This window comes from Sorex araneus, chromosome 2 (assembly GCF_027595985.1).
Source record: "Sorex araneus isolate mSorAra2 chromosome 2, mSorAra2.pri, whole genome shotgun sequence".
In the NCBI taxonomy this organism is placed as follows: domain Eukaryota; kingdom Metazoa; phylum Chordata; class Mammalia; order Eulipotyphla; family Soricidae; genus Sorex; species Sorex araneus.
In genome coordinates, this window is record NC_073303.1 from 184,281,122 (window position 1) to 184,425,300 (window position 144,179).

Sequence of the window (144,179 nt, forward strand, 5' to 3'; positions counted from 1 at the left end):
CTAAAAATTAAACAGATTTTTTTAATGTAAAACAGAAGTTTGGGATTTTTTTAAAAAGTAGTAGAAGTAAGCAAAATACAAGGTAAGCAAAAGTAAGCAAAAGTAGTAGAATTAAGCAAAATACAAGGTAACAGCTAAATGTGTTACCAGAAAGAAACCAGAAAGTTTTTCCTTCTTTTCGCAAGCACATAATATCACTTTCTGATCCAAGAGTAGCTTTTCCATAAGGGGTTTTAAAGCCAAAGCCAAATAATTTCAATTTGGCAGTCAACTATCTTCAATGTGGGCTTGAAAAAGCCCACCTATTTTTTAAAAAAAGGGGGAAAATAAAAAAAGTACAGATTTTGTTTTTTTCCTTGAGTAGGTGGGGTGTAGAAATAGTATTCATAAACTAGATCTAGGTTCATTTTCCATTGGCCAGAATTAATCCACGTGATCAATCCACTTGTTTAAGGAGTTATGGCATAAGGATATATAAGATAGAAAAGGAAAATAGTTTATAAAGCTATTATAAACTGGATGAATTGGTAACAATGGGGGTAATGATTGGATTCCAATATTGGATAGAGAATTCCCCATGACACCCTCTCTCCTCCCAAAAGAGCTTTCCTGAACCAATGAAAATTCTGTTCTCAAGTAAGTGATCATTTATTCCAACTCATATTGCTTATCAATAGTAAATGCTATGTCCTAGGATTTCATGTTCTCTCAAATCAAGGCAACTCCAAAAGGGCTGCTTCCGATCACTGTATCATAACTTCCTGTGCAATTGCCACACATTTATCAAAATTTGTCTCTGCTCACCTTTATTTCTTTTACCTTCCACATCAACACTTGAGTAAATGCATAGATTAAGTTATTTACAAATAGTTTTCATCTTAGAACATCCATTCATTTAATGAGATCCAAATGGCAAGCACCAACTTCCAATGCAATTTTGTGCTTACCATTTTATTAGATATACCCTGGGTATATCAAATGGTTTCTCTGAATTTGAGTTTTGTTACTAATAAAAATTAATGAAGATTTTATGACAGGATTATAAAATAAGATATACTGTTTTATAAATGTGAGTTAATACATCATTGTTCTTTATCCTATAAGCAAATTCTAGAGAAAAAAATGAAAATCAACTTTTGTTTTGCTTTTTTCCTTATTTTATTTAGGGGTCACATCTGGCAGTGCTCAGGCCTTATCCCTGACGCTATGCTCAGAGATCACTCCTTGGGGGTATTCAGTTACTTTATCACATGCTAGGACCAAACCCAGGACAGTCAAAAGCACCTTATCTGCTGTACTATATCTCCATCCTCGAAAACAACTTTTTGTATAAAAGTCATAAAGCTTTCTCTTTAACAAATGGTGCTGGCACAACTGGACAACCACATGCAAAAAAATGGGTTTAGACCTTGACCTGACACCATGCACAAAAGTCAGATCAAAATGGATTAAAGACCTCAACATTAGACCACAAACCATAAGGTACATTGAAGACAAGGTCGGCGAAACCCTCCACGATATTGAAGATAAAGGTATCTTCAAACGTGACACGGAACTAAGCAATCTAGTAAAAACAGAGATCAACAAATGGGACTACATTAAACTAAAAAGCTTCTGCACCGCAAGAGATACAGTGACCAGAATCCAAAGACTATCCACAGAATGGGAAAGGATATTTACACAATACCCATCAGATAAGGGGTTGATATCAATGGTATATAAAGCACTGGTTGAACTCTACAACAAGAAAACATCCAACCCCATCAAAAAATGGGGCGAAGAAATGAACCGAAACTTTACCAAGGAAGAAATACGAATGGCCAAAAGGCACATGAAAAAGTGCTCTGCATCACTAATCATCAGAGAGATGCAGATCAAAACAACTTTGAGATACCACCTCACACCACAGAGACTAGCACACATCCAAAAGAACAAAAGCAACCGCTGTTGGAGAGGATGTGGGGAGAAAGGGACCCTTCTTCACTGCTGGTGGGAATGCCTACTGGTTCAGCCCTTCTGGAAAACAATATGGACGACTCTCAAAAAATTAGATATTGAATTCCCATTTGACCCAGCAATACCACTGCTGGGAATATATCCCAGAGAGGCAAAAAAGTACAATCAAAACAACATCTGCACATGTATGTTCATCGCAGCACTGTTTACAATAGCCAGAATCTGGAAAAAACCCGAATGCCCCAGAACGGATGACTGGTTGATGAAACTTTGGTACATCTATACAATGGAATACTATGCAGCTGTTAGAAAAAAGGAGGTCAAGAATTTTGTAGTCAAGTGGATGGGCATGAAAAGTTTCATGCTGAGTGAAATGAGTCAGAAAGAGAGAGACAGACATAGAAAGATTGCACTCATCTATGGTATATAGAATAACAGAGTGGGAGACTAACACCCAAGAACTGTAGAAATAAGTACCAGGAGGTTGACTCCATGGCTTCGAGGCTGGCCTCACGTTCCGGGGAAAGGTCAACTCAGAGAAGCGATCACCAACTACATTGTAGTCGAAGGCCATGTGGGGGAAGGGAGTTGCGGGCTGAATGAGGGCTAGAGACTGAGCACAGCGGCCACTCAACACCTTTATTGCAAACCACAACAGCTAATTAGAGAGAGAAAACAGAAGGGAATGCCCTGCCACAGTGGCAGGGTGGGGTGGGGGGGAGATGGGATTGGGGAGGGTGGGAGGGACACTGGGTTTACGGCTGGTGGAGAATGGGCACTGGTGAAGGGATGGGTTCCAAACTTTGTATGAGGGAAGTATAAGCACAAAAGTGTATAAATCTGTAACTGTACCCTCACGGTGATTCTCTAATTAAAAATAAATAAATTTTAAAAAAAAATGCACCAGAAAAAAAAAAAGTCATAAAGCTTTGGTAGGTTTACAGTAATGACATGGGCTGGAGTGATAGCACAGTGGATAGGGCATTTGCCTTTTACGTAGCCAACCTGGGTTCAATTCCCCCGCCCCTCTTGGAGAGTCCTGCAAGCTACTGAGAGTATCTCGCCCACACAGCAGAGCCTGGCAAGCTACCTAGGGCGTATTTGATATGCCAAAAACAGTAACAAGCCTCACAATGGAGACGTTACTGGTGCCCACTCCAGCAAATCAATGAGCAATGGAATGACAGTGACAGTGATAACAGTAATGGCATACATGGTACATTTCCAAAGACACTCACAATTTTGTTGTTTCTTTTAAATGTGTAAGTCAATAAAACTTATTGTAAAGCACTTTAGATTTATTTAGCAATTATGTGTTTTATTTTTTAAAACTTTCTGTTTCTACAGTGACAAGTACTAATTTAGTTACATCAATCAGAGAACAATGCTATATTGTATGTATTGGCCAGAAAAATCAGTCCTTTAGAAAATAGCTATTTAAAAGCTGTAATTCAAGTAATAAACTTAAAACTGTAATATGTCAACCCTTGAACTTACTAGACAATTCTAAATGCTTGAAAAGATACTAAAAAACATAAAATTATATTGATTTCAAAGCCTGTCTGAAAAATTACATACTTATAAAATTATATTTTTCCTGCTTATTTTAATTATTTAAGATAGACAAGCTTAATGTAATAGAGAGAGAAATAGAACCAGAAGTAAGTTAGTTTCAGTAAGGCTGTTGGTAAAGCAAAATAAACATTTTAAATAATGTATATAAATATCAGGATAGCTTTCCTTTGTTGTTTGTTTGTTTTGATGACAAACTCAGCAGTGCCCAAGACTTGGCTCTGTGCTCAGTAACCAATCTTGACAGGTCTCAGGAAACAATAGAGGGCACAAGGGATTGAACCAGGGTCGGGCTCATTCCAGGCGACACACTGCTGACTGTACACTCTCTCCACTGTAAGATTCAGTTTTGCCGTGATATGCAATGAACATACCAATGATTATTTTTCAAAAATACAAGTACTTAATGACCATACGATGAGATATAACAATTTTCACATTTTTCTTGTACTACAGTATTTTTTTTGATAACTCCATTATCAATTGAGTTGGAACAAGCACTGTCACTGTCACTGTTACCCCGTTGATCATCGATTTGCTCGAGTGGGCACCAGTAATGTCTCCATTATGAGACTTTACCTCTATATGTTTTGGCACCACGGGTAGCTTCCCAGGCTCTGCTGTGTGAGCGGGATACTCTGGATAGCTTGCCGGGCTTTCTGAAATGGATAGAGGGATTGAACCCAGGATGCAAGGCAAACACCCTACCCGCTGTGCTATCACTTCAGTCCTACAAGCAATCTAAAATAAATTATTTTGTTCCTGTTTCTGCTAAGGGGACATATAGAGGTAGGAAAATGGGGACACGGTTAAGGGAAGGTCATTCTGGTTGTGGGTTTTGTGTTGGAGCATTGAATGCCACATAAACTGTATTACAAGTAACTTTGTTAACAGCAAGGTTTAAATAAAGACTCAATAAAAATCCTTTTAAGAAGACTGTCACGTTCATTATTATATGGTGATTTCTTGGAGTAGTATAATTGTTTTTAATGAATAAACTCTTCTACTTGACTAGTGGTTTTCAAAAAAATAATCTATTCAAAAGAAATTAATTTGATGTATAATTGAAGATGTTATAAAGGTGTATGCTGCTAAAAATTAGTAAAATACCTAAGAGGAGCATAAATAAATTCAAAGTAGTGAGAGAACAACTAAATCATAATGTCAAACAATATAAAAATTGTTACAGAGAGATCATAGTACTTGCTTTGCATGGAACCATCCCATGTTTGAGCTCCAGCATCTCATATGGTCCCTTACATCTATCCAGAATCATTCCTCAGCACAGAGCCAGTGGTACGTTCTGGTTTTTATTTTGATTTTGGGCCAAACCTGGTTTCACTCAGGGCGTATTCCTGGCTGTGTGCTCAAGAATCAAAGCAGGAATAAGATCTGAGCACATCCTAGAATGGTCTAAACAAAAAAAATAAATAAATGAATATAGTTTTGATTTACAACAATTCAAGAGTTTCTTAAATGTGTCACATTATATAAAAATGTCTAAGTATATGTATATATATATATATGTTTATACATATACATATATATGCACACAAAGTTTTATATTTGGAAAAGTAATTTTAAAAAAGATTAAAAAATACAAAATAAAAGTGATGTGCAATTTTTCACTTTATAGTGCATGGCCTCTTTTTACATGTACAGTATTGTTTGCCAGCTGTGATAAATATATCACATACATAGAGGAAGAATGTTAGAGATAACTTTGAATCAAAACAAATAAATAACAAAAATTCCTTGGGTGGAGAAAAGGTAAAAATACAAATCTCAGTAATGCTGAAGCATGAAGGAAAGGAACTGCCTTATGCTAATATTGTGTACGATCATATTGTTTTTGTAGAGTATAATAATCTAATCGAAAGTTGAATAATAATCCTTGCTAGATACTCAAACAATTATGGAAAGTATGAGCTAAACACTCATTCAAAGAGCAAATACCAAATACTAGAAGTTTAATTTCTTTATCATTATTTATTTAAATTACTTTTTTTTCTGGTGAGAACAAACCTGATAATGCAAGTACTTACAAGTACTGACTAGTTCGAAGATCAAGCCCTTCCCTCTTTTGTGCAAAGTACTTGTTACAGTTCTCAGCCCTCTCTTATCATTTAAAAATAATAGCTGCTTGTAATATTCATAATGGTATTACATACATTTTAAACATATAATTGAGACTGATTGAGCTAAATCATTGTTAAGTGGCATTTTTAGAGTTCGTATTTAACAGGATGATTCATTCATTAATTCATCACTTCATTATGCGAGAGGGTTTTTTTTCTGTTTTACTTTTTTTTTTTTTGATTTTTGGATCACACCAGGGACACACAGGGGTTACTCCTGGCTTTTCACTCAGGAATTATCCCTGGTGGTGCTCAGGGGACCATATGGGATGCTGGGAATCAAACCCCTGTCGGCCGCATGCAAGGCAAACACCCTACCCACTGTGCTATTGCTCCAGCCCCTGTTTTACTTCTTTAATTTCCTTACAATAAACAACTTCTGAACATATGGCTGAGAATATTGACAATTAGGAGAGAAAGGAGAAATATTACAAATTTTTATCATTTGTCCAATGTGTTGGGTAAAAGAGAATGTACAGCTGTATTAATATCATTTTCTCCTGGGTTTCAGCATTATATGAGGTTTGAAACTAAAACAACTTCCATGAGAAGAGGGTTAGGGACATTGTTTTTCAGTCAGAGGTAGTTAAATGTCACTGAGCATATTTGATAAGAGGCAAGAACTTCCCTACGACCTATCTTCAATGAGACAAGTTTGCATTGCAATCAGCAATTCTCCATTTTCTAAGTACTCTTGACACTGATTTTATGCTTCTCTATCTTGTCTTCTCTTCACATTGCCTATGTATAGAAAAATCCTTCATACTGAAGTTAAAACTCTTCAAAGATAAGTAAGGACTGAACTACAACCCTTTTTATCACTCACAAAATCTAGCACGGAATTGAATAAAATAGAGATATGCTATAATTTGCTAAATTATTTGAAAAAATATCTTCTGCCCACTTTTAATCACTAGCCCTCACCACAATAAAGAACATCATTTATAGGGAACGGAGCAATAGCACAGCGGGTAGGGCATTTTGCCTTGCACGCGGACAACCAGGGTTCAATCCCTGGCATCCCATATGGTCCCCCAAGCACTGCCAGGAGCAATTCCTGAGTGCAAAGCCAGGAGTAACCCCTGAGCATCGCTGGGTGTGACCCAAAAAGCAAAAAAAAAAAGAATATCATTTATATTGTGGAGATGAAATATAATGAATAAGAATTCATAATAATGCTAGCTTATATGAGGCTTTATTCATATGATCCTCATCGTGACAATATAATGTTGTTATAAAGACATATTCTCAGTTTAGAAAAATAATCTTGTGTGATTTAGAATTCTTAAATGTAATTTTATTTATTTTCCATATGTTGTCATAAACAGTATCAGTATTTTAGCTATCATTAGTAAAAATAAATTAAAAGTATAATTCAGAGCATCTTAATCAAATTATGACTTAATATTTGATTTACATAAATTATTCTCATAACATTATTTTTTTCATATTATTTAAATTAAATGACAGAATACTAGAAAAATAGATTGAATTAAATTCTGGCTTTTACAATAAACTTATTTAGGTCCTTGCACTCCTAAGTTTATTCTTGATAAAATATTGTGTTTTCTTATCTAACTTGCTTCATTTTTATTGTTAATTTTTCCTTCATCTATCTAACTTGTTTTATGTCAGAGTTAAAAGTGATTTGCATGCTTTCAAACATTTTGTTGTATAGATATCAGGTATTTTGCCTATCAACATGAAATAGAATTTCAGTCAGGTGATATAAAATTGAATATTATTTTTTCTTGCTTTTGTGTGGCCCATGACCTCTAAAATCTGTTGTGAGGGAGTCAAGTGGTTTCTGGGACTGAACTCAGGGTCTTGCGTATTTAGAGTGTCATCGACTATTTAACATGCATTCATGCACCATATATGTATCATTTAACATGTAAAAAAGGTACAATACTAATTGTGTGTCTCTTTAGGGGTGATTAGAAAGATTAAAGTTTTGATCTTTGACGAAATAAAAAAAACAGTATTTAAGTTTAGTTTAAGGCCATCCTTTGCTCATTTGTTTATTCTTAGTTTTTTTGCAAACAATAAATTCTACTTCTTTCTTCTCTTTGTAGCAATATCTCTTTACTATAATAATCAGACAACTGGAAACAACTTGTAGCTTTTGATATGTTGTTGCTTTATCATCGAGTTTGTACCTAATGAACACATTTTATTCCAGATTCCCCTTCATTGGAAATGCAACCCCTTGGTAAATTGCCTAGAAGTGTTGGAATCTAGCTCTAAATTTGTTAGGCCTGACTTTGGTTTGTCCTTTCTCCCCTTGCCACTAGGAGCTTGGGTATATCGATCACGCCCATCAAAGTTATGTTCATACAGTCAAAAGAGTAGAAATAAGCCTGGTATGGCAATGTAAAGATAATCAGTGTATGGATGCAATAGATTTTTTTTCTTACTGCATCACTTTAATTTGGATTTTTAACCTGATGCATTTTAACAGAAATTTAACTCTTTCTGTTTTAGCTTGTGTGCCCTTTTGATTTCCTGTAGATTAGAATTATGCTTTATTTTGTATAACACTCATGTTGTAAAATTTGACTGAATTTTTATGGGATAATGTTAAGAATCATTTGTTAGCGTATAATATATATATGAGCAGTTAGAATAATGGATTTGTAAATTCATAGTACCTGTAATAACTATCCTTCTGGTATTGGGTTTTCAGTTATATGGCAAAGTATTTTTGATGAGTTAAATCTATGATTTTATATGTATGAGTGAGATATTGTCTTTCTCCTCTCTTCCTGTCTTTTGAATAGTTTAGTTTATAGCCATTTCTTTTTGTATGGACAGAGGAAGACATTTAATATTATGCCTTTGCAATTGGGATTTAATTGGCTTTGAATATTATTAATTCCCGGGCATCTGCTTTCTTGATTGTAGCCTTGGTTGCCCTCAGTTCCTAGCCCTCTAAAAGGCAGGGTCCCAACGTGGGACGAAGAAGGACCCAGGGCAAGCGGTAAGTTGTGTGCTACCCTGGCATCGAGATGGGCCTGGCCAAGGTGCCTAATGCTTAACTATATGTTAAGAGCTTGGTCATGGGGTGTCATGTCATGATCTAAAAGCAATGACGAGACAGGGCCCTGCTAGAGCTAGGAAAGACTAATCTGGCCTGAGCGCTGTAGTCTGAGATCGAGGTGACCCCCGGAGAGCAATTCTAAAAGTTTAATGCATCTCTTGCTATGCCCATACAAAATGATTAATATTATGAATGCTTATATGTTTGTTGGACGGAGAGGAGAAACACAACCTTGGGATTTCATCCTTGGATGGGTCCTGCTGAAAGCGTATCTGTCCTGGAGAATAGGTGTTCTGCTAGTGTTATTGAACTATCTGTGCCTAGCATTTTATTTTATGGTTAAAATCTGTTCTAAACAAAAAGGGGGGAGATGTTGGAATATTTCCCCAACATCTGCGGGGGTCAAAGATCAGCTAGGTTTCTGTGACAAAAGGTTTCTGTGACAAAACTCCAGAAGGCAGCTGGAAAAGGGGAAATATTCCAACAAGAAGGAAAGAATCATTATTTACTTGAATAAATTAACTCAGATGAATATGTGTACTACAGCATTATATTTTATCTATAAGTTTGAAAGAGATCACCAATGCAAAATAGCATCTAGTGCTTCCATGGGAACAAAGACTACTCTCTTTCTAAACAGCAAATACATTAAATAATGAATACTTTTTTTAAAAAAATTATTAGAGAATCACCATGAGGTACAGTTGCAAACTTATGAACTTCAGTACTTGCATTTCAGTCATACAGTCATCCTTTAACCATCCCTCCACCAGTGCCCATTCTCCTCCAAAAAGGATCCCAGTATCCCTCTCACCAACCCCACCCCATCCCCCATCATCCCACCCTGTCTCTGTGGCAGGGAATTCCCTTTTATTTTCTCTCCTTTTGGGTGTTGTAGTTTGCAATAAAGGTATTGAGTGGCCATTGTGTTCAGTCTATAGTCTACTTTTGGCATGCATCTTTCAACCTGAATGGGTCCTCCCAACATCCTCTACTTGGTGTTCCCTTCTCTATATCATCTGTCTTTTCCCCCAGCATGTGAGGCTAGTTTCCAAGATGTAACTTATCATAAACAGAGTTCTTCAGAATGCTGATCCTATAGAAACCAGTTAAGAAGAAATCATCTAGAAAAAAAAGTATTCTCGAAATTTGTTTAAATTTTGATTACCAAGTTCTCTAAACTCAAAAGCATAGTTTTCAGTTCACAATTATTTGATTCTTCCAAATTTTCTGTATTTGCAACACTGCTAATCACTTCTATCACTTGTATCACCTGTCATCCCATTGATCTTCGATTTGCTTGAGTGGGCGCCAGTAAAAAAGATTTGTCCCTATCGAGAGCTAGTGTAGCCCAATGATATCTGCTCACTCCAGAAACAGAAAGAGCCTCAAACCATTCATTCAGGGTTTTGACAAAGAAGTCTGACCATCTTGTTGGTGGGCAGCCAATTGGTCTATTGATATCCCGTGGGATCCTGTCGGTAACAGCTCTAATTCAGTGGTTGTCTCTGATTCACATTATATTATATGTCCGGCCCATCTGATTTTTGATGTCTTGGCAAACGAGACAGCATCCCTGATTCTTGACCTTCAAAGGAGGTCGGAACTCCGGATTCCTTCTCTTACTTGAGTGAGCTGTGATACTCCTAGCTTAGCTCTTTCGATTCCTCTTTGTGATACCCAAATAACGTTCTCATCCTGTTTTCGTAGGGCCCAGGTCTCTGAGGCATACGTTAATGCAGGAAGAACAGTGGAATCGAAAAGATATGCCCATAGTCAGAGGTCCTTCGTCCTCTTAACCACTTCTTCAACGCTCTTGAAGGCGTTCCATGCTGCTCTCTTCCTCCTGAGCAGTTCTGGTGCCAAGTCATTCCTCATGTTGAGTTCTCGACCCAGGTACACATAGCTGCTGCAATCGGAGATGTTCGTTCCATTGAGAGAAAATGAAATGGAGCATCAGGGACTAGTTCATTTTTCATGAGCATCATCTTGTTGAGGTTCAGCTGCAGTCTGACCTTTCCACACTTGCGGTCAAGTGTGGAATTTTTATTTTAATATTAATTTAATATTAATTAGTTTAATTAGTTTAATTTTAATATTAAATGTAATTTTATGCATCAGAGAGATAGTATTGAGGGTAAGACACATGCATTGCATGTGGTCCACCTGCATTCAAGCCTGGTACCACATATGGTCCCCTGAGCATCTGCGACAGGTGAACCCTGATTTTCTAGCCCACACCCACCTCTAAGTAATTTTAAAGTGTTGGTGCATGCATAAAAATTCATTTTAGTGGCCATAACATCTAATGTCACGACGAGAATATTGTAGAATACATAAGTCAGCAACTACTAAAGTGGAAATTGTATGAGCATGAATTTGTACAGAAATTTTCCTGATAATTAGTCCTTTTTCCTGAGATTTTGCTCCCCCCAAATCTTTTTTTCAAGGCATTATCCTTGTATTGTCTAACTTCTGGCTTATTTGGGGAAAACAAGCTTTTCCTTGAGACACTTGTCAAAAGAAAAATTATAAAGAAAATCTATGTTTAAAATCATACTTGCCTGAGGCAAAAATACCATTGTGGCTATCAATAATGTGTATAAGAAATTAGAGGAGTAGCATGACAATGAGACAACTTTAAATAAATATTACTTCCTATTAATATTGAGAGACATGCATGGACATATTTTTGTGGCTCAGAAAAGTGTTAGTAAGTTTCGAATTTCTCATTTCTGTAAGGACGAAGTTGAATCCAAACTGAAGAAGTAAACAGACAAAGGTTTAAAACCTGCCCCACCAGAGTTCTGCAGATAAAACTGTGGGAGACATTGATTCCAAGCATGTTAGGAAGTCTCTAGCCCAGCTATGCAAGTAGAAACCTCAGCAGCTGGACCAGAGAAAATACTGATACTGTAGCATTTTTTTCAGGAATGTTGCTAAATAAAAAGCAGCAGTGATGAGAATAACACATCATAGAAACAACACTGGTTTGGATAATGAGAAGGGATCATTTTGAGGAATAGATGCAAAACTAGCTTATTTTAAAATTCTCAATTTCCAACAAAACTCTGCCAGCATAACCTTGCCACAAAAAAATAGGCAAGTGAGACTCAATAACAGGAAAACAAAATAGCGGTCAAAGAAAAGTGTCCCTGTGGAAGGTCATAATTTACCTTATTATAAAATGGTGTCGGTGGTAGATGTGAAGAGCAAAGAAGGTAGTAGACCATAGGGAATGTGCCACGCCTTTCAGTTAGACGCTCTCACTGTCCCTGAAAGTCCTGAGTGAGGAGGGTTAGACCCGGTGAGGTCTGCCACAAAGTACTACAAAGCATGAATGCTACCACCACAGGGTTGCCCTCAGGTTGCACCTTAGATCCACTTGATCTACAAAACAAAGAAGCGAGTTTGCACACTAAGGAAGCCTGGAGTGCATATTGTTTTTATTTTCTTTTTTTCTGCCAAGTGTGTCAGGAAGTTTAGCTGGTCCTGGATTGGGGGAAATGCCTCTATCTTTCTTTCTTTTATTGTTTTTTTTTTTTTTTTTTTGCTTTTTGAGTCACACCCGGTGATGCACAGGGGTTACTCCTGGATCTTCACTCAGGGGACCATATGGGATGCTGGGATTCGAGCCCTGGTCGGCCACGAGCAAGGCAAACGCCCTACCCACTGTGCTATCGCTCCAGCCCCGAAACACCTCTTTCTAAGGCACAGTGAGTCTAGTATTTTTCCTAGAAGGATGGCCTCTGTTTTGAAGAAAAAATTGTATTTCAGAACAGTTCTCTTTTTTTTCATTCAATTGAAGACCCATTAGGATATTTCTTTCAGATCTTCAATGTCAATATCCAGAGGAAAAAGACCCATAAATAACCTCCAATCTGCAACCTCTTTCAGCAGGAGAGATGATGGAAGGTGGTAAAGCACTTACCTTATACATGTTCTATTCATGTTTGATGCCTTGGACCACATATGTTGCCCCAAACACTGCCAGGAATACTCCCCCAACACTTAAAGAATGTAACCTCAAAACACCAGCAACAATATTTCAGCCTTCTATAGGTATAATCCTCCAATTATTTTCTCTGCTCCTCTAAGAACCGTTGACATTTAAGTGTTCTTATCATTTGTGATTCCAATACATTCTTCCGCTTAAGCAGAACCCATCTCAAATTCTCTGTGCATGTTTATATCTCTGGACTCTGATACAGCATTTTCTTTCTAGCATCAGTCTTCGACAGGTTTGAGAACATCATTGATTTTTAGTTTATTTCACGTGTGATTCCAGTAATCAGAGAACTGACCAACCTCTTCAGATATTGGAGCTGAAATTAAATGCCTATTAACAGACAATGCCAAAGTAATATCCTTATTTTCATTTGTGTTTTTTCTTTGTTACCATCATGTGATTTTTTTCTCTTTGTGTTATAAACTTTCTCGTAATTGTAAAGAAGGTATTGCAATTTAATTCCTATCTACATCTGTATGTGAGCAGATGTACATATCCTTCTCTAAATGTTCACACTGCTTCTCTCTTTATCAAGTCTGAGCTACTGAGTTCCATTTGTCACATTTCCACTCAGTCATCTTACACCACCTATATTCTCTCCCAACCCTGTCAATTGCATAGCCACTCTTCCTCTATTTCCTTTACTCTACATTTGCCGATCCCATTAGTGCGTTTTAACTGAATTTCAGCTCAGGATGTGGTGCCTAGCACACAGTAACATAGGCAATGCTCAATTGTAACACAACACTTTTGTTGTTATTTGTGTTTGTTTGGGGTAGCATATCTGGCAGTGACCAGGTCTTTCTCACGACTCTGCACTCAGGCATCACTCAGGGATACTTCAAGGACCGTTTAGGGTGCCAGGAATCATACCTGAGTTGACTACAGGTAAAAAAATCCCTAACCCGCTATACTATCGCTCCAGTCCCAATAGTAACCAATTTTAAAAAGATCCAATGGGCCAGTCATCAACGTTAGCAAAACTAAGATGACTTTTCATGAAATAGTATTTTTCAAAAATACATTGAAAAATCTATCTCATGGGAAAGAGCATATCTTTACTTAAAACACACCACTAAAAGTTTATTATCTTTCTGATGCCAAAATGTTGTGCTCTGAAAAATGCTGTACTACCTTTGAACTATAAAGCTGAATAAAGTGCCTAAAACATCTGACTCAATTCTCTCAATTTTGTATTCACTCACTTTAGAGGTAGGAAAGCAAGCCCCAAATAAGTAGAGAGTAGTGCTGATTGCACAATCTACCATCATTCAGATCCGTGCTCTTTCATTATATCACCCTGTCTTCTGACACCTCTGAATAATTTGCTAGTTGTAGACAGACAAATGGAGGCTGTGGATTACTACAATTTTCAGTCAAGGCAGAGTCGACCAAAAATGTTAACAACACTATCCCCCACAGACATATTTATTACAAGCATTCCCTGTTTTGTTCTGCATCGGCAGGTCCATCTGGCTGTAAAGGACTGCCCAGGTGTTCTGGAGAGAAGTTGGCACAAAAATATCTTGAATATGTGATACTAGCAGGCGGGAGTAATTCAGAAAATGAAAGAAAATTAAATTATTCTTGGTATATATGAGGTTACAAGACATGCTTAGGTGGTAACAATTAGGAAACATCTTTGGGCATTATTTGTAAATGTTTTGAAGCTTGATTTAAAAATCAAAATGAAGTATAAATATTCAAGAGAAATACAGGCTCATAACCATTAGTGTATTCAATAAACAAAAGTTCCACTAAGTCTACTTGAATGTTAGTAGCAGAAAGAAAAATCTGAAAATAACGTGTGGCAGATTTCATCAAAATTATTTATTATTCAAAGTAAAAAAAAAATCCCACCTCACTTGATTAATCTTGATTAGACTGAGATTTTCAACCAAATGGTCAGAGGATGGCTTACAAATGACCTTTGCTTTACCAAATTGAATTTTGTGGCTTGAATTAGTTCATCTATTTAACCTAAAGTAAACAATTTATTTTTTAACTTGGCAAAGACAATGGAGGCATTAAGAGAACAGTTCTCCCTTTTATGGTGTCCAACTCTGATTGAATAACAGATGCACTGCGTGTCTCTGGAGACTTCAAAGAGCCCCTAGAAGCTTCCTCCTCACAGGAACATTGTTTGTGGGTGAATTGTTACACAGCCCTGAAAAAATTCCAGCACAGCACTAGGCAATGCTGCTGACATTATTATGTAAGTGCTATTTGCAAACACGGAAAAAGCTCTTTCTTTGTTTTGCCTTTTTTTCTCTTTTAATCATGTCTGTGAAAGATCTAGAGTTACTTCCTGCTTTGACATGGAAGGTCACTGGAAGAGGTCCTCAGGGAAACATCTGGTACATTTGCTCAAACTCTGTGATCCATCTTCCTTGGCCCCCTGAAGTGTTCTTTTGTTCTTTTTCTTTATTGGTTTTTTGTTTGGGGACAACCAGAGGTGCTCAGACATCAAAGTGGTTTTTTAATTTTTTTTCATTTTTAAAATTTTATTAAAGAACTGTTATTTGCAAAATAAAAAATAGTTGAATTTTACACCAATCCCACCATCTGTATCAATTTTTCGCTACCAGAGTTCTCAGTATTCCTCCAGCCTCGACCTCCCCAGCCTGCTCTCTTGACAGGCACATTTAAAAGTTCGCTTGTGAAGATTGTTGTATCTATCCCTGGAGCCATTAAGCCCTTGTAGAAGAGATTACTGACATGTTGTTACATGTTGAGTCTTGTGTTCTAATATTTATTTATTAATGTTTGAATCCAGACTGACTGCGTTCTACTTTAACCCCACTAAATGTGGTCTGCTACTCTTGGAACATCAGTGGAGTAGAATGTGAAATCTCCTGCAGCCATGAATGTGCACACTCCTGGGATTCTAAAATTTCAAGTAGCTTGATGCAACTGGAGGTGCGTTTGGAGTGGGACAGCATCTCTACAGCTTGTTCCTCTTTTTCCAAGATTGATTTGTGAATCTTTGGATCAGGGCCTTTAATGAGCTTTTATGGCACCAGAGGCAGTTAGTGGGGAAGGCAGCCAGGACCTCTGGAGACAGGGAAATGGAAACTTTTTTTTGGATCATTTAAAATTCATTATTCATAACAAGCAAGGGAAAAATGAATTATTTAGGATCTGCTTTGGAAGCAGGCTTGGATGGTCATGGGAAAATTCAAAATAACAGTGGTGATATTGGTGATGGAATGTTGAATTGAATACATTATTGTGACCAATTTTATAAAAATAAAATTAAATTGGGGAAAATAAAATAAAATAAAAGTTTGTTTGTTGTAGTTTGGATCTCATGTTTTTAGTGTCACTGACTCTGTGGTTTGGTTACAGGGCTCTACTGCTCCCCACACTTTCGGTCTACCCAAGACCCTTGACCCCCATTTCCTTGTTACTTCCTTCCCTACTTATTTTATTTCCTTCCTAGATTTGTTTCCTTCTTTGTCCTTTTCCTCTCTGTATTTTGGGGTCATGGATAATCTGAGCATTCCACCTTTTATATATTGCATGTCTTTATCTGTTCTATGTTATTCTATGCACTACAGATAAGTGAGATCATCTTGTGTTTGTTTTTATTCTGTCTTATTTAACATGATATCTTCCAGTTCAACGAAGGATGCAGAAAATTGCATGATTTTATCATTTCTTGCACCTCCAGAGTATTCAATTATGTATATATGCGACAACTTCATAATCCATACACATGATGTTGGATATGTGGATAGGTACATATCTTAGCTTTTGAACTAAGGGCTACAATAAAAAATTATGTGTGTACTTCCTTTACTTTCCTCATCATCATCCCATTGATCATTGAATTTCTCGAGCAGTCTCAGTAACATCTCCATCCATCCTAGCCCTGAGATTTCAGAAGCCTCTCTCTACTCTTCCTTCCCAACAATGCTGCATTGGAGACTCTTTCAGGGTCAGAGGAATGAGGCCCAGCTTGTTACTGTTTTTGGCATATGAATACACCATGGGGACCTTTCCAGGCTCTCCCATGTGGGCAGGAAACTCTCAGTAGTTTGCCAGGTTCTCCCAGAGGGAGAAGTAGGCTAAAAGATACCCTTATAAACTGGGACTAAGGGTGATCTCAGCATTTAAAGCAATGCACTCCCTTTAAAGTTTTGTGTTCCCTCATCTAGTTATTCTAAATACCACATATAAATGAAATCATCCTGTGTTTCTTCTGTTTTTCTTCTGCCTTATTTCATTTAACATGATATTCTCTAGTGACACTCATGTTGCTGCAGAGTGTGTGATTTCACCATTCATTACAATTGTGTAGCATTTTATTATATCACAGTTTCTTTATCCAGTCATTTGTTCCTGGGTACTAGAGTTGTTTCCAGATTTGGGGCTATTGTGCTACAATGTATATGGAAATGAAAATGCCTTTTTTGTGAGTAGAGTTTTGGGGAACTTACATAGTCTCTGAAAAGTGGACTTTTGCAGGGTCATTTAAAATCTCATTTCTTTTACCTTTTTTTTTTTTTTTAAGAATCATCTATATTGCTCTTCAAAATACACTGAATAGAATCACTATCACTTTTGTCACCACATCCATGGCAAAACACTGGTTATTTTTGTTCTTAGTGATGTGTGCTCAGTCTCATCACGAGACAATATTTTATTGTTTTGATTTGCATTTCCCTCATGACACATGATATGGAGAATTTTTTTATATACTTCTGATGATCTGAATGTCTTTGATGAGAGTAATAAATATTTTTATATAGAAATAAATATTCTGATTATATCTTCCCTTTTTTCAATAGAGTTGGTTGATTTTTCTGTGGAATTTTGTTCTGGGTCCTTTCTAATTTACTTTTATGATCGATCAAAATACTTAAAACAAATACTAACGGACTTGAAGGAAGATATTGACAGCATACAATAGTAGTTGAAGATTTCAGTTTCACTTTATCACCTTTGGATAGGCTGACAATACTAAAATTTAGCAAAGAAACACCAGTTTTAAAAGAAGAAATGAGAAGAGTGGCGTGATAGCACAGCAGGTAGGGCATTTGCCTTGCACGCAACTGACACGGGTTTGAAGTCCTGTATCCCATATAGTCCCCTGAGCACCACCAGGAGAAATTTCTGAGTGCATGAGCCAGGAATAACCCCTGTGCAGTGCTGGGTGTGACCCAAAACCCCCAAAAATAAATAATTAATTAATTAATTTAAAAAATAAAAGAAGAAATCGAAGATAAAGGTTTAGTAGACATATATAAATATCTCCCCAAAAGCTGAGCATGAAATATTATCCAGCAACATTAATCTCCATACTGGGTGACAAAACATATCTACATATAATCAAAGATATAGAAATTGAGTTAACTAACCTATCAGACCATGATGCATTGAAAATTGGACATTTGACAAACAGAAACAAGGAAAAGATTTCAACATTTGGAAAAATTTAAAAATATTACTACTAAACAACCCGTCAGCCAAAGAGGAAATTCAACGATTTCTGGAAAAAAGAGAATGAAGATATAACTATCAGAAAATATGGGACACAGCTAAAAGGGCATTAAGATAAAAGTTTGAAACAATGAAACTATCAGGTGGGAAGCAGGAAAAGGCCCATATAAGAAACCTAACCCCACAGCTTAAGTAGCTAGGAAAAGAGTAACAAAAGAAATCAAATAGAAACAGAGGAAAGAAAATAATAAATCAAATAGTAGAAATTAATAAAATGAAAACTAGAAAACAATAATTCAAAGGGTCAATAAAACTAAGAGCTTATTCTTTGGGAAAATGAAGAGGATTAATAAACCATTAATGAGACTCACAAAGAAAGAAAAGAGAAAAAAATTGTAAACCAGATCTTTGAATATATATTTTTTTTACATCAGGAAAATAATTTTTATTTGGGTACTATTCGATATGCCAAAAACAGTAACAAGTCTCACATTGGAGACGTTACTGGTGCCTGCTTAAGCAAATTGATGAACAACTGGATGACAGTGATACAATGATACAGTGATGTTTGGCACAGTCCTTTAAAATTTTTACTTTGTACATTTCATCTTTAAAAATAATTTAGTGATTTTAGAAATACACAAAAGGAAAATGGGTTTCCATTGCTTAGAAATAAAATGTAATTGTTAAAAACTATTTTATATGAGAATACTTGATACGTTTTTCAACTTTTATACATTAAAAATATTTTCTGCTTTTCTCAACAAATTACTTGTCATGTTTTCTTACTTCATAGTTTGTATAAAATAATTATAATTATTGTTCAAATGTACACAATAAACACAAGTTGAATTAATGTCATCAAAGCTCCATACATGTATTCAGATATCAAAGAATTTAAAGACACTCTTGGGAATAAGCTTGCCATTAATTAACAATCCTGTATTTCTTTAATGTCTTCTCTACTAATGTGCTAACATTGTTGCCTATTATGCCTTTATTTTGCCAGTAATCATAAGATATATTACGTTGTAACTATCTCTCTAGGGTTTATTCTTGGTCTATAGTTAAAAAGATTTTTTTTTTTGGCTTTTTGGGTCACACCTGGCAATACACAGGAGTTACTCCTGGTTCTGCACTCAGGAATCACTCCTGGCAGTGCTCAGGGAACCATATGGGATGCTGGGAATCAAACCCAGGTCGACCTCGTGCAAGGCAAACGCCCTACCCGCTGTGCTATCGCTCCAGCCCCCTATAGTTAAAAAGATTTAATAGTTATTACACACATAAATTGGTAGCCTGGTAAGCTACTGAGAGTATCCCACCCGCACTGCAAAGTCTGGCAAACTATACCCATGGCATATTCGATATGCCACAAACAGCAACAACAAGTCTCACAATGGAGATACTACTGGTGCCCGCTCAAGCAAATCAATGAAAAATGAGATGACAGTGCTACAGTGCAGTGCTACCCATAAATCACTCATATCCTTGACATCACACATTATCCTTTTTATTAGTAAGTTTAATGGCCAAATATAGTTCAACAAGCATACGGATTTTATTATTTCTGAGTTATTTATATCATGAATGTTACCCAGTTGCTCTGTTTTACAATTACTGGGATAAGTTTTAAGTTTTGTATCTAACTTTGTAGCAAACTTAATTTCAGTCTAGATTTGGAGACCAGTGCCTTACTTACATCTGTGTATATCATTTGCATTGCTAAAATTTTTAACACGCAAATTATCTCATATGGCATCAGTTTATCTTATATATAAACAAATATTTTCACATTCATTTAATATTCTTGACTTTCCTTCTATCTTCACTACGAAATTGTAAGACTTTAAACCATAGCGATTAATTTTTAATTATATTCATTATTTTTTCTTTTTTGGGGGGAGGCTTTTTGTGTCACCCCAAGCAATGCTCAGGGTTACTCCTGGCTCTGCACTCAGGAATTGCTCCTAGTGGTGCTCAGGGCACCATATAGGATTCTGAGTATAGAACCTGGGTCACCTGCATGCAGGGCAAAAGCCCTATCCAGTATACTTTCACTCTGACCTTTATTTTCTCAATTTCTAATTTATTAAATTGATTTTTTGGTTGTTAAGAGTTCAGAGTTACAGTTTATCTACTTATTCTTAGTACCTATTTCAATATAATGTTCTATCTTTGAGGTATCTGGTGTTTTTGTCTTTCATTATTTATTTCATAATTGTAAAGTTTGTGTGTTTCATAATGGTTTATTATATAATTATTGCTAACATGTACAGGTTTCTATAAATCATATATGTATATATATTTTAGGGTAATGAATATCAGTTGTTATATATAAATATATAATCCTAGAGCAACTATATTTTTACATATTTCTTTAGTTAATTTATATTTCCAATAACTTAAAGATCTGTGATTCTTGAAGGATTAAGAAAGGGCAGCTGTAGATTCTGTTCTATACTTAGATTCATTGAGGTTCCATGAGTTAAGGCCCCTCTGCTCTACACATTGTCTGTCTTTGATGCTAAAGATTTGGTTCATCCCCTATCCTCAGCTCTATGACAAATGAGATATTTAAATGGCTAAAGTATAAATTCAGAATACTGAAAAACTGGATTCTTAAAAATTTCAAGTTAAAATGCAATCTGTAATAACTACAAATAAAGAAATTAATAAGTCCATGCATATTAAAATGAATACCATCTGCTTTTCAAGAGACTTTAATGAAAGAAAAAGCTGGAAGAAGTTATTTATATCGCATGTAACTGAGATAGATATTATTAATTTTTTTAAAGACAGAATTCACTAAGAACAAAATTAATAATATTAATAGAATATTGGTCCAAAAACATGAGCAGTAAATATGCATAAGTAATATGAAGAGAGAATATAAATCATTGACACTGAAAGAACTGGAAATCAAGACTCTAATAAGATATTTTTATTTCTATTCGCTTGTAAATATATTTGAAAATGGCAAATGTTGTTTCTGACAAAGATCACAGGGTCACTAATGCACTTAGTGAAATAGACAGTAAGACATTTGTTTGGGGTAATAAAAAGGATATTATCTTGTAGGGATGGCTATTCATAGATTCATATACTGCAATGTCCATATTTTGACAATTACAGAGACTCAAACAGGGCGTGTTTAAACTAGTTATTGTATTAGGCTCAGCAATGTGACTTGTTCACAGCAGTTGAGTGAGACTAAGAAAGTAGAAGCTCACTGGGGAGGAATCTCTAACACTTGGCAGGTCCCTTCTCAGGCACATTATGGCTGTTCACAGCTACTAAGTGTATTGGTGGTAGCCCCTAAGCATCATCAGGGTGGTCTCCGGAACCAAAGAACCATGCAGCACTGCATTACTGTCATAAGTACCCGATCATCAGGCTCTGCAACAGCTGCCGGGAGTGGCCTCAGGGCTGTTGAGCGATGCTGCAGTGACCCCATTCAAACAAGCAGGAGTAGATACATGAAATGAGCGATCCATTTGTAAGCGAACTACACCTCCGAAGGGTGGAAGGTGAAGATCAGTGTTTAATTAGTCGTGGGTTCTCATGAGGACTCTTGACTGCTTTCTCACTGCGACCTTGCGGGACATTCAGTCTCTGTATTTGCATTTCTGGTATGTCTCTTTCTTCATATAAGGACATCAATCATGGTAAGCTCAGATTATTGAGTTTACCACAATGAATGCACTTAAAAACCATTACCTGTTCAAAGACATATTCCCAGTGCCCAAAGGGATAGTAAAGAGAGCCTTTTCTTCGCGTGCAGCCAACCTGGGTTTGATTCCTGGTATCACATATGATAACAAGAGCACTACCAGGGATGATTCCTGAGCATTGATCCAGAAATTAGCCCTGGACACAGTTTGATGTGGTCCCAAAATGAAAAAACAAAACAAAAAACTAAAAAATCAATCACCAACTATCAGCATTCTTAGTTATATGCTTCATTTATTTCTTTCATTTGACTATTAGAAAAAAATGATTTTATAGGTATGCTAAATATTGGTTATCAGAAATATTTTGCAGATTGAATCAGCTTCAAAGCCTATTATCTACTCATATTAAATAAAAGAAAAAGAGACAATAGTTCTGACTTAAATAACACAAAATCTGGGCCAGAAGATATCACAGAGGACAGGGGTTCACTCGATCAGGGCGATGGCTCCTGAGAACTGCTGAAAGTGTCTTCTAAGCACTGCCAGGCATGGTCCCCAAGACAAAAATATACATACATGAATAACAAGAAATGATAAATGGCTCATTTTTCAATAAGCATAATCTTTAAAAAAATTGCTAAACTTCCATATCTAATGCTGGCAATCTAACTGGATGTTGTATTAGTTTACATTGTCCAAAATATGTGCATAGAAATTTCAATATTATCCCAAGAAAAAACAAGTAGTTTTAATGTTGTTTTTTTTGGGAGGGGTCATACCTAGGTGGTTAGATTGCCACATCACATTTCTATTCCAAAAATCCCCCTATAATATCTAGTTCTCCTGAACATAGCTTCCAATAGCCTAACCTACCAGAGAAAGAGGTGATTAATGTACATTGTTTGCACATATGTGCATATTAGTGTATAAATTTTGGATGCTATATGTAGCACTCATTTTGAAATAGTAAAGAAACATATTTTAAAATGTCATAAGTAATAAAATTAAATTTAAAATATTATGCTGCTTTTATAACTACTATATGTTTGTATCTCTGACTTGCCAGAAAAAAACATATAAAGTGATTCATTCAGTTCAAGCCTGTTAGGTCACCTTCACTGCCAGTTCACAATATTTTAAGCACATCAGTTGCAAAACTCTTCTCGTGTTCAGAGAATAGAAAAAAGCAAATTATTTCCAAAAATCATTAAAAAATAAACCTCAATTATAGAAATTTTGAGGATGCAAATTCTGTGAGCATTTTTATAGTGTTAGATAGGCATCAAATACGTAGCACTGTAGCATTGTAGCTCTGTCATCCCTTTGTTCATCAATTTGCTCAACCAGACACCAGTAACATTTCCATTGTGAGCCTTGTTGTTACTGTTTTTGGTATATCAAATACACCATGGTAGCTTTCCAGGCTCTGCTGTGCGGGCAAGATACGCTGGGTGGCTTTCCAGGCTCTCTGAGAGGGGCAGAGGAATTGAACCTGGGTTGGCCTCATGCAAGGCAAACACCCAATCCGTTGTGCTATCTTTCAAGTCCATCAAATATGTATTTATCAGTATATTTAATTTATAAAACGTGAAACAGACATAGCCTGTAAATATAAAAACACTACTGGAAATAATGCACACAATAAATGCATGTCTAAAAAATTCAATAACTTAGAAAACAGAATGCCAACAAGTGGTTCTACAGAGATAGTACAGCAGACAGGGTGTTTACCTTGCTGGTGGTTGACACAGGTTTGATCTCTGGCTCCCGCCTATGGTTCACTGAGCACCGCCATTGTGATTCCCTAGTGCAGAACCAGGAATAAGCCCTGAGCATCCCGGGGTGCGCCCTTCCCACCGCCACTTTCCCAAAGGAAAACAAGGCAAACAACTTACTGTTTTAAGAGTTGCTTTTCTAATTACAAAGTATAGTTGGGGCACAGAAATACAAAAGAGAAATAGCAGAATCATACATTAAACTTATACAAAGCCCCTGACAGAAAATGTAAAAATTAGTTGTCTGCTTTTATTAGTAGTTTCATTTCTGGCTCAACTTAATTTTAAAATATTTTAGTTATCTAATTTCAAGAGAAGTTTTACTATACCTTTGACCCATGTGAAGTTGATGGAATGAACCATTGCACAAATAAATTCATTTCCTATTTTGCTCAATAAAATCACTTGTTCTTTCCTGCGTAGAATAAAAAATAATTTAGTATCTTTTGTTTCTACATATATTTTTTGTACTTTTACTAGATAACAATATGTGGTTAGTCTGTAAGTCTTCCTCAAAATCATGGTTTGTTTTGCTTAAACCTTAAATTAAAATGGTATTATTAGTTAATACTTGCCATTTTAGGTCATTTTTATTTACTTCTTTAGTACATTCTAATACTGAATATGCTACCATTTTTCTCTTGATAATCTTAATCCTTTATAATTCAAATGTTCAAGATTATATTAGAGTTGATATTACGGTCCTATATTTTAATAGTTAACACTTATTATGTCACATTATGCATAATATTTTCCCAATTCTTGGTTGTTTGTGGTATGAGGCTTTATCCAGTTCTTTTCAGAATCTTGAACATTGTCTAGTATGTAATAGGAGCTTGTTAAGAAAAAAATAGAATGATTGACTAATTATTTTTAATTCAAATGCAATTATAGATGATTTTATCTGCCAATATTTTATGCTTTATATCAATATGACTTTGCTTGGACCAATCAATATTCATTCTAACCTTCTCCAATTTTATTTCTTACAAGTTATAGATGTCTGGATATTGCAGTTATCTAGACAAGATATTAAAACACTAGCAAATATCACTCTTGCTATTGTCAGTGTTCATTGTATCACTATCACTTTCACTCCTGGATATTGCATCTTATCTAAAGCTAGTATGATCTCATTGAATTTATTTTTTGAAAAATGTATTAAAAACCAATTGAACATCTGCTGAATTTGGTCATCATAATTTTATCTTTGACCAAAATGTCATAATGATAACAAGGCAGTAATCATCTCTACTTGAATGTACATTGCTTCTAGTCTATAAGGTGTTGTAGAGTAGAAGACACTTCATAGGTAAAGCTAATGTTTGTAATAAATTATTTCTTAATTAGTAATGGTTTACCTTTGTCTATGTGTCCCTTTCTCCTCTTTTTGTCTCTCCCTTTGTGAAAAAGTGAATTTTCATTCAGGTGGTTATAAAATGCTTGACGATGGCATCATGGCCATAATCTTTGGTGGCCTCTACTCTACAAGAAAATAGTAAGAACATAAGTGCCAACTACAGAGATGAGTTTTGTCAGTGATACAAAGACTCATACAAATGATTCAGCTCTAATTGAATGACTATTACATGCCTAGCTAATACAGGGATGTCAGTGTTTAAATTCATTAGATCCTGGAGCAGAGAGCAAAGAACCAAGAGACCGTGTCTTAATTTCTCTCTCACAAAAAATATAACAACAAAAAATATGCTATTTGTGGCTACAAAAGTTACTGCAATTTGCTATGCAATATGAAAAAACTGTAGCACTGTCGCCCCATTGTTCGTGGATTTGCTTGAGCGGGCACCAGTAAAATATCCATTGTGAGACTTGTTATTACTGTTTTTGGCATATCGAGTACACACCACGGGGAGCTTGCCAGGCACTGCTATGTGGGCGGGTTACTCTGAGTAGCTTGCCGGACTCTCCAAGAGGGATGGAGGATTTGAACCAGGGTCAGCCATGTGCAAGGCAAATGCCCTACCCACTGTGCTAACTAAGCAAATATATGAAAAACGAACATACTATGATTCTCCTTTCTGCAACTTTTGTCTCCTTTAGCCAAATATAAATTTTGAATCAACATGCATGTCATGAGTTCTTATTTTCTATAGTTTGTATTTTGAGAATAAATCTCTTACTCACAAGTTATTAAATTATAAAGTGCAGAAAATAGTACATATTTTATATTTATTACTCAGTAATTAATCTTCTACCTTAATAAATTATGAGTATGTTATATAAAAATACATTGCTTACATATTTAAATACAGTACCATGAGGTTATTAACTCATTACATGTGCCCACATATATGCCAATATTTAAGCTATGACAAATTTCTGAGATGCTAAACTTGGCAAACAATCTTTTATAAAGGTCCTAAATATCTATGAATAAACACGTAAATAGGCTGGAGCCATAGCACAGTGGGTAGGGCATTTGCTTTGCAGGAGGCCAACCCAAGTTTGATTTCTCCACCCCTTTTGGAGAGCCTGGCAAGCTATCAATAGTATCCCACCGGCCCAGCAGAGCCTGGCAAGCTACCCGTGACATATTCGATATGCCCAAAACAGTAACAAGTCTCACAGTGGAGACATTACTGGTACCCTCTAGAGCAAATCTATAAGCAACGGGATGACAGTGATGATAGTGACAGTGAAACATGTAAAATTTGTGCTTTCTTTGAAACTGAAAAGAAATTTGAAAGTCATGGTAAATATTCCTTAAGTAAAAAAAAGATTTGCATGTAGAAATATATTAGCATGTGAGTTTTGACTTAGAATATTTCTGAAAACCACCACTAAAACATCCCTATAAGTTTATAGTCATCCTTGTGAGCTTTACCCTAAAATTTAGTTGTGTGATTTATTAATGGAAATTTTAGATAAGTTGATTCTTTCATCCAAATTACTGAATTATTTGTGTTTGATAAATAATTTGAAATTTGTTAATGGATTTTCAATAAAATTAATTGAAAAGTTTATGGGAAATAGAGGCATATGTGAAAAGTCAAAAACTGTATTTTGCTGCAATGTTGTAGTTCTCTATAAATTTATAATGTATAAAATTGGGGTTGGAGCAATAGCAGAACGGGTAGGGCATTTGCCCTGCACGTGGCCGACCCGGGTTCAATTCCCAGTATCCCATATATATGGTCCCCTGAGCACTGACAGGGTTAATTCCTGAGTACATAACCCCTGTGCATCACCGGGTGTGACCCAAAAAGCAATATATATATATACATATATATATATATTACATGATTTCTATCCAGTTTCCTATTTTATAAGATTTAATGATGTTAATTGAATAAAAATATATTGTAGGTTTATTTTACTTTTAATTTTAGTGAGAATTGCATTTTACTTTGCAATAGAGCAAAGGCCAATTTTGCAGAATAATTACATTTTACTAGTGTTGGCAGCAAAAATCATAACCAGAAGTTACTGCAGTATAAAAGATTTTATTGATATTAATTATAGCTTTGGAGAAACAACGATGGCACTTAAATTTTGTGTTTTAGCAATATATGATATTGTAAAATAAATTATACAGTTCAAGGTGTGTATGCATATGTACTCTTGACAAAAATAGCAGATTTCTTTTAATAGATAGATGCATACCTTTTTTTATTAACGATATTGCTACTGGAATGCTTTAATAACAAAGACATAACCTATAATGGCTAATTTCTTCAGAGAAAGAAAAAGGAAGACATCTTATGTTCCATTTTCACCAACTTGAAGATTGCATTCTAGTTTAATACAAGCATTCCTACTTATTCAATCATTCAGTCTCTCGTAATCCTAGAGATTCAATTGGGAAAATAACAGTATTCTGACTAGGACATTGAGGCTGTCCTAACAGAGTGAGGGCAAGTAAAAGTTGAGTCAAGCTGTCAATCACTACACTTCTTTTCAAATCACTCGTTGCTCTATCAACTTTTAAAATAGAGTGAACTTGGTTGAAACAACTCTTGTTCCTCTGACAGCATATAATTTTTGATCATTACATTTTCTAACTGATGTTTCAGGATAAAAAGCCCATTCACTCTTTGAATAAAATATCATTAATTTTAAATCTTGAAAACTTTTGTGAAATGCTACCAATAATAAAAGGAGGATCTGGGCAGGGGGGGTGAGCAATGCAATTAGACTAGAAAGATAATTCGCCCATTCAATCAATATTTTTCACATTTTTATCATATTCTTCCTGAGTGCTTTACACTAGGAAGTTTTGGGTTTTGTCTCCTAATTCTTAGAAGTTTTTTGATCAGTTATAGGCAACAATGTTGTCAAATGAACAGTCACCTCCGTAATGGAACTAGCTTGTTTGCTTCTTCGTTGTTTACTTAAACTCTGTTGAATCCTTGATCCTTCTTTCCCCACTAGAAGAATTGTCCATTGTATGTCTCAATACTCATCTAACCTCTGCTCTCTTCTGGGGATGAAAGAGCAGAAAAATCACACAGCTATATGGATGCCTAGTTGTGGTTGACATTGAATTAAAAATAAGCTGTATTTGATAGCTTCAATCTCTGTCTTTCTCCCTGAAGGACCTATGCCTCTTTCTTTACAGCGTGTTTAGTTAGCTTTGCTATCTTCTAAGAGCAAGGTTTTTTTTTTTTTTTAGATAATTCTTTTCTTTTTAAAAATTTCACTACTTAGGTAACAGGAAATTTCAAAAGTAGATTTAATTATTTGTTCAATATTTATTACAACTTCACCTGAAAGAGAATTGTGAATTTTCTCTGAATGATAATGCACACTGATAATGAACTGAAAAATAAAAAACTCAAGTTTTAATGTTTATTTTAAAAATTGTTTTAATTTTTAAATTTTCCCCAACTCCCATCCCTTCACCAGTGTGAATTTCCCACAAATAGTGTCCCCAGTTTCCCTCCTGACCTCACTGCCCACCTATCTCTGTAGCAGGAAACTTTCTCCTCCTCCTGCCCATCTTTCTCTCTCTCTCTCTCTCTCTCTCTCTCTCTCTCTCTCTCTCTCTCTCTCCCTCTTTCTCTCTCCTCTCTCTCTCTCCTATTCATAACTTGGTTCAGTCTGGGAGGTATAGGAATATAGAAATTTATCCATTTCTTCCTAGATAATTCCTGAGGGAAAAAAAAGTCTAACATAAAAATGATTACCAAAACAACGCTGATTTATAAAAATATAAGTTTCAGGTTGACCTTATTATACACAAAAATCTATAAAAAAAACTTTATAATGCTTAAAACTAAACATCTAATTCCATATTACAAGTGAAAACTGATTTGATTTACTCTTAATTTATGTTTCTATTCAAATTTAGTTTTGTAAAATTTATTTTTAGGGCCAGAGAGAAAAAAAGAGGCGGTAAGGTGTTTATTTTGTGCCTAGCTGACCTAGATTAGATCCCTGGCACCAATATATGATCTCCTGACTTTAAAAGGATTGATCGCTGAGCTCAGATCTAGGAATAAAGTCTGAGCACAGCTGGGTAGGGCCCAAAAATCTTTTTAGTTTTATAGAAATGATTGGCTTCTATGTGTGAAAAGGTAGCACACATGCCTGATTAGCTTTGGTTTAACTGCTCAGCTTAGTATTGTTAATCAGAGACACTACCATTCCCTTGAAATAAAAGGAAAAGGATATAAGGAATCTTAAATTGAATGTGAAGATCTGCATTTTAGTTCTTTGAATCTGTAACACTCTACAATTCAAATTTTAATATGTTTAGTTTCATCCAGAGGTTGCTTAAAATTTTCATAAAAGACATATTTTAATGAGTAACTACTAGGTGCCAGGGGCTACATTATATGCTTTGCTCATTTACTCCACTCACTTATTAGAGTGAGAAGAGTTTTGGCATCATTTAAAATTTTCATAATCTCAAACATGATCGGAGGTGTATATTTGGTAATGATATAACTATCTACAATAATTAATTTTTAAAGCTATATCAATTAATAATTTCTATTACTCTTTTTATTGGAACTTTTTCATTGCACACACTAGAATAAGTGCCTGATTTTGTTCAAATGAACAGATTATTATCACAAGATTTTTCATTTCAATCAAAGACATGGGTGAGGAAGTTCAGGCTACTGTGGTTATGGGGGACATCCACATATTTGGAGTTTTAATTTATTACGTTATATTGTGTACCTGTAGAATATATTCCTGTTGATTTCACTTCCTTTACCTCCTGTTGTTTTCATTACACTTTTACAATGCAGATGTTTTCACTATATTTTTACCACACTATAATTTATAGCAATGCCATTTTTACTTTTAATGCCACTTCTATGATGTTGCTGTTTATGTTTTTTCATTTCCCTAACACCTCTGAAGATGTGTTAGGGAAAATAGTGGTTTCATTACTGTGATACTGTTCTGCACGACTCTCTTGTATTTCTTAATGAGTTGTAAGAATGCAGCTGCTTTGGTTCTGATATTGTTTCACAGATGTCCATTATGAGAAGCTGACTTTGGATGGTAGAGATCATGCAATTCCTCATCACTAAGTAAGGAAGGATTTGTCTAGACAGCTTTTGGAAATTTGGAAAACAAAACACCTCTCTCTAGTGGGCAAACCTATTGCTCAGGACCTTTAGCGTAGTTTTTATAACCTTATTGTTCACCTTCCTACATGGCCAGAGCTGAAAGCTACCCGTGGTGTATTTGATATGCCAAAACCAGTAACTATAGGTCTTATTCCCCTTACCCTGAAAAAGCCTCCAATCGGTGGGAAACACGAGTAAGGAGAGGCTGCTAAAATCTTAGGGCTGGGAGGAATAGAGACATTACTGGTGCCTGCTTGAGTAAATCGACAAACAATGGGATGACAGTGATACAGTGATTGTTTATCTTCAGTAATACAATGCAGTAACTGAATTTGTGTGACTGGGTTTCATCTTATTGGCCCATTGAAGCTGGGGATTGAGAAACCAAATAAAATATTAAAATTATAGCATTTGAGTATCAACATTCTCTTTTTAGTAACCCTAGTATTTTATTTATTTTTACCCCAAATTGTATTGAGGCATGTAGTTTACAACAATGTTGATGACAGTTTTATACATGCAATATTCAAATCATTTAACAGTGTAGTATGCTGCCTATTGCAATTTACGTAATGGTTTATGATTAAGATATGTTGTTTTCAACTATAATACATTGTTTTCAACTAAGATCTAAGATCTACACAACACAAATATATACTGTTTCAAATTTTATTTTGTACTTGGAAATTATCATATTTCCTTGTCAAAGAAAACATTTAAAAATATTCCATGCTAATGTATTTTAGAGTTTCCATGAAATAGGCAGACCTACAAATGTAAAATTCATTACAATAAAGAGAGTAGAAAGTGTAAATGGAAAATATGAATAAATCTATAAAAGTAAAAATTTGTCCGAAGAAAGGGAATATTGGTTTTATAACAGAAAACATCATATTATAGATACTGCTTTACATGTATACATTAATAAGTAAAAGACTGAAATTAAAATTAAAATACATGGATATAAAAATAAGTTGATGAGACATAGATTAACCAATATAAATGAGTGTCAATTCATTGTTGAATGTGCATATCAGATTGGATGGGATGTAAAGTAGATGTCAATCCACTTGATTAACAAGATATAAGCACACAAGGCTTAACCTGTACAACATGTTAGTAATCTCTTATCCACGGGTTTAGGGGCTCCATAATGAGGTACAAAAATCTTCACATACGTTCCTCTAAGAAAACATTTCTGATTATTTTTTGTGAGTTACTTATAACACTTGTCACTTGTCATTCCATTGATCTTCGATTTGCTCCAGTGGGAGCTAGGAACATATCCATTCGTCCCTGTCGCATGCTAGTGTAGCCCAATGGCATCTGCTAGCTCCAGGAACACGAAGAGCCTCAAACCATACATTCAGGGTTTTGACGAAGAAGTCTGACCATATCATAGGGGGGTGACCATATGGTCTTTTAACGTGGAATCCATTCTGTAATAGCTCTAGTCCAGCGGTCATCTCTGAATCTCATTACGTATCCAGCATATCTGATTTTCAATGCCTTGGAAAACGAGAAAGCGTCCCTGATTCCTGATCACCGATGGAGGTGGGAACTCCAGATTCCTTCTCTCACTTGAAGAAAATGTGATATTCCAAGTACAGCTCTTTCGATTCCTCTTTGGGATACCCGAATAGTGTTCTCGTCCTGTTTTCATAGGGCCCAGGTCTCTGAGGCATATGTTAGTGCAGGAAGAATGGTGAAGTTGAAAAGATGTGCCCAGAGCCGGAGGTGTTTTGTCCTCTTAACCACTTTTACAATGCTCTTGAAGGTATTCCAAGCTGCTCTCTTCCTCCTGTGCAGTTCTGGTGCCAAGTCGTACCTCATGTTGAGTTCTTGACCCAGGTACACATAGCTGCTGCATTCAGAGATGTTCGTTCCTTTGAGAACAGATGGAATGTCAGGCACTAGTTCATTTTTCATGAGCATGTCTTGATGAGATTCAGCTGCAGTATGACCTTTCCACACACGCGCTTGAAGTCGCGCAGCATTTGTGCCGCTTGGCTAATGTTTGATGTTATTAGAACGATGTCATCAGCAAAACGGAGAGAGTATGGTTGTCAATCGTCTATCTTCACTCTCATTCCTTCCCATTCTTGTCATTGCATGACATTCTCGAGGATGGCACTGAAGAGTTTCAGTGAAAAGGAACTACTCTCTGGAACTACCCTCCTTGAAGAATTGTGAGATTCTGGTGGTGAATCCATAATATAGCTCATGGAGGTTCCTGATGCATTGAGTTTGAATGCCCAGTTTGGCTATGGCTTATATGACTGCTTCAGGCTCAAAAGAATGAAAAGCCTTTAAATCAATGAATTTTAGACAAAGTGGCACCTTGAACTCTTGAGAAACTTCAATGAGCTTGGTCACTGTGTGGATATGGTCGATTGTGAATATGAATCCTTTTCGGAACCTGGCTTGTTCGTATGGTTGTCCTTCATGTAGTGTTCTGCCTAGTCTATTCAGGATGACTCGAGTAAACAACTTGTAGATGACAGAGAACAGGCAGATTGGGTGATAGTTGTTGATGTTGTGGATGTCTCCCTTCTTGTACAACAGAACCCTCCTACTGGTTTTCCATTGGGATGAAACCTTGTATTCGGATAGGTAGCATATGAAGAGTCAAGCCAGTGTATTGACGAGTACTGGCGGCAAATTCTTTAGGTTTTTGGGTCTGATCTTGTCTGAACCAGGTGCTGTACTCATCTTTACCAATGAAATGGCGTGTCAGATTTCGGAAGGAAGAACACTGGGAATGACATATCCATCCTGTGGAATATGATATGTGGGCAGGTAGACGTGGCTATCAAAGAGATCCGAGTAGATGTCGTGGATAATCCTCTCCATTGCTCTTCTGGAAGATGTGATAGATCCATCAGGATGTCAGAGGGCAGTCATCTTGGCCTTATAGTTGGTGAATGATAGGCGAGTGTTTTGAATACTTTACCCAGCTTCTGCCACATCCGCCAACACTTTTGCTTTTCTCTTTATGAGGTCTTCCTTTATAGATTTTCTGCACTGCTTTTCGAGCTTGGAGATTAGCTTTTGATTAGTTGAGGCTTGTGCCAAAACATTTTGGCGAATGAGACAGGCTTTTGTTTGTGACTTTTCCACTCTCAACGTTTCTCTTGCAGTCATGGAGATGCTGAACCAGTCAATCATATTCCTTGTCCATGTTGTCAATGATGGCACTATTTCATCAACATGGGAATCCCATGTTGACGGAATAGTGCCAAAGAGCTCCAGTTTGTGGTCATTCTGGGAATTATCTTCTTAAACTTAAACTTTGCAATCCTTTTTCCTTGCTCTGTGAAGTAGAATTTTGCATGAAGGAGATGGTGATCCGATCCCTTTTGGAATTTTGGGACAACAGCGACATCAGTTAGGTAAAACCATCAATTGAATATGATGTGGTCAATTTCGTTGTGTAACTGTCCACCAGAAGACTCCCATGTCCAATGTTTAGATTTGGCCTTCTGGAACTGTGAGTTACCATGGATGGTCTTGGTCGACATAATGAATTCAGTTTCTCACCCTTTTTGTTCCATTCTAGGCCATGGGTCCCAATGTGGAGTTCTTCAGACGACCTTCTCGAATTTATCTTGGCATTAAAGTCACCAAAAATGATCTTGTAGAATGTGCAGTCTACTTTATAAAACTTCTCCAGCTCCATGCAGAACTTGTCAATTTCTTTTTCATCGTAGTTGGATGTCAGTGCTTAGATGATGAAGATAGAAGCTGCCTGCAGTGAGCCACACCTTATCAAGTGTAATTTGGTTTGTTAGGCATTCAAATGAATCAAAGCTCATGTCCAAGTTCATGTTGATAAGGACACCAACACCACCAACACCTTTATCGTTGCATGTTCTGAGGAATAGTTCTTCTCCAGTGTCGAAAATGGCATGATGTGATCGATGCCTTCTCGTTTCGGTTAGACCAATGATGTCGTACTTGATCTTCTGCACCATCAGGTCCTCGATGGATGCTTCCTCCACTACCCAGCTACCGCCACATTCCAGGCTGCTTTCCAGACCACGTGGCCACTTTGAGGCTGCAGAACACATCATAAGACACTTAATACCCATTTCCCATAATTACTGCACCTTATTTGATGGGCTTCAAATATGGTGTGAACCATGGGAGCACCTGTAAGGGTGATTAGAGGCCACCCTAAAAGACTCCGTCACTCTTGGAGAGCCCAGCAAGCTACCGAGAGTAGCCTGTCTGCACAGCAGAGCCTGGCAAAGTACCCATGGAATATTCAATATGCCAAAAACAGTAACAACAATGACCCTCATTCGTATGACACCAAAAGAGCCCACAATACAGCAGCATTAAGAAGGATGAGCAAAGAAATGCTGATAAAATCTCAGGGACGAAACTAGACTGCCAAAACAAAGAAGGACTAAAATGATAGTACTTTCAATGAATGTATTTATAACAAGCAATATAAAATAAACTACTCAGGGCCTACTATAGGGGTGGGCTTGAAAGGTGGTTGGGAAAATTGAAAAGAAATAGGTGGTAGGGAGATCCAATGGTGGTGAGATTGTTATTGCAATATTTAATGTAACAAATCATCATAAATAACCTTATCAAAAATCACTGTCACTGTATCACTGTCATCCCATTGTTTATTGATTTGCTCGAGCGGGCACCAGTAATTTATGTCTGACAGCGCTGCAACTCAGCCTGGCTGGGGCAGGCAGCAATGCTGCGGCCACTGCCATGGTTTCTCTTTGCCCCATCCACACTATTCTGTCTGAATCTTGTAAAACAGCGGGCGATGTCCATCAGGAATCATGCATAAAGTTCCAGCAGGGATCATGCTTAGAGTTCCATGCCTGGCGTGCTGAGCCGCACGTTGGCTGAAGTGAGGTGGTGAGCTGGGTTCAGCAGAGGGCGAGGGGTTCTCGTGGTGTCAGCGCCATCCGCCTCCAATTAAATGTGGTGTGGTAATTATGAAAAGTTAGTAGGGAGTGTCTTATGATGTGTCAAGCAGCTGTGAAAGTGGCCATGCGGTTTAGGGATATGTTCACTCATGTGTGAGTTTCGGCCCAAGTGTGTGGAAAGTGGCCTGGAGCATGGTGGCAATTGGGTTGTGGAGGTCAGCTGCCAGGGATGAGTCCCTTGGAGCATGGAGGGCTCTCACCCGCCCTGCTTTGGTGCACCTTGAGTGAAAACAGCCTGGCCTGGAGTCTGGTGGCATAATTACGGAGGCCTCATTTTATGCTCCCTTCCGGAAGAAGCAGTTGTGAGTTCTGGACGTTGGCCAAGGAGGAGATTATCTGGTGCTGGCAGGAGGTGTCTTATGGGTGTGACCCCCAGGTCACTGGAGACTGGTGGAAGCAGGTAGAGATTCTCTGCTCCCAAGTCCCATTGAGCTCAGAGTCCAAGGTCATAAAGTTTCACATTACCTGGTTCCGTGGGACTTCACTCATGCATGAACCTTGACCCGAGTGTGTGGAAAGCGGCCAGAGCATGTTGGCAGTTTGTGGAGGACAGCTAATGGGGCTGGGTCCTTTGGGACGGGGAGATCTCACCCACCCCTCATGCGGTGCCCCGAGTGAAAATATTATCAAAAATAATATTAAATGTTAAAAGAAAGGGGCTGGAGCGATAGCATAGCGGTTGTGCATCCACCTTTCATGCGGCTGACCCAAGTTCGATTCCTCCGCCCCTCTCGGAGAGCCTGGCAAGCTACCAAGAATATCGAGCCCACGCGGCAGAGCCTGGCAAGCTAACCGTGCATATTGGATATGCTAAAAATAGTAACAATAAGTCTCTCAATGAGAGACATTACTGGTGCCCGCTTGAACAAATCGATGAGCAACAGTATGACGGTGACAGTGACATTGATTAAAAGAAAGAAAATGTATATCGGGGCCACTGTAATACTAAAGCAGGTAAGGTGCTTACTTTGGATCCTGCTGGATTCAATATCTAGTATCCCATATGGTCCTCTGAACACCACGGGGAATGATTTCTGTGTGCAGAACCAGGAGCAACCTATGAGAATTTTAGGGTGTGCACTCCCCCACCACCAAAAAAAAAAATAAAGAAAGAAAGAAAATCTATAAAATTCCTTAAAAAGCTAGGAGTAGGGGCTGGAGTCATAGTAGAGCAGGTAGGATATTGCCTTGCATGCAGTTAATTTGGGTTTAATTCCCAGCATCTCATATTGTCCCCTGAGCACCACCAGGAGTAATTGATGAGTACAGAGCCAAGAGTAACCCAAGTGCATTGTTGGGTGTGACCAAAAAATCAAAAAAAAAAAAAACTCTAGGAGTAAGCATACTTTTCTAATAACCTAGTAGGCAACCATATACACCATTAGTGAGTGCCATGCTCAGTACCACATATTGGGAAGTTTGTCCTAATATTTTAAAGAAGCTCTTTGCTTCTTGCAAAACAGGTTTCAGGGCTATGAATTACCTTAGCTGTTGCTTGTCTATGAAGTTGTGTATTGTACTTCAAGTCTGAATAGTAATCTAGCAGGATAGAGTAATTTTGGTGAGATGGTTTTGTATTTGGGTTCTTGTATTTTGTCCGTCCATATTCTAGCTCATTCTGTCTCACTTGATAGAGCTTTTTTTTTAACTCTTATTGTCCCAATTTTGGCATCCAAGATCCCCATTTTCTTTTGGCATCTAAGCTTCTTTTCATTAATTGCTGCTTTCAGTATTTTGTCTCTCTTTCTGGCTTTTGTCATTTTGAGAATAACGGCTTTTGTCATTTTGAGAATAAGGAGCATGGTAGGTAATATTAAAGCAAATAAACAAACAAAAAGAACCTCCCTCAAAGCTCTGAACAACAGATAAAGAGCAGCTGAGCAAAAAAATCTCTAGGAGCTCCAAGATAAGGAGGAAATTGCTAGAAAACAATAGAAGATGGGAGACAGAGCAATAGCAAATTGGGTAGGTGGCCTTGTAAGAGGCCAGCCCCAGTTCAATCCCTGACATCCCCTATGGTCCCCCAAGCACCGCCAGGAGTAATTCCTGAGTGGAGAGTCAGGAGTAAACCCTGAACATTTCTGGTTGTGATCCAAAAAGCAAAAAAAAAGGGGAAAAAAACCAATAGAAGATGGAAAATGGTCTGAAAAAAAGTGAATGGCATAACTAAGAACTATGGGATGAGTTCAAGAGGAACAACATGAATCATGAGAGCTCCTGAAAATAGGAAGACAAATATGATGAAGAAATTATAGTTGAAGTCATCAATAAGAAGTTCCTCAGTTCTTCAGAATTGAGTAAGAAAGATTCAAGAGGCAAAATGGTTCCTAGCAAAAGAATGACTCAACTAGGAAAAATTTAAGATGCAATACAATAAAACTATATTTACAGTGTGGATTTTATAATTTACCTCAAAAATTCTTACAAAGCAGAGGTCAGGACTGTTTCTCTTTAGAACTGTAGGCCTAAATTGCAGCAGTCTCTTTAGAGGCATATAAATGTTGGAAGAAAAATATAATACATGTCTATGCTAATTCTACATCTGTAAATATTAGTAATCTAGATTTAACAGCAAAATTCCATTGAGCAAAGAATCTTTTGGCTGAGAATCAATACTATAAGACTATCAATTCCATTGAGATTAATCTATGAACAGAGGACAAATTAAATGCATGATTGTCTTCCCCATACTGATAAGGCAAGTCTGCTTTTAAGAGCTTATCAGTATTTACTTAGGCTTGTCAAAGCTGTCATAATTAAAATCCAATAATGCATGATTTATAATGTGCACAGCAGTTTCTTTTCACTCTCTCAGAGTCATCTTTATTCCTGCTTCGTTATGAATACATACTTTGTAATTTGTTTAGTGGTTTTCCCAAGATTATAAAATCCCACACTGATACTAACTTCTAATATTTGATATTTTATTAGGACTGTAATATTCACTGTGGAATGTATAGCAGCTGTTTCTTTTGCCATCATAATTATTCAACTCTAGTTTTTACCTGAATGCCAAAAGTGAGGACTACTATGAGATTTTAATCAACCATTATTGAAAGTGGTTCGTTTTTCATTTCACTGCGTTGTTTACTATATATTAATTATTTTTGATCAGCATTCCTTTTGAGTTTGGTTGATTAAAAAATACTAAAAATTTCTCTAAAGCATGACATTTATCAGTACCTATCAGAATTCTATTCACAGTATTACTATATCAGTCATCCCGTTGTTCAGTGATTTGCTCAAGCAGGTGCCAGTAATGTCTCCATTCATCCCTGTCATAAGCCAATGGCTTATTTAAGAATATGTATTTAAGAGTTCTCTTAACTTTGAGAATTATAAACATTAATATTAAATGTAGATAAAACAAAAGTACATTTAAATAATTTATTGGCCAAAAGTTCAACAAACTTTTTTTTTTCAAATAAATCACCATGAAATACAGTTACAGACTTACAAACTTTTGTGATTACGTTTCAGGCATACAATTATGGAGAACCCATCCCTCTACCAGTGCCCATTCTCCACCACCAATGTTCCCAGTATCCCTCTTGCTTCCCCCACCCCATCTCCCTGCCTCTGTGGCAAGCACATTCCTTCTTACTCTCTCTCTCTCCTTTGGGTGTTATGATTTACAATAAAAGTACTAAGTGGCCATCATTATGTTTGATCCATAGTCTACTATCAGCACACATCTCCAATCCCGCATAATCCCTTCAACCATCATTTACTTCATGGTCCCTTCTTTGTCCCAGCTGCCTTTTCCTCCAGCTTGTAAGGCTGGCTTTCAAGTTGTGGAGTGGTCCTTCAGGCCCTTATCTCTACTACCCTTGGGTGTTAGTCTCCCATTATGTTTCTTTATACTACACAAATGAGTGCAGTCATTCTATGTCTGTCCCTCTCTCTCTGACTCATTTCACTTAGCATAATACTCTCCGTGTTGATCAATTTATATGCAAATTTCATAATTCCATCTATTCTAATAGCCGCATAGTATTCCATTGTGTAGATGTATCAGAATTTCTTTAACCAATCATCTGCTCTCGGGCATTCGGGTTTTTTTTTTTTTTTCAGATTCTGGCTATTGTAAATAGTTCTGCAATAAACGTACAAGTGCAGATGTCATTTCTACTGTTTTTTTTTTCATCTCCAGGATATAGTCCCCAAAGTGGCATTTCTGGGTCAAATGGAAACTCAATTTCTAATTTTTCGAAAAACGACCATATTGTTTTCCAAATATCTGGACCAATCAGCATCCCAACCAGATCCCACATCCACACCAACACTGGTTTCTTTTATTCTTTTGGATGTGTGCCAGTCTCTGTTTTGAGATATTTCTTTATTGCTTTGATCCCTGATGATTAGTGATGGAGCATTTTTTCATTAAATAAAATTAAAGAGAATTTTATTTAAACAACTCATTTATATAAATGTATAATATACAAATATAAATGTATATAATATACAGATATAGGCAATCTTTAACCTCTGGATCTTCTTGGCTCACCTTTGGCACTTCTTGTATTCTTCAAAACAAATTTACAAACCTCTTTAAAAAATCTGAAAATGTAAAAGTTATGCTTTGTTTTATGCAGCTATCAGAGTATAATCAAGAGTACAGTCTAAAACTTTCAAAGATGCATTCTAATATTTTAAGTTTATTTTCCAACTAATTAATAGCCATTGAACATAGAAAATAATTTGGCAAGATTGTATTGGAGGCTTAAGTAGTCCTTGGCAATTTTATCAGTCCATTAACGGGGGAGGAGCCCATGCTGATATCAATGATTTTTATTATAATAGTACTGCTTTCTTTTTTACTCGGGTATAAAGTGACCCCGTTTTTTAGGAGTTGTCTTTCATCAACATAAGGATGCTGATATAATATTCAGCAGTACTGGAAGGTGATAAAGAAAGAATTTGAGACAGACAAAATTCTCTATAGGCTGAGTTGTCAGTTTAACAATAAATTATAATTTTGATGCTTTATTTTGATTGGAAGAACACAACACAGTTTAATGGCTATCAGGTATCAGGACGACCCTCTTGGAAAATAATAGCAAGTCAGTCACTTGGCACTATTTCATCTGAAGATTCATCATGCAGCTAAATATATCCTACATAAAGAAATTATTCATTTTTATTTTAAACAACCTCTCACTTTTACTGAATTTTCATGAATATATCCGCCACCATTTGGTATTGGTATATATACCTCACAAACACTATGAAGGATAGTTGCTATGTCTTGATACCAGGCTCAATTTCTATGATAGTATTAATATAGTGATATAATACATAGTGCATGGATGAGATGATACATCTTCATAGGGATGGTGAAAAAATTATAATTCCTGTATACTGCATTATGACAGAGTTCATATACATGAGCAGTAACTATGGATATGATGTGTTGTTCTTTAGCCTCCATGAAAAAAAAAATCTATGGTAATGTTTTCTATGGGAACGTATACTAGAATTTTGTATACTGATATCTTTATACTAGTAACTTCCATGTTATTTCTTTTACAATATTGATTTTACCTGAAGTAACCTCTATAAGTGGAGCTAAATTCTAATTAAGTTTACAATAATTCTTTTTAATTCCCTAGCTTGATATTTCTGGAGATTCAATGAGACATGTTAAATGAGGTCGCAGTTTAACTTACTATTCTTATATTTTTCAAGACTTTTTATGGAAGTTTTGGGAGAATTGCATCCGACACTTCTCCCCCATTTTTGTGTATATAATGGAGCCCAAATCTTCGTTTCTTCACTGTACCATGGTCTGGCAACACATTATGGGAATTCTGCCAACTTGGGGTATAAATATTTCAACTGTACTCTTGGAATTTGGAGAGGCAAATTTTTCAGATTTACAAAACCCACTAAGAGATGAATTTAGGCCAACATTTTATTTCTCAACTGATAGCCATAAACACCCGCTCTAAGTAGAGTAGTACAGTGACCTTTCAGATGATCAAATATTCATGTCAATTCAGAACTGTGCATTGAGTAATAATTTTTAATGCCTACATATCTCTCTTTGCCCAAAGCAAATTACCTTGATTAAGCTTACAGAACTTTTGGGAAAAGCGGGAAGATTTACCTTCCAAGTAACCCAGTTTCAAGTTTATTACAGGAGTTCTCCAATCTACATATTGGTTCAAATTAGAATTTCCTTTTTCTTCCAACTAAATGCCTCACCTCAGGTGATTTTTACCCCACTTAGATCCACTTTTTATGTTATACATTAAAAATTTGCCTTTTTTTTTCTCCAGTAAGAATTGAGTCAGAAGAGCAGAACTAGTAGGAAATTTATTTTAAGGAATTACCTCCAAAATTATGGTGTTTTACTAAGCATAACTCTTTGAGGCAATTTCTGCTTCTAATGCTGAAGGTTTTTGTCCACAAGCAGGAAGCTTAAAAAAAACAGGAAATTAAGAAAACATGAAAGTCATAGGAAGTCAACTGAAAATTATGTTTTATTTTCTTGTGGTTGCCTCTGACATAGATGAATGAGTGCATCCTACAGAACTCAGAGCCCTTGTTTTGAGGTTGAGCACATAAACACCACATGTGGCCCAGAAGTCAGAGATATGAAGGAACATCTATATAGAAGGGAAAGCCATGAAAAGACCCCTTTCAGGAACTTCATAAGAAAGAGGGAATAAACAGTGATGCATCTTCTGCAAACAATTTTTCTCCTTAGCACATGTTCCCCCACCATTAAATGTAAATATCAATTCTATTTGTGTAAAGTCAAGCCACAATTTACTTTAATGATTTAACCCCACCTAATCGTATGATGTATCCTCCCTAAAATAAATACATTGTGATTTTCCCCTTCCATTTCTTGGTTTAGGTATTTGTAAACTTGATAAAAATCTGGCAAAGCTTTTGGCTTTTGCCCTGTGATTTTTTAGGAAAAAATTCATCTTCAGAGGAAATATTTGCCATTAATTTCTGGGTCAGAAAGACTTGAGAGATAGAACTTGTTGATCTTAGAAATAATTATCATCTCATTGAAAAGCAGCTTCCTCAAGTAAAGTTACAAAACATCTTAGTGAATGGAATTCCAGACATGTCAGTAAAAGGAAATTATTTTTTTTCACACAAATAAAAGCTGAAGAATATTGGAAATGGTGGTGTAAGTAATCAAATGTCAAATGTATTAGAATCCATAGAAATTCTCTGGTTCCAATTTAGGGGCATATTTTTACTTGTGCTTAAGAGCCCTCAAGAGACTTGAAATTTTATTTATATTATAAATCTTTTACTTAAAAATATCTGCTTCTTCTTTATAGCAACACTAAGTCTACAGGAGAAAAAAATCTTTGTCAAGTTATAGGAATTATGAAAATCAGATACTTTATCTATGGAAAAATCTGTTGTGCTACATGCACATGCTTTTATTCTTTTTTGTTCTTTTTCCCATATAATTATCAAAATACTTTTTTGAATCAATTTTCTTTTTCAATTTTATTAGTTTTGGGAAGAAAAAAATTGGAAAATTCGTTACAAGCTAGAGAGAAAGCACATTTGTTAAGGTGCTTGCCTTGCATGCAGTCAGCCTGGGTCTGATCTTTGGTATGGTATTTGTCTCCCAAAGTACAAAACCAGGTATGATCCCAAAGCAAAAGTAAGTTTTAGCACAGCAAGAATGACACAACCCTTGCTATCCAAATACTATGAGTTAATGTTGGGAATACTCTATCCTAATATTTATTTTTTTTTTCTTTTTGGGTCACACCCAGCGATGCACAAGGGTTACTTCTGGCTCATGCAGTCAGGAATTATCCTTGGTGGTGCTCAGGGGACCATATGGGATGCTGGGATTCGAACCCGGGTTGGCAGCATGCAAGGCAAATGCCCTACCTGCTCTGCTATTGCTCCAGCCCCCTCTATCCTAATATTTTTCATCAGAGTTCAAAATTCAAAATAAATGTTACATTTTAGTGCATTGCCACTGAGTGTGGTTTGCAGTTGTATAGATTTCAAAGGGTCCCAATATCTCTACTCTTTGCTGTTCATTTTCATGTTGAACTCCTTCACCTTGAAATTACTGTCACTGTGATTTTGATGGAATATGACTTTCATGCTTATGTTAGATGACAAAGGAGTTTAGCAGGTATAAGTGCGCTGGGCTTTACTGATTAGTTGACTTAGAGTAAGTAGGAAAAGGAGGCTACATGGGAGGGCCTGACCTATAAGAGCCCTTTTGTTCTGTGTCTAAAAGTGATAGAGAGATAAAATGCCTTCGGAGTCTTAAAGAAGCAAGTGATAGATTGTGACTTGTGACGAGAGCTGGGGAAGTAGGAAAGCTGTCTACTTTGAGAAATATCACTGACCTATATTCAGCAACAGATTTAGAACCCAGTTCTCTAGTGCAAAGGGACTGGGTTCTTAGGACAGTTGGAATAAGTTCAGAAGAAGATATTCAACTATATATGAAGTAATAATCTCAGTCTACACCATCATTAGGCCAAAGAAAGCACTTCACCACATTGTGTCAGGACCATGGTTGATAGAAACTGGTATGTTTTTTAAGTCATTTTGTGTTAACTAAAACTAATATGTTAGTAAAGATATAAAGTATACTCCTAGGTAAGAAAAAATACTCTAAAATATTTCTTATGAATATCTCTACTTCATTTAGATCTTTCAATGATTTAATAAAATGCTAGAAAATATTTTAGAAGATGTGTATTCTAAACACAATTTAAGCAGTGTTTAAAATAACAGAACCACTGTTTAAATATAACAGAACCACTCACAGAAGGGTAGATATTACTTGGAATACTTACCAGTTTATTATTGGAAAGTACTTTAGACAAAGAGAAAATATATGACAATTCATACTGTTTTATCATTCACTGTCACTGTATCACTCTCATCCTGTTGCTCATCGATTTGCTCAAGTGGGCACCAGTAATGTCTCCGTTGTGAGACTTATTGTTACTGTTTTTTGGCATATGGAATACACCACGGGTAGTTTGCCAGGCTCTGCCGTGTGGGCGAGATACTCTGGCAGTTTGCCGGGCTCTTCAAGAGGGGCAGAGGAATAGAACCTGGGTTGGCCACGTTCAAGGCAAATTCCCTGCTGCTGTGTTATCACTCCAACTAATATTTTATCATTAATACATACTAATCATTAATTCACAAATTAAATCATTTCTTTATTTCCACAACTAAAAGGTTTAAACCTGTGTATTATATGAGCCCTTTCAATCTATCTTTTTTTACTTGATTATGAAATTTGCAGTGATTTATGAGGAAATAATTGTATTGCTAACAAAACCCACAGTATCTCAAACAGAGAGACAATATTCATTGTTATGTTAATTTGCCTTAACTGAGTCTTGATCATTTTCAGTATCTTATTATCTCCTATTTTTTTAATATTATATACATAGTAATGTTCCCCAAGGTTTAACACCTCCCCTTTTTCATTGATTAAGATTCTGTGATTCTCAATTCTGTCAGTGCTGGTCCTCATGCCCATAGTTCTAATGCCACACCCATTACCAGTATACTCACCTGTGGGAAATTGTCCCCATAAAAACAGCAACTCAAAAAATCAAGATTAAGATATTCCCTTAAAAGTAAAGCAGTTTAGATTATAGAATATAATTTTTTTGCAAACATTTACCTTGGAACAAAAGGAATAGGTAAAAGGGCAAGCAAAAAAAAGAATAATAGAAACAGTTTAGGGTCTTTATTTTATTTATTTATTTATTTGGCTTTTTTTTGGTCACACCCAGAGGTGCTCAGGGATTACTCCTGGCTCTGCACTCAGGAATTACTCCTGGCAGTTATCAGGAACCATAAGGGATGTTGAGGATCGAAGCCAGGTGAGCCTCTTGCAAGGCAAACACTCTAACCACTGTTCTGTAGCTTCAGCCCGTTTAGGGTCTTTTAGATGCCTTGCTGATCGGCCTTGCAAAGTACCCCAGCCTCTGTTCTTCACGTGCCCATTGAATACTGATATACTTTACTAAGTGTCTTTAATGTCTTTGTCAATTAAACTGATGACTTGCAAGTTGGGATTTCAGGTCAGGGAGCAGTATAATGTTGAACAAATCATTTGCCTGTGATTCCACTGATGATTTCCCATAAAGCTTGAACATTCTGTGTTTTCTCTTTCTCCTTAAGTGACTGTCTTTGTGTTCAATCCCAACTGGACAGAGGTCAGTGGCTCCAATATGATCGGCATTAGACACCCACTTCCCAAATATTCTCATGCTAACCCCATTGAAAAGTTCACAATAGAGAACTGCTCTATTGTGTGGAGCAGTTCTCCAGTTAGGTTTCATTGGTCCTTTGTTGCTGTCTTGCTCTGTATCTGCAAGTCCCACCTATGAGAGATTGTTCCCAATCAATCCCTCTCTTCTGAACTTCACTCAGCACATAGTCCAGTTCCATACATATGCTGTAATTGCATGCCTTCGCTCTTTCTTAGAACTACTTCTTTAGTATTCCACCGCGTATGCATACTGAATCCTCTTGACTAATTCATCTTGGTTGAGCATTTGAGTTTTTTGAAAGCCTTCATTTTGTATATCTTTTTGCCCATTCTGAAACTTTTGTCTTTAGCCCTAGCTCTTCTGAAGTTTGAACAAAGTATCAAAAGGTACATGTTAATGTCAAACATATTAAACTCCTAGATACACAAAAGTTTTGACTTATTTCACCAGTTGTAACTGTCGAATAATAATCACCATGAACTTCCTTATGAAGGAAAAACATTCTTCTCAAGGTCTAAAATTTGCTGGTGTTAAATTTTTCAACAAAAAACTAGTACTTTAGCTCTAAAAGCTGAAAGTCTTGTTGATAGTTCATCTTAATAAATACTTCTGTGATTATCAAGTTAAAGGAGGTGGACGTTGCAGTCCTTGAAATAGTGTAAAGAAAATTATTATTACTGAATGATTCAAATTAAAAAAATAATATTAGTTAAAATGTATGAAAATCAGGGGTGCCAATACATTTTATGTTCCAGATTTTAACAAAACACTTTATTAAAATTTTAACATAGTTTCACAGTGGGTAGGACATTTGCCTTGCACGTGGCCAACCTGGGTTCGATTCCTCCACTCCTCTCGGAAAGCCCAGCAAGCTATGGAGAATATCCCACCCACACAGCAGAGCCTGGCAAGCTACCCGTGGAGTATTCGATATGCCAAAATAATAACAACAAGTCTTACAATGGAGACATTACTGGTGCCCACTCAAGCAAATCGATGAACAACGGGATGAAGTGACAGTGACAGTGATCAATGAATATATGTATACCCCAATTTGTAAGGCAAGTATGCAATCCAGGCAATATGTTTTAGTGGCTATTTTATTTTTATGTATTTTTATTTATCTATTTTTGGTTTGGGGGCCATGCTCAGGGTATATTCCTGGCTCTGAGCTTAGGGATCACTCCTGGGAGGGCCTGGAGGATAAAATGATATGCTAACATTGATCCCAGTATGGCCTGTGCTAGTCAAGCACCATACATGCTTTTCTGTAACTGTATTAAAAACTCATAATTTCACAAAAAATTATATTTTTGTCTTTACATTAAAAACACCAAATATACATTTGTGAAAGTGGAATTTTGAACAATAAATTAATTTAATCTCACTTATTTAATTTTCCTATTCAACTAATGAGGACCATCACTTTTGTTATAACTTATAAGATATTAAGAATCATTTTTATCTTATTTATCAATATTTTCATTTTTATACATTATCCATACTGCTATATATAACCTATATTTGTTTAGTATCCATCAAAATATCATTTTTATGTGTTTCCAAGTGTGCACACTCAAATTCACTGTCCATAGTTTTCCCTCTTAGCTCTTCAAATGAAAATCATATGCTGCATGACCTTTCAATGCACTTGGTATACAGAGTTCTATACAAGGTGAAACCACAAAAGCGAAGTAAAGTAAAGGTTGTCTTTTCCCTAAAGGTGTGGGGAAATATATATTCCTAGCCTCACTAAGCCCAGATTGGAAAGAACAGCTGATTCTTCATTACAAGAAAGTAAGAAGTAAACAAGTAGCAGAAGAAAACAAGTAACAGATAAGGAAGCATCTCTTTCATTGATTTCAGCAGGGCGATGGTAGTCTGCCCTTTATCTGCAATTCTGCAAAGAAATACCATTTACATGACACCTTGTGGATTCCTGTTATGAAATATATTAACATTAAATTATAATCTCAATTCATTGGCAATGTAAAATTGCAACTTATCTGATCAGCCCCAGGAGGTAGAGTGCTAATGATAAAATGGAAAATTTGAAGCACTTAGAGAGAGGAGAAATACTGTTGGAAGAGACAGATGGACACCTGATTTGTTTTCACATTTAGGATGATGCGTTCAGAAATTGGATTAACTGAGAAGAAATCGAGGCTGAAATTAGTGAGTTAACAGGTTCAGGAAAATTAACAGGAAAAAAAAGAATAGGACTTGTGGTAGATGTGGGGAGGGGCAGTATGGAGGGACAGATGGAGGACCAGGAAAAACAAAACCATTGATTGAAGAAAATTTAAATGAGCTGAATGAAGAGCCATGCATTCATCTTCAGGGTGCTCACTGCGTTCCAGGCTTCACTGATAAGAATGAACACCTGTCATGACAAAATGTGGATCTCCGGTGATGAAGAAAAATAAACGCAAAGTTCTCCACATGTAAGAATAAGTTGCAGGAGGAAAAAAATAAATTGGACTAGCATCATTGAATTAGCAGCAGTTAAACATGAATTCAGAAGGGAAACAATTCCCTTACAGGATTCCAGATTTACCCAAAATAAGAGTTGCATTTCAAATGTAGAAATATATTTGACTTAGGTATCAAAAGTGCATTTAACAAGGATCATATCTAACAAGGTGTTGGAAAATAAAAGTGCTAAATTAAAAACAGCTAGCAAACAGAAGATGAAGTGAACAGAACACATTTTGAGAGCTCGAAATTTGCCCCCAAAAAATGAAATCATAAAATAATTAATAAAATTTGTAAAATTTGATATGAATTTAGAAATATAGGAATATATATCACATTTATATATGTGTAAGAAATATTTACACAAATTAATACTCTTTATATATAAATATATGCATATGTATATATGTATATATATATCACTGTCACTGTGACTATTATCTCATTACTCATCGATTTGCTCGAGCAGGCACCAGTAATGTCTCCATTGTGGGACTGTTACTGTTTTTGGTATATCAGATACACCATGGAAAGCTTGCCAGTCTCTTCCATGCAGGCAGGATACTCTCAGTAGCTTGATGGGCTCTCCCACAAGACAGAAAAGTCAAACCTGGGTTGGTTGCATTCAAAGCTAATGCTCTACCCTCTGTGCTATCTCTCCAGTCCATATATATATATATATATATATATATATATATATATACACACACACACACATATATATATGCATATATATAAAAACATATATATGTACTATATATGTATCTAACCAAAAGATTCATTTTTCTTTTCTTCATGTTGCTTGCACAAATATATATATATATTTATGATATTATATATAAGCATGGACTGAGTATGTGAATGTCCAGAGGTTTTGGCATCATAAATGTCGCAAAATAAAACACTTTCTTCTTGTGCTGTTGAAGTGCTGAAGAAACAGACCTTGTACATTCTAATCCACTGCTGTGTCACTGTGAAAAGATCCAGCCCCAGGTCCACTGCAGTAGCTTATAAATGAAGACTACATATGCCCCTGAACAGAAATCTTGAGATAAAAATGATTGAAACAGGGTTTTGTCCTTAATCTGCATTTCCTCCTCCTCCCACCTAGAAAGGTTTCTGCCTAAGCGATAATAATCTGAAGTTCAAAATATGCAAATTCTTCTTCAGCTCAGATATTAAGAATTGCCACTTGCCTGTCAAAGACAAATGCTTTATTACTTTAAGTATTATTTCAATGTAAATTTTCCTCTACAAAGAACAGCCCACGTTTTCCCTCTATGTATCTGCATACTATCTGGGTAGTGGGTGAAGGGTTGAGCTAAAGTTGCAGTGGTAAACTGCTAATCTGTTCTTTTCCTTTTCTTTATTTTTTGTCCTTCTGAAGTGCCAAGAATCTAACCTAGGTCTCATACATGCAAAGTATGTCCTGTTCTTTACCACTGAGCCATATTCCCGGCTCTGGCATTGTTTATCTGAACATTCTCTGTGTCAGCTTCTTTTCTAGTGTAATCCTCAACTTAAACTTGGGAAAACTTAAGGTTGTTTCCTCTTTGAAGGTGGTCAGTGGCTATTCCTAAACCTGTGCTCAGAGATTTATTCCTGGTAGTGCTCAAGGGACTATGTGTAAGCACATTTAAGGCAGGTCAAACACCACCTCTCTATTCTACCAAAAGATTTGTTTCTTTCTTTTTTTGTCTAGTGCATTTATAATTTATTTCAGTTAACATTTAAAAGAAAAACTATTACTTTCTGTAGTTACGGCTGAGACAGAGATTAAACTTTATAGTGTACAGTTTCTGGTATTGTTTGCATTAGGTGGTTCAGGGCATCTTGGATAAGCATGTCAATCAGTTTCAAATTAACTCCAATTGGAAAGCTTACCAATAGATAAAAATTGATCATGTCAGCACAAAGAGATAAAAGAACTTGTCAGTCTAAAATTACTGATAATATAGGGCCAGAGAGGATAGTACGGGGGTAAGCCATTTCCTTGCATAGTGCAGACACCGGTTCTTCACCCTGGCACCATAGTTTGTCCCCTGAGCACCATGAGGAGACAGTCCTCTTTGAGCATAGTGGCTGGAGAAAGCCCTGAGCACTGCCGGGTGTGATTCCTCAATGCCAACCACCAAAATAAAATTAATAATAATGACTCCATGCCAGGCTGATTTTACTCGGGGTGCCCCAGAGGGGATAAGGGGAGAACCCTGCCCGCCCCAAGGGACCCAGGCATGACAGCTGACCTCCACTACCAAACAGCCACCATGCTCCAGGCCGCTTTCCGGACTGCGTGGCCACTTCAACACATTATAAAGACACTTCTTATCCATTTTCTATAATTACTACACCATATTTGATGGAGTTCAGACAGTAGGCAACAAATTATTGAGAGCACTACACATGTACATATATATACATACCTCTCTGAGAGCCTGGCAAGCTACTGAGAGTATCCTGCCCACACAGGCAGAGCCTGGCAACCTTCGCGTGGTGTATTTGATATGCCAAAAACAGTAATGGTAGGTTTCATTCCCCTGACCCTGAAAGAGCCTCTAGTCATTGGGAGAGACGAGTAAAGAGAGGCTGCTAAAATCTCAGGGCTGGGAGGAATAGAGATGTTACTAGTGCCCGCTTGAGTAAACCAATGAACAATGAGATGACAGTGATACAGTGAATAATAACAACTGAAGAAACTCAAGTACATTGATAACTAATTTGAAAATGAATCAACTGTAGATATGACTCAGCAGTAAAGCACTTGTTTTGCATGCCTGAGACCTTGGGTTCAAACCCCAACAAGATAAAAAATTATATATATATATATATACATATATATAATTTATGTCTATATATATGTCTATATACATGTATATCTATCATCATCACATCATCCCTAAGATTTTAAAAACCTTTCTACTCGTTCTTCCCAATGGTGCCGCATTGAAGGCTCTTCCGGGGTCAGGGGAATGAGACTCATCATTGTTACTGGTTTTGGGATATGAATACACCACTGTAAACTTGCCAGGCTCTCCCATGCGGGCAGTAAACTCTTGGTAGCTTGACAGGTTCTCCAAGATATATGCTAAAATGTATCAAAATTTTCTTCTATAAATCTTAGATTGTGTGTTTTACTAAAAAAGTCTGAAACTGTATTTAAAAATAGTCTAAATCTATATTCAAAATTCTAATTTTTATTTGAATTTAATATTTGAGTTTAATATTTGATGCTGAAGTCTTTAACTTGTCTGAAATTCACTTCAAAAATATATGTATATAGCTTAAGAAATTTAGATATATATGTATAAAGCTTTTATGTGTGTGCATGTATGTGTGTATGCACATGTACATGTATATGTGTATATGTGCATACATAGGTGTGTACATATATGTAGTATATATACATGTATATGCACACACAAAATTATAGAAATAAAAAAAATCTCTGCTGAATCTAAAAAATTGTGTCAACTAAATCCTAAATTTCTTAAGCTTTATAATTTCAACAACTTTTTCAGTGAGTGCATTTTCAGTTAAAAAATAGTTATTCTGTATTAAATCATATACAAATACAGATTAAAGTGAGGTATTTAGACGAGTGTTAAAAATATTTAAATGTTAAGCAATATTTAAATCTAGAGGAAGCATATGAGCAAACAAATGAAAGTTATATGTCTACAACAGCTTATTTGAATCAATTACACCACACTGACAAGTTTTTCTAACTTTAGGATTATTAATTCAGGACATGTGCATCTATCTGGTAATAGAATATGGACAAGTCCATCTTAATAGTTGGCTGGTAAAGAAAATAACTATATATATAAATATATTATGTCTTAGAGATCTCAAGAATACAAGTTATTGTTACAATATGTTGGAACAATTCAAAATATCTATCAACATGACAGCATTTTTTCATAATAATAACAATAATCTATATCATTGTTCATATGTGACTTGAAAACTTTTACTTTCTGTAATTTATTGAATGCTAAAGCTAATTGATTTGGAGGTTGCTAAGCATATGTAACCAACAACATTGAATTTCCTTTTTTTTTTTAATGATTTGAAAGGTGACTCAGTTAATTAAAGAAAATATATCTTCCTGTAAAAACGTATATTCCCCCATCTCCCTGTGCTTCCAGTAGACTGGCAGTCACACCCAGAACTGCATCTGACATGCTCTAAACTCATTAATGGTCATGAGCCAGAGATGCACAAATGAAACTCTCAGAAGAGAGCAACACAGAGTAGTACGCCAGAGAGATGCCTCTAGACCCCACGCCAGGCTGTCTCATCATCTGAGGCAACCTGCAGGGGTCCGGTCAGTTCACTTACCTATCCTAACTGAAAACCTCCAGAACTCAAGTGTCACCATGCTCAAGTCCGCTCTCCACAGGCTCAGATGAGCTTCACCCAAGAGTTAAATTGCTGAAAATCCCAAAGTCACCATCCAGTTAAAAAAAAAAAAATTAAATTAACCTCAGCTGTAAACTGTATTTAAAATTTTAGAATTCCCGGAGTGCGCAACTGTGCAACATTTTATATGTTGGTAATCTCGTATATAAGGGTTCCAGGGTGAGACAAAACAATCTTTATACACTTTCCTCTAAGGAAACTATTTTGGATCAATTTTAGTCGATTATTCATAATAATCAATGCAAAACTAGTTTTGTAGGTCCTGCTTTGGAGGCAGGAGTCAAGGCAGAAAGTTTCAAAATATGGTGGCAGGTAGGTGTAATGATGGTGGGATCGGTGTTGGAATATTAAATGTAACAAATTATTGTGAACAAATTTATAAATTTTTTTAAAAGTATATAAAAATCAAAACAAAGCTTGATGATTATCTCAGAATAGAAGATTTGTCTTGGATTTTTGAGGACCTGGGTTGAATCTCCAGTATCACAGAAATAAAATTAAAAGAACAAAAATGAACAACATACAACCTTAATCTCCAATGCAATGCTAGATCTTTTAGTGGCACTGGAAAATGACATTTCAGTGGGGAATTTCAGACATAGGATACAATTTATCTTAATTTACCTACTCATAAAATTGTATTTCCAAATAACTTGCATTTTTAAGCTGTATATAAAAATGATTTAATAAGATACTCTAAACTGATTATATATACTTCTGTATATATACATGTAAAGTGCCTGTTTAAATTCAAATTTATACAATAAGATTTATAAGAAAGACAAAAACAAGTAAACTATATACAGGAGCAACATATTAATTAGAATCTATTAAACACCATTTTGAATGTTTTTAGAAGTTTTCTTTAGTTGCATAGTAATAACAGTCACAATGTTGCAACATTGTCCAAATTTATTTAGAAAAGCAATGTGTAGAAATAGTTTTCAGTTACTTAGAGACTATAGAAATATAGCTCTAGAAATACTAGACTATTACGTTCTCGATATTTTGGAAGTTCACTATTAAAAACTGTCTTAATACATTACATTCCAATTGGCATTCATCTGCCCAAAACATAAATAAAGAAATGGTCAGAATTGTTTTTTAACCTTAATATGGATCTAATGTATTTGATGTGATTTCACATTGGAATCATTTTGGAGAATTGGAAGATTTAAAATGGTTATATAAATAAATAATTGTAGCACATAATAAAGCACATTAAAAAGATAAAGAACTGATAAAAAGAAATAAAGAAGAGAAGGAATGTAATACATCAAAATACAATAATTCTAATATTGATTTAAAACCATATTCCAAGAAATGCTATATTCAGGAAAAAGTGAGCAATGCAACAATAAATACATTCAAAACAAAGGAACATTGAATGGAAATATTAAGATAAAGTGACTCATTAAATTATATTACAATAAACAGAAAGAATGTATCAGGCATTTTGAAATTTAATAGACAAATTTTTCAGACATAAATATATTTCCTTGAAAGACAATTAATTAAGTGCATTGGAAACAACAAGAAGAATTTCTTATGCAGGTTAAAATAGATTCATACAACTTTAATCTTTAAATCAGATACATAATAGACTTGAAGCCATTTGTACAAAAATATATAATTCCAAACAATAGATGCATTCAACATAATATTTGGCATTCTCTATTTTCAAAAGCAGTATTGAATGTTCAGAATTTTCAATGATATAAAATCACTCACAACATCATTTTTATTTTATTAAAGAAGGTCGTGATTCTCTGATAGGCGTATACTTAAAAGTCTTTTTTGTTTGCTTGTTTTTTTGCTTACTAAAATAACTAAAAGCTAATACAGTAAAAAATGAAGAGAAACTATGCCCAAGAAGAATAAAAATTAAGGACTAAAAATAAAAACTTTAAAACCAAAGTTAGCCTACTATTTTCTATAATAAAATAATATATTTTTATATATATGCATAGTTTTTGCTCCCATACAAAGGAGCATAAGTGCACCCATAACTACCTATTATTTTATTTGAGCTTCCCAATATATTTCAAGATAGTTCCTAACCCTGATTTTACTCTCTTAAACTATGTTGTTACCTCTACTTGAAATTCCAAGAATGAAGCACTTGAAGATATTTTTCTAAAATTTCAATCCCAGAAATAACACTGCTTGCTGCTCTTCAGCTGCTAATTTGCTTTTAATGTGGACATGATGAACCTCATAATTCAGGGTATTTTTCTGTTTATGTCAGAGATAATGTAGTGATAGGTAATTCAAAATCTTATCTTATTATTTCTTTCCTTATTGTAATATTTTTCTGAAGTTCCACTTCCTACTTTAAAAGTCTCCACATATTTGACATTTTTCCTTTTTTCTGGAATTAGTAAGTATACCAATAAAAGCATTACACAGAAAAGAACAGCTGTATTATAGGATTCCCCTCACTAATCATCACTGGTGACTTCAATCATATCTTCTCTGGGCAACAATATCATTTTTATAAAACTGACTCTAAGAAAACAATTGATGGTAATTTATTTTATTTAATCTGTTTCTTTGTAATTGTCTTTATCGCAATGAATGCTGGAATTCTCTCTCTCTCATAGATACTCCATTGCTTGGTAATTGAAAAAAAATTATTCAAGTCATTTATCAGGCTCAGTGAAATGATTGTGAAAAAATAGAAGTTATTGTCCTTATGTTGGAGATAGCATTTTATTTTTATGATCACATGATTAATGTTTATTTTTACAGTTTTACATTTAAAGGATTTGGTGAGCATCATAACCTTTTTTTTTTTTGGAAATCTGGTCAACAAACTAAATGTTCACCTTACCAAAGGTATAAAGACTTTCAATTTCTAGTATGAATCTAATCACATTTTGAACACTGTTATCTAATCCAGAGAATTACGAAAGTAAAATAAGAAATCATTAGAGCTTTAACTTGCAAAAGAGAAAATTCATGTTTATTTTTTCCGTTGCTTCTATCAAAGGATTAAAATATCAAAATTTGTAGAGAAGCAACCAAAATGTCAACTTCGAAATATGCTCATATTTTTTTTAAAATCAGTACACACCTCGATATTTTCATCCCTTACTGAAACTCTACAAAAATTTGTTAACATGGCATTTGACACAAGGCTACATATTTTTATTCAATAAGAAAGTAATTATTAAATTGCACCAATAAAGTTCAATATCTCTATAATTACTATATGTTAACAATGTTGAAGTGATATTTAATTTTATCAAATACACTAAAATTTATTTAACCTCTTGATGCAGTTTCTGAAGTGTTCAAATATAAGATTCCATTTTTCTAAGTGCTTTATATAATAGCTATTTCTGCCAACAAGTTCTTTTAAAATTACATTTCTTCACTTGCTCTTATAGCATTAATTATATTTATAGGTGAATTATCACCATTTGATGTACCTTACTGAGACTTTGCAAAGGTTTCTTTCTTAAACGTGAGACAATTGCTATACAATTGACTTTCCTTTAATACTCTTTTTCATCCTCAATAGAGAAAACAATAAATGGTTCAATAAGCCCCAATTCATTTATTTTTGAGCTAAATGCTTCCTGATGTCTACTAAATGCTTTGTAAAACTAATTAACATGTGCACAAATGAATGAATGAATGAATGAATCAATAAATAATAAAACGTGGAAATTTTTCCTTGAATATGTAAACAAATAAGTTTAGGACTAGTCGCCTTAGTTCTTGCAGGATGCTAAAATTGCATATCATAGACAGGGTTAGGGATATAGGGATTATAAATAGTAGAGCCAAAAAGCCCATATCAAAACTACAGTATATTTGGTCTGTGACAAGGCACCTGTAGATTCAGGCAATAGTTTACCCTGTTCTTCCTTATATAAGGAAAAAAATAAGAAGAAAGAATATTGAGATAGATTTTTAAAAGGGGACTTAAAAATCCCCTTATCAATTCATCCAAACCCACCCTTAAGATTGAATCCATTTCTGGGGCTGGATCAATAGTACAGGTGGTAGAGCATTTGCCTTGCACACAGCCTACCGGGGTTTGATTCCCAGCATCCCATATGGTCCCCTGAGCACTGCCAGGGGTAATTCCTGAGTGCAGAGGCAAGAGTAACCCTTGTGCAACGCTGGGTATGACCCAAAAAGCAAAACAAACAAACAAAAAGATACAATCCATTTCTGAAGGTCCCACTCCAAATAAAACTAAGGTTTCAACAGGCAGATTTGAGGAGACACTTTCAGTATAGAGTAATAGTACACTTTTTGGTCCCAACTATTGGGAACATTTTTCTATATAGCATCTCATCTTAGCAATTCTCAAATTATTTTATATAGGAAAAGCCTGGCAAGCTACCGAGAGTATCCCGCCCACATGGGCAGATCCTGGCAAGCTACTGTGGCATATTCAATATGCCAAAAACAGCAATTTCCCTGACCCTGAAAGAGCCTCCAGTTGTTGGGAAAGACGAGTAAGGAGAGGCTGCTAAAATCTCAGGTCTGGGAGAAATAGAGACGTTACTGGTGCTCACTCCAGCAAATCCACTAACAACGGGATAACAGTGACAGTGACAGTGAATAGAACATTTGCATCAGATAACATATCCTCAAGGTTTTTCTTTGTCCAAGGGGACATTGTCCTTAGCAGCATTTGGTTAATATTCTTTCAACACTGTAAGAATAGGAAACTTGCTTAGTAGAAATTAAAGGCCTTTTTTTAAATTTGGGATCATGGAATGTATATGAGCATTCATAAAATCTGGATATGATTCATGAAGTGATATATCAAAGATATATATGTACGTGTTCATTTCCTTGGCGAGAGAGTTTCATTTTAATTAGATTTCTTCTGTTGCTTTTTAGGTTGGCATTATCACACTATTAGTTTTTAAAACTCCTGTCATTTTCAAAAGGATCCTGAGTTAAAAGATAAATTATAGTTTTTTCTACAAAGAAGTAACAAAATAAAGAAAAAGACTATTTATAAAGTGATCAAGACAGAATTTCCAATAAACTCAGCGGCTCAATTTTTATAATTTGGAGATAAGTTTTCAGTTGCAGTATCGTTTTATTATACACCACTAAGAATGACAAAGCGCTGTCAACTAAGTCTGATACCTCATCAGTTTTAATATGAAAAAAAATTTAGAGAAATTCAATAGGGAAAAAACATGGCCTCTTAGAATCAATCATGTGTCGTAGTTTAGAATAGATATACATTTAAATTGCTTGAGAATATATATACTTCAGAAAGATATCGATCAGCTCTTCTGTTCAACAAATATTTGTGGTCTCTGAGAGAATATCAATATGATATTAGATTTTCAAAAATATCCGCAAATGTAGCATTTACAAATAGACCTTATTCATTATTTTAAATTCAAAGTTAATACATGCAATCAATTTGCCTATTTTGTTTCATTACTTAAATCATCCTCTTATTTCTATATAACAAAGCAGGTAGGGTGTTTGCCTTGCATGTGGTTAATCCGGGCTTTATTCCTCCTCTCTCTCGGAGAGCACAGAAAGCTACCGAGAGTATCCCACCCGCAGAGCAGAGCCTGGCAAGCGACCCGTGGTGTATTCAATATGCCAAAAACAGGAACAAGTCTCACAATGGAGATGTTACTGGTGCCCACTCGAGCAAATCGATGAACAATAGGACAATAGCATTACAGTGCTATATCCAATAACTACAAAGACTTAAGTTAGTGAAAAGTCTTTGAATGATTCAATAAGAGGAACTGTCAGACAACAAAACTACTCACTGAGTAACTGGGTCCTCAGCACACGCGGCAGCATTTCATTCTGTCCCTTCATTGCTTGTCATGAGGTCAAAGGATTTCTCTGCAGTACACTAAGTGCGGTCAAATGGCCTTACAAGGAAACATCCTTTACAAGTGGAACCTCGAGGTAGACCATAACTTTTCTACCTTGTTGAACTCACATGACAAGACAAGGAATACTGTTCTGAAGAGCGACAGACAGCAGCACTTTACATTCATGGCCAGGCTTCCACTCCGCCTCCCAGAAGCAATACGTTTCCTTCAAATACCTTCTGCTTCTAACATCTATTTTGTTCTGAACTGAAAAGAGTATAGCAAAATGGATATTTTAGAAACAGATGCAATGTAAGAAATAGCTTAGTTGAGACACTAGGAAATGCTGCATAGTAAGAACAACCGAAACCATACATAGCTGGGTTGGAGTGATAGCACAGAGGGTAGGGCATTTTCCTTGCATGCGGCCAACCCAGGTTCGATTCCCAGCATCCCATATAGTCCCGTGAGCACTGCCAGGGGTAATTCTTGAGTGCAGAGCCAGGAGTGACACATGTGCATCGCTGGGTGTGACCCAAAAAGCAAAAAAAACAAACATACATAGCTGACCTTAAGGAAAACACAAACATTTCTAAAGAAAGGGAAGTATAAAAGCAGTGAGACTCATTTCTTTCTTCATACCAGACTTTTTTTAATTTTAAAGGAATGAAATCATATCTTGAATTTCAATGCTGATTTTAGTTTGAAAAATACTGGTTTTAGGTGCTAAATACTAATCATTTTGATGAGGCTTCATTTGGCCAGTATTCCTCTTTTTACTTTATTCCATTAAAATAATCTGGGCTGGAGTGATAGCACAGCGGGTAGGGCATTTGCCTTGCACATGGCCGACCCAGGTTCGATTCCTCTGCCCCTCTCGGAGAGCCTGGCAAGCTACAAAGTGTATCTTACCTGCATGGCAGATCCTGCCAAGATATCCGTGGCCTATTCCATAAGCCAAAAACAATAATAACAAGTCTCATAATGGAGACATTACTGGTGCCTGCTCGAGCAAATAGATGAACATTGGGACAATAGTGATACAGTGATACAGTGGTTAAAATAATCTAAAATACAAAAATATAATTATCAGGGATGGAAATATAGTACAAAAATAGGGCATTTGACCTGTATGCAGTTTACTAAGAATCCATCGTTGGCACTTCTTATGCCCTTCCCCCACCCAGGTCTGCCAGGAGCACTTGACCATGAGTAAGGCTAGAGTACTGCTGCTAAAGACTCAAGACAAACAAAACATAATAAAAGTGCTATCTATATGCCTCTTGGAGAGCCCAGCAAGCTACCGAGAGTATCCCGCCCACAAGGGCAGTGCCTGGCAAGCTACCCATGGCATATTTTATATGCCAAAAACAGTAACAATAGGTATCATTCCTCTGACCCTGAAAGAGCCTCCAATCATTGGGAAAGGCAAGTAAGGAGAGGCTGCTAAAATCTCAGGGCTGAAAGGAATAGAGACGTTACTGGTGCCCGCTCGAGTAAATTGACAAACAATGGGATGACAGTGATGATAGTGATGATCTACATAAAAATATTAATACAAGTGGCCTCTTTTAATTAACTTTTTAAAATTTATTTTATTGAATCACCATGTGGAAAGTTACAAAGTTCTCAGGCTTATGTCTCAATTATATAATGCTCAAACACCCGATCCTTCACCAGTGCCCATAATCCACCGCCAAAAACCCCAGTATACCTCCCAACCCCCAACCCCCATCCCCCTCTGCGTAACTAATAAATTTCACTTCATTTTCTCTTTACCTTGATTACATTCCATATTTCAACACAAAACTTACTATTGTTTTTGGAGTTCCCCCCCAAAAAAAAACAGCTGTACTGACAAGGAAGCATTTGATAATTAGTTTTCCATTGCTGAGAATGAAGAGATATGAAGTCACACTGCCGCGGTAGTGGCCGAGCGGTTTAGTATTTCTGTATTTTAGTATTTTAGTAATTAAGTCCTGAGAGATTTATGTTAGAAATTGCATAATTTCCCTTCATTGTATGGGGCAATGGCTTAGTTCACAGTCTAGAGACATGGCTGCAAGCAGTTTCTGGGACCAAAAGTAGTCTAGCTGGCCTCTGGATCATGGTCAATCAGCAGCAAAGCGGCCTCACCAAAGTGTGTGGCCGCCCAGGTCAAGTCTCGGCAGAGCGTGAGCCGGTGTCGGCCCAGCCTGAGACTCTTAATTAACTTTTAACTGAATCAGTAGAATTTTTACTCATTTTAGAATAAAATCACTCAGCTAATATACTGATTCTTAAGAACCTGAAACTTTTGGTTGTCTTATCCTACAAAATAACAAAGGCATGTATACTAAACTGTATAAAGGTATTGAGAAAGAAGGCAGGTCACTTTACAGGGTTTGGGATCTAATCAGCCTATAAAGATCAATTAATGATCACTGTATCACTGTCACTGTCATCCTGTTCTTCGATTTGCTTGAGCGGGCACCAGTAACATCTCCATTGTGACACTTTTGTTTTTACTGTTTTTGGCATATCGAATACGCCATGGGTAGTTTGCCAGACTCTGCTGTGCGGCCAAGATACTCTCGGGAGCTTGCTGGGCTCTCTGAGAGGGAAGAAGGAATTGAACCCAGGTTGGCTGTGTGCAAGGCAAATGCCCTACCCACTGTGCTATCTCGTCAGCCCAAATAAATGATCATTTTCTAAAAGTTCATATATTCCTAGGATGGGTTATTACTTTTGTTATATGACATTGAAGGGATATTAGAATATCTATTTGTTTAATTTTCATAGTTTTAGTTCGAATCTCTCTTAATGGCCCATTTATTGACAGGATCATCTAAATATCACTCAGAAAAAAACTACTTTATTTTAAAACATTCAAAAACAATTTTTAATTTTATTTACTATTTATTTAATTTGCGAATGAGACCCAGTGGTTCTCTGGGAATCAAATAGGATGCTGGCATTGAAGCATGTTTGGTATCTTATCCTTGCTTGCTTTACCCTTAGTATAAAAAACGAACTGGACTAGAGGGGGAGAGCTGGTAAATGGAGAGGCCTCCTGCAGTGTGTGTGCAGGAAAAGGGCAGTTGGATAGAGAAGGGAACAGTATGATAATAATAGTTGGAAATCAACTGAGTGATGAAAGTAAATAAAAGGATATATCTGATAACCTATCTGCATTGCAAACCACAATGCCCAAAGGGAAAAATAAGGACAGAGAGAGGAGAGAGAGAGACAGAGACAGAAACAAAGACAGAGAGAAAGAAAGACAAAGACAGAGACAAAGACAGAGAGACAGAGAGATAAAGAGACAGAGATAGAGACAAAGACAGAGAGATAGAGAGATAAAGAGACAGAGACAGACAGGGATAGACAGAGACACAAGACACAGAGACACAGAGAGAGAGAGAGAGGGGTGGGGTTCAGGGAATCTGGGGACATTGGTGGTGGGAAGTGTATACTAGTGAAAGGACAGATATTGGAACATTACATGACTGAAACACAATCATGAAAAACTTTGTAACTGTGTATTTCACTGGCATTAAAATTTTAAAATAAATACCTATTTTCAAAAAAAGAAAATAGATTGATGCCCAATACTTTAGCATATCATCAAAATACACACATAAATATATATATATATATATACATATATATAGGTTATACCTGTGAGATATTTTGAAATTTCTAAAATGCTGAATTTTCTATTATCTCAGAATATATAAATTAAATATAAGAGAAAGTTAAAACTGTTTTCAAATCTTGAGTATGTCCTTATGTAACAAAAATTGAGAAAGAAATTGCAAGCTAATTTTATGTTCTAAATTTGAATAATATGAGTGTCATAAATACAGTAGTAAGCCAAAAAAAACAGGAAAAACATTCTAATAAGATAAATATTATTTAAGTACACTATAAGTATCTTATGCCATTTTTACAAGAAATAATTTTTGTGGTTTGAACATTTACAAAATTTCCTGAAAATTTATATTGGCAATAATGTTATGGTGATTTGTCTTTTTGTTTTTCCCCAGAAATTAAAAGTCTAATTCACTTGGTGTTTTGTTAGCTTATAAAGACAATCACATTGAAATAATATTATCATGCTTATTTAATTAGTATAAAATAAATTTAAGATAGTATATAAGCACATTTTACAATTAAGTTTTTGAAATTAATTTTCCACTGAAATCTTTTATAATAAAGTGTGCTTTTCAGCCTTAAAGTATTAAGCCAATTAAATTTAAGAATTTTATTTCAGGCTTCCCCCCTCCCTCTGGGGAACCCTGTGTTCTATCTTGAACATGTTTCTCATCTCTTGCTTTTCTCTTTTCTCATATTTATCTAAGTGCATTTCTTTAAAAAAAAGCCTATTTAATTTTCTTAAAAGTGAAGAAAATAATATTCTTAAAAATATAATACTGACACCTTTCCCCCAGTGTGCATCAAACACAATTTTTTTAAAAAAGTTAAAGTAAATAATTTTTAATTTATCAGATGCAAAAACATTCAAATTAACATATTTGTAGGCTCTAAGTTGAGCCCATAGCCTTACATAACTCAGACATTTAGTTTACCACTGGATTGCATCTCTGGTCCCTCAAAACTATTTTTAACTGGGGCTAGACTGATAGGATAAGGCTTAAGGTGCCTTCCTTGTTTGAAGTCAACCCAGGTAGAATTCCTGAACACTGACATAAGTGATCCTTGAACAAAGAGTCAGAAGTAATCCTTGAGCTTCACAAACTGTGGCCCCCAAAATAACAACATCAACATCAACAAAAAGAAAGAAAGAAAACAGAAGGAAGGAAGAAAATAAAAGACAGTGAAAGAACGAGAGAAAGAAAGAAAGAAAGAAAGAAAGAAAGAAAGAAAGAAAGAAAGAAAGAAAGAAAGAAAGAAAGAAAGAAAGAAAGAAAGAAAGAAAGAAAGAAAGAAAGAAAGAAAGAAAGAAGAGAGAGAGAGAAAGAAAGAAAGAGAGAGAGAAAGAAAGAAAGAGAGAGAGAGAGGAAGGAAGGAAGGAAGGAAGGAAGGAAGGAAGGAGGAAGGAAGGAAGGAAGGAAGGAAGGAAGGAAGGAAGGAAGGAAGGAAGGAAGGAAGGAAGGAAGGAAGGAAGGAAGGAAGGAAGGAGAGAAAGAAACAGAAATAAAAGTATTTTTCAATCAAAATTCTCTTAAGTATCTTTCCTTCAGATATTCTTTACCTTAAAAAAAAATAAAAGTTTAAGATATGGTGACATCTTCACTCTGTCACTCATTGACATGAGCTTTGAGTAGTCTCTCATTGTGCTTTCTAAAAGTAGCCTTAGATGAAAGGCTCTTCTACTTAATAAGAACATCTATAGTGTTAAAAACAATGACAAAAGAAAGTAAAGTGTCTTTATTTAGCATAGGATCTCTTCAAACTCACCATCAACATATGCTTATAACGAAGGACATAAATCAAAGAGAATTTTCAAAAAAAAAGCATTATGCAGAGTAAAGAAAAAAATGATGTTAAATAAGAGCAGATGCATGGCTAGCTGGGCTTACCTTGCTTATATATTTGCAATATTTGCAACTTTTTCAACAAAGCTAGATGGTACGGTGTTCCAAAGATAAGGAAATTAGCTGGAGACTCCTTGTCAAAAAGTGATCGAGTTAATGTTTGAAATCATGATTTACACTGGAGATGTAAGGTGACCCTGCAGTATATATTTCATGCTCTAATTGCTTCTGCCTCTACCTTGTCAGTTAATATGATTGTTGAACTTAAAAGGGCCTGCTTCAAAATATACCTATAATGGAGCCTGGGCTGATGGGAGTGTGATTTGCAATATAACTTTGAAAAGTTTGACAGTAAAATGAATGTGACATCTTTCTAAAGAAAGAGAGGTACACTGAATTTAAAAAAAAATGGAGAAATAAAATATTCAGAGAAAAAGTGATGGAGATTTAAAGTCATAGCTCCTTGCAGAAAGATTGGTACAGAAGGGCATTCCATTAATGAATGTTTGAGCCAAGCACAAATAAATTCAAATTTATAATTAGTAGAGTTGATAGACTGACTAAAGAATCCCTATGTACTAAGTTGTACAGTTTCATAAACAACAAATTGCCAAATTCTGGCTTACTTTTCCATTTTGTTTTAGAAATATTTTCTTTTCATTTGTTCTTCTTTTTTGCTTTAGAAGAGTGCATCAGCATTTATTTTGTTATTGTTGTTTTAAAGAGGAGACAAAGGTACAATCACGTGAATTGAGACTAAAGTTTCAAAGTGTTCTCATCAGAAATAAAAGAAAAGCTGACTTGTAATGGCTTTATTTAATTGGGAAGTTTATATATGAAGAAAGTCCCTGGAAGTCTTCCTTTTACTTATTTATTCTTTTATTGACTCACCGTGAGATACACAGTTACAAAGCTGTTCATGATCAGGGGTTAAGTCAAAATGCATCCCTTCAACAGTGTACATTTCCCATCACCAATGCCCCCAGTTTCCCTCCCATCATACCCACTTCCTCCTATCCACCCCAGCCTATCTCTATGGTAGGCACTTTTTTTTTGCTTGCTTTTTGGGTCACACCCGGCGATGCACAGGGGTTATTCCTGGCTCTGCACTCAGGAATCACTCCCGGCGGTGCTCAGGGGACCATATGGGATGCTGGGATTTGAACCCGGGTTTGCCGCGTGCAAGGCAAACGCTCTACCTGCTGTGCTATCACTCCAGCCCCGGCACTTTTCTTTTTATACTTTCTCTCTTCCATATGTCTGTCTATCTCTCCTCTCTCTCTCTCTCTCTCTCTCTCTCTCTCTCTCTCTCTCTCTCTCTCTCTCTCTCTCTCTCTCTCTCTCTCTCTCTCTCTCTCTCTCTCCTCTCCTCTCTGTCCCATTCTCCCTCCTTTTGAGTGCTATGCTTTACAATGTGATACGGAGAGGTTATCATGTTTGTTCTTTGCCTACTTTCAGCCCACACTTCTTATCCAGAGTAATGATTTTCCAGCTATCTTTATCCTAGTAAGACTTCCTTTTAGACTCTTTAAACTCTTTTAGACTTTTAGATTCTTTTAGACTTTTAGACTCCACTGCTTCTTTAGGATGTAAAGTCACCCTGTCTCAGTTACCCTATTTGGAAGTAAAATTGAAAGGGAAAAGCTCAGAAACGAAACAAGTGGAAAAAGTCCAGCCACCATTAATAGAGAACATAGGTAGAAATATGCAGTTGTATGATTTTGATATTAGACAAACATTTTTTTAGTCATTCAGAAGTAAACTGCAATAGATTGAAGATGAATTCTATAAAGACCAAAGCAACAGTCACATTTAAAAATATATATTATAGTTTAAAATTTTAAAAATGGCATAAATGGGATAGCATGAATTTCCAAATAGTCCAAAGAGAGCTGGAATGGAGAAAGTGAACAAAGCATTGATCAGTCAAATAGGACACACACAACAAGATGGTTTATTTAAATCCACCATGTCAAACATTGCATGAAAATGTTGTGGATGACTTAACGTGAAGAGCCAGGAAGGCAGCCTAGAGAACACTTCTCTTCAGGAACCACCTCTGGCACCTGGGAAAATGCCTGACATGGTGGAGAGGGTCAAGGCAGCTCCAAGCACCTACTGCATGGATACTGGGTCTACTGGCCCCCCTGCTCTGTCAACAAACAATGAAGTCCATATCCTCTACACAGTGCAGAAACTAGTCCCAGCGCCTAAGTTCTAGGGGAGGCTTGGGTTCAGGCTGGATTGAGACAGTGCATTTTGCAGGGAAGTGTAATAAGTCTCACCTCTCCATAGACATCCCAGGATTATCTCTCTTTTCCTCATAGAAAAGAATTTCAGAAGGAGACGAAACAGTGAAGCAAAACGGCTTCATCCAGTGAAACTTGCTTAGAGAAAAGTAGAGAGCGGAGAGAGGTGGGCGGGGAGAGAGGAGGAGAGAGAAAAGGGGGAAAGAAAGAGAGATGTGTGAAGGACCCAGAAAGAGGCTTCTCCACAATGGGAAAAACAGACAACGGTTTGGTTTGCAGTGGGTTCTATCCAAAGCCTCCATTTTTCCAACTGTGGTTTATGCGTCTGGATGGTGCCTCTGTTTCTCCTCTCCAAATTGCTCAGTATCTGCATTTTAAAATGTCAGTGTTGCCTTTGGGCTCCTTCGGAGCTAGGGGAAGTCCTTACTTTTGTTATTTTCTAAAAACTCTTTATCAGATCCTGAATGATAGTACTGCGGGTTGGGCATCTACCTTGCATGCTGCTAACTAATTGGATCCTCTACACCTCAGTGGTCCCCTGACCCCGACCAGAAATGATCCCTGAGCACACAGTCAGGAGCAAGCCTGAACACTGTGGGTCGTGGTCAAAAAAACAAAACAAAGAAACAAAAAGCTCATTATCAGAGTCCTCTTATATCTCTGCAGCAAAGAAATACTTGGCCTAAACTTTCTTGTCTCTCTTTTTTGTTTTCACCTCCAGTAGAGCTTATTTATATAAGCACTGATTTTACTGTCTCTTTTTATATGTAGTTTTTGTTTTTCTTATGACACTTTTCTTCATTTCTCTACTTTCCTAATAGAGGCCAAAATTCTATTTGATTCAGTGATAATCCTAGTTATCTTTTACATATCAACAGATTAAATCTAACAAATGTTTGGTAGATAATTTAAAATATTGTGAGATACCAAAGAACTCCAAGGCTTCTGTATTGTCTGTCTGTCCTTTGTGACAGGATAGAAAATTACTATTAGAACAGGTACTGCAATTCTTGATAACATGGATGAGAAATTGACTTAAAAATATTGGTGAAGTAAACAAAGTAGAGAACTATTTAAACATGTCACACTGGCTTAAAAGAGAAGATTTTTTCATCAAGGCTAGTGGTCAATGAATTGGAAGAAAATGGGAAGGATGAGAATGAATCCATTGTATGAAACGTTTTGGCAATTATAGTAAAGAACTGCAGAAACTCATGAAGTAGGAGTACTAAAAGTATTAAATATCTATTTAAAGGCAGCATGCACAATACAGTTTTTAATCCTTTCAAATTAGTCATTCCCTTCAAGTGAATATTTTTCTTCATTTATCTTAATTTAAAAATAAAAAAGATTTAGGGGAAAAGGAAAAGTAACTTTAGTCCAGGATGAGCTTAGTATAGGGTTAAGTTAAACAAAGTGTGGCTTGTTTTGCATGGGTGTGTATGTGTGTGTGTGTGTGTGTGTGTGTGTGTGTGTGTGTGTGTGTGTTTGTTTTAAATAACAAAACTGTGTCTTTGGCTATTCATGAAGTGACAAGAATATTTACAGTAAATTCAAAGATTGCAGAGGGGTGCTGGCTAGTTTCAGGCCTTTTGGGTTATCTGTTTGGCCATAGGCCTTAGGCATTATCCATCGTCTCTTAGTCTAAGGTCTAGAGTAGAATCTACAATCTTGAGAAATTGTTAGCTTCTCATTTATTAAAAAGGGCCTGGAAATTCAAAGGATTGTTAAAAATGTAGGATGGGGTTAGCCAAAAATGGAACCGCTCACAGTGGCTGGCAAAGAGTGTGAGGCTTACTCTCTCAATATTCTATCGTATTAATAAGGACCCTGGCATCTGAAATCAAGCCCAAACTGTGCATGTCCATTATATTTCTTACTTACTTGGCTTTTTTTGAGGGAGAGGAGGACAGAGTGGGTGGGGATGGAGGTGGGGGATGAGAAAACAGACTTAAAATTGTATAAACATATGCACACTATTACACACATCAGATCATTTATGATAACATAGTATACTTCATTAAAGAGATCATTGTAATTCAAAAACCATGACACATGACTCACCCTGGGCAATTTGAATTATTTGAAAAAAAAAGGTAGAATGTAAAAACGCTGGTTTAAAAATATTTGCAGCTGAAAAGGAAGGAAAAATGTTACTTGCTTTACTGTTACAGATTTAATTCACATAAGTAAAAACATGCCTATTCCAAGTCTGAACACTTGACCTAGATTTAATATAATTTATATTAAACCAATTATATGTTGTATATTAAAATATTAAATTTATTTTATTTAGTTTGGAGTGACAGTACAGTGGGCACTGAGCAGGGCACTTCCCTTGCACATGGTCAACATGGGTTTAATTGTTGGCATCACATATGGTCCCCCAATCCCTTCTGGAAATAATCTTTGAGATACAGCTGGGTATTCACTCCTACTCTCCAAAAAAGCAAAAAACAAAAATTACTTAAAGAGAAATGAACAAACACCAATACATTCGGTATATAGAATCTAAAAGGGTATAAAGCGTTTTTCTAACTTTAGTTGTTGAAGTCTCTTTAATTTTATTTTTCAAAGTCCATATATTGAGAGAATAATAGCTTGGGGCTTCGAGGTATTCTCCAAGACTGTGATGTATGCCTTGTTGCAAAATCCTGAGTTATATCAGGAACACAGAGTAATCTCTCTCCATACATTACCACAGTGTACAGCTATGGAGGCATCCAGGATTTGCCCCCGATGCCCTCAGATGTGGCTGGCACAGGCGACATTGCACTGAACCATTCGATTCACTTGACTGAGTAGCACTATATCCCTGTCATCCCATTGTTCACTGATTTGCTTGAAAGGGCACCAGTAACGTCTCCATTGTGAAACTTGTTATTGTTTTTGGCATATCACCACCGGTAGCTTGCCAGGATCTGCCATGTGGGCAGGATACTCTTGGTAGCTTTCCAGGCTCTCCAACAGGGATGGGGGAATTAAACCCGGGTCGGCCATGTGCAAAGCAAACGCCCTAAATAAGGATGGAAATGACCTCCCAGATCTTTTGATCATTGTTTGGGTGTCCTCCTTTTCCCAAAATCAATAAAATAATTTTTAGAATATAAATGATGATCGTAGTTGAAAAAATAAAGTCTGAATCTAGAAAAGAATTTATAACACAGGATTTGACTTTTATATTTTAATTGATGCTATCCAATATATATATGTCCACATATTTTTCCATACTATTACTCTTTTTGTATTATTTAAAAAAAACTGAGCTTAATGTAATTCTTCATTAGTCCTTTACTCTTAGAGAAATAAATTCTTTACTTGATTAATTCTGATATATTTATTAGCTTTAAGGTTAAGTGTATGAGTACTTACTGAGGTTGCATACTATCTGTGGAGCTATTTAATTTAAGCCCATAAATACCTTAATAATCAATATCTATCTAATGCACTCATTAAATTATATATGTATTTCATTAATTTTGCATTAGGTTTACTAGCTTTGCAATCCTGAGTAATATTGAAAGTGAAAGCATCCTACCTAATGAATGATTTATTGAAAAGATTGCTTACAAAGAAAACATTCAATTGTCTATTTGCTAGAATGCAAAAAGATAGAGTATCATTGACTGTATATATTTATGAATTCATATAAACCCATCTACTTTCCTGCATTGTATATGAAAGCTCTTATCCTTTCTACTTATATATTTTTTTAATTTCTCTTGTTAATTATGCAACTATTCTTTTGATCTGCTAGTTTATTCTGTCTTCTGAGATAATTTCTTTTTATTGTCCGTTAAGTGTTTGTAAATTCCATCTTTACTTTTCTTTTTTATGCCTCTGAGGGGGAAAAAATATCTCAAATATCTGGAACTGGCAAAAATCTAGGAAAATTTTTGCACCACACATCTTTTCTAAACACTTAAAGAAGTGTGAGAGTGAATGAGAGCTACAGAATGGAACTATTGATTTGAATTGTTGCTCCAAATTATTTACCTTGTGTTCTAGGGCATATTATTTCACTTCTACCTTTCTATGATCCCATCTGTAAATTAATGGGAAGTCAAATAATGTGGGTTTCACAAGATTTGTGGAGGTAGTGAAAAGTAGAACAACCTATGGGTACTTGGAATTATGCTGGGTACTATATTAATCTTCTTATTCTACGTGTTGGGCTGGAGCAATAGCACAGCAGACAGGGCATTTGCCTTGCATGTGGCCAACCTGGATTTATTCCTCTGCCCCTTTTGGAGAGCCCGGAAAGCTATCGAGAATATCCAGCCCTCATGGCAGAGCCTGGCAAGCTACCCATGGCGTATTCAAGATGCCAAAAACAGTAACAAGTCTCTCAATGGAGGCGTTACTAGTGCTCACTTGAGTAAATCGATGAACAATGGGACGATGGTGCTAGAGTGCTACATTATACTTGTTATTTTATTGTTTTATGTGTGTACAGAAGTAGTGTTCAGAGTGCTCAGGAAATCCAGGATCCTCAACACTTATTCTCATCCAGCTAGGCGGCTGGTCCAACTTAAGATCCCTAGCTACAGGGCTCCTTGGGCCTCTATACTAAGTCTCCTCATTAGTGTTGAGAGTATCCAGGGCCACACCCAGGAACGCAAGAGACCTGCACAGAATCACCCAGTAACGTTCAGAGAACTAGGGAATATTAGGAATCAAACCCATGTTGGTGAACTTCTGGGTATGTGGACATAAACCCTAATTGCTCTACTATCTCTGACCCCTCAACATTGTGATAGGTGAAGCCAGGTTAATTAAATGTAGACAATCATTTTCACTTAGAGCATCACTTAGAGCATCACTTCCTGCAGCACCATACTGACATCTTAATGCAATCACTGATTCTGTATAAAGAACAGAGAAATGTGTAAATCTTTCCTTAATAATATAATGAACATTACCTAGAATGGCTCCTTTAAAAATGTATAAATCTTTGTGTCTCTGACTCTATTCTCTAACATGTATTTTACGGAACTAGATAAGTACAATTGTTAAGAACGATGCTTGTCAAAAGATGACCAAAACCTAGTATTGAAACCTTGATTTGATATTCAATAATAGAATGAACATAAAGTCTAAGAATTACTGAGAGATTAAATAAAGTATTATTTAAGCAAATATGATAACACCTGGATGAATGCTATAGATGAATGTCATGTAAAAAGTTGCTCAATCCACACAGAGGCTCTCTGGGGTCTCCATGGTTACATGGTGCAACACTTAGTATAGGAGGGCACATAGTGTCCATGATTGTACCAGTGTTCGCTGGGTGCAACACATGGGTCTTAACCCCTGTGCTATATTTCTGGCCCTCTTTTACCCTTATTTTTTCCCTTCACCTTTTCTTATTAATTTTTATTTTTGAACCATACCTAGCTATGCTGGAGGGTGGGGGTTCCTTCCAGCTCTGTGCTCACAGGTTGGATCTGACAATTCTTGAGGACATGAGGTGCCAGCCATTTTGCATGTATATCAGACATTCAGAGCTTTGGGCTACCTCTTGTCACTCTAATCCTCAGTATTTTCCTCTCAATGTAAAATACTTAGTGTTTATTTATTAAGGTCTTGTGAAGATTTAAGGAAAAGAAAAGATCATCAACGTGAAATATCTGTCCAGGAATTAATGAATATACAAAAATTTCCATAACAAAAAATAATGTTTTCTATCTTTTCTTGGCTGCTCTATGACAACATTCTAAGATTGTAAGAACTCCATTCTTAGCACCTAAGATGATCAGACTTATTTTATCATAACAAAGCACCCCTAAGTCTTTCCCATTATAATATCATCCTAGCATTATAGCCTTCCATATTGAAGTCCAGGGCTCACTACATGTGGCTTATGTGAGGCTCGGAGGAAAGAGATGGTCAATTACTCCCAATCTTCTTCTGCCACTCAGGGAGAGCCTAAACTGATAAAGTCTGTGATGAGGCCCTGCATCATGGACCAGAGCCCTGCCAACCCCATCAGATGACCAGGAAGTCACACATGATGTTCGCTTGGTCTTCTAGGTAGGGAAGTTGATCCCCACCACTCAGTGGAGTGAGGATTTGCTCTTTGCAAGAAAGGAAAGTCACTCTTAGACCTAACCTAGAGTGTCAGGGTTCTTGTCTCACCTAGCAGAATAGGATTGTAGGATTAGACAAGCAGTGAAGTAGAAACAGATTTTGTTTGTCGGTTTTTAGGAAGTAGGAGAAAGGAGGGAAAGTGAGAGAGAGAGTAACACGCTCAAGAGAGAATGCAAACTTCTCCAAAGATAGAGAGAGAGCCACTAAACGGATCCCAACATTAGATATGATAGCATAAAAGTACACACCTCAAGAGGGGAGACGCAGGCAACACATGTGCTTGGCCTTGTGGGCACAAGCAGCACATGGGCTCTGGGCAGCTTAAGGCTGTCCTTCCTTTGTTCAGGTAGCTTTTATAGGGTTTTCTGACCTGTCCCCATGTGGGCATCTACCTAGGTAACAGTCCATTGCAAGGGAGGTTGCCAAACGGGTAGAGTTGAGAGTGGTCCATGGCCTTCTTTGAAATTCCTTTTGTTGTCTTTCATTCCTTCTGGAGCTTCTCTCAGACTGGGCGGGTCCAGCCTACGCTGGGTCTGTTGCTGGCACCAGGTGAGGGTCTTATCAGGTCTTGGTTCCTGTGTTTGCAGCCTTTGGCCCTATGGGTTTTACTTCTTTCTTGAATTCCATTGCCATAGGGGTCCTTCCCCATCTAACTGTCAACACCAATATCAACTGGGTTACCATGTGTTTTGACTGATTTTTTTTTTCTCAGAAGCTCATAAGCTGCTCCTCTAACTATTGGAGCTGAGGCCTTAAAAAGGCATGAAAGTCATACAAGGTCATGAGGGTGGACACTCACTGTTGATGTGGATGTGTTGCTGGATTGTTGTAACCAAGCAATTCACATCTGCAGATGTGAAATCCTTGTGATGAGAATAGTAACTATATACAAAAAGACAAATCTCTTTCCTCCCTCCCTTCTTTATTCCCTTCTTCTCATTCTCCTTCTTATTCAACTTCTCTTCTCTCTGTCTCTCCTAAACACACATCATATGCACATACACACACACACGCACACATGCACATATGCACACACATAATATTCTCTAGATATAAGGGCTTCAATAAGACAATAAGAATGAAATTAGCTCCGATCATAGAGTTGCCAGTCTCCCAAATAGTTTGTTTAATCTTCACAGTATATGGCATTTTGTGACAGAAATATGACTAGGTCATTGTATGTTGACATTTTGGAGGGGTATTGGTGGAATATTATTTTTGGAAGATTAATACTGGGTCCATGAATATCTCTGCTTCCTCCTCATTAGTGTTTATTATCCGAAACATCATATTATAGATCAATATATTAGAATGTTACTAAGAGATTTTGAACTTTCTAAACTTGTCTAGAACTTTCTCTAGATATACCTGCATCTTCTCCATAATATTCACAAGAATTCTAGCCTCATATCCATGCTATAGTCTTAACTCTGGATCTTCAATACTGGGCGTCCTCACATGAGTTACCTTTCTTAGCAGTGTGGCCTAGAAACTCTCTCTAGACATTAAGTTTGGCTAATTGAAAGACTCACCTCATTTGTTTCTTTCTTTTAAGGATCATTAAATTTAACTTCCTAATGCCTAATATCTTGGAAGCCATTATTTCACCGAGTTTTGTCAGATATCATATTTGTTTTAGATATAAACATCTGATTCCTCCTACTCCATATGATCCTGAAAAAAAAAAGAAAGTAAAATTTTCATTGGTGAATGTTTATCTTGTAAACATGTCTTTGTTTTCTATGCAGACATCATTCTATACATTTGTTCCTAGTTACCAGAAAATAAATGATACTGTGCATCTAAAGCTAAAACACATAGCTTCAAGTGTTCTGAAACCAGACATATTTTGGTTTTTATTTTAATTTGAAGACATGAGTGAATGATTCTGATTTAAATACAACTGCATTAGCACTAACATTTCTAGTGTGATGATGATTTTCCTGAGTTTTAGAAACTATATTTCCTAGTGGGTAATAAAATCTTGGGCTTCTTATGAAATTACTCTAATTTTACTTTCTGTGAATTCTTATATATCCTAATCCCCCACGTGCCCAGTCCTTGCAGTCTTAATTTTTGTTCCTATCAAGTATGTGAATGAGACAATGAGACTACTTATTGAAAAGTTGTTGTCCATGGTTGAGGGGTAATATTGTAACACAGTTGTGATTGCTATAATACAGCTGATTTCAAAAGATGTCATCACCAGTATTTTATCTCCAAAGGGCATTTTTTGTCTTTATGGGTACATATAGAGATGCTCAGGGTTTACTCCTAGCTCTGAATGACATATGACGTTTCTTAGGGAACGATATGGCATATTGGGAATCAAATCTGGGTTGTCCACAACACGGCAAATGCCCTGTCCATTATACCATCACTCTAGCCCCTCCACATGGACATTTTCAACTGAAGAGCTAGCTTGTATATAAGTCATATATGGTTAGATAATTTTCTACAGACTTTCTATTAGATATGAATATATTTTTAAATATTGGAAGTTTTGGCACAATAATATGTTTTTCTCACACCTTCAAGTTTAGCAATTAATATATTCTGCATACAAAACTTCACAGTGATTCTAAGATTACATTTTCAGTCTTCCTTCAGAGCTTAAATTCAAAAGTTAAAAAGAACAACTTTTTCAGAATGTGCCTGCAATTGTAAAAGGGATAATTTAATACAAAATACATAAAAGAGAGCCTGAAAACAGCAAGTAATCTGTGTGCTTTAAATATGGTGGAATTTTAGATAAGTATAGTGCAAATAAGACTTGATGTAAGAAAAGCAGTTTAGGGGGGTGGGGAGCCCTCAAATTTCCCTCCTGATACTACCATGCAAAATGACAAAAACATAGCAATAACTTTTTGATGAGCTATAACGGCAAATTAGGTTTCATGTTGAAGAAATGAAAAATTTCATAACTTAAAGTCTTCTACCATTGGAAGAAATGTAGACATTACTATAATAAATCTAACAACAATGATAAGGAGCAAGGTAGTAGTATAGCAGATCAGGCACTTGCCCTGAACATGGTTGACCAGGGGTCAAACTCCAGAATGTCATTATGGTCCCATGAGCACTTTCAGGAATAATTCCTTAGTGTTTATTCAAAAGTAACACCTGAGCAGTTCTGGGTGTCGCTCCAAAAAACCAAAAGCCTAATATTAAAGAAAAAATTATTTCAAATGATCATACATTGTTCAAAAATTTTAATGTAGGCAATCTGATCCTAACATAATCCTGTGAAATAGCGTTGTTACTTTTATGAAGAGAACTGGACTGAGCTCAGTTTAAAATTTAAAAATCATTAAATTTTTAGTCGACCTTATCAGAAAACAGGTCCAAGTCTTTTGGGGAATCTCTGTGACCCAGATGCTTCAGTGAGTAGCTGTAACCTGTTTCAGGTTAATGACTCTAAAGGACTGATTTTTAATTTAGTAGTTCTTAGTTTTTCACCTGAAAGATCAAACATATAGGTCATTACAGGAGACTCAGAGTGAGAATCTCACCTTCTGAATCAAACTTTGACTTTGCAGACCTGAAAGTGACTTGAAATAGTTGCATCATCCCCTCAGATACTTGGTTTGCTCTTAGGAGAATCATCAAGCATCCAGGTCCAGACATTTAGAGGAATCTCTGTGAATTACATACCTATAAGCAACTTGTTTTGTTTTCAAGAGGTCACATGGGTCATACACACTTCATCCAATCATATGATCTCTCCTTCTGCCCCCTATTTTTATATGTAAAAACAAAACTTTACTGGGGTTAGTCAGTTGTATTCTTGAATAAGCCATTTTTATTCTGGGGGAACTTCATAGTTAATTAATCACTGTGTCTTTTGAGATCAAACTCAAAATGCAACTATCAAGTCAAAGTCCCATGACACCTGTGGATCACGTGTTTATCTTCAACAAATGCCTACTAGCAAGTTGTTAAAAATAAGCATATGTGTTTTGGGTAAATCCAAGTCTAAAGCTCAAGAGTATAGATGTAAATGTATATATAAAATCTAGTCTAATTGGGTAGTTGTACTTTCTTCTTCCAGGAAATCATGTCTCTGTCAGTGGCCCACATTCCATTCATGACCACCATTGTCAAGAAAAGTGAAGTTGAGATTTGATTCATTGCATGTAAGGATTATTAGTAAATATATAACTTGTAAAAGGAATGGAAATAGTACATAGTCAGAGCAAGGGGGGAAAAGAGACATGATATTGAATAGTGACTAATTAGGCATCACTTCACTTGTATCACTTGTCATCCCATTGATCTTCGATATGCTCAAGTGGGTGCCAGTAACGTCTCCATTTGTTGCTGTCGAGTGCTAGTCTAGCCCAATGGCATCTACTTTGCAGACCTGAATGTGACTTGAAATTGTTGCTTCATCCCCTCAGATACTTGGTTCACTCTTTAGGAGAATCATCTCCTAAGAAATAGGAAGAGCCTCAAATTGTTCATACGGTCCTTTGATGTCCCATGGAATCCAGTCGGTAATAGCTCTAGTCCAGTGGTCGTCTCTGAATCGCATTTGTGTCTGGCTCATTTAATTTTTGACAGCATCCCTGATTCTTGACCATCGATAGAGGTCGGAACTTTGGATTCCTTCTCTCACTTGAGTGAGACGTGATACTCCTAGCACAGCTCTTTCGGTTCCTCTGTAGGATACCCGAATAGCGTTCTCATCCTGTTTTCATAGGACCCAGGTCTCGGAGGCATATGTTAGTGCACATTAGGCATCAAAGAATGCAATAAGTGATTTAAATGTAAAGTAGCTTCTCATGCTGCCACTCCTATCAGCGCTGCAGAGGAAAACGGCCATCTCTGATGCCCAAGATGTCAGTGACAGAATTATTTCCACTGTGGCAACTCAGGTACTTGCTTTACTATAAAATCTCAAAGATGAATAAAATAGAAAATAAAAGTTCTCTTTGATTTTGTGGTCAAAGGATATTACTGGTAGGAAATTAAGTTTCTGTACTTACTACCTCAGAGTGCCTGACGCTTCTAGGCAAAGTCTCCTTCCTTCTTTACTCCACTAAACCTTAGCATGAGCAACACTGTCAGAAGTCTTGATCTCAGTACAAGTAACATGGAGGTTTTATCATTGCCATTTCATTTTTCCACAAAATAAGTATACCACCTTTTGTTTCTTGTTTAGGTATCTGCTCCCTTTCCTATATCCGAAAAGAAAACATAATACAGAAAAGCAGAACACAAAAAAAGCCATATGTTTTTATTTTCCTGGATTACTGCAGGGGTAGTGGGAATTCATACATTTTTGGTTTTTATTCATGTATTTAGGAATATAACTGTTATCTTTGCGTCAGATCTTTTGAACATACTATAGGGTACTTCAAACTCTATTGCATTTTAATGGCACTTTTAATTCTCAACAATAAATTTTCAAGATAGAGTCACTGTCACTGTCATCCAATTGCTCAACGATTTGCTCGAGCAGGTACCACTAACGTCTCCATGTAATACTTGTTGTTACTGTTTTGGGCATATCGAATACGCCACGGGTAGCTTGCCAGGCTCTGCCATGGGGGCGGGATAATCTCGGTAACTTGCTAGGCTCTACGAGAGGAGCAGAGGAATCTAACCCAGGTCGGCTTCAAGCAAGGCTAACTCCCTATCCTCTGTGCTATCGCTCCAGCCCACAAACTTTCAAGATAATTAAGTTGATTCTACATTTAATTTAAAATAAACCAGAACATATTGTGGAAAAAAAATAAACAAAGTGTACTCATTTTTTCAGTTCTTCTATGAAGGTAATAGCAATAGCCATTTTAAAGAAGATCCAATCGTGTAACATAGTTAGACTTTGGATTTTTGTTTTGTTTTATTTTGAGTGAGGTTGCTGGTTTTCCAAATCTGGCAGTGCTCAGGGTTTACCCTTGAGTTTCTGCTCCTAGGTCACCCCTGGTCATGCTCAGGATATCATATGAGGTGCTTGAGATCAAACCCAAGTTGGTCAAATAAAAGACAAGTGCCTTAAACCCTGAACTAAGTCTTTGATCCTAAGCTGGATTTTTTAAATACAGTTTTGCATGTGTCAGCAATATAACAATTAATGAATCTAAAGTTCTATTTTAAGCAGTGATGTTTTTTTGAAAATTTAAGTAAACATATGGGATAATATGTTCTACATCAATGGTATCTGAACATGCTTTGTTATAATCTTGATTGACAAAGACTGAGAATTTTCTGATTAACTATTACACTCAAATTATAAAGCAAAGTCTTGAATTTATTAGTTCATGTGATTAATCTTCATTTTAGACTATTTGAATAATCGTTGGATACATTGATTTAGTGATTTATTTATATTTTAGAACAATTGAAGGTGTAGAACTAGCAATTACATGTTTGACAGTATCATATATTACAGAATTCATTTCAATTAGTGATAGCATCAAAGCAATGCATAAAAGAAAAACAAGCCACACAGAAGCAATTATTCTTTACATTAATGGAAGCATAAATATGTAATAACCTAATGAGAAGTTTTAGTTGAGTCACTTTTAAAAAAGCATCCTTTGCATCTGCCATAAATTACAGTCATTTGTAGTGTGTAATTAACAAGGTTATGCAAATATAACAAACCAATTTTATTTTATTTTTCATTTCCCTTCCCTTTTGCTGTTTCAGTGAGGTAGTATTTTCTGAGAGTTGCATATTTGACTGTGAAGCTTAAACACTTAATTATATTCCTTGCAAATATCCTCCCGGGATCATAAACTTCAGTTGCAGAATTCACACATTTCTGACTCTAGTACATTGGAAATGACTCACTTTGTTAGGTGCCAGGGATCTGAAACTGAATTCCTCCTAGCAGTGTGATCATAGCATTTGTGGCAGTGCCACGGATCAAACTCACGGCCTTGATATTAATCCATGTCTAGGCCCCAACATTTTAATTTTACATTTTTCTTGCATCTCCCCATATAAATGTATGTTCAATATTCTCTACACCCTCTGTTCTCATTCCCCTATCTTGTGGCAGCCATTAATTTATTTTCTGCATCAATGAATTTGCCTGTCATGAAAATTCATACAAATAAGGTCAAATAACATATCAATTTTGTGACTATTTTATTTTACTTTTAAATAATTTTAATATATTAAAAGACATTAACGTAACTACAAGTAAGTCAGCTAAACTTAAAAACAATATCCAATAAGTATTTAAAAAATGTCGTGGGTTAAAAGAACAGATAGGAGAAAATGTATTTTTGGAATATTGAAATTAAGAAATCATCTAAACTGAACTTCTGTAGAACTGGGAACACACTTTGAATATTATTCCCCAAGCATTGCCATGATATATCATGGTAATATTTCCATTTCTTTTTTCCATATGCAATAAGAAAAATTCCTAAATAAACAAGATTTCTTGAAAAAAACCCACTTCTTATATTTTATAGCTATCTTTCTTTAAGTATTTCCAAAATATACAGAGGAACACAGCACCTAATACAAAGTAGAAAACATAACTGAATAAACTAGAAATATCTTACATGGCCTAATATGTCTATGTTATTAATTCCTCTTAATTATAAAAACTCCAGAAAAATCACAGCTTAGAAATGATACTCTGGTCAAATAATTTAATTAATATTTGTTGCTCTATATAGATGTAGCTATTCCATTTGCAAGTTTTATTATATAGAAATTTCAAAGAACGATCAATAAACTAAATAAATTTCTCTGTAACATGAATAATCTATTCAAACAACAATAAACATTTTGAGTAATTATTAAGCACTAAGATTATGCTAGTGACAATATTAATATGATCCTCTGAAATATTATTATCAAAAAGCACTTAAACTTGAAGGTGGACTAGCAATTCTTTGAGTAATTATCAAAATAGGGTGAGTCATATTCTGAGTTCATAATTAAGTCTGGCTAGAATGTTGAAAAGTTTCCAAAATATTTGCTCGAAAAGTTATTCACTATGAATAATGTTACTATTTATAAATGATTTTGAAAGATGTAATTTGCATTCTAACTTGGGAAATGTAACAGTGATATAACATTTATGAACTTGACTGCCAAGAAGTGTCTCTCTGCTATGGAGAGATTAAAAATGCCTTATTTATTTATTAAACATTGTGATTGATTTTAGTAATATTTTCATAAGAAAAATAATTCTTGAGTTAATCATGAGAGTTTAAGGAAAAGTGTGTTCTCCATTCCCTCTTTAAAGTTAAATGTTTTGACTGGAGAAGGGAATGCAATGTAGTAAAGGGAGGATATCTTTTCACCCTTAACCCCAGAGTATAGGGAAGAGAAAGAGAGAGAAGGGAAGAAATTGGAGTGCGGGGAGAGGGGGCAGTTGTGATGAAGGGAAATAGCAAGAAAGCAGGGATCAGTGGCCTTTTATAAATCGCTACTATAGGGGAGTTGTATAGCTCTGTAACCAAACCACAGGCTCACAACATTGAAAGTGTGAGATCCAAACTACAGCAACCAAACTTCGAAATTTGAGATGTGCCTGTCCAGGTGGCAGGCATAGTGAGTGTGGGGGTCGGGGAGGGGGTGGTGGTTGTGTTGAAGGAAGCTTGGAACATTGGGGGAAGGAAGCTCCCATTGGTGGTGGGATTGGTGTTAGAACACTAGGTCTAAAACTCAACTATCAGTGAATTTGTACATCACTTCTTGAATAAAATAATAATTTAAAAATAAATTTAAAGTGATGTAGTAAGACATAAGGATAGAAAACTATACTTAAAATAATTACAAACATCCACTTTGGAAATAGAAAGAGGGAGAAGGCAGCTGGAATAAAAAAGGGATCACTAAGTCAATGATGGTTGGAGGGATCATTTGGGATGGGAAATGTGTGCTGAAAGTAGATAAAGGACCAAACGTGATAGCCTCTCAGTATCTTTATTGCAAACCATAATGCCCAAAAGTAGAGAGAGGGTCTGGATTGATAGCACAGCGGGTAGGATTTTTGCCTTGCACGCAGTCAACTGAGGTTCAATTCCCAGCATCCCATATGGACCCCAGCACTGCCAGGAGTAATTCCTGAGTGTAGAGCCAAAATTAACCCCTGTGCATTGCTGGGTGTGACACAAAATGCAAAAAAAAAAAAAAAGTAGAGAGCGAGTACGGGGGAAATTGTCATGAAGGCGGGGGAGGGTTGAGAAGTGTTGGGATACTGGGGGCATTGGTGTTGGAAAATGTGCACTGGTGAAAGGAGGGTGTTCGATCATCTTCTGGCTGAAACTGAAACATGAAAGCTTTGTAACTGTATCTCAGGGTGATTCAATTAAAAAAATAAAGATAAAAAAGAAATGTATAGGAAAGAACAGGTAAGTTTTCATGACACAAAACTGGAAACAAAGGAATCTGTTACACAAGTTTGTATGTATTCTATCCTTGATTTTTCTGAGTAAGTTGGGATAAAATTATAGTGGAAGTATTCTTGCACTGAACTTTAATGTTTTGTTTCTTCTCTGCTCACACAATAAAGAGTATCTTCAGAAAAAAAAAGAAAGAGGTCAGTTTTTGCATAGCTTTCCATGTGGTCCACCCGGGTTGAATCTTAGGCACTGAATAGGGTTCCCCAAGATATTCCAGGAGTATAAGTCTCTCCCTCCTGAGAGCAAAGGAGTAAGTCCTGACCACTGTTGGGAATGACCCCCAAAAAATAAGCAACCAAAAGGTGAGTTATTCATAATCCAATGAATACAATGGATATCAGAGTTAAGCTCCTGAGTAAGGGATGAGAAGGAAACATGTCACCATAGAATTATCCAACACCTGTGACCAGAATTACCAAAGTCAGGTGAAGACAAGTGGAGCAAGATGAGACCAAAATAAATGAATTTAAAGAAGTGATTGAAGAGTATGAGAAATGAAGGCAAGTTCTTTCTCTACCAGAAAAAAGCCATGAGGTATAATATGCAAGATTTAAGACTTATCTGCAGAGTAACCCTAAAAATCAGGCCTAGAAGACAGTTTCAATAATAGTTTTATAAATGTGAATCAGCAATATTTTGCAAATGCAATGGTAAAACATTATCCATCACTTTTAATATTCTCAAAAATGACAATTGTGAAACTAAAGGAAGAATTTAGAGCAGTGATATTTGCATAATATGATTGAATCAGTCGAAAAAAACCTCTACGCACAGACATATGAGACTAATCCATCCACAAGAGCGGGATTCTGTTCCAAGCACCACGTAGTGAATCTCTCAAATATTACAGTATCACGTATCTTCCCACATGGAGATCAGTGCCTTGATCCCAAATGTAGACAGAGAGGGGGAAATCAGTAGAATAAGGTGGGGAATAAACTGGGGTTCCGTCTTGGCACCACATATTCCAGAAAATGTTTGACTTTGTAGTACAAGTTTGACCTGTGTAATCCCAAGCACCACAGGACATGGGCAACACTGCATCCTCAGGACCTTTTATTCAACATTCCATCAGACTGGTGGAGACTTGGTGGTGAGCTACTGGAAAACAGTAACAACAGGTCTCACTGGGAGCTAAGCATCCCTTGGGCAGCCCATCCTCTCCAAATCAGAGCAAGAGAAAGAAAAAAGGCATTGCAAAGAGCAGCCCTATATCCAGAGAGGGGACAGATAACCCAGTATATTTAAATAAAAGAGTGAATAAGATTAATAAATGTAAACTATCCTTAGAACTATGCTTTGAAATCACACGATATTGGTGAAATTAAATGAAACAGAAATGATCACTTTTTTCTACATGCAAGGCTTTCATTCACTTTATTGTCAAAGTACTTCTGTGTTTTCAAGACTTATTTTTTTTTTATTTTCATTTTCAGCACTTGGGCCACACCTGATGTTGCTCAGGGATTCACTCCAACAGGGTGCTCTGTAGCTCTTCCTAGCAATGGAGCCATACAGTCAGATTTGGGGATTCGACTTTGAATTCCTGCATGTGAGCATGTGTCAGCCCTTTGAGCTCTCTCTTCAGTTTGACTTTTTTTTTTCTTTTTGGGTCACACCTGGCGGTGCACAGGGGTTACTCCTGGCTCTGCACTCAGGAATTACTCCTGGCGGTGCTCAGGGGACCATATGGGATGCTGGGAATTGAACCCGGGTCGGCCGAGTGCAAGGCAAACGCCCTACCCATTGTGCTATCGCTCCAGCCCTGTTTGACTTATTTTTTATGATGAAATGCGGATTTTAACATACCACACTGGAGTTCTGAATCAACTGAGAATCTCATATTTTTGAAAAAAATAGAACAAATAAGATCAATATTAATTTTATTAGTAATAATTCTGAAATTGAGAAATACTATATATTGGTGGACTGGAGTGATAGCACAGTGGGTAGGGCTTTTGTCTTGCTCGCAGCTGACCCGGGTTTGATTCCTCTGTCCCACTCGGAAAGCCCAGCAAGCTACAGAGAGTATCCAGCCCACACGGCAGAGCCTGGCATTCGACATGCCAAAAACAGTAACAACAGGTCTCACAATGGAGATGTTACTGGTGCCTGCTTGAGCAAATTGATCAGAAATGGGGTGATAGTCTACAGTGCTCCTATGTTTTGGTAGGCAAGTTGATCTTACAAAGTTGGATCTAGATAGCATTGCTCTGGAAAAGTAATCTTCCTTTTCCAATAAGATCTGACCATTATTTAAAAGAACCCTAGTGAGCAACCCCTGAGCTAAATGTAGAGCTGGATATCATTCAAAAACCAATTATAAGTAGATCAAACTATAAACATATCTAACTTTAAAAAATAAATTATAGTAAAATCCATACAAGATTAGGAAATTCAGCAAAAACAAAAGACTGAGCACAGAACTGGTGATCCAGACCCAATCATGCTTCCAAATTAAAATGACTCTTGTTCTCTTGAGCATGTATAGAGAGAGAAAAGGAAACTAGAAAGACTCTGGTCTGTGGAAATCAGTAACTGATGTCTGCAGCAGAAAATATATCCAATGGAGTTGATACATCCCAGTGACATTGGTATCAAATCACAAGCTCATTCCCTTTTACAACCTCCACTACAAATAATGTCCCTGTATGTTGATCAACCTGTAAATTAAACAGTTTTGCTGAAAGAGAAAAGGATGTAATAAATATACTATAGCAATTACTTACTATTAACATAGATGCTTTCAGATTAAATAGAATTCTCTTGTATGTAATTTTTCTGGAAACACTGCCTCACTTATCCTTATAATCATTGCTCTTTGCTCCTACAATACTTGGTTTGTTTGTTTGTTTGTTTGTTTTTTGGGTCACACCCAGCAATGCACAGGGGCTATGCCTTCTCTGCCCTCAGGAATTACTCATGGCAGTGCTTGGGGAACCATATGATGTACTAGGAATCGAACCCAGGTCGGTCACTTGCAAGACAATGTCCTATCCTACCCGCTATACTATCGCTCCAGCTCCTCCTATGATATTTGGGGTCTTTCAAATTCTAAACAATGTGCCTGTTTTGGTTTATTTTCTTGGGCTGGAGCAATAGCATAGCGGGTAGGGCTCTTGCCTTGCACACAGCCAAGCCGGGTTTGATTCCTCCGCCCCTCTCAAAGAGCCTGGCACACTACTGAGAGTATCCTCCTGCACGGTAGAGCCTGGCATGGAATATTCGATATGCCAAAAGCAGTAACAATAAGTCTTACAATGGAGACGTTACTGGTACCCACTCAAACAAATGGATGAGCAAGGGTATGACAGTGACTGTGACAGTACTTTTATCAGGAAGAGACAAGTAGTTATATTCCTGATTCCTGCTGTTCCCATGTCTTTTCTTTATCTGGCTATTTTAAGCATCATAATAAAGACAGTCTTCCTACATACTCTTCTCTCCCAATTATGAGTTTATGTTTTCTCTTAGAGACAAATTAGAGTGTAAAAACGTTAACAAATCAGAGTGCAAACACTTTAACAAATTAGAGTCTAAAAACTTTAACAGGACTTTGCTTTCTACTGGTTTAGCTTTTTCTGATATATTTAGGGGAGGATGTTTTATGGGTTCACTTAATTCTAGAAAGAATGTATCTGGGGCTGGAGCGATACCACAGTGGGTAGGGTGTTTGCCTTGCACTAGGCCGACCCTGGTTCAATTCCCAGCATCCCATATGGTCCCCTGAGCACCACCACGAGTAGTTCCTGAGTGCATGTGCCGGGAGTGACCCCTGTGCATCGCCAGGTGTGACCCAAAAAGCAAAAAAAAAAAAAGCAAACAAACAAAAAGAGAATATATCTGATATAAAAATATTAACTTGACAATCAGAATGTGAGTCCAAACCTTAATGCTTGCTATCTGTGTATTGTCACTTGATAACTCGTCTTGATGGTTACATTCATGTTTTTTTATGATTGTAGGAGTAAATAATTCACAGGGTTATTTTGGGAATTAATCATCTAGTCCTCATAATAGGTTTTAAACAGTATCATTAAACATTTGATCTCCCATTAAGTGATATATTGATTGCATATATGTATATATGTATAAATATGCACATATATATGTACAGCTTAGTATGTCATACTATATATAGTATACTGAAATATCCAGATCACATTCTACATTCTTTTTGATTAATGAACATGCAAAAAACACTTAAAGAAAATGACTTCTTCATCTAAAAATACCCTTTAGATATAACAACATAAAATGGGTTGTTGGCATAGTCGGATTGCTGGCAAAATGCTCAAGAGTTAGACAGATAAAACAATTCAAATTATTCATTTGGCTTTGTGCAGTAGAAACCAAAATGTGGGGATTCTCTGGTGCTCAGTAAGCAGGAACATGTCATTAGCAAACAAACTAAAAAAAGTATCTGCTCCCTAGGGAAGGTGCCTGTGGAAGAGAACATTTTTCAGTGAATTGTTAATTGCCAAATTTCTCCCTCTCTACTGGACTTCTTATCTTTGAAACAAAAAACCTATCAAGTAACCTTAAAGGACTCCTTTTTTTTTTTCCTTTTTGTGTCACACCTGGTGATGCACTCAGAAATTACCCCTGGCAGTGGTCAGGGAATCATATGGGACACTGGGAATTGAACCCGGGTTCACTGTGTGCAAGAAAAATGTCCTACCCACTTTGCTATTGTTCCAGCCCCAAACAACTTCAATTTTTAAAACATTAGTTAATTGATTAATTGTGCTATGGGGCTACACCCTGTAGTGCTCAGAGCTTACTCCTGGCTCTGCACTCAGAGATCACTTATGTCAGGCTTGAGGGACCATATGAGATGACATGGATCACACACAGGTTGGCCAGGTTGGCTGTTTTGCAAGGCAAGCGTGTGACCTACTAGCTGCACTATCCTTTTGGCCCCACAGCTTTGATTTTTTTAATATGTGTACAATAGAATAGTAGGTTCAAAGTTGACTCTCATTATTTAAAACATTGATCACTGAATACATCTGTCATTAGTGTATTTTTATTGGAATTGTGCTGGTAGGAACTAAGATGAAATCAGCAAGTGATAAATACAAAAATGATTTTTAAATTTCTCCCAATTTAGCATCATAAAGAGTAGGCTAATAAGAGGTGACTGGTAGTGTTACCTGGAAACTGGTCTAGTTCCCATGTGGATCCTTGATTCTGTGTATAAAATGAGCCTGTTTATGAAGTCATGGTTATTTATTTAACAGTTATATGAAGTCAGTTTTGGGATCCCATGTCCTATGTCCACACCTGACTGTAGCATCGTTGGTCGTGCTTGTCCTTCACTCTCTTAGACTAGAGTATGTTGCTCTCTTGTCTTTCTCTGAGCTCTTCAGCCACAAGAATGTTGTCCCTCTGCCTTTTGTCTCTTTGGCAGATTTTATTTTGTCTCTTTGGCTCTCCTCTGTTCAAATCTCAGGGGTTTGGCTGAAAACTATTACTTTTTTTTCTATCATTATCTAGAAGCAGATGACAGGTCCAGGACCCATGACCATGTTCTTAACTTATAATACTTATGTTGCTTAGCTTGTCTCCTTTTGATGCCAGGGTAGCTTTTAAAGCTTGTCCTGGGCCCATCCAGACCTTCATTGGGACCCTCCCTGTGGGGGTGTTAGGAAGTAAGGGCAACTGAGGTTTAAGTCAGGTAAATATGATGAACACCCAGGGGTAAATATTATTTGGAGTCAATTAACTCCCATGCTACAAAAGCATAGCATCAAATGTCTTCCTGTGTCTATGCAACAGGACATTGCTAAATAAACCATGCAAGTGGCATAAAGGAAAGAGAATAGAAATATAGAATTATTAGTGCCTGATAGAATTAATAGTGCCCTTAGGGGCACTGTTGTGGGAGTAGCTTTAAATCAGAATTGTTTCAAACTTATAGTTTAAAAGTTATTGCTAGCTAGTCAGTTATATAGGACATTTTAAAAATCACTAATTAGACCAGAAAGCTTAGAGACAATGTGGGTTATGAACTTCCTACTTATACAAATGGAATAAAATGCTAAAATAAGTGTTATTGTGTTCCAGTTATTCCCGATTTTTGTTATTTGGATTTTTGAGGGACCATAATCTAAAAATAACCAAATATTTTTTAATGTGACTTAAATCAGAGACAATTTTTCCCAGAGGATCAAAATATAATTTAAAATTCTATTTATGTCTATCAACAATCAGTCCCCAGACAACCTTACAAATCAGGACTTTTAAAGTGAAGTGTTACATGGCAAGAGATATTACAGTGGGCACAGTGCTCCACTCAAATCCCTGGCACCCCAAATGGTACATGAGCACTGCAAGGGGTGATGCTGAAACACAATGAGGAGAAAGCCCTGAGCACCACTGAATGTGTCCCCTGTTCCCCAAAAAAGAAATGAAATGCTTTTAATGCATATATTTGCATCTATCCTAGAATGATTGGCTATACACTTTTAAAAAAGCATGATTCTCTTCCCACATAGCTGCTTTTCAAGATGAAATTGTCTTCTAAACACTTACATACTACTCACAAAATCCGTTTTATAAAATTTATTAAATCACTCAGTACTTATTTATTTATGAAAATGGAATTTTCTCTTTTTTGAGACTAGATGACATTTTATACCTTTCTTCTATAAACGTATATGTCTAAATTGTACCTGAATACGTCTAAAATGTATTTTAAAAATTTAGAATTTTTAGGTTTTGTAGCCTTTTGGGGAAGGAAAAGTGCTTCAGGCTCACTCCTGGCCCAATGTTCAGGGTTCAATCCACGGAACGAACAGAACACATAGTGTTCTGTTTACTTTTATTTATTTTATTTTTTATTGATTCATGGAGAGGTACAGTAACAAAGCTTTCATATTTGAGTTTTGATTACACAGTCACCCAACACCCATCCCTTCACCAGTGCCCATTATCGACCACCCAAATCCCCAGTATCACCCCCCCCCATTCCACACTTACCCCTGCCTGTGTGGCAGACAATTTGCACAGTACTCTCTTTCAATACTTTTGTTACCTTCCATATTTCGAGATCAGATCCACCACCACACATACCAGCTGAAACAGCAATTCTTGATGATGTGCTGTGTATCGTGTGTTATGGATGCAATATAATGTTGCTCTAGGAATTCTAAAATCTTAAAAATTAGGGTCTGAAGAGGTTGCTGCACCAAGTTTCTTGGGTCTGAGGTTTGTTTGTGTGTCTTTGTCTCCTGTGCATGTGGGAGCTTAAGTAGACAGTGCCGGGTGTGGCTTCATCTCAGAGTCCCTCGGGGTGGGGGGAAGGAGGAGTGCCCACTCCTCCCCTGACCTGTGAGGCCTGGTATTTGGTATCACCACTGCTCATACCTCGAGCTTATTGCTAATTTTTAGAAAATGGTGGTCACTAGAGTTCCTAGGGGGTAGGTAGAGGAACAGTATCTACCCCGGTCTGGAGCAGTCCAGAGGAAACAAACTATTGCGAAGTCCAGGGCCATCTCTATTTCTGCAACAAGTTGCTTGGGTCCAAGCTTCCGTAAACTAGACTTTTAAATAATTGTACATACACTCTATTTGTAATGTATTTGTAAATATATATGTGGAGTGGTTACACAGTGGGTAGGGCATTTGCCTTGCATGTGGTAGACCCAGTTTTGATTCCTCCACCCCTTTTGGAGAGCCCGGCAAGGTACGGAGAGTATATCGCCTGCATGGCAGAGTCTGGCAAACTACCCGAGGCGTATTCAGTATGCCAAAAATAGTAACAACAAGTCTCACAATGGAGACATTACTGGTGCCTGCTCGAGCAAAATAGATGAGTAACGGGATGACAGTGACAGTGTTGAGATTCAAAGAAGAGTATAGCATATATTCCTATATGGGATCCCTTAGTTTAGAATTTATTCAATCACAAAACAAAGTCTGTTATGGTTGAATATATTAGTAAGTGAAATCCACGAAGTATTTTTCTCTACTTTTCTCCTGGTACTGCACTCAAAATCACTACTTGGAGAGACTTGGGGACTGTGTGGGTTGAACCTGGGTCAGCTATGTACAAGGCAAGCATCCTACTTTTGCACTGTAATAGAATTCTTAAGCTTAATGCCTGGTTCTATTTCTCAGTGAAAGACGAATTCTGCGCTGCCTTTCTCGCTGAAAGAGATGTGAGGATTTGTAACTTATGCAATTTTTACCCTGAGTGGATTAACTTCTTTATTCACATCTTCCTCCTGAATGCTGCCTGGAATGTGGGTGTGGAGCTGAGCCCTGTTGGACCACGAGAAAATGATTGCTAGCTTTGGGATGGCAAAGAAGGGACTGGGAGGGTGGCCCTCTGGCTTTCTTGGACACATAAAGTTAGATGCAAGAGAAAAAAGTGTTCATTTTATTCTGATATTACTGTGGGCCTCTCTTTTGGCAGACAAATTTATAATGAATACAAATTGTGAAGGATTCTGCTCTGCTACCCAATGAAGGGCTGGAGTGATATCACAGCCGTAGGGCGTTTGCCTTGCATGCGGCCAACCGGAGTTGGATTCCTCCGCCCCCCTTGGGGAGCCCGGCAAGGTATCGAGAGTATCTCGCCCATGCATGACAAAGCCTGGCAAGCTACCTGTGGTGTATTCTCTATGCCAAAAACAGTAACAACAAGTCTCACAATAGAGATGTTACTGGTGCCCGCTCGAGCAGATCAATGACAGTGATCTGTCAGTGACAGTGACACTGACAGTGACAGTGACTTTCTTCTAGCAGTAGGTAATACTAAGATGCATTTGTGATATGTACTGAGAAATTACATAGTTTGTTTTTGTAAATTAACACAAATTACAAAATGTGTTTTTTATTGGGGATAGTACTAATGAAATCATTCAGGTTAGATCAATTTTATATAAAAATGGCTTTTTTATTCTTTCATACAAAAAGAGGAACTAGAAAACAAAAAGAAAACTGAATTTAGTAGACTGTATTTTCCCTGTGAATCCCCCAAAGTGAGGAGCATCCAGTACATTGTCCATTTCTGTCATTGGTTTTCACTCTCATGCAAAGATTCTCTACGTATTCTATGTTCAAAATATAAGATATTTTGTCTTATACTTACATAAGTTAATATGTCATTCCCAGTGTTCTCCCTTCTGAAATAAGACACAACATTTCATAGGTAAAGAAGCATACCACACCCGGTCCAGACAAGATCATACTTGAGCACCTGAAGAATATGCTACCAATACTCTTAAATAGAGTAGGTCGACTCTTCACATGCTACCTGTTTGAATGCAAGGTTCCATCCCAATGGAAAACCAGTAGGACCGTTCTATTGTACAAAAAGGGAAACATCTACGACATAGATACCTGAACTGACTGTTGTTCGTCGGTTTACAAGTTATTCACTCGAGTCAATCTGAATAGGATTTGCAGAACACTAGATGAAAGACAACCATGGGAGCAAGCGGATTATGAATAGGATTTAGCAGCATGGACCATATCCACATGGTGACCAAGCTCATTGAGGTTTTTTGAGAGTTCAAGATGCTGCTCTATCTATTGTTCATTGATTTAAAGAAGGCCATTGATTCTTTTGAGACAAAAGCGTTCATTGAATGTAGGATAACATAGCCTCAGGTAGTTTAGGTTTATTGGGTTACTCCCATTATGGTGCTTCCATTCCTCTGTGTTTATTTGTAGCTTCTTTCTTAGTGTTCTGCTGACTTGTAAATGTTGTTTTTCTCTTCTCCTTGAGTCCTTTGCATAGTTTATTCAGAGCAATGATCTTTTTGTATGGACAAAGGAAGACTTAGCAAATGCTATGCTTTTGTAACCTGGGAGTCATTTGACTCTACATACTTTCCTCCTGGGCATCTATTCTCTTGACCTAAGCCTCAGCTGCCCTTACTTCCTAGCACCTCCAAAAGCAGGGTCCTGACGAGAGATGAGATAGACCCAGGGCAAGCGGTGAGTTGTGTGCTACCCTGGCATCGAGATGGGCCTGGCCAAAGTGCCTAATGCTTAACTATAAGTTAAGAGCTTGATCATGGACAAAAGTTGTCATGATCCAAACAGTGATAACTAGATTTGGACCCTGCTAGGGTGAGGAGTGATTAATCTGGCCTGAGTTCTGTAGTCTGAGTCTGTGGCAAGATGTTGCCAGGAGAGCTGTCTTGCAAGCCTCAATGTATCTCTTGCTATGTGCGTTCAAAAATAACTTGTATTAAGATGTTAATGAGTGTTTAGAATGAGGAGAGGAGAAAAAACCCTTAAGAGGTCTTTTGCCTACTGGAAGTCAGAAAGGCTTTGGAATGCCCCTAGGTTGTGTTCGCTTTGAATCTGGTGGCCCTCAGGACAGGCTTTCTTATGTTGATTTTGCTACCTGGCAGTGTATAACCTAGGGGCAAGGGCTAGAGAGGAAACAGGGAGGAGAGAGATGGCAAGAGAGGCTGCAGTAGGTTCAGAGAGAGGATGGAGCTAGAAGTGCAGTAGATTGGAAAGATGGAAGATCGAACAAACGGTAACTAATCAGCAACCAGCTGGTCCTTGATCTTCCTTTGCCTGTCCCTGGCCAACGGTCGTCCCGATCCAGCCCATACACAGTGGTTCCAGAGCACCAACCGGAGAGCCCTCAAGTGCACACACCCCTCGGCATGCTTTAGTTTTTTACAATTGAAGCCCTAGTCAAACAGGGTGTTCAAACTCAGTACATCAGGATCCTCCGCAAGCTGTATTACGAATTTACCACCAGGATCTCACCATTCTACAAGGAAGTGATCATTGACGTAAAGAGAGGGATTCGGCAGGGTCATACCGTTTCTCTGAAACTCTTCAGTTCCCCCTTCGAGAATGTCATGCGACAACTGGGATGGGGAGGTATGGGAGTGAAGATAGACAGTTGGCAGCTATACCAACTTTAGTTTGCTGATGATATTGTTCTAATAACACCAAACATTAGTCAAGTGACACAAATGCTGGTGGACTTCGACCATTAGTGTGGAAAAGGCTTATTTTAGCTGAATCTCATGAAGATTCCATTTGCTCTCAACAGAACAAACATCTCCGAATGCAGCAGCTATGTGTACCTGTGTAGGATATCTTTGGTTTGTCCTTTCTGCCTTGTCACAAAGAGTTTGGATTTATCTGGTAATAATCTCTAAACAATTTTAGACAACATTGGTATGTCCTGTTCCCCTTGTTACAGGGAGCTTAGGTATGTCAGGTCACACCCATCAAAGTTCTCCTGAGTCTCTCTCATTCCTTTGTCTATCTGTTACCATTTCGCTATGCTTTCTTCCCCAACCAGTTAATCAGTTTTTCCCCTAATCAGACTCTGTTAATTTGTAAGGTCAGACCTTGCTAGGACAGTGAACTTGTATTGTAAGTTAATATTGCCTTGCTCCTCTCCTCAGGTCTTTTGAATAGTTTACTTTAAAATAATGTCCTTTCTGTATGGACAAAGAAAGACAGTTGTTAATTTGCTTTGGTAACATGGGATTTAATTGGCTTTGAATATTATTCTCTCCCGGGCATCTGCTTTCTCGACTTAAGCCTCAGCTGTCCTTACTTCCTAGCACCCCTAAAGGCAAGGGTCCCAACGAGGGACAGGACGGACCCAGGGCAAGTGGTGAGTTATGTGCTACCCTGGCATCGAGATGGGTCTGGCCAAAGTGCCTAATGCTTAACTATATGTTAAGAGCTTGGTCATGAACATGTCATGTCATGATCCAAAAGCAATGATGAGACTAAGACCCTGCTAGGGATAGGAAAGACTAATCTGGACTGAACACTATAGTCTGAGATCGAAATGACCCCAGGAGATCTTAATGCATAAGCTTAATGCATCTCCTGCTATGTCCATACAAAATGATTAATATTATGAATGCTTATATGTTAGTTGGACAAGGAGAGGAGAAACACACCCATGGGATTTTCCGCTCTTGGGTGGGTGTCCTGCTGAAAGAGAATTTGTCCTAGAAGAAACATCTCCTGAGGGAAAGAACATTATCCCTATCTATTGATTGTGTCCACACCTATGTGTAAGCCCCGGCCCCTCATTCTTGGAGATTTAACTAGGCTGTAAGAGTGGGCTGGGAACTGGGGAGTCCCAGAACCAGATCTGGAGAAGCCAGATAGAGATCCAGATCCAGAGGAGGAGAATGAAGGAGCATGGGGTAGGAAGAAGCAGGAAGAGAAGCAGAGGAGAATGCAGATGGGAATGGAATAAACTGCAACTGAGACCAACCAGCCTGGCTCCATTCCTTCCTTCTCCTGCCTCATCATTGCCATCAACTTTTCTGGAGTAGGGGAAGCGGCTGGAGATTACTGAATGCGGGCGGCAGGAGAGATAGAGTGCCACTGCCCTGTGCCCGCTGCCCATGCCTCTCTCCTCTTTTTGTGTTTTTACACATACCTGGGTCGAGAACTCAACATGAGGAATGACTTGGCGCCAGAACTGCTCAGGAGGAAGAGAGCAGCATGGAACACCTTTAAGAGCATGGAAGAAGTTGTTAAAAGGATGAAAAACCTCTGGCTCTGGGCACATCCTTTCGATTCCACCAGTGTTCCTGCACTAATATATGTCTCAGAGACCTAGGCTTTATGAAAACAGGATGAGAATGCTATTCAGATCTCCCAAAGAAGAACCAAAAGATCAATACTTGGAGTATCACTTTTCACTCAAGTGAGTGAAGGAATATGGAGTTCTGACCTACATCAATGATTATGAATCAGGACGCTATCTCATTTGCCAAGGCATCAAAAATCAAATGGGCCAGACATGAAACGTGATTTGGAGATGACCACTGGACTAGAGCCATTACTGACTGGATTCACGGGACGTCAAAAGAATGCCTGGCTGCCCACATATGAGATGGTTGGAGACTTCTTCAAGACCCTGAAGGAACAGTTTGATGCTCTTCATGTTCCCGGAGCAAACAGGTGCCATTGGGCTACACTAGCACTCGATTGAGATGAATGGAGACATTATTGTCCCCTGCTGGAGCAAATCAATGAACAATGGGATGACAAGTGATACGGGTGATACTCATGCAGTTGAATCCAGGTTCCTTGTAGATTGAGTAAGAGTAATGAGATGTGTCATTCAATAGTCCAAAAAAATGTGCCATGATGTATATTTTCTTAAATTTATAATTACCTAAAACGTAGAATGTTTTAAATACTTTTCAGGTTCTACTGCATATATCCCAGAAGACATGTAGAGTAGAAGTTCAGTAAACACAAGCAATGCATAAATGGGCAACTTGAGAGCAAATACTGTATAAATTAACTAAATTTTATTTGGAAGTTTATTTGCCTTTTTGACACAAAAAGAAAAATATCACTAAGAGTAGCATTGAAAATTTCTGTCATTTTTCTATACTTGCACCATCCTTTATGTGGTAATGAAGAAAGAATTCAGTTCAGCTACTAGTATCCATTTTTAATGTTCAATTACTGAAGTTTTTATTTATAATAACTTTAATTTTTCATAATTATAATAAGATTGAGTCAATCAGAACTGGAGTGATAGCACAGCAGTTAGGGCATTTGCCTTGCATGCGGGCGACCAGGGTTCGATTCCTCTGTCCCTTTTGGAGAGCCTGGAAAATCTACCAAGAATATCCCGCTCAAACGGGAGAGCCTCGCAAGCTGCCTGTGGCATATTCGACATGCCCAAAATGGTAACAAGTCTCACAGTGGCGACATTACTGGTACCTGCTCGAGCAAATTGATGAACAACGGGATGGCGGTACTACAGTGCTTGAGTCAATCAGAAGTGTGACAAGGGTGATGTTTGTACAGTGCATGCACATACACATACACACAAACCCACACACAAAGTCTATAGGAACTTCCTCCCTAGGAAAAGGAGAAATTATTTATCCTTAGAAAATAATTCCATAATAATATTTTTTGTATGTTGAAAAACAGAAAACAGCTTCCAAAAAAATTACTGAACATTTTTTTTTGATTGAACTTCTAAAATGTTCCTCCTGGTGACTGTTAATATTAAATTTGATATCTTGAAGCTTACTTTGGGGACTCATTGTGAGTAAAAGGAACAAATGTATGCAATTCATGAATGTCCATTCAAAGTTGCTTTATGAATGATATGATGTAATTTTAAGCCTCTTTGAAACTCTGTTCTCAGCAAATGTTTTATGGAAACACAATGAATCAGTGTGGACTCACTTTAAAAGTAGCTGTTATCTAATAACCTGCTGTCAAAAGTCACAGGAATTTTTTACAGAAAAATGCAAAATATGGTAGTTTTTAGATCCACTTTTATCATAATCAAAATATTGTCTGGCTTTAATAATAGGGTTAATAGTTACAAATGTTTGGTAAGGAAGAGCTAATGTCTTTTAGAGCACATATACATGTTGATATGTGAAAAAATATGATATATTTTAATCATTTGATATAATTTCATTTTGTATCTGAATATATTAATAGAAATATTAGAAACCAGTAATTTGCAAAGGTATTTCTTAAGAAACAAAATGATCCTTCTTAAATGCTTTCATAAACAAACTGTCAGAGGCTAGTTAGTTTAAAAATCATTGTTGAATATAGAAAGCTCTGGAAAGACAATGTAAATTCATAGGAAGAAACAAGAGAAATATCAGGGCATAGATGACAGTGATTAAATGAATAAAGGTATTGAACCAGTAACAAATTAAATGTTTGTGATTGTAAATTCTTAATATTTTACTTATACCATGAATATATAAGGAAAATTAAATGCAAAGCATGCAATGCAGTGTCAGGGCATTTGCCTTGAATACATAAGGCCTCGGGTTTGTTTTTCCAGCACCTAAAACAAAAAGCACATAAGAAAAAAATACACATGGCATTCAGCAGTTATATTTATATTTGGAAATTTGGACAGCATATTACATGATTGGGAATATCAGCACATGTTTATATTTTCTGATGAGGGCTAAAGTTGCTGCAGCTCCACCAATCCCATTTGTTTGTTCTATTTGGTTCCAAGGAAGTAGAGAACTGCATTTCCAAGGCTTCCCCCACACTGTGAAGCTGGAGACTGACTTTAAATAAGAACCATTTTAGTAAGGGTAGAGGTTGATGCTCTGATTCCACTAAATCTATATCTCATTGCTAACATCATAAGCTCTCTCTTTCTCCCCAGCGCTGCTTGTTTGAAAGGATAGAATAGAGTAAAACAAAGCTACAATTAAAGAAGCAAATACCCTTGACTTACAACTTATAAGGAAACTCCTCTAGAAAATCATTGCGATTATCTGACTTTTGACTGAACAAGAAATAACAAGGACTAATGCCATTGATATTTAAAAACATTTGTTCAAGCAGAAGATACATGTTATTGAACAAAGGTATGTTATTCTCACTGTTTAGCCACAATAATTAATTGCATGTGAACCAGCTCTGTTGAAAGAATATTAAAAAATATATATATCTTTCATGCTGTCCAGGTATTGTTCCTGACCAATAGTAAACAAGAGGTTATTTCTGTCTTTCACTGCTAATTTAATTTTTCCTGGGAGCATATGTTAAGATATGATTGATTCTATATTCAATGTTAGGTAATCAGCTTTTAATCACAATTTCATTGTCAAGGTGAAAGAAAAGGGATTTCTTTCTTCTCCCTTTTAATCAAATGATTAGGAATCATCAATCTCATAATCTCCTAAAAGTAACATATTCATCAGAACAAACCCTGGCAGCACATTCATTTCAGTGTCATATATCTATCAATGAAGTTATGACTGAAAGTCCCTAGAAAATCATACTGTGCATCAAGCTATTAATTATGCAAACTTCAAAACGAATTCATTAGAAACTGTTTCTAAGCACTTTAGGTATTACTTTCTTTCCCACTCTCTCTTCTTTTTATATATAGATCACTTGTATCACTTGTCATCTCATTGATTTGCTTGAGCATGCATCAGTAACGACTCCATTCATCCCTCTTGCGTGTTAGTGTAGCCCAATGTCATCTGCTCGCTCCAAAAACACAAAGAACCTCAAACTGTTCATTTAGGGTCTTGACAAAGAAGTCCAACCATCTCGTAGGTGGGTGGCCACACATTTTTATGATGTCCCTTCGAATCCAGTTCATATCGGCTCTAGTCCAGTGGTCATCTCCAAATCAAATTACATGTCTGGCCAATTTGATTTTTGAAAAATTGGTAAATGAGACAGCATCCCTGATTCTCGATCATCTACAGAAGTCAGAACTCCGGATTCCTTCTCTCACTTGAATGAAATGTGATACTCCAAGCATCGCTCTTTCATTTCCTCTTTGGGAGACCTGAATAGTGTTCTTATCCTGTTTTCGTAGGGCCCAGGTCTCTGAGGTGTATGCTAGTGCAGGAACAATGGTGGAGTCAGAAACTTGTGCCTGAAGCTAGAGGTTCTTCGTCCTCTTAATAACTTCTTCAACACTCTTGAAGGTGTTCCATGCCTCTTTCTTCCTTCTCTGCAGCTCAGGTGCCAGGTCATTTCTCATGTTCAGTTCTCAACCTAGGTACACATAACTGCTGCATTTGGAGATCTTCATTCCTTTGAGAGGAAATGTGGAACACGAGGAACTAGTCTGTTTCTCAAGAGCATTGTCTTTGTAAGATTCAGCTTTAGTTCGACCTTTCCACACTAATGGTCGAAGTTGGCCAGCATTCATGCCACTTGGCTAATGTTTGGTGTTATTAGAAAGATGTTGTTCAGCTACAGTACCAACACAATTGAGTAGCAAGATCCCTGAATAATTTATTAGGCCATTTTTAAAGTCACAGCTTGAGAAATACAATCACATATATAAATGGGAACAAAAATCCAGAAAATTTCTCAAATTCATCAGTATGTCATAACTGATTAAGGAAGATTTTAAGGTTATTGATGTCCATCAATGTGAGGAAATTAGTGGAAACAGCATCAATAAACACGAAAAAATATTGAATTTTTTTATTAAAGGCCTCGGGTAGGAGAAATAACTTAATCAACAGAGCACATGATTTACATGCAGGAGATCCAGGTACAATCCTCAGCACTACATGGTCCCTTCAGCACTGCTAGGAACAAATCTCCAAGCACTGAGCTGGGTGTATCTCCTGAGCATTACCAACTGTAGCCCAGAAACTAAAAATGAAAGATGGGCTGGAGCAATAGCACAGCGGTAGTGCATTTGCCTTGCATGCAGCCACCAGTTTGATTCCTCCGGCCCTCTCGAAGAACCCTCCAAGCTACTGAGAGTATCTCGCCCACACTGTAGAACCTGGCAAGCTACCCGTGGCATATCTGATATGCCAAACACAGCAACAACAAATCTCACAATGGAGACTTTACTGGTGCCTGCTTGCACATGAGCAATGGGATGACAGCATTTAAGCACAAGTGGAGAAATTAAAGAATGCAATAGCTGAGTTAAATGACAGTTGCAAGATTCAGTAGCAAAAGAGTCAGTGACCTTGAGAATAGTATGTATATATATATATATATATATGTGTGTGTGTGTGTGTGTGTGTGTGTGTGTGTGTGTGTGTGTGTGTGTATCATCAGTATAGAACAAAAAAGTTAATGAAAACTTAAGTTATATTAAAATATTTAGAGGAACAACTTCACATTGTAAGGATAACAGAGGAATGGAAAATAGAAGAAAAGAAAAAGGAAAAGGAAGAAGTGTTGGTAGAAGGACGTGTTGGTAGAAGGAATAATAGCTAAGAACCTTCCCAGTTTGAGAAGAATGGGGAAATAAAATAATATAAATAGCAATTATACTATTTACCCAAACTATTAAAAGTGGCCTATCAGTATACTGAGTCAGGAGGCCCAAAGAGTTAGAAACAAAATAAAGATCAGCAGAAGAATCCTAAGAAACATTCTAATGACAGGAATAAAAAATAAATAATGATTTGAAATAGAAAGAGACATACAGAATCACATATAACTAAATACCATAAGATTAACATTTGCTTTCTCAAATTAAAATTTTAAAAACAAGAAGAGATACAGTGACATATTCAAAGTTTTATAAATAAATATAATGTCTAACCAAGAATCTCCTACCGTACCAGTTTATAACTCAGATTTGAGAGAGCAGTAAAGACATTCTCAAACATATAGTAGCTTAGGGTACTCATTGTATCTCCATGAGTTCTGATAAAAAAAAATACGAGGTAGAAATTCTCCAATAAAAACTAAGGAAACTTCAAAAAAGGAGTCAAAAGGTGAGTTGAAAAGATAGAAGAACAGGTGGGAAGACTTTTGCCTTGAATAAGTTAGAAGAGGGTTTAATCACAGGAACTATGTTTGCAAATGACACAATGGGCTCTCTAGTTTACACTTTGGTGAGATTCTGCACAAAATCTAGACTGAAATTTCATTGTTTTGTGGGTGGACAAAATAGTTCTATTTCTTTGCTCACTAACTATATAAAGTTTTTAACAAAACATAACTTTTTCTATGTATGACAGATACACCAGTTATAGACACAAAAAGGAACATAAAAATCCTAAATGATATGAAGATGACAGTATATAGGATAAAGTAGGTGTATTTAAAATGTGAAATATATCATTTTATTTTATTTTTTATTTTTTATTGAATCACTGTGAGATACAGTTGCAAAACTTTAATGTTTGAGTTTCAGTCATACAATGACAATGATCGAACACTCATGAAATATATCATTTTAAAGTATTACTGATTAAATCATATGCATATGTACAGATAGACAAAACCCTAGTTACATATATAGACAGACAAAACCCTAGTACCTAGAATTAAGCCATAAAATATTCAAATGCAAAAATTTCAGTTTCCACTTAGTTAAACAATGACTTAAAATAGACATTCTAACACAAATATTAAATATTAAATATTTATGTGTGTGCACATATAAAACTATTTACATTATATCATTTTATGCATATGTAAACTCAAATTCTTGTTTGCATATATAAATGTAAAACACATATATCAAAAATTGAATTATAATATATCAGATTATACTTAGTTTTTCTTTATTTTTAGGTAACCTGTCAAAGTTTTATTAGTCTCTCCAGCAACAACTGTGAATGAAAAGCCTCAAAGTTTATTTCTTTGCCTTTAAAAACGGCATTTTTACAACTGATAAGAACTTTTTCAATCACTTTGACAAGTGCAAGTAGATTAGTCCATATATTTTCCTCTGCTCAAAACTTCTTCATACTTCAAACACAAAGAAAAAATTATGTAAAACTAAATAAAAAACAAGTACTAGTTAGAATGATTGAATACAATCACAGTGTATTCATTCTCTCTACATGGGAACATATAAAATGTACTGCATCAGGAAATAAATCTTCAAATATATATGAATTATCTTTAAAGCTTTAGTACTTGTTTCTTGCTAGCAGCACTAAAATCAAGAGAACAAATAGGGGATATAGAAATAGAGAAATTTTTTCTGCTGTGCTCCATTTTTCTCCAAATTAAAAAGCAAGACATGCTGATCATATGATAAAATCAATCATTAAGAAGTTAATATAACCTTCCTAAAAAATTCCACATTCTAGTATATACTCAAAGATAAGAAATCATCATGTAGCCCTTATGCTGTTGATCATAGTTATACAGTCTTACACATGTACATACAGAGCTTTCTTGGTGATAAATATATAAAATAGATTTATCATGTATAATTGAATTGTAACTTAAATTTTCACTTGCATATAGCAATAATATACAAAAGGACAAAACAAATATATTAATTATTCAATTAGTTGACTCTGGTTTGATATTAGGGCAGCTTCTACTATTTTATTACAGAAAATATTTTAATAATAAATATTCACAAGTTATATTAGTGATTTTATTTTAGAAACAGTAAATAGGTAAAATTTCTAAGTCAAGAGAAACAGACACAAAATTGACCTTCATATGAGAGGAAGAAAGTCAACTGAAATGATTAGTAGGTATAGTTTTTATTGAGCTTTATAATTTAACATAGAGAATTTGTTTTGTTCCATGTACACTTGGAAGACTGGAATTTTTGATAATAAAATTTTATGAATGAATACATTTAATATATGACCATAGCTGCTCCAGTAAAATTTGTATTAAAGAACACTCTAGGCTGTGTTGAGGGCTTAGTCCTTGCTCTGAGCTCAGAGATTCTGCTTGTAGAACTCAGGGTCCCACATAGAATAGCAGGAAATAAGTAAGGTTATCACGTACAGGCTAGTGCTCTATCTATTGTGATACTTTTTCTGGTGGATATAATATATTTTTAAATAGTAATCTCTTAGTTATGATAGGAAACATTAGCGGCCATGAACCTCTTATAGTCTAGTCCACTGATGTACCTAAAGCAGCCCACATGTTTTAACATACTTACTAGTATTCTCTTATATACATCCTTCATCCCTCTCTAAAAGCCTGGCAAGCTACCGAGAGTATCCTGCCCACACGACAGAGCCTGGCAAGCTCCTCGTGGCTAATTCAATATGCCAGAAACAGTAACAATAAGGGGTCTCACTCCCCTGACCCTGAAAGAGCCTCCAGTACGGTACCGTTGGCAAGGACGAGTAAGGAGAGGCTGCTAAAATCTCAGGGCTGGGATGAATGGAGATGTTACTGGTGCCCACTCAAACAAATCAATGAACAATGAGATGACAGGGATACAGTGAATATTCTAATTGAACTATGGTATTCTTAAAAATCACACTGACTCTGTTTACCTGATTATATCACTTACTAAAATCTGAGGTTTTTGAGATCGATTAGCTGCATAGGGTAGCATGTGACCCAGTGTCATTTAAACATAAGTTTAGTGAAAGTCAATATGGAAACTTCTTAAAAAATGATCAAAAAAATAGTAGCATGAAATTGAGGGGTATTTTAATTTGATGAAATATATAAAATTTATAGAATAGCAATATCTTCCCAAGAAATTGATATCTGACAGAACTTCAAAGACCGTAAGACAAACATAAAAAAATGTTTTTAAGTTTAGAGAAGACCAAGCATAACGAATTTAATGGTGCAATAAACATGACACATGAGAAGGTAAAAACATTTTGAATAATCACAGCTATTTCTAGATGCTGAACTAAAAGCAAAGTTCTTTATTTGTCTCCCAAATTCCCTTCTCAATTTCAATATAGAGCACCACTATAAACCAAACTTTTCATTCCAAACTTAGAGACTTTTTTTCCTGGTTTTAGCTCTCAGAAATATAGATAATCTTAACTCATTCTTGTTCTGTGTCTCTAAACTTACCAACATAGCGTGAATCATTAGCATCTCGCACCAACACAACAGCAAATTTAATTCATGCTTGAGAACTTCCTACTGTTACCCTTTTCCTTATAGTGCATTTTTTACCAGTCTCTTACGTTTGTCTGCTGTATAAACCTCATCAGATGTTATAAATTGAAATTCGTTTCTCTGTCTGCCAATTAAATTTTAACTTAATTTAAGGCATCCTTTGAGGTATATTTTTCTTTAAAATTAATCAGTCAAATGAATTAATATTTTGTTTATTATTTTTTAAATGTTATTGTACTGGTAACAGGAAAGTTGACTGGGCCTCACCAAGCAACTATTATTGGCTTTGTGCTTAGAAAGAACTCTTGGTGCTCAGGCACGGGTCTCAGGTCAGCAAAATGCCAGGCAAGTAGCTTAGCCCCGAACAATTATCTTGCCCCCAATTTTGAATGTTTAAATCTTTCTTAGGACAGATATCATGCGTAAAAGGAGCAAAAGAAAATTTAAAAAAAAGAAATTCTCAAAAGTTGTTATTCTTGTAGTATACCACATTATTTTCAAGCAACTTGTCAAGCTGTATTGTAAGCATGTACACAAAACCATAAATCATCGAATTGTTTTCGATAATTTATGGTTTTTCCATCAGCAATGAGTTTTTATTACTAACTATATTTCTCCCAACCCCTCCTCATGCAATTTTCTCTCTAATACAGTTTTCCAACTATAATCCCTACAAATCCATATTCAAGTGCTATTGGTTTTTCTATGTAGAGAGTTCATTTAACTAGCGTAATGATGTAAGTGTATTTGTGTCTTGGAGTTGGAGCTATAGTATGATGGATAAGGTGATTGACGTGCATGTGACCAAACAATGTTTGATCCCAGCCCCCCAAGATGGTCCCTTGAGCCTTTCAAGAATGATCCTTGAGTGCACAAACAGAAGTAAATCTTGAGCATCCCTCCACCACCACTCCCAGTCCGCCAAAAAAATGTTTGTGCCTAATAAAACACTTCTGAGGATTGAAGTCACAGTAACTTTAGGCTAAATTGTATTCCACAGTGTGACATCACAAATACCTTATTCATTTAAATGGTAATGATATAATGCTTTCCTTATTAATAATGCTGTGATAAAGTTACACACACATCTTTTCTTTCCCTTTCCTGTTTATTTTCTGTTTTCCCAAATAGCATAGCATCACTAGGGCAGGTGATCATGTTGAGCTTATTTAAAAATTGCCAAAGGTCTTCATCAGCTTATATAATTGATATCAGTGTAGGAGAATGATTGTTTCTCTGCATCCTTGGCTACAATATGCCATTTCCTCTCTTTTGATTAAAGCAAATCAAAGCAAAGCAAATTAAAGTGTGAAGTATCATCTCATTGTAGTTTTAGTTAACATCCCCCTAATGATGATGAAGCTGACTGTCTTTTCATGTGCTTACATACTGTTTTATATGAGGAACTGCTAATTCAACTATTTTATCCATTTTGAAAATTCTTGTGTCCAAGAATTTGAAAGAAAAATATTTAATTTCTATGGTAATAGTTTTCTTAATATAGCTTTCCCCATTCCAGTCAGGTGAAGGGTAGCATTTTCATCTGTTCACTACCAGAATGCACTTGAGAATTCATCAACAAAAAAGGATCAAGTGCTGTGTACTCCCAGGCATTTCTTAGTTGGTGAGTCTCATGCATCTTTGGTCATCATTGTGCTTTTAGGAAATAATTACAAGTGTTTTTACCAAATCCATAAATCATGATGTGGTAAAAATTCTGGTTTCCTTTGATGTCCCCTTAAGTGAATGCACCTCAATGGCAGCTGATATCTTAAACTGCTCTTGCAAATGGTGATTACAATTGAACTTTTGAGATTTAGAGGCTATTTGTATTCTCCTAGGTGCTATTGTCTTTGAGATGCCCTTCCCCTGCTGTGATCCAAATGGAATGGCTCTGTTGAGCCTTTGGTTCAGTCATATCTAGGAAAGGAACAGACAAAATCAGATATTCTTAAAACTCCTCCAAAGTGCATTACAAAAATGCCTACCCACATGTGCTCCTGCATGCATGCACATGTGTGCACACACACATACATATACAGAGAGACACACAGACAAACACATGCACATACAGAGGGACATCAGCATACATTTGTTCGGGTATAGAGTATACAATATATTTTTTAAATTCTTTTCTTTTTCTTTGCAGTTTCTATATTAACTTTCTTTCTTGACTACTCGAGTAAGTAGCTACTACATGTAATAAGAACATGGCTACTACATGGAATTGCTACTAAGTACATGGCTACTGCATGGAATAAGTAGCTATTTATAGCTTGTCATTTCTCCTGATTCTTATTCCTTTATTCCTCCAAGAGCAAAATTCTAGACAAATATTTGACAATCAACACAAATAATCCTATGAGATATAGTGTAGTGTTGTTGGGGGCATTATAATTTATATGAACTATTTAGAATAACAGGATTTTGAAGTAAACATGGCTGGACTCAAGACTTTGAGAGATGCACAAGAGTGTCTCAAAATTGCATATATACACATGTATTCATATATATATGCATATATATAGTTAATGGCCTGAATATATTCTTAGACACCTCTACCATAGACAAAATGATAAACTTCTTGATTGGCTAAGAGTGGTAAGTAACTGCAAGTTGAAGATATGTGAACACATTAAGTACCACCCTCAAAAAGAATCACTGGACGAAAATATAAGTAAAACAGTCTTTCAGAAAACATACATATTTCTCAGTAAATATTAAAGCATTCAAGCATAGGTCTGAGCTTTTTGTTGTTGTTCAATTGGAGAAATGGGAAGTTGAGGAATTGTATACATTAATATCTTATAAAAGTAAAGTATTACCATTCCATTGCTACCACCAAAGTGCAAATATCTCTGTACCATAGTCCACAGACACGTTCAACCCTTTGACAAGCCTATGCCCCATTTTTGACTACTTTTACTAGTCTCAGTTTGTCATCAAAAATTAAGTTTTGATCATTTTTTAAAAAATATTATATGTCCCCTTCACTTGTTTCTGCCTCACCAGAGAAGCATATTATATGTTTGTCTTCCCTCCTGTGTCATATATTACTGAAAATTACCCTCTTCAATTCGATCCATAATCCATAGTGTATGAAAGGTAAGACTTAATCTTTCCTAGTAGCTGAATATTATTCCACTGCATATATATTATTTATATATTTATATTTATGTATATCACTTATGCATCATTTCTTCACTATCCACTCATCTGTCTTTAGGATTTGAGTTGTTTTCAAATCTTGGACAGTATAAATATTGTTGGGATAAACATAAATATGCATATCTTTTGTGTGTATATGGTTGTTTGTGCATGTGTATTGTGTGTGTGTATGTGTGTGTGTTTGAGCATTTGTTGTGTTTTCTGAAATAGATACCTATCTGACTGGATGCTATGGTAGTCTTATTTTTAATGTTTTGAAAAAACTCTCCACTATTTTCAATAGAGATGAAACAGTTTGCATTACTACCAGTGGTGAGTGAGGGTTTCTTTTACATTATATAATTACAGAACCCTTTTCCAGTTTATTATATAGCTAGATTTTTGAGCTTACGTGGTGCATGAAAATTCTTATGTTTTTAATAGGAGAAGCTATTTCCCCTGCACCTAAACTGAAGTGTTGAAATCCTACACCTCTTTCCATAAATCACTCTATTCCACCTCATCTGTCCACAGCCTCATCTCACTATATTTTCAACACATTTAGTTTCTGATGCTTTCTTTGTCTCTGTTTCTCTGTCTCTATCTCTGTTTCTGTTTCTCTCTCTCTTCCTCTAAGTTCCTCCCTCCCAACCTTCCTTCCTTCCTTCCTTCCTTCCTTCCTTCCTTCCTTCCTTCCTTCCTTCCTTCCTTCCTTCCTTCCTTCCTTCCTTCCTCCCTCCCTCCCTCCCTCCTTCCTCCCTCCCGCCTTCCTCCCTCTCTCCCTTCCTTCCTCCCTCCCTCCCTCCCTTCCTCCCTCCCTCCCTCCCTCCCTCCCTCCCTTCCTTCCTTCCTTCCTTCCTTCCTTCCTTCCTTCCTTCCTTCCTTCCTTCCTTCCTTCCTTCCTTCCTTCCTCCCTCCTTTCCTTCCTCCCTCCCTTCCTCCCTCCCTTCCTCCCTCCCTCCCTCCCTCCCTCCCTCCCTTCCTCCCTTCCTTTCTTCCTTCCTTCCTTCCTCCCTCCCTTCCTTCCTTCCCTCCCTCCCTCCATACTTCCTCCCTCCCTCCCTACTTCCTCCCTCCCTCCCTCCTTCCTTCTTTCCTTCCTCCCTTCCTCCTTCCTTCCTTCCTTTCTTTCTTCCTCGCTCCTTCCTTCCTTCCGCCCTCCCTCCCTCCCTTCCTTCCTTCCTTCCTTCCTTCCTTCCTTCCTTCCTTCCTTCCTTCCTTCCTTCCTTCCTTCCTTCCTTCCTTCCTTCCCTCCTTCCTTCCTTCCTTCCTTCTTTCCTTTTCCTCCCTTCATTTCCTTCCTTCCTTATTTCCTTCCTTCCTTAATTCCTTTCTTCTTTCCTTCTTTCCTTCTTCCTTCCTTCCTTCCTTCCTTCCTCAATTCTTTCTTTCCTCGTTCCCTCTCTTCCTCCCTACTTAATTTCTTCTCTTATTGTTGAGCTAGTCTCAGAAGTGTTCAGGTTGACTCCTGGTTCTGCATTCAGAGTTCACCTTTGAAGGTGCTCAAGAACCACATGGTGTCAGCGGGTAAGGCTCTTGCTTGGACATGGCGCATCTAGGTTCAATCTTTAGTATTCCTTGTGTCCCTGGGCCCAACCAGTAGTGATCCCTGAATGCAGACCAAATTGTAAACCCTGAGGACATCTATGTGTGCCCCCAAAACTAAAATGAAAAATTTATTGAAGATCATGAAGAAAATAAATGGCACCACTAGGGTATAAATTCATATTTGCCTTATTGCCAGACTTGGTAATTAGCACTTTTTGTTAAACTTAACCCTTTTGGTACATCACCATCCTGACTTCCCACTGAGTAATACAGAATAAGTGCCTGCATTAAATATGGTTAATATGTTATGATTGTGATAGGAAGACAGCTACTAAATACAAATATTAATATTCCAAACAATAAAGTTATAGTTGAGAAATAAAGTGGAGGTGGGGGCTTAAAATGAAGAAAGTAAATAGCATTCTATTTCTACTGTTTTGTAAAATATCAAGGGGGAGTATGATGGGATGTAGGAAATAGACTTTAAGAACAAACTATAATAATTCCAAAAACAGGGGCTGGAGCAACGGCACAGCTGGTAGGGCATTTGCCTTGCACACGGCCAACCCGGGTTCAATTCCCAGCATCCCATATGTTTGCCTGAGAACTACCATGAGTAATTCCTGAGTGCATGAGCGAGAAGTAATCCTTGTGCATCGCCAGGTGTGACCCAAAAAGAAAAAAAATAATTCCAAAAACATTGCACAGTAAAGTAACTTGCCTTTTTGTCTTATTTTTCATCTAGGAATGCATTATAAAGGTGTCAAAAGTGTAATGACATTACAAGTGAATTATATGTTAAAATCAACTGATTTGATTGGGAAGAACTGAGACCCAACTCTCAAAATTAGATTTCCATAGGATTTCATTACTATTATTCTTTTTTAAGAAAATGAAATAAAAATGCAAAAAAATGTAAGATATTATAGGAAAGTTATACTTATAATTTAAATAATACATTAAAAATTCAAAGCACAGTTTAGAAGAAATTCAGAGCATATATATCATGCTATGAAATATATTTGTGAGCTTTGCTAAATTAGGAAGGCAATATGAATAAATGTATAAAAATATTTGCACATAAACACTCAGTTCTTTTATATGTATAGAAAGAATTTCTGATTAACTGCAATCCCACAGTTATTTATTAAATGGCAATAGATTTCATCTTTTTAAGTATTACTTTTTCCAAATGTGCTTAAAATTTCCCATGGAGTAAATTGTCATCAATATATTCTACATATTTTTTGGATTGGAACTTGCCTAAAAATAAGTTATTTACTGATTGCCATTAAGAAATTTTACTTTGATTTTAATGGTTCAGATAAAATAAAGGAAATATAAGCCATTTAGAAAGAAAGTACATTCTATGTCTTCTATTTTGTAACCAAATTTATCTTGTCCATACTTGAGACTGATTGTTTGTATGGAATACATGGACTTTCACGAAAGCACATCAAAACCAGTCCTTAGAGAACTGACTTATTTGACTTATATGTACATAAATTATAATCCTTGATAACATACAAGGTGCCTGTATTTGGTCTGTATGTTAGGATCTGTGTCTTAGAAATGACTTTATATACTGGGATTTATTTATATACTAAGATTAATTAAATATTTATAAATATCATTCTCTGAAGAATTTTTTTAAGAAATGTGATTGAATGCATGCTTCCCAGCTCCATTAGGGAAAAAATATTTCAAAATTTAAATGTATTTAGCTATAATAAGTGTTAAAATGAAACCACGTTGTATTGATGAAAATAAAACAATTCTCCCAGTAAAATCAATGGGTAACTATTGGATAGAGTTGCAAATTAAATATCAACAACATTATTTAGAATATTAGAAATAAAATAAGAAAGTCAAAATATATATATATTAAAAAGTATGAATATTCAGGAAAATAAAAAATAAATTTCAAAGAACTTAAGGAAATTTTAAAGATATTCTTTGAGGACAGGATTCAACCTTATTAATCATTATTGTCACTTTTTATGGTCTAAGGGTTTGAGTCTAACGTCACAGATGCAACATAAGCATTCTACAATTGAATTACTTACTTGCTACATAAATAATTATTTATAATATATTATTTCTCATGAATACCTTAGGTAAAATTTCTTATATTAAGTAATATTGACTATGAATTAAAATAAATGAATAATGTGATCTATATTATAAAATATATACAGAATTTTTTTTAATAATTGCATGATTTCTTCCTTTTGGAAGAAACACAGTAAGGAATTAGAGTTTGGGTTGAAATTATCTTTTGACTTTCTTATTTTATTTATAATATCCTAAATCATGTTCTTGATATTTAACCTGCAACTCTACATAGTAGCTACCCATGGATTTTACTGGATGAATTATCTTATTTTCCTATTTTCTCAACCACCCTTTAAGCCTCCCCCAATAATTCATTTTATATTGCTTGTTATAAATAAATTGCTAAGGGAATGATAAAAAAAAATGTTTCCTTAGATTAAAGTTAGTGAAGATTACTGTAACTCACCATGAAGCCAGTAAGCCCTCGTATAAGAGGTTATTAAGATGTTGCTAAAGGTTAAGCAGTCTGTATTAATGTTTTGTTGATTCATATTGGTTGCCTTCAATGTTACAATCCCATCCACTCTGATGTTCTGTCACTGTCACTGTCATCCCGTTGCTCATCGATCTGCTTGAGGGGGCACCAGTAAAATCTCCATTGTGAGACTTGTTATTACTGTTTTTGGCATATCAAATATGCCATGGGTAGCTTGCCAGGCTCTGCCGTGCAGGCAAAATACTCTCGGTAGCTTGCCCGGCTCTCGGAGAGGGGCAGAGAAATCAAACTCAGGTTGGCTGTGTGCAAGGCAAATGTCCTACCTTCTGTGCTATCGCTCCAGCCCCTGATGTGCTACTTCTGATTTATTAGTGTTATAGAGTTTGAGAGGCCAAACAGTGCTCCAGGAAGTCCAAAATTTATGAGGCGGTGGCAGAGCCGCAGATAAATTTGTAATGAGGTGGTGGCTTTGTGGCATTTCGTGCTTGCTGGGGCTTCTGGAAGTACAGGGAGATTAGCAAAGGTAGTACATCCCAGACTCTGTGAAAGCCTGGACATTTCAATCACAAAACTGGAATCCCTGAGTTTTTCAATAGATTAATTTCTGGTTGAGCATCTTCCCATGCAGTGGAGTCCAGCCGGGAATGTGGTTGTGGGTGTGGAGGATTTCAGCTGCCGGAGCTCCGTGTTGGGCTCACCCATCCCATTCCGTATTTCTCCAGATGATTCAGCCTTCAGAGGGTACTGGAAAAATCTCTGGAGCTTGTTGATCTCTTACAAGATTTATTTATGAGTCTCTGGATCATGACCTGTGTATTAGATCTTTGAAATGTAAAGAGAGCAAAAACAAACCAACACACAAATCCCCAACCAAATATTATGGCATGTGTTTAAAGAAGTAGAACACCTAAACCTTGGCTTTAGTGTCACAGCTAGGAGTTGATGACACATCTCTTAAACCCATGTCAAATACACACCTTAAACCTCTGTCTTCTGGAAAACAATATGGACAGTCCTTCAAAAACTAGAAACTGGGCTTTCATATGACCCCGCAATACCACTTCTGGAAACATATCCCAAGGATACAAAAGAGCACAGTAGAAATGACATCTGTACCTATATATTTATTGCAGCACTGTTCACAATAGCCAAAATATAGAAACAACACGAGTGCCCTAAAACAGATGATTGGTTAAAGAAACTTTGGTACATCTACAAAATGGAACACTATGCAGCTCTTAGGAGAGATGAAGCCATGAAATTTGCTTATAAATGAAAAAACATGGAGAGTATCATGCTAAGTGAAATGAGTCAGAAAGAGAGGGACAGACATAGAGGGGCTGCACTAATTTGTGGATTGTAGGGTAACATCACATTAGTCTGACACCCAAGGACGGTAGATACATTGGGTGTCAGGGGGATTGCCCCATAACTGGAAGACTGCTTCATGAGCAGAGGGGAGAAGGCAGATGGAATAGAGAAGGGATCACTAAGAAGATGATGGCTGGAGGAACCAGTTGGGATGGGAGATGCATGCCGAAAGTAGATAATCAAGCACGATGACCTCTCAGTGTCTGTGTTGCAAGCTATAATGCCCAAAATTAGAGAGAGAGTATCGGGAATATTGTCTGCCATGGAGGCAGGGGGAGGGTGGAAATAGGGGGGTATACCTGGGATATCGGTGATGAGGAATGTGCACTGGTGGAATGATGGGTGTTAAATCATTGTGAGATTGTAACCCAAACATGAAAGCTTGTAACTATCTCATAGTGATTCAATAAAATTTAAAAAAATTTTAAAAAAACCCTCTGTCTTAGCGTTCCTCCTGTATCACTGGTCCAAACATCTCATTCTTTCTGTGTCTGTTTTTTTCCCCCCTCACAAGCATAATAAAGGAATAGGTATAATAATGATAACTATAATTAGTGATTCTTCTAGATCCCATTATTGCTGTTTGTTCTAAAATAGTTAGCAAAATGAGGTATATTTTCTTCTTTACTTTTCCAATCACTTCCAAAGCCAATATTTATTTTTCATTTTAAACTGACAAATAGTGGATTTCTCTCACCCAGTCTCTTACTATAGTTTCCTAGAGGAAGGGATTAATTTATTATGATGAATATCATAACCACATCAGAATTTGAGGACTTTTAAGAAAGTCTATACCAGTGGAGGAGCAAAGGGTGAAAACAATATTTTATTATAAATATATATATTTTAAAATTAGCCATGGAGAAATACTTTGTAAGGATGTCATAGTGGACATTAGTCTGTACTCTTAGTTAACTTCCTCTTCCCTTTTATGTTTAATGGTTAAAATTTGCTAGCTTTTCCTCCTCTTTTTGTCCATATAAACTCCTTTTATATTACTTTATATATACCTGATGTAAAATATATTTATTTACATGTTTTTATATCTGTACTTCATATCCACTTTATATATAGGTATACATATATACATCTATATTTATATAAAGAGTATATATATTTATTTATATAAAGGTAACAGTGGGTCAGGGACCAATCGGATAGTACTGATGTTAAAATACATGCCTTGCATGAAAATTATCCTTGCTTCCACACCAATTCTACCTAGCCTTTTTGCATCTTTGATTAGTCCTGAAGGTACCCAAGCAGCACTTGGGGTAGTCTAGTTAATCCCAAGCACCTTAGGAACCAAGAAGAACTAAATTTGGGTGCTTCCTCATTTTGGCAGAAAAACTTCCAGAAGTAAATACTGATACTCCTGAGTATTTTTGGAAAGCCCTCCAAAAATTAATTTTAAAAGTTAATTGATAATAATAATTAAAATAAATATAATTATATATTTATAGAATTTTGTTTTCTTTCTACATAGTTTTTTCAAGTTTCATCATTTTGATTTTCTGTCACCTTTCATTCTATCTTTGAGAAACGTTGTTTCCACTGTTCATCATTTATTTTTTCAATTCTGCAAAACATGTAGAGTACAATTTAAATATATTCAAACAGAATAGAAAGAAAACCACCAATTGGTTAGCATACAAGCAATATATATATATATTTTTTTTTTCCCTTACTATTCTGGAGCCTAGACATTTCTCATTAGGTTTCCAGCAAGATTCAGTGAAAGAAGTCATTCAGGTAACATTGCCAATATTCCATGGTATTCTTAAATGGTACATTATCTTCCTTTGAATAACACAAAGCCCAATCTTATCAGAAAATCATTGTTCAATATCTAATTAAAGCTCAGCATGTAGCTCAGTGGTTTAAACAATAGTCTTGCATATGTGAGGCCCTTGGTTCGATTTCCAGCACTGGAAAAAAAAAGAAAGAAAGCAATGCTTCCACAAAGTACATGACACTCATTCTATCAATACTATCAAACTAAAGTCTGATAAATTATGACAGCCAAGAGAATCCAAGGACATATGATTATTATGTATAGTATCATACCAAAGATATAATCTTGAAATTGACCTACGCAAAGAATATGAATGAAAATTAGACTTTAGACAAAAAGCCTAGTTTTTGTTAATTAATTTTGACAAACATAGATTTTTATAATGTGTTAATAATTCCATGAGCTAAATGAATGTTCTATATACCATTATAGCTTTTTGTCCTGTAAATCTAAACTGCTATATATCTTTTAAAATGTATTTTTAAAAAGAAATGACAGATAAGTTATAGTAAAAGAATTGAAAATCAAGGTAAGGCAATAAAATGGAGCCAAGCTTGTGTCTTGTATACATAAGTCATATCATATAATCAGACATACCAACAAGGGTTTGAAAGCAATATTTAGTCAGTTATGTCAGACAAAGAGAAGTATGTGATCAGTTACAAGACTGAATGTTCTAGTAATATTCTAGGCAGAATAAAGTAAAATTTTCAAGAAAATTAAGAAAACATTGTTAAAATTATTTAAAATATTTTGTTTGATTTCTTAAGAAAGAAAATAGCATTTAATCAAGATTATTATCATATTGTTATAGCAAATTAATGCACTTTTAAAAATATTGCCACTTGATTTTAAATCAATACTGGTCCATACATTTAATAAATCATAAATGGCAATATAACCTCTTTGGGGTGGAAATGTGTGCATGTGTGTGTGTGTGTGTGTGTGTGTGTGTGCATTGTTATTATTTTGGGACCACACCTAACAGTGCTCAGAACTTACCCTGTCTCTGTGCTTAGGCATCATTCCTGGAGGGGCCCCAAGTGCCTGAGATTGAACCCAGGTCAGTCCCATGCAAGAAGCACCTTATCCCTGTGCTACATACTACATACACGCTATTTTTATGTTGCAATCATTTAATCACTGTAAAATCACTCTGGTCCCGAGAGGCAAACATTTTAATTTTGGTTTATGTTTATAAATATGAAATGCATATTTAAAAATATTTAATGCAATGCAATATTTAATGCATATGTAATGTATATTAAAAACATTATTTCACCCTTCTTAAATATAACAATTGATGGGGCTGGAGCGATAGCACAGCGGGTAGGGCGTTTGCCTTGCATGTGGCAGACCCAGATTCAAATCCCAGCATCCCATATGGTCCCCTGAGCACTGCCAGGTGTAATTCCTGAGTGCAAGTCAGGAGTAACCCCTATGTATTGCCGGGTGTGACTCAAAAAGCAAATAAACAAAAAGTATATATATATATAAAATATATATATATAAAACAATTGACTAGAATACAAATAGTCCAATAAACAAAAAAAAAAGATAAAGGGTACTAAATATTGCTACCATATGATAATATAATATGAAAGTATCAAATTAGCTTTTTCAGATTTTAAGTTTGCACAGTGCAATATGTTTTATCTATATTCAATTACTTTAAAATAAAGATCACAAATTTAAGAAGTAGATCCACGACAGAGATCAAAGATATTATGTGATGTCTGGGATCAAATCTGAATTGGAGATGTGCAAAGCAAGTGACTTATTGGCAGTACTATCTCTCCAGCCTAATTTTAATTGCATTAGAATATTAATTTTAATATTAATTAATATTGATTAATATTAATACTAAATTTTATTTAAGCAATTCTCTCAAAACACATAAGTAGATTTATTGATGCTTTATTATAATTTATTAAATGACATCCATAAAAATTCTTTGTTTTGTGTAAATGTTTCTGGAAGAGACTCAAGAAGAATTAAACTGAGACATATTCATAACTTTCCTTGCTTCTCCAATCTTCGCTATATGATAACTCTATTGTTTTTCAAATTCTATTCATATTGTATGAAAAGTTGTACATGGATACTTCTCTGCCACATGCATGTCTTTTAAAATAAAAAAATTGCATTCTTCTAGAATTTTTAATATAATGCATATTTAGAACCATATTATACTGGCAAAATAACTATTAGATTAAATTGTGAAAATATATTCAATTTATATTTTTCTAAAATAATTGAAACACCCGCTCAAGCAAATCATTGATCAATGGGATGACAGTGATACAGTGATAAAATGATCTTAGGTGTTATTGGAAAAAAACATACTTTTCAAGGTGTTGCATTACTTGATTTTTTTTTCAAGATACAGGCAGATCTGAAGTGTTTGAAATGTCTATGCATTATAAATACAAATCACAGACTCTAGCCAAAGTTACAAGAAGTAAAATTAGTAACAGTTGATTCATTGATTCGCCCACTCAGGTGGAAATCAATTCTTTGTAAGTAAACATTATTTAAAATTTATATAGTAGATCAGTTAGTAAATGGAATCATTTTACTGCTAAGATCTCTTGGGGACTGACATTATATGGCAAGCAATACGAGTACTCTTAATCTTTGCCTATTTTTGAAGATATCTCATTTTTTACTTCATTTAGTTTCCATGCCTCTAATTTTTTCCAAAGTAGATGTTTGATTTTTTTTTATTTGTTGTGTGTGTGTGAGTCTAGCATGAGTTCTACCTTGAACTGCATGACTCCTTCTGACTCTAGCCTTACAATATAAGTAAGCTTATACGTGTGCAAAATAGAAAAGACTATTCATGTTCTCTTAGTGTATTTATTTTTATTATAGTTCAGGTAACATGCTCATAACAGTTCAAATGTTGGGTTGTTTTAGTTCTTTTTTTTCTTTTTTTTTCCCCTTTGGGCCACACCAGCTATACGCAAGATGTACTTCCAGCTTTGTGCTCAAGGATCACTTCTGGTGGTACCTGAAGAACCATGTGTGTTGCTGGAGATTAAATTTAGCTTGGATGCATGCAAGAGGAACACCTTATCCACTGGATTATCTCGTCAGCCATGAAGCTCTTCATAGTTTTGACCTACAAAGTTACTAGACCTACAACCACCAAAGTAGCCAGAAGTTCTAAACTATTTTCCTTATGTCACCTCCAGTCTAGTCTCCCCACCACCCAACCTCCGCTTTCCCTTGGTTTCTTGATAATCTGAGATTTATAGAATCAACCTTTGGGGTTTTTGTTATTAGATTCTGCCCATTGCCCTGTTTTTACTCTCTCTGTACATCACATATGAGTGAGCTCATTTGGTGCTTTTTCCTCCCTCTGATTAGTTTTTACCAAACAGGATCTTCCACTTTATAAGGAAGAGAACTGCACAATCTCCGCACATCCATTCTTTTAATGGTATATCACTTAATATACAACGAAATCTTTATGTATTCATCTGTTTTTGGACATGTGGGGGTTTCCATGTCCTGATTACTGTACTTAGCTCTACAGTGAACATAAGTCTGCATACATGTTTTAAAGCACAGTTTTACTGGCATATGTTTACTGATGGATTAAATGAATGTAATAATCCAAAATTGTACAATATAAAATATGTTAAATAATGTGAGAAATTATATAAGGTCACTAATGAGAGTTAAAGTGCACCTAGTTCCGGATATGTTAGTATGTTAGTGAACTAGTTGTGCAATATTTTAGATGTGTTATCTAATATAAGATAAAGAGTAAACCATAAATAGAAATGAGTAGACAAAGTCAAATTTCTAAATCAGGGAAGCAAAAGCAGAATCAAAATTACTTTCACAACATAAGTTCATTTTGTGCTGTTCATTCCAAGTGCTTTCAATTTGATTTATTCTCATACTATTTTTATATGTCTAATCTTTATTTCTCAGTAAGGATGAAAGAAACTATTTTTAAGGATATTTATGTTAAATGTGAAGGCAAGAATCAAACCCTGGTTACCCGAGTGAATAACAAGCACCCACATAGCTCTCCTTCCACTGCACCTGTGGAAGCTGCATTTGCCTTGAACGTGTACGACCAGGGTTCAATTCCTTTGTCCCTCTCACAGAGCGCGGAAAGCTACCGAGAGTATCCCACCTGCATGGCAGAGCCTCGCAAGCTACCTGTGGTGTATTCGATATGTCAAAAACAGTAACAAGTCTCACTATGGAGACGTTACGATGAGCAACAGGAGACAGTGCTATAGACAGTGTTGTGTTAAATTTTATCCCATAGAACTATACCTTGTTTTATATTTAGGAATTAAAAATAAAAATCATTACCTGAGGTTCTTTTAATCCAATTATTTTTTCATCTTTTAGAATATAGCTGTACATTTTACCAACATTGACAGATCATCTTTATTTTTATAAAGTGTGATTATTAAATTACTTTGCAATTTTGTAATTTAACCTAAATCACATATTCAGTTAAGAATAATTTGTTGCTTTCTTACCTCATTTGTATTAATATTACTGGCTTTCTTGCTAGACAACCATCTCTCAATATATGACACATCTCACAATTTGCTTCCACTAAGAATAACTCATTCATCTCCACTTAAGCTTGTTTACCCTGTTCAACAGCACTGTAGCACTATTGTCCTGTTGTTCACCAATTTGCTCAAGCAGCCACCAGTAATGACTCCATTGTGAGACTTGTTTTTACTGTTTTTGGCATATCGAGTATGCTATGTGTAGTTTGCCAGGCTCTTCCATGTGGGTGGGATACTCTCAGTAGCTTGCCGGGATCTCTGAGAGGGACAGAGGAATCAAACCCGGGTCGGCCATGTGCAAGGCTAACGCCCTACCCGCTGTATTATTGCTCCAGTCCTACTAATTATATCTTGTTCTATAAAGAGAAGAAAATTTTCATAGTGAATTAACTATTCAATTCTGGTCAGATGCCCCAAACTGTGCTAAATGATGAAAAAAATGAATACAGAGGGAATAGAAAACCTAAAATGGTCAATTCAAAATGTGGGTATTAAAATAGGAATTAAGAATCTCCCCAAGAGAGATAGTACAATGGGTAGGATGTTTGTTTTGCATACGGTCAACTGGATAAGGTCCCAGCATACCCTTAGCTCTGTCAGGAGTGAATCCTGAGTACATGAGTACAGAGTTGGGAGTAACCCCTGAACATTGTCAGGTGAGGCTCATAATACTAAACAAACAAACAAACAAACAAACAAAAAGCAATTTCCCCAATAAAAAATGCCCTTGAAGGTTTAGGTAGTTTGTTTCTTTCTTTATTCAGTTTGTTCTTATATTTCTTTAGACTTTGTGTCCAGTGTGTCTTGGTGTTGTCCTGTTTGAGTGTATTTTGTTTGGTATTACCTGAGACCTCCTGATTCTATTCAGAAGCCTTTCTCCAAAAGCTGGAGAGGTTCTGAGTTTTCTTCCCCTTCCTCTACCTTCCTCCTTTGGCATGCCTGTAGTCTGGGGATTATTTCTCTTGCTATTTTCCTTTAAGTATCTTCCATTCTCTCCTTTGACTTCTTTTGCCCCTTCAATTGGTACGAGCTTGTATTTTGTCTTCAAATTCTCTAAGAAGAATCTCAGCATTCAACATATGTTTGCTATGACTTGCTATTGTGTTCTTTAGTTCCTGCAATTCCATTTGTATGGATTCTTTCATGTTGTGAATCAATTCTTTGATTGAATTTCTCTTCCAATGATTGCTTAATTTCCATTGCCACTGATAACTTAATTGCTATTCCCATTGCCATTTCAGAGAATTTCAAATCCTACTCAACCAGGCCTAAGAATTTTTTTTTTCAATCATTGGGTCACACCCGGCGATGCACAGGGGTCACTCCTGGCTCATGCACTCAGTAATTACCCCTGGCGGTGCTCAGGGGACCATACGAGATGCTGGGATTCGAACCTGGGTAGGCCGTGCCTGCAAGGCAAACGCTCTACCCGCTGTGCTAACACTACAGCCCCAGGCCTAAGAATTTTGATGCCTGTTCTTCCGTCACTGACGGCAGTGCAACTGACTTCCTTTGCCTTATTGCTCTTATTGTTTAATGAGAGCTATGCCTGTATTATTCAGACCATTTTCATGAGCAGAGTCTCTTGCCTGCACCCCTGGATGTCTTCCCCGGTCCCCTCGGAGGGGATGGTCTCCAGCTTCCCTCCCCACCCCGAGCAGAGCTCCCGGTGGCCGAAGACCACCAGAACCTAGTTACAGCCATGCTCGAAGCCCCTCTCCACACCTTCGGACAGGCCTCATGCATGAAGGTACCGGCAGAGGAACCCAGGTGTGTGTAATCCCATCAAGGCCAACATCCAGAGACTTAAAAGCAAGTTCCCAGGAGATATCTTGTAGCCTACTTCTCCCTCTGGGAGAAACTGGCAAGCTTCTGAGAGTTTCCTACCCACATGGGACAGCCTTGCAAGTTTCCTATGCATTTCCCATTTATATGCTAAATCCAGTAACAAGCTGGATCTCATTCCCCTGACCCTGAAAGAGCATCCAGTGTGACATCCTTGGGAGAGCCAAGTCTACAGAGACTTCTAAGATCACAGGGAAAGGATAAATAGAGAGGTTACTGAGCCCGCTCGAGAAATTGACGATCAACGGGATTTCATGATTGTGATCGTGATTTTCGTGAGCATGAACCATATCTGATATCTGAGTACGACAGAGAGGTGCAGATCGAGTTTCTCTGATTTAGGTAACAGGGGCTTATTCTTTATTGAATCAGGACTCTGAACCCCACGGGTCTATGGCATGTGTGGGGTGAGTGGAGTTAGCACTTCTGTTAAGTCCAGTGGGGCTGCAAGAGAGCAAGCTGCAGCTTCCCAATTCCTTCCATCACACCCGGGGGTCAATCCTTGTTGGACCCCCTGGAATGCCAGGGATCAATCCTAGGTCACCTGTTTGCAAAGCAAAAGCCTTTATCAGTATCCTATCTCTCCCGGCCCTGACTGGGAAATTTAAAACTTGGCATCAGCTGGCATGAACCCCTAGTCTGCAGGGTGGTCAAATGCAGACACAGATGTGAGCAGACCCAGTGAATTGTGAATGGGTGCATGACTCTATTTTTCAATTTTTGAACAGCAAAGTGACTGTACCTAGAAGATCCCTTTAGAATGTCACATCTTGTACAATGCTACGAGTTTTCTGCCAAAATAATTCTAGGAACAATAGACAAAACTGTTCCAAATAAGAAGTGAAAATGTATATTTGCATAAAATTAATGTCACCCTTATCAGCAGTCCCCATGCTAAGAGAAGTAAAGCAGTGAAAATATTCAGATACACATCAAATGGTCAAAGACTTGGAATAATTTTCTATGGCTTTTAGACAATCATAAGAATTTATAAAGGTGCATTTTTTATTATAAAGTTTTCTAATGATAAAAGATTCTAAAGAAATCTTTTTCTTGACATATAAAATGTTTTAAAATAAAATATTTATTTCCATGTGAATTAGGGCTGGAGTGATAGCACAGAGGGTAGGGCATTTGCCTTGCATGCAGCCGACCCAGATTCAATTCCTTCGCCCCTCTCTGAGAGCCCGGCAAGCTACCAAGAGTATCCCGCCCACACAGCAGAGCCTGGAAAGCTCCCTGTGGTGTATTCGATATGCCAAAAACAGTAACAACAACTCTCACAATAAAGACGTTACTGGTGCCTGCTGGAGTAAATCGATGAGCAATGGGATGACAGTGACACTGACATGTGAATAAAAATATCTATAAATATCTAATAAGATAATTAAGTTTTTCACCATAATGCTTAAATTCTTGTGTTAATATATTTACAAATTATTTATTGTTTCTTTTCATACCCTGGTTTTCCCTTTCATTGTGTTTAATATTGGTTTTCTTTAGATATGAGTTCTAAAATATAAAACATTGTATTAAACAGATTTTTCACTTCTAAAAATTAAAGCACTTCATTGAATTCCTAATTGCATCCTTTAATTTAATATTTAATTCTACTTCTATCATCAGGTCGAATTAAATGGAGATTGTCTAACTTTATTAGCATCATTATAATTACCAATAGGATACAATTTCCAAAGGTCATAAAACTCTTGTTCAGGATCACTAGTTATTGATTGACCAGGAAATGGAAGTTTGTGGCTTTCCTTTTCTAATTTAAAGTCTCTTCACTTAACTTATTAGGAATTTATTATAACTTAATTTAGTGATGATGAGTGTTTCTTCATAAATTTTAACAAAGTATATTAAACTGTTTGCAAATGAAACTTCTGAATTACAAAAAGAATCACTGAATTTGGAGAATAAAGAAAAATAATGAGGAATAGAAGCCACTGGCTTGAAAAACCTATTCTCAAATACATTCATCCATGACTAATTTTACGAAACATTAAAAATAATATTGAACAGCTGGCTTATTTAAGCCCAGCATGGGTATTTAATATGATGCTTTTGTGTATATAAAATTAATATGTTGCTCTTATACAAAATGTGCTATTAAAATCTTTAGTCAAGGACTTTACAATTCCCATAGTTGCAAGTGTACATAAATATTTGCATTTTCAGTTTTCTTTAAGTTGAACAAATCATTTAAAAGGAGTGTTGTCCAAAAATATTATATGTAGATGAACAGCATAGACAAATTTTATGTAAAATCAAAGTATTAAAAAAGAAAGTAGTTTTTTTAGTGGAAAAAAATAACTTCAATCAAACTCCAATTATTTTCCAATAAATTTCTGCTAGATGTACAAGTCTCTAGAATACAGTTTTACAAAAAAGTGCACAAGATTTCACTGCAAACATTAAACATTTAACTTAGTTGTGATGTCATACAAATTTCAGTTAAATTGAACATATAGTACGCACATATATTTCAATATGTTTAAAGTTTTATTTTAAATAAAATTCATGATAAATTTATATCTTAAACATTGAAGTAACTTTGAAACTTTGTTTTTTCATGACATCATACTGTTTTGTGTGATTGTGTTAGCAACTATTGTTCTGAAGTTGTCAGAAAGACAAAGTACAATGAGTAAAAAATGTAATTTCCATGACCAGGAAATTATTTTTTGTTTTATGACAGTTTTTATTTAATATGACTAAAGCTAATAAAGCATTCATAAAATTATAGGTTGGGGAAAGACCTTGAAGATGCAATTAGTTTCTCTCCTGAATACTTTAAGACTATTATTTTTTTCATTCTGAGAACTCTATGGAAGACACCATTATAATTTCTTACAGTGATAATATATTTCAGGTTTTTTAAAGCATTATGACAATTCTCTTCCTTCAGTAGTCTGCCACTTCTAAGAACTTCTATTCCTTAGAAGTAATTTTAGATAATAGGCTATATCTATAATGGCATTTTATTTTTGACCCTTAATGTTACTCTATACTTTCCAGTTTTTGCTTAAAATACTCATTGATAATGTGATTCATTATCTTGCATACCATCCTTCTCATATCTTAGTACCAGTATTATAATCTCTTGAGTGATTTTCCAAAACTAAATACCAATGCTATTTTTTGTTTCCAAATATCTGAGTCATAAAACCCAGTTGCAATTTAAGTAAGTTCTAATAATTACCATAATTTTCAGTCATTCCAGAGAGTGACCTGGTAAATACAGCTTGACAAGGAGACTTTGTAGGGACCAATGATTGAAAAACTTTTAAAAAATGTTAAATAAGGCATATTGTTCATAAAAGTCAGTACTGTCTAATGATTTGTAGAGAATCTCAAATAGTTAATACTAGTAGTTGGAGACAGAGCAATAGTACAGCCAGCCCATATGGTGTTTACCTTGCACACAGCCCACCCAGGTCCCATCCCAAACACCCTAGCTGGTCCCCCAAACTTGCTAGAACTGATGCCCTGAGTTCAGAGGCAAGAGTAATCCTGAGCAATGTCCCCAAAACAAAACAAAACAAAACAAAAATCAAAAAGCCCTACTAATTAAAATTTAAATATTTACCACACATAAGATATCTAAAACTATAGTTTTGTTGAAACTGAAATTTGGAGGTCCAATGCTTATATTACAATATTACACAGTAATATCCCTCCTCTATGCGAAAGTAGAATTTCTAGCAAACACTCAGTTGAAATATCTAGAAACCTACTTGTTTATTATTACTTACCACCAACTGTATATTCATATATCCATATTCTTTATATGAGTTATGAGTCTACTTTTTTTTTTGGATGAGGAGGGGTTAACCAGTGATATTCAGATATTGATTCTGGTTTTTTGTCAGAGATCACCCATGACAATGGTTAGGATACCATATATAGTGCTGAAGGTAGAATCTGGGTTGACTTTGTACAAGGAAATTGCTGAACCCTTTGTGCAGTAACCCTGAACCTGGCATTACTCTAATGGTGACTTTACTAACTATGAGATCATAGCCTTAGGTCTGACTTTTAATTATAGTATTTGATTTGCAAGCATTAAACAACTCCCTAGTTATTATCATGAACAAAAATAATAGAAATGAGTTTCATGATTACTTTATAAAGATAAATTACTTTTAACCTTTTGAGTTTCCCTGCTGCTAGGGTAATACTGTGAATGTTAACTCTTTGATATCAATTCAACAAAATTAACTTATGAGAGAAATCAAATCTTCAGAAATCAGATCAAAAGGATTCTGTCTTGGGGCTGGAGCAATAGCACAGTGGGTAGGGCATTTGCCTTGCATTCGGCTAACCCAGATTCAAATCCCAGCATCCCGTATGGTCCCCTGAGCACTGCCAGGAGTAATTCCTGAGTGCATGAGCCAGGAGTAACCCCTGTGTATGGCCGGCTGTGATCCCCCAAAAAAAAGAAAAAGGAAAAAAGGATTCTGTGTCTATTGTATCTACTTCATTGCTAAATCTACATAACTGCACAAAACACAAAGTTTTGTTGAGGAATGTATCCGACTACAACATGAAAGGCTGGGAATTTTTAGGAGCAACTTGGTTGTTCCAAGATCAAACAAGATGGTTCAATACAGGCTTTCTGGTTAAGGAAAACATTGGAATTATATGAATCATATAGCTTTCTGTACAAATTGCTTGGTTAATAAAAAGCTAAAGATGTGCACTTAAAATAATTAAGAGCTCTTGAAAGGAAACATGAATTTATTTAAAGAAAATAAAGGGTAAATCTCTTATGAATAATAGTACAGGAAAGAATAAATTAGAATTGAAAAAGCTAAGAATCACTGGACTGAAGTTAAAACATCACAACAAAAGCATAATACTTCACCATTCAATTTTATTCAGCTTAGTTCATAAAGTTTATGAAGCTTAGGAATTAAAGATAATATAATGAATTTCTTTTGTTCCTATAAGTAAAAATCATAACACTTGCTGGGCTTTCCAATAAAACTGGAAAGCAGTATAGATATTGATGGATTTCACTTGTAAATAAAAATAATATAACTTGGCATTGGAAAGATCCTTGAAATATAACACATTGATATAGAAAATAAATGAGACAATATGTTTTGATAGCAAGTTTAGTCAAATTTAATTTTCACAAGAATTACTATCAGTAATTTGAGAAATAAAAACTTGCTGACTCAATAATTATTTCATCACTCCTGGTGATCTCGAAGACCATATTTAGTTCCCAGGGATCAAACCTAGGTTGGTCATGTGACAAGAACCCTGCCTGATTTAGTATCACTCCATTCTTCTATTTTTAATTTTCAAGTTATTATATCACTACAATTAATTCAAAGCATGAAAGTTGCATTACAGTACACACAGTTTTATTTTACTCCATTCAAGTAACCGCATTCTGAAATATAAAAGAAAATAATCTCAAGGATCATAAATGTTATGTTGGCATAAAAATTATGTCGCTTAAAATATAGTTGTGAGTTCAAACTATTGTTTTTACATGTATAACCTATATTTAAACTGCCTTCATTACTTAGATGGTCCATAATTTTTAAAGTATTATTTACCTCTGAGAGAGAAATACTGTATTTTAAAATGTTATATGAGAAGATGTGCATTATCCCAAAGCTTTATATTTATATTTCTGATAGGCTACTATTAAGGTTTGATATTTTGTACTTGAGAGGTATTTATGTTTAAGACTTTTTTTCTAATCTCAAATAATTATATACTGTCAAAGGGAAAATTATGCCAACCTGGGTAAAATACCACCAAGAGGAATTCAAATGTATCTCAGGGCAAAAAACACCTGCATTGTAAGCAAGAGACTTGAAGTTTGATCCTCAGATCCGCCCTTATATGCTAACCTCACTGCTAATAGTACTACTCTTTGGAACACCAAAAACTGCCAGAAACTGTGATGTCTCTTTTACATCAAAATCAAGTGTTCAAAAAGTGTCATAAGCAAATGTATACAATTCCCAGTAAGTGTCACATAGTATATGCAAGTTCTGCGTCATTGCAACATTAACAATAGGAAATAAATGAGACAAAGGGAAGTGGAATAAAGTGTGCTCTAGAATTGACAAAAATACTACTAAACTATTTCTTGTGTGTGTGAAAGGGGGAAAACAATATAAGCACAACAGGAAGATAACCAGGTAGTTATCAAAATTATTGACATGATCTTCAATTCCATAAGTCATTCAAAATTATATTGCTATCAGTAGGATTTATTATCCACTTAACAGCCACAGAGACTTACTATTTTTTTGTTAGAACAAAGCTCCCTAAAAGCTAGTAGTAGTTCATTCACATATGAAAATTTAAATTTATTCAAGAAGTAAGATGCTTAACATATAATTGCGCTGTAGCACTGTCGTCCCATTGTTCATCAATTTGCTCAAGCAGGCACCAATAACATCTCCATTGTTAGATTTGTAGTTACTGTTTTTGACAAATTGAATATGCCATGAGTAGCTTCTCAGGCTCTCCCATGTGGGTGGGATACTCTCAGTAGCTTGTGGGGCTCTCTGAGAGGGACGGAGAAATCGAACCTGGGTCAGCCACATGCAAGGCAAATGCCCTACACACTGTGTTATCGCTTCAGTCCATATAATTAATTAACATATAATTAAGTATAGTAAATTATTTTATAATATTAATAAAGTATATAAATGAGGAGATTCTGTGTTGCTCCCACACCTGGTTGTCTTCACGGGGGCCCATCAGAGGGGGACAGAATGAGTTTTCCTCCCCGCCCTTAACAAAGCCCTGGCAGCAGCCAAAGACCTCTGGAACCCAGTCACAGCCATGCTCAAGGCTTCTCTCCACACGTTCGGATGAGCCTCATTCACAAAGGAACTGGCAGAGGAACCCATGTGTGTGGGACCCAGGGCTGAGATCTCCAAGCCTTCTCTGATAGAGACTGGGCCTCCTCCACTCAGATCCCCCTTTTCCCAGTAGATTGGCAATCACACCCCCAGCTGCCTCTGGCACAGTGTAATCCCATCAACGGCCAAGATCCACAGATTATAAAACGAAGCTCCTAAAACTGTGCAGCCACATTTGTGGCCACACAACCTCTTATTATCTAGTTCTCTCTTGCGGAAAACCCGACAATCTACCGAGAGTATTCTGCCCATATCGCAGAGCCTGGCAAGCTCCTGTGCCGTATTTGATATACCAAAAACAGGAACAATGATGAGTTTCATTCCCCTAACCTAGAAAGAGCCTACAATGCTGCAACATTGGGAAGGACAAGTAAGAAGAGGGTACTAAAATCTCAGGGCTGGGACAAATGAAGATGCTTCTGATGCCCACTCTAGCAAATCAATGAACAACGGGAAAACAGGATACAGTGATATAAATGAGACCTTAGCAAGGCTGGGATTTGAGAAAGCCTTTCCAGAAAAAAAGTGTGATAACTTTGACCTGGCGATATACAAAAGTTTAAGTGAGAAAGTGTGAAAAGAGTATGAGCACCTGGAGTTACATGGTCAGAGGAGTAAAGAGAAAATATATGTTCCAGCTAGGAAATAATACAAATATTTGAAGAAGCATGAAAGAGCGTAATCTTCCAAGCCAAAAAAAAGAATATGATGGGGCCTTCGAAGAAAGACTGGAAAACAAAAGCGATACCAGAATTTCCAGGCATCAAAAATCACAATTCATACAAAGGAAAGGGGATAACCTCTAAAGCATTTTTAACAAGAATATGGCATAACTACCCTTACATGTTAGCATTTGCTCACTACATTACCAAGAGAAATACATGGGTTATTGAGAAGGAGAGGGAGGCTGTGAGCAGGTTAAGATGGCTGAACATATTGTCAATTAATTGGAAAGTGCAACTTATTTTTGAAAGGAGTCATAGTCTATGAGAAAGGTGCTCAAAGCTAGTGGGGATTAGTTGTGTTCACCAAGAAAAATCTCAAGGAGCTGGAAAAGAAAAATACTGCCAATATGGAATTCTAGATAAAGTCTTTCTCAGGAATGTCATCTTGCTCAAGCTGTTGCAACCCAGGACGCTCAGTGAACAGGGATAGCAAGAATTCCTTTAGGTGATAATCTATTCCAATGAGGGACATCCAACTGTACCCAGGAATCTCTAATCACTTTATTTATTTATTTTTTATTTTTTTTTTATTGTGGAAAGTTACAAAGTTACAAAGTTTTCAGGTTTAAATCTCAGTTATACAATGCTCGAATACCCATCCCTTCACCAGTGCTCATATTCCACCACCAAGAATCCCAGTATAGCTCCACCCCGCCCCCTCACACCCCAAATCCCCCCACGCCCCTAGCCCCCCCACCCTAAGTCCCCCCCGCCTGTGTAACTAATAAATTTCACTTTACTTTCACTTTGATTGCATACAATATTTCAACAAAACTCACTATTATTGTTTGGAGAGTCTCTCCCCTAAAAGAATCTCTAATCACTTTAAACCCACATCCATGGAAATCAGGTCGTGAACACAGGAAACCATGGCAGAACATCTGCATGTGATGTCTGTACAACTAAGTTAAATTTCTCTCTTTTAATCTAAGCTACTCTTATTAAATCAATGTCACATTTACTCCTTTTAGCATAGTATAATTATACAGCAGTATTTATATACTACATTTCACTGCATATTGTTGGAGCTTGTGTGCTGATTTTTTGCTGGAAAAAAAAAAAGTGGAATGAGACCATTATGTGAAGGTTTGTAAAAAATTTGCACCCATATTAAAAACAGAGCATGATGATTATGCAGTCGTGGTGCTAATTTTGTGAAATAGGATATATAGATTTTTTAATAGAATTTTTACGTAAAAACTATTTACTCATAATTGTACTCTTTAGAATGATGTACAATGAATCTTGTTTTTTCTTTACTTAAATGATTTATTAGTTTAAAATGTTAACTAAATTTGCATAGATTAAAGATCATTGGAAAATTATAAATATTATCATTAAACTGGAGAAACAAATTTATTGAATACTTTTTTATAAAAACAGTGTGAATATAAACCAATATCTTATAAAATGACATGGCATTTATAATTTTCTTCTGATTTCCCATGAGTAGTTTAATCTTAAATTCAAAGGTCTGAAGTCATAAGATTTTACAAGAAGTTATTTTTCCAGTTACTGTTTTATAACATTTTTAGGATGGTTTAGCATTTCAAAATTTTCTGAAATCAAAATTAAAATGCTTTCGTTCGAGGGTTAACTGTCCCTTATACATGCACAAACACACCCCAACCCCCCCCCTACACACACCCATACACGAATTACAGGAGCCTTCTCTTTATTTGGTGGGGGGTACCTGAAAAAGACATTTAAATTGAATTTACAATTTAGAAAGTGTTCTTGAGCAAATAAATATTGAAAGAAAAAATAGAGTGCATGTAATAATCATGCCTACACAAGAGCTTTTCTGAACAGTGGCAAGATAAGTAATGTTGCCATGGAAGAATCAATAAAATTCTCACAAGTAAGGTAGCTGGTTATGGAGGGAGACACACGCTGAGGAAGGAAAGGGAAACGGTGTCATCTTTGTCAAGTGATAAGTCACTGTACCAACCCAGAAAATTGTGCCCACCTCCACCCCCTGCCCTGTTACTCACAACCGGGTCCAAGGAGAGGCCCTGGGTACAAGACAAGTAATTAGCTCAGGCACAAAGTGGAAGAGTATGATGAATGAATAAGGAGCTGAAATTATCTGATCTGAAGTGAGTGTATATATCATTTCCAACTGTCACCAAATCTGGATCTTCTGCAAGTCTCCACCCTCCCCCTTTGTTCTAAGTTTTTTATTTTAATATTCAGTAACAGAACAAATAATTCACGAGACCTAAGGGCCCTTCAAGCTTATATTGCAGGAAAGAGCCAAGTCTCCTTACAAGAAAACCAAGGTCCAATATCCACCCTGCAAAAAAACATAATAGAGATTCTGGACCATGTGATAGGCTAACACCCAGAACAAGGCACTTATGCTGAGTTCAAGATCTGGAAGGTTTAGAAAATGTGGAAGAGTTAACCTGGGAAGGTTGGAGAAAAAAATATCCTAGTCAGAGAGGGCACAAAGCTGGAAGCTGAGAAGGTAGGACTTAGGAAATGGGAAATGGGGGATGGAGGAATAAGATAGGCAGTGACCTGGAGTCACTGCATACACATCTTAATACTCATGCATAGTGATACCAATGGAGAGCACAGACTTGGGAGAAAACAGTTGGCTGCTGGGAAATCAGCATAAAGTGAGTTTTCTTGACATATTCACTACAGAAACAGGATTGTGGCTGTGGGAGAGAGCAGAATTTCATGAGGGGATCCCAAGAAGCTGTATGACACGGGAATGGTTGTTTCACTATGAAGGTAGAGGATGACTGACTGCATACTTCGTAGGGTTGAAAAGATCTGAAAAGATGAGACACTGACTCTTAGAACGTGTGTAATAACCCAGTATATTGTTGTTGCAAATTTCAGTAACCCTTAGTACAATTCTCCAGGGAGCCTTGAATAAAGGCAATGAGGCAGAGTTGTATTGCACCTACTGATGCTTTCACAGAAAAAAAATACATCCATGAAAGCCTGCTTTTATACCATATCCCATTGCTCTTGTTACAGCAGACACAGAATTAAGGGACTCCCAAAAATGACATCAAATGAAGGTACAGAATTCACTCTAGTGTGCATTGAGGGGAAGATTTTCAAACATCATATATTTTGTGCCTGAGTTGAACTAATAGAACAATACTTGTGGTGTAACCAGGATGAATGGTTCTTTAAACCATGGCCACAGCATAACAGGAAGGACAATGGACTTTGGCATTAGGCAACAGTAATCCACTAACCAGCCTTTAGCTCCATATTTCTTCTCTCAGGGTCAATAATAGATGGATAGAATACATGTGTTGTTTATCCTTTGATAGCTCCGGTACTCCTTCTTTGATGAATTCTATAACTCAAAACTCCCCTTTTCCTTTATAAAGTAACTCAAGTTACAATATCCTAAAATGCTCCATTTACTCTGTTTGTTCCTCCCCATCCCCTGAACCCTTGACATGAAAGTCACTGATATTTGACTCTCTCCTTAGTTTTGTTATTTCCAGGCTGTAATATGCTTGAAAACAGACAATGCAAAACCTTTGCAGATGATAAGATTTGGAGCATTTAATATGCATTAAGTGTTCCTCTATATCCTTCTATTTTAAATAACACTCTGGTTAGTCCTCTAGATATTTGTACCCATGGAATCTCAATTAATTTATCAAATGTATTATCACATTTCATAACCCAGCCATAGTCTCTATAAAAATGTATACTCCTGAATTTCTGCTCCAACAAGTTGTAATTCTATTTGTCTCTTCTATTTGGGGGTCAGTGACTTGCTCTATGATTTCATTTTTTTCTGAAGGATCAGAAAGGTTTCTTGTCTTTTGGTGTATTATTCAGTGTTTTTTTTATTGTCAGGTCAGAATAATAGCTTCAAATCTTCTTATATAGTTAGAGATGTTTCATTTCCACACTCTATCTCTCTATACTGTTTTGTTGACCTGTGGAGCACTGACAATAAATAGGTTTCTGATCATCTTTGTTGAGTATTGAATATAGACTTTGATTACTTTTCAATTCCTTTTTTTGAAAAACAAGCAAACTTTTGTGAAACAAATATTTTAATTTAGACAATAGTGAGATTAAAGTTTTGTTCTATTTTGTAAAACTTATTACTTTATAATAAAATGAGGCTATGTTGACTCAGAGAAGTGTTTTAAAAAGGAGCTGATATTAATGACTCTATACATTCCCTGTAAGTTTGAAAAAAATATTTTTTATTTCTATAAAGAATCTAGTTGACATCAAAAGTATCTTTATCAGCACCTCTTATTCACAATGATTCAATTATGGTTTATTATAAACTGTTATACCTCTATTTTATATTATCTATGATTTTAATTCATAAAAAGAAAATAATTATTTTTCAATCCGTGTAGTATCAACATTTTATTAGAATTTTTTTTCCTAATGAGAGTACAAAGATTTTATCATATTTTTGGCATCTTTTGTATCAGTTTAGTGTCAAGAACTGAATGCAAAATAGGAACAAATACTTGTAATGGATAAGGCATAAAATTATATCTTAAAAAACAACAGTTAAAAATGCTGCAGGATAGAGAAAGTCATCAATTTAAGCTTAGAGAATTGAAAAAGCCTAAATGGAAAAAAATGATCATTCAGTTTAATCTTCAAGGATGCTTATAAAAGTGAAAAGAATGGGGGAAAGCTATTTCATTTTGACAAAAGTATATTTTCAGAGGCATGAAATCTGAAAATAGCCCAATTTCATGGAGAACATAATAGTTCAATTTGATTGGAGAATGAAAGACAAGAGGTGGTCTCATGGGGAAAGAAACACATATGGTCAGCATCCTCAAAAACCTTATACTTCAAGAATGATATTAATGTATTTTATAAACAATTGGTATTTTTACTTTTTGATAACATATCTAGTATCATCATAATAATTCTGCATTAGAACACAAGATGGGACCAACTAATTGTCTGGAAAATAATCCTGGTTGGAAGAATAAAGAGAATAGAGAAGGGTGGCAAGAAGGAAATTCTCTCTCTACTCCTCTTATTCTAATAACCATTAGAGTTACTAGAGTCTAGTTTATCTATTCAAAATTATTTTTATTTATTATGTTTTGCCAAACAATAATGCGCCAATATGTCTAAAGAAGGATGTATTAGTGTAAATGTTTTGGAGACATAAGATAAACAAGAGAAAATGTGTAAAATCCTCTAATTTTAATATAAGTCCATTAAATTCATCTAAATGCCAGATATTTCATAGTTACTACAAAATATTCATTATATTTACATACCAATGTTTTAGCTCAATTTTAAGTGACTATGTAGGGATGTTAGAAAGATAAAATGTAGATGTGAAGCAGTAGTGTGTAGGATAACATTGGTTTGTCCTTCCTCCCTTGCCACAAGGAGTTTAGGTTTAAGTGCTCTGGAGACACTCCCATTCCTCTGTTTACCTGTAAACTCTTTTCTGCACCCTCCTTCCCAAACAGTTAATCACTTTTTCCCTGATGATTCAGTTATCTTGTAAGATCAGATCCTTCTAAGGACTCTGAAATTGTTAGTGTTTTTTGCATAGTTTACCTTCAAGCAATGCCCTTTCTGTATGGACAAAGGAAAACAGTTAATATTGTGCTTTGTAACTTGGGAGTTGATTGACTCCAATAATATTTACTCCTGGGCATCTGCTTTCTAGACTCAGTTGCCCTTAGTTCATAGCACCCCAAAAGCAGGGTCCTGACGAGGGACAGAGTGGACCCAGGGCAAGCTGTGAGCTACCCTGGCATCAAAATGGGCCAGGCCAAAGCACCACAATACTCAACTACAAGTTGAGGGCATGATCATGGACAATGCTGTCATGATCCAAAGGTAAGGACGAGACTAGGACCCTGCTGGGATTAGGAAGACTAACCTGGCCTGAGGACTGTGGTCTGGAATATATAGTGAATGTCCTCAGGAAGAACCAAATTTTAAGTCTGATTTATCTTTTACTATGCTCGTACAGAATGACATTGCTAGAAATATTAGAAGTAGACTTAAATAGTTATACTTACTATATACTAGTTATAGTAAGTATAACTATTTAAGCAGATTACTAGCTCACACTCTGACACACCCTTGTTTGGACCCATCTTTGAGCAGATCTCCTTAGATGAGATTTCCTTAAATGAGATTTTGTTAAACTCCTCAAGAAATGGTCTTACCCTTCTTTGTTGATTTGTTAATGTTAAACCCACCTTTGAGCTACTGCCCTATGTAATTTGCTATATAAACTAAGACAGTGGGGGCACTGAGGGGAGAAAGAAGAAGAGGGGGAGACAGAAGAAGAAGATGACACAAGAGAAGACACAGAAGACACACAGGAAGACACAGAGCTGAAGGAGACAACACAGACAGAAGAAGACTCAGAAGCAGAGACAGAGAGTGGTGGGAAGAGACCAGAGGAGAGAATACAGAGACAGACACAGAGAGACAGACAGAAGAGAGCACAGTGGCACACACAGAAGCAGAGCTCAAGGCAAAAGAAGTGAAAGTGAGCGGGGCTTGGGAGAGAGAGAAGCAGGGGGAGAGAGAGAGAGAGAGAGAGAGAGAGAGAGAGAGAGAGAGAGAGAGAGAGAGAGAGAGAGAGAGAGAGAGAGAGAGAGAGGCAGAACGGGAACGGAGATTGGAATAAACTGCAACTGATACTGACCAGTCTGGCACTTGTTCCTTCACCTGCCCATCTCCATCAGCCTCCCCAGGGTGGGGAAAGCACAGTAAGACTACCAAACTCGGGCTGCAGGAGAGATAGAGCCCCGCCGGCCCCTGCACTCTTCTTTTGTGAACACACACTTAGTGATTAGGATCATATGACTTCTAATGATCATTTCTTCATGCCATCACTTGTGAATGCAAATACTCTTCACATGCAAGTGATCAGAATTAGTACAAAGCAATTCTACTCAGTGAAACGAATTATGGCTGAAGCCGAGTCATAAGTAAGCACCTGGTGCTGCTGAATGTAAAAATAAAAGAAATCGATGGGGGGGGGGCAAAATAAAGAAATAAATTGATCTTAAACAAAAAAAATAAATATAAGTAAATGCAGGGAAATCCAAACTAAGACAAACAGAATTAAAAAGCTGTCTGTTCTCTGATTCTTGGTTTGTAAAATAAGTGCGATTGATCTAACATAAAACTTTAAATATCCCAGCAATTATACTTGAGCTTATTAGATATTCTTGTCATTAACAGACATATGCTATGTCCCTTCCCTCCTTCCCTTTAAATTATTGTTAATTGATGACTGGGGTTCTCCTGGACACATGACTGTGGACTATATGGCTGTGGTGCTCACTCATACCCAGATATTGCGCACACTTTGCCAGAGGCTTCGGAGCTTCATAGCCAGGATGACATTCAGAACGTATGTGCAGGAGTAAGGACTAAAGTGTGATGCTTTCAAGGCAGGAGCTTCATGCATGGAGTCATTTTCAGGGATATCTAAAAATAGATTGCAAGTATTTTTTAAATATTGTCATGTGTCACTTGTCATCCCATTGATCTTCAATTTGCTTGAGGAGGCGCCAGTAACGTCTCCATTCTTCCTTGTCGAGTGCTAGTGTAGCCCAGTGGTATCTGCTCGCACCAGGAACACAAAGAGCCTCAAACTGTTCATTCAATGTTTTGACAAAGAAATCTGATAATCTTGTAGGTGGGCAGCCACACGGTCTTTTGACACCCCGTGGAATCCAGTCACTAACAGCTCTACTCCTGTGGTCAACTCTAAATCACATTACGTGTCCCGCCCTACTGATTTTCGACACCTTGGCAAAAAGACAGTGTCCCTAATTCTTGATCTTTGACGGAGGTCAAAACTCCAGATTCCTTCTCTCACTTGAGTGAAATGTGATATTCCAAGCATAGCTCTTTCGATTTCTCTTTGGGATACCAAAATAGTGTTCTTGTCCTGTTTTTCTAGGGCCCAGGTCTCTGAGGTATATGTTAGTGCAAGAAGAACAGTAGAGTCTAAAAGAAGTGTCCCAAGCTGGAGATTCTTCATCCTCTTAACCACATCTTCAACACTCTTGAAGGCGTACCACACTGCTATTTTCCTCCTGCTAAGTTCTGGCACCAAGTCATTCCTCATATTGAGTTCTCGACCCAGGTACACATAGCAGCTGCATTTGGAGATGTCCATTCTATTAAGAGATAATGGAACATGGAACCTCAGGGATTAGTTCATTTTTCATGAACATTGTCTTGGTGAAATTCAGCTGCAGTCTGACCTTTCCACACTCGCAGTTGAAGTCGGCCAGCATTTGTGCCGCTTGGATGTTTGGTTTTATTAGAACAATGTCATCAGCAAAGCAGAGGTGGTAGAGTTGCTGACCGTCTATCTTCACTCCCATTCCTTCCCATTCCAGTCATCGTATGACATTCTCGAGGATGGCACTGAAGAGTTTCGGTGAAATGGTTTCACCGTGCTGAACCCCTCTCTTTATGTCAATGCTCACTTCCTTGTAGAATGGTGAGATCCTGGATATAAACCTGTAATACAGCTCACGGAGGATCTTGATGTACTGAGTTTGAACGCCCTGTTTGGCTAGGGCTTTGATGACTGCTTTAGTCTCAACAGAATCAAAGGCCTTCTTTAAATCAATGAATGTTAGACAGAGTGGCATCTTGAACTCTTTCAAAACTTCAATGAGTTTGGTCACCATGTGGATATGGGTGATCATGCTGAATCCTTTTCAGAATCAGGCTTGCTCACATAGTTGTCCTTCATCTAGTGTTCTTCCTATTCCATTCAGCATGACTCGAGTGAACAGCATGTAGACAATGGACAACAGGCAGATTAGGCAATAGTTGCTGATATCATGGATGCCTCCCTTCTTGTACAACAGAACGGTCCTGCTGGTTTTCCACTGGGACTGACCCTTGCATTAGGACAGGTAGCATGTGAAGAACTGAGCCAGTGTATTGATGAGTACTGGCAGCAGATTCTTCAGGTGTTCGGGTCTGACCTTGTCTGGACCAGTACTGTACATGTCTTTACTGACGAAATGGCGTGTCCGATTTCAGAAGTGAGGATGCTGTGAATGACATATCAGTCCTGTGGAATTTGGTATGTGGGCAGTTGGATGTGGCTGTTGAAGAGATCTGAGTAGAAGTTGTGAATAATCCTCTCCATTGCCCTTCTGGAAGATGTGATAGATCCATCGGGACATTGGAGGGTGGTCATCTTAGTCTTGTATTTGGTGAAGGTGAAGCAAGTGTTGCGAATACTTTTCCTGACTTCTGCCGCATCAGCCAACACTGGTGCTTTTCTCTCTTTGAAGTCTTCCTTTTTCACTTCTCTGCACAGAATTGCAAGGTTGGATACTAGCTTGTGATTGCCTGAGGCTCGTGCCAAACCACATTGGCAAATGAGCTTGAGATTTTCCGAAGAAAGGCTGCTGTTTGTGGCTTTCTCACTCTCTGCATTCCTCGAACAGTCATGGAGGGGCTGAACCAGTTGATCATATTCTTCCTTGATGTTGTCAATGACGGCACCTTCCCATGTTGCCGCAATAGTGCCAAAGAGCTCCCGGTTGTTGGTCATTTTGGGCATTCTCTTCTTAAACTTTGCAGTCTTTTCTTCCCGCTCTGAGACATAGAATTTTGCAAGCTGGAGACAGTGATCCGATCCCCTTTGGAATTTTGGGACAACAGTGACATTAGTCAGGCAAAAGCATCGATTGAATATGGTGTGGTCAATTTTGTTGTGGAACTGTCCACTGGGAGACTCCCATGTCCAATTTTTAGATTTGGCTTTCTGAAACTATGAGTTACCATTGATGGTTTTGCCAGACATGATGAACTCAGTCCGTCTCTTATCCTGTTCGTTCCACTCTAGGCCTTGAGTCCTGATGTGGAGTTCTGTGGGTACCTTCTTGGTCCTATCTTGGCATTAAAATCACAGATAATGATCTTATAGAAGGTGTGGTCTTTTTTATATTTTATGAATTTAATATTTAAAATATTATGAAGATAGATATATTTTCTTTAAGACATATATTGTCTTAGAGAAAAATATTTTCTTAGAGACAAGTGATATGGTTCAGTAATCTTAAGATTTTTATATTCTATAACAATAATAATATTACCATCCATCATTCAGTGCCTTATAAACTTTAAACTATTTAACTTTGAAATCAGCCCACAAGTAAACAGGGGTGTCTAAAAAAACACTTAGGTATAAGATCAAATTCATAAATTTCTTCTTTGGATTATTTGTTGGACTTCTGATTTGGGGGAACTTTTAGAAAAGCAAAGAAATTTGATAATGCTGTGATTTCATAAATTGGTTCCATAAGGGACAAAACTTCAAATTGCTATGAAAATTAAGAACTTTCTGAAATAACACTTTAAAGCCAGTTTTCTAGCTTATAGTATTAGTTTTCAAGAAAGTTTTGTGTATTTTGTATGGTCTAACCTAAGGTCAGCCAGATTTTCTCCTTTGTTATAGTAATGATTTTTTGACATTTCCTTCTATGATAAGTTTTTAGTTCAATTATGCTAAAATTTGTATTTAAATTTATTATTTATCCATTCATCTATGTGCTTTCTTTTTAACCATTTGTTTAACATGCTATCCTTTCTATTAGAATTTTTTTTATCAGAGTTATATGTTTGTGTTTGATGTAGGGGTGCTTTAGATTTCTGTTCTAAATTTCATCTGTTTTGTATTAATCCGTTCCTTTATTAATAACATTCCACTTTGATAACTATATTTTTTATAATTCTTATAGTCAAGTAATTTGAGTCACTCTCTTTAATTTTTCTTTCATATGGAATGGGTTAATTAATCATATCTTTTCATTGGATATATTTCTCCTTTTTGTATATATTATATTCATTTTATAATATGACATCATTTGTTGTCCTATTTGTTTTATTTGTCATCCTTAGATTATAATAGTAAGATTTGCTAAAATGTATAGCTACACAATGATCTATAATCTATAATATCTATAGATATTATAGATATTATAGATATTATAATAGATATTATAGATATTATTATAGATATTATAGATTATAGATATTATAGATATTATAGAGATCATTGATTATAGATCAATGATCTATAATCTATAATAATGATCTAAACCATTTCTCATAAGTATCTGAGAGCAAACTTTATTCTGAATAGTAAAATAACAACAATGATAGCAACAGCATAGATTTCACAAAGTTGTTACATTAACCTTAATAAACCATGATACATATATCCACACATACTTTCTCTTTTGGTTAAATCCTTCCTATTCATTTAATTTAATATGTGTAAGAGAAGATGGAAGCTTATCATTTGAGCTCATTGAAATAATGTATAAATGTGCAGTGATCTCTCTCCTATGAAGGACTTAAAGATGCACAGCAAGGTAGCAGTAAAGGATCAAAGGAGGCAGGATGGGAGAACTGATCCACATAATTGTGATGGTGGATGGGGGGCTATAAGGGAGGGGCACCGTGCTCCTTGGCAGGGGAAAGTGAATACACTGGTGATGGATCTTGTACTGAAATGATTTTCATGAGAAATCACCATTGCCAGTATCATAGGACGAATCTCAAGTCTACTAACTTGTCCCAGGTGAGTCATACCTCTGGACTGAGGTTTATAGACCCTTCTTAAGATTGTGGGCAACTGGGTTCCCACACTGCTAAGAGGTCCAGCACCCCACCCCCACCCCATCTCATTTATCCAAGTGATCCAGCTTCACAACACCATGGCTAATCATAAAGAGATGCAAAAATGCTGAAACATCCCAGTTCCACTGCTCCAGGAGCATTGTCACAGTACTCACAGCCTTGTAGGACCACAATAAATTCAAGGAGAAAGTTGTAGAGAAGCCCTTTGAGTGAAAACAGCAAGACTCAACTAGCACCCAAGCACCCAGTAAATCCTCAGTGACTTTAATCCTAAACACCACTGTGAGATACATGTTATATGTAAGGAATAAGTCACATATAAAATATATGTTATAACAAGTAATCGGAGGTGAGTGATTTTGTGTCTGCTAAATGGTTAGGCTTGGGGTATATGTGTAGGAAACTGGGGATATTGGTGAAGGGAAGCTCACATTGGTCGTGAGATTGGTTTCAGCGTATGAGTGCCTGAAACAACTGTATTATGGACAACTTTGTAAACTAAAATGTTTAATAACATTTCAAGCATAAAAAAAGTATTTTAAGTAACAAAGCTTCAGTCAATAAAAAAGACAAATGAAAAGAAGTAATGTATAAATAATAATTCAGTGATAAAATAATCCACTTTGCTTTGTGTGTATTACAATTCATAAATTCTTGGCAAAAGTGAAGATATTTCATTAGAAAAATATCAAACAACACATTTTCCTGAATACTATTACTTATGGTCAGTCATAAGATTATATTATTGCATTCTTATATTGCCTTCTCTCTCTTTTTTTTTTTTTGCTTTTTGGGTCACACCCAGCGATGCTCAGGGGTTACTCCTGGTTCTGCACTCAGGAATTACTCCTGGCAGTGCTTGGGGGACCATATGGGATGCCGGGGATCAAACCCGGGTCGGCCGCGTGCAAGGCAAACGCCCTACCCACTGTGCTATCGCTCCGGCCCCTGCCTTCTCTTTTTTATTTCCACTTATTATTGGATATATCTTATTACTATAATTATTACTATTACTATTCTATCAGTAAAAATTTGATTCCTATAGGATACATAATGTGTTATGATCTAGTACATAAGCATGAACTTATACATATTTAGCAATTTAAAGGAACTAAGTATGTTGCAAGAGGACATCTCCAGTTTTAAACATTAACATTGTCATTTTTTGTCCAATTTGATTCATTATAAAGTGTTAGTTTAAGCAACCTCCAAATAATGTTTCTGGTTATATGAGGGATAATATCTTTGTGTGTATGTTTTTATATATATTTTATACATTTGCATATGATAAAAGAGAATAATAGCAATTCTATATTGTTATGTCAGAGATAATAGTTTCAACATTGTATTTTTATAGAAGACTTCTGAGGAAGGACACATGTAGTCACATATTCTTTTGTAAATAACTTTAAGAAGTGAGAAAGCATTATGAAAATGTTTCAATATGAACAATAGATAAAAGACAATGGAGAGGAGTAAGATGTAGAAATCGCAAATACTTCTTGCTTTATGATACTGCTTTTGTTAATGCCATCTGTTAATCACAAAGTACGCTCAATGTAGAAGGGTATTTTCTACTTTCTTGAAAGTTTCTTTGGTTTATTTCACTGAATCTCTGTTTTCTGTGCCTGGCTTTATTTCTTGAAGCTTTCTATTTGTCTGTGAACAGGGTCTCAATAGTAAAAGTGTTTACTGTAAAATTGCCTGAAACAAAAATAAATAAATAAACAAAAATAAGATAAAGAAGTCATTCTTACAATTTGAGAGGAGAGACAGGAATGAATTGCCTCACTAGTTCCATGCTGCAACATCAAGGGAGGTTGGGACTTGACTATAAGCAGAAAGATATAATGCTCTTGGAAACAGAAAAACAGTATTATTTATATCTATTGCTTGCCATATGCCACTACATTTCCCTGGGTTTTTCAATAGTAAGTTAAATCTAATAAGAAAAGCACAAAGTGGTAAGTGATAAAGGCAGGCTACAGCATTTGGCGGCATTTAAACAACATATTACAAGCGCACACGTATCTGCCTTTATAGAGTGAAAGGAGATCATATGGGAAAATATTCGGATTTCAATAAATATACAAGACTACACAAAAACAGTTTTTTTAAAAAGAGATCTGGAATGCTCTAGAGGCAACCCTGTCTAAAGGCACTGAGCCACTTTTTTGCTTTTGCATCAGTTTCAGTATCTTAACTGCTGCAGTTTGTTGTGAACTTGGGCTTATAGAATTACATCATTAACTCTCAAAAGTTAAAACCGAGGGGCTGGAGAGACAGCACAGTGGTTAGTGTATTTGCCTTGCAAGATCCCTGTCATCTCATTTTTCACACTGAGTCTTCCAGAAGTTGTCTCTTAGTGTAGAGCCTGGAGTAAGCCCTGAACCCCGTTGGGTGTGGCCCAACACACACACACACACACACACACACACACACACACACACACACAGAGGAGTTGAAATCTTTCCTATTCTTCCCTACTTTTCTTTCAGGATACATAGAATTGTATCATTATATAGCAAAAAAAAAAGATGACTAAAGGTCAATTAGAATATCTGTCTGTCTATCTTAAAAATAATTATTGTTACAGCAGATTTTATATTTTAATTCATAAGTAAATTGTTCTAGATATTGACCTTCTCCACATAAGCCAAAGGAGGAAAGGAAATCACATGTTTCTTCATTATTTAATACTGAAATTAAAAATGTGTAATAAGAACATTGCTATTTTAGTGTAAAATGTACAACCGTAGCCAATGACTACACTTAATTTTTTTTCTCTCTTCATTTTTGAGCAACACCTGGTGATGTTATCACTCCAGCTCCTGACTGTATTTTTAAATAAATTGCATTATTCTGTTTCAAATTAGAAGATAATTTATTAACATAAGTAGATTTTTTCGGTAGACAAACACATGTCTAAAAAACCAAATATGTATAGTATGCATTTAAAGTAATAACATTTGATGATACGAATGAAAGTAGTACAAAATAAAGTGTGTTAGCTAAAATGTTAAATACACCGTATGGTAGGATAATTATAGTTTAGTTTTGTTAATATAAAATATATGACAGAATATACATAATTGGACTGGAGTAATAGCACTGCTGGTAGGGGGTTTGCCTTGCATGCGGCTGACCCGGGTTTGATTCTTCCATCCCTTTGGGAGAGCCCAGCAAGCTACCGAGAGTATCCCACCCACACAGCAAAGCCTAGAAAGCTACCTGTGGTGTATTCCATATGCCAAAATCAGTAACGAGTCTCACAATGGAGAAGTTACTGGTGCCTGCTCAAGAAAATCAATGAACAACGGGATGACAGTGCTACAGTGCATCACTGAGATTATTACTCTTCTTTGTGTTTGAGCACCACATCATCTGATACTCAGGGGTGACTCTTGGCTCTGGACTGAGTAATCATTCCTGGCAAAACTCAGTAGACCATATGGGATGCTAGAAATCTAATCTTGGTTGTGTTCAGGCAAGGCAAACACATTATGCCACTGTACTATAGCTCCAGCCCCTATTATTACTATATTTATTAATAAACATCATTCCTAATTCAGAGTAGATATATGACTGCAATTCCACTCTTGGGTATATACAGCAGCAATTCAAAAGCAATAATTTGAAAGAAAATATACCCATTTATGATTAGTGATACATTATTTACAATGGCCTTAATATGGAAAAAAAAAACAAGCACACAACAAACATAGTACATAAAGAAATGATGAAAAACTTACACAATGGAATACAATTAGGTAAAAGAAGAAGAAACTCTAGTTTGCTACAACTTGTATGGGCTTGAGTCTGTCATAAAAAATGAACTAAGTCAGAAAGAAGATGAGAAGTACCAGATGATCTCACTCAGTTGTTTAAAAAAAGGGAACAAGATATTGGAAATTCCTGGTTAAAAAAAAGCCTGGTGGGGGGCTGGAGTGATAGCACAGCGGGTAGGGCGTTTGCCTTGCACGCGGCCAACCCGGGTTCGAATCCCAGCATCCCATATGGTCCCCTGAGCACCACCAGGGGTAATTCCTGAGTGCAGAGCCAGGAGTAACCGCTGTGCATCGCCAGGTGTGACCCAAAAAGCAAAAAAAAAAAAAAAAAAAAAAAAAAAAAAGCCTGGTGTTTGAGAATTAACAATGCACTGAGGAGTTTATAGAAAGGAGACATTAAATTTCTACTTTTTTAAGGAATTCCCATAGTTTCCATATGACCTAGCAATGCCGCTTCTGGGAATATATTCCAGAGATGCAAAAAGCACAGCAGAAATGACATCTGCAACTGCATGTTCATTGCAGTTCTGTTCACAATAACCAGAATCTGGAAGCAACCCGCGTGCCCAAGAACAGATGACTGGCTAAAGAAAGTTTGGTACATCTGCACAATGGAAGACGATGCAGCTGTTAGGAGAGATGAAGTCATAAAATTTGCTTATAAATGGTTGGTTATGGTGAGTATCATGCTGAGTGAAATGAGTCAGAAATAGAGGGACAGACATAGAATGACTGCACTCATTTGTGGAATATAAAATATCATAAAATGAGACAACACCCAAGGACAGTAGAGACAAGGGCCAGGAATATTTTCCACAGTTGGACACTTTCCTTTTGATCTGGGGGAGAGGGGTGCTGGAATAGAGAAGGGATCACTAAGTCAATGATGGTTGAAGGTGTGTGCTGAAAATACATAAAGGACCACATATGATGGCCTCTCATTATTTGTATTGCAAGCCATAATGCATGTAAGTAGAGAGAGAAAGAAGGAAACTTGTCTGCCATAGAGAAAGGGGGACTGGGTAGAATGTGGGGGCTTTGAGGGATACTGACTGAGGACATGGTGGTGGAAAATGTGCACTGGTGGAGGGATATGTGTTCAATCATTGTATGACTGAAATGCAAACATGAAAGCTTTGTGATTCAATAAAAAATGAAAGAAAGAAAGGGGAAAAAGCTTGAGATTAAGAAATAAAGTATAAATAATAATTTAGTGATAAAATAATCCAGTTTGCTTTGTGTGTATTACAATTCATAAATTATTCTTGGTAAAGTGAAGATATTTCATTAGAAAAATATATCCTCTGATGATGTGTATAGTATAGCCAAACTGCAAGTGTAATGCTAAGACATCAAGAATGTTGTAAGTTATGACATTGCATAAAATGATTTGGAAAAAATTAAAAATCTGGCATCTTAACTTAAAAAATAATAAAATTAATGATGTCATGTTCAATACTTTTCTCTGGAATTCAGCAATAAAATAACATGAAGATATTTTGTATATTACAGTTAAATAGGATACCATTTAGATTTTCTATTTATACAATTTTACTGGGAAAAGTAAGCAGTGTATCCATTAAAATAGATTTTAAAGGATACCCTATATAGTTTGGTAATATATTATGGTACCAATTTCATCATAAATACTATCATAATGAAGGAGATAGCTCCAGTTGGCAAAATTTTCAATGCAAGTCTGACATATTATTATTAGTTTTTATTATTTTATTGAATGGTTTTTGAGGAATTTTTTTTCTTTTTCTT